Raw genomic sequence first — 127017 nt, 5'->3', positions numbered from 1 at the left:
ATTTCCCAAAAGGATTTATCATGAATGGATATTGAATTTTGTCAAATGCTTTTTATCTACTGAAATAATCATACAGTTTTTCTTTTTGAAATCTAATATAATGAATTTCATTGATTTTCGAATGTTAAACCACAATTTTATATATTTCGATTCAGTTTGCTAATGTTTTAAGGATTTGTTTGTATCTATATTCATGAGAGATATTGATCTGTAGTTTTCTTGCAGCATCTTTGGTTTTGGTATCACAGTGGAGGGCTCATTAAAAGAATTGAGAAATGTTCCTTTGTTATTTTCTGAAAGACTGTGTATAAAAGACTCTGAATTTTCCTCAATGCCCTGCTTTAGCTGTATCCAGCAAATTGTGATATGTTGGTTGAAAAGAATGGTGAAAACAAGATTGGCTTAAATATTGAGGGTAGACTGTACTGGGAGTGTAAATAAAATTTATCACATTAGGGACAACTGCTTGTCCCCTAAGGCAGGTAGATTCCCTAAGTGAAAATCGAGTTCTTCCAAATCAAGCTGGAAAGTCTCTGAGGAGAACATACTGACCATTGCCACAGGATAGCCCCAGGATTTGTACCCACTTCTAATGAATTTATGTCTATACTATAATGATTTCAACAGAAGTACTTTGTTGAGGTGAGATTAGGTTCATGTTTTTAAAAGGCTGGAGGTTGGGATTAATAAGTATGAGAAAAACTAAAATATCAGAAGGGACCTGAGGTATATAAAAAGTAACAACTGTTCAGTTATTTTTGTCAGTGAGTTCAGGACAGGAATGAAAATAATCTGGCAGTCCATTAGATTTAAAGCAGTAGCTATGGACAGAGAAAAAACACATGAGTTTTACCTTACATAAGGTCACAAGGAAGATGGGATAATGGAAGTACAACGGTGAGAATACGTAAAAGCATTCTGTGAAACCACGAGGTGGATGCTAGAGGGCACCAAAGTACAGTAGTAAGTATGATTTGCAGTAAAGCAAAAATAAATAAATAAAAATATCAGAAAATTCATCTTGTTCTGCCATGCTGGGTGGAAGTTGTCTGCTTTGTGCCATCATCGCTTGGATCTGAGAGTCTTGAGTTAGCCAACTTTATTGAAGATCATCTCCTAGAGGATTTTTAGAATTCAAGAGCTCAGGATCTCCTGGAAAGGCCTGTTACATCAAGATTCAAAGGTACTTTGTCTCTAATATTGTATCACTTTTAAAAATTTCTCTTAGGATTTTTTCAGGTTTTGTCCTTTTAGCCTGTGTTTGGAAAACTAAAAAGAGTGTTCATAATAGTTTCAAGTGTGTTAAAATTTGAAGTACTAAACTTCATTCTATATTCCTTTTATAAGATGAAGAAGCAAATCACAGGTTACCTCGTGCAGTTCCAGGATATCCAAAGAAATTTTCTTTTTAAAGATTTTATTAATTTATTTTAGAGAGAGGGGAGGAGCAGAGTTGGATAAGGACAAGCTTACACCATGCTGAGCATGGAGCCTGACATGAAGCTCAGTCCCATTACCTGGAGATCATGACATGAGCCGAAATCAAGAGTTGGCTGCTCAACCTGAGCCACCCTGGTGCCCCAGAACATTTAGTTGTAAAAGACTCATTGGTAGTTTTACTGTTCTCTAGATGGAGAAGACAAAGAAGAGTTGATACGGAGACAATATAAACATAAAAAGCATCTCTTCCAAGTTTTTTTTTTTCTTTTTTTTAAAGATTTTATTTATTTATTCGTGAGAGACACAGGCAGAGGGAGAAGCAGACTCCATGCAGGGAGCCAAACATGGGACTCGATCCCCAGTCTCCAGGATCACGCCCTGGGCTGAAGGCAACGCTAAACCACTGAGCCACTGGGGCTGCCCTCTTCCAAGGTTTTAATTTAAATTCCAGCTAGTTAGGGGCACCTGGGTGGCACAGTTAGTTAAGTGGCTGGCTCTTGATTTTGGCTCAGGTCATGATCTCAGTCAGGGTTCTGGGATCAAGCCCTGCATCAGGCTCCATGCTCTATGGGGAGTCATCTTGAGGAATCTTTCCCTCTCCCTCTGTCTTCTCTGCCCCCCCACCATTTGCCTACATGCTCTCTCACTCTAAAATAAATAAATCTTTTAAAAAATGAAAGCATCTGGGTGGCTCAGTCGTTGAGCATCTGCCTTTGGCTCAGGTCTTGAGGAGCCTGTTTCTCCCTTTGCCTGTGTCTCTGCCTCTTATTCTGTGTCTCTCATGAATAAATAAATAAAATCTTTAAAATAATAAAAAGAAAAAGAAAACTCCAGCTAGTAAACAGTGTAATACTGGTTTCAGGTGTAGAATTCAGTGATTCATGACTTAAAACTCCCAGTGCTCAGCACAAGTTGACTCTTTAATACCCATCACCCATTAGCCTACCCCCCCCCACTCCCTTCTAGCAACCATCAGTTTGTTCTCTGTAGTTAAGAGTGTTTCTTGGTTTGCCTCTTTTTTTCCTCCAGTGTTCATTTTTAAAATTTTTTTAAAGATGTTATTTATTCATGAGAGACACAGAGAGAGAAAGAGAGAAGCAGAGACACAGGCAGAGGGAGGAGCAGGCTCCACACAGGGAGCCTGACATGGGACTTGATCCCGGGACTCCAGGATCATGCCCTGCGCTGAAGGCAGCACTAAACCGCTGAGCCACCCGGGCTGCCCTGTTCATTTGTTTTATTTCTTAAATTTCGCATCTGAGTGAAATCATATGGTATTTGTCTTACTCTGTCTGATGTTTCACATAGCATAATACTGTAGCTCATCATTGCAGATGGCAAGATTTCATTATTTTGTTGACTGATACAATATTCCAGTGTGTGTGTGTGTGTGTGTATGTATACACACATACATATACCATATCTTCTTTATCAGGTGATGGACACTTGGGCTGTTTCCATAATTTGGCTATTGTTGATAACACTGCTGTGAACAATTGGGTGCATGTACCCCTTCGAATCTGTATTTTTGTATCCTCTGGGATCACAGGGTAGTTCTAAACTTTTTTTTTTTTTTTTGAAAAAATTTTTTTAGAGAGGAAGCACAAGCAGGGGGAGGGGCAAAGGAAGAAGGAAAGAGAGAATCCCAAGCAGATTCTGTGCTGAGTGCAGAGCCTAATGCAAGGCTTGCTCTCATGACCTCGAGATCACAACCTGAGCAAAAATCAAGAGTCAGATACTCAACTGACTGAGACACCCTATTTTTAATTTTTTGCGAAACTCCATACTATTTTCCAGAGTGGCTGCACCAGTTTAAATGCAGGACATTTTTACAAGTTGAAAATGTAAAAGCAGCAGCAGTGAGTGATGATAAGAAATCTCATTTCTTTCAAAAATAAGGAACTTCGTGTGAAAATAATTTATGAGTATACATAAGTACAGAGATTTCGCAGTACATTTAAAAAGAAATCCTAGGGGCACCTGGGTGGTGTAGTCCATTAAGAGCCTCCAACTCCTGGTTTCAGCTCAGATCAGGATCTCGGGGTCCTGGGATCCAGCCCTGAGACCAGCCCTGGGCTCAGTACAGGGTATCCTTGAGATTCTTTCTCCCTCTCCCTTCACCCCTCCCACTTGTGCTGTGTGTGTGTGTGTGTGTGTGTGTGTGTGTGTGTGTGTGTCTCAAACAAATAAATAAATCTTTTAAAAAATAGAAAGAAGCTCTATCTGTACAGAATGAGTTGGGTCATTTTACAGAAATAAAACTCTAATTTTAATATGACTTGTTATAGCAAGTAATGATTTGCAGTGAAGAGTTTGTGTGCCTTTCATTAATGTACCTTTCTCAAGCCCTCCCAAATATTTAAGTGCTTGTAAATATATAGTCAATTTACAATTATAATTCTGCTTTAAAATACAGTTACCTTGATGAGCATATTAGATAAACGTATGTAGTATATTGAATTTACCATCTTAATAAAATTAACAGTTCCCTTAACATAGATAAACCACAACTATTATCTCATATGTATTAGATATATTGTTTTATAACTGTACTCTAGGTTAGTCTCAAACATATTATTACTACCTTAACCAAAATAACACATTCTGTTTCCTCTAAACACAGAACTAGAAAACATAAACCTAATTTTTTCTCCATTGCTATACATTTTGCATCTTTTAAAGACTTTCTGATATACAATGAACATCTATATTCATAAACCAAAAATTCATACCATGTCAAAAGTTTTAACTTTCCTACTTTTTGGATCTGATAACCTAGTAACCAAGATCATTATTCAAACAGTTTTCCTCCTGTATTTTAGCAAGAGAAATTTAAGGAGCCATTATGTGTAAAGCTTGAGGCTTTAAAAAAAATTGAATTGTACCTGGACTGCATGAATATCTGAATAACAGAATACTTTTTGATCCATTTTTGATTGTTTATTCCCAAAGTCTTTCCAAGAGAAGGGGAAGGAGAAGGGAGAGAGAGAGGAAATGAGAAGGGGTCAGCTGTAGGCAGATCAGACAGGGGCAAAGTTAACCTACCACCTGATAATTTTTTAATTCTGAAAAATATACTTTTATAATTATAGAAACTGTTGCAGGATTTACAGTGCAACCTGTGTCACTTTGAAAGGGTTGTTTTTTTTTTTTTTCTGTGCTTGCATCAGAAATAATTCACCTGGGAGGCCCCTGGCTGGTTCAGTGAATAGATGCATGACTCTTGATCTTAGAGTTGTGAGTTTGAGCTCCACGTTGTGTGTAGAGATTACTTAAAAATAAAATCTTAAAAAAAAAGAAAAAGAAAAAGAATTCACCTTGTTAGGCTAAAGGAACCATTGGATTCAGTTTCCCTTGGATCTCCTTTATAATCACTCAGAGGCTTCTAGTTCTTCCTCTTTGGGGCTAGAATGGGACATTTTTACAGAGACCTTTTTGTTGATAATATCAAACTTCCACATCCCCTGACCCATCAAAAGAAATACTGCTAGATAGTGGTCAAGAAGGTTTGGAGTATATGGGTCAAGACTGGTTTTGGGAAGTCCTTAACAATGACACAAAGATTTGAATATAACAGGGGTCAGAGGTTGACACATTAGCAAATATGAGGGACCTCTTCATAATTTTAAGGGACTTTGAATATGGGTAGTTCTGAAGATGGAAGAGGAGGGAAGTAAAAGGAAAGATAAACAGGAAAGTGTGAAACAGGGTTTAGGTGGATCCACCAGTGAGGCAGATTTAAAATCTTTCACATCTCATTGATCTAGGTAAACAGTTTTAGGGAAAACTAAAACTATTTAGAATCGGGATTGTACTTTAGAAGCCTCTCCATCAGTTTTTTGGCTGTATTTTAAAATAATTTTTTAAAGGTTTTATTTAGTAGAGAGAGTGAGAGAGCGATGAGTGGGGGTGAGGGGCAGAAGGAGAAAGAGAAGCAGTCTCCCTGACAAGCAAGGAACCCAATGCTGGGCTCGATCCTAGGACCCCGGAATCATGAACTGAGCCAAAGGGAGATACTTAATTGTCTGAGCCACCCAGGCACCCCTAAAATAATTTTATACTCCCAAGGAATTACAAAAAATAGTACCAAGAATTGTGGTGTACCTTCACCCAGCATTCCCCAGGTGCCTCAGTGGCGATTTCTTGTATAAGCATAGTTCATTATCAAAACCAAGAAATTGACATCAATACAATACTTTAATGACAGTCCTTATTTAAATTTTTATATAGTTTCATTCATATATAGATGCCTTTTTTTTTTTTTTTTTTTTAAGTTTTAGGTAATCTCTACACCCAGTGTGGGGCTCGAATTCACAACCCTGAGATCAAGAGTCCCCTGCTCTACTAACTTAGCCAGCCAGGCACCCCCTGCTAACATATGTAGATTCTTGTAACTACTACAATAGCCAAGATACTGAATTGTTCTATTACCACAAAGAAACTCTCTGATACTAACCTTTTTATAATCATGCCTTCTCCATACTTATAACCACTGGCAACCATTGATCTGTTCTTCATCTGTATAATTTTGCCATTTCAAGAATATTATATAAAGTATATAATTATATAAATTATATACTATATAATTATATAGTATATATCCTTTTGAAATTAGCTTGTTTTACTGAGCATAATAGCCTTGAGATCCCTCATCCCTTCATAGTTTGTTGCATGTATCATGCTCCTTTTTATTTCTGAGTAATATTCCATTGTATGGAAATACTACCGTTTATCCATTCACCTTTTATAGGATATTTTGATTGTTTCCAGTTTTCAACTATTAGAAATAAAGCTGCCAAAAGCATTTGTGTACAGATTTTTTTATGTGGATGTGTGTTTTCATTTCTCTAGGATAAATATCCAGGAGTATGATTGCTGAGTCTTGTGGTAAGTCTATGTTTAACTTAATAAGGAACTGACAAATTCTTTTCCAGAGTAACTGTACCATTTGATATTCTTACCAACTATGTATGAGATATCTAGTTACTCTGCATCCTCACCAGCAGTTGGTATTGTGGAATTTTTTAATGCTGTTCTAGTAGCTGTATTAGTGGCGTATCATCATGGTTTTAATTTGCATTTTTCCTAGTGGATAATGATGTTGAAATCCTTACGTGTGCTTATGTACCATTAAATACTGTTTACCATTTGACTATCCTCTTTGGTGAAATATCGAAGTCTTTTGCATATTTTCTCATTGAATTTTTTATTTTCTTACTGTTGCATGTAGAGGGTTCTTTATATCTTCTGAATATAGATCCCATGTCAGAATTGTGAATTGCAAATATTTCTCTGAGTCTCTTTCTCTTAACGGGGTCTTGCTCAGAACAAAAGGATTTGGTGTCCTAAGAACTCCGCTTAACTTGTAAGATTTTCTCCTGTGTTGTTTTCTAAAAAAATTATAGTTTCAGTTGTAAAACTGAAGATTTATGATCCATTTTGGTTAAGGTTTGTATCAGGTGTGAGGTCTAAGCCAGAGTTCCTATTTATGCCCAGGAATGTACATTATTCACACACCATTTGTTGAAAAACACATACTTTATCCTTTGACTTGCTTTTGCCTTTTTGTCAACATCAGTTGGCTAGATTGGGTGAGTTATTTCTGGCACTCTTTTCTGTTGACCTGCGTAATCCACATTACCACATTGCCTTGATTATTTATAGCTATATAGTAACTTAGAAAATTGGGTAGTGTGATTACAGCAACTTTTCTTTCTTCCCCTTTTTATTTTCTGTTTGTTTTTGTATTTGTATTGAGAAACCATTTCTCTAGATCTCCAAAAAAACCCTGAGATTTCATAATATACAGTAAGCCTATAATTAATTCAATTTGGGGAATATTGGTATCTTTAGTGTGTTGAATTTCAAAACATAAACATAGTAAGTTTCTCTATTTAGGTCTTCTAAAAATGTTTTTATCAGAGTTTTGTACTTTGTCCATACAGATCCTATACATATTTTGTTAGATTTAGCCTGAAATAGTTTTCTTTTAGAGGGAGCAATTATAAGTGGTTTTGTGTTTTTAATTTCAGTTTTGATATGTTCATTGCTGGTATATAGAAATACAATTGATGTTTGTATGTGACTCTTCTCTCCTGTGACCCTGCAAAACTCAATCACAAGTTTTTCCTTCTGTTCTGTTTCCTGGAAGAAATGGGTTAAAATTGCTGTTATTTATTTTTTTAATATTTGGTACAGTTCAGTAGTGAAACCATTTGGCTCAGAGACATCATTATCAAAAGATTTTAAGGGGATCCCTGGATAGCTCAGTGGTTTAGCGCCTGCCTTTGGCCCAGGGCGCGATCCTGGAGTCCCGGGATCGAGTCCCGCATTGGGCTCCCGGCATGGAGCCTGCTTCTCCCTTCTCCTGTGTCTCTGCCTCTCTCTCTCTCTCTATCATGAATGAATGAATGAATGAATGAATGAATGAATGAATAAATAAATAATAAATCTTTTTTATAAAAAGGTTTTAAACTATTGATTGAATTTCTTTAGTAGTTGTGAGACTATTCAAGTTACCTATTTCATTTGGGGTAAGTTTTGATAGTTTGTAGCTTTTGAGGAATTGGTCAGTTTCATCTAAGCTGTTGAATTTATATACATAGAGTTGTTTGTAGTATTCCCTTGTTATCCTTTTATTGTCTGCTGGGTCTGTAATATCTGCTGATATCCCCTTTTCCATTCCTGATGTTGGTAATTTGTCTTGTCTCTTTCTTGTGGGCACTAAAATGCTTTTTTAATCCATTGTGCTCATTTCTTTTAATTCATATGCGTAAACTTTATATTTAATTATTGATATGTTAGGATTTAAGTCTATTTTATTTTTGTTTCTTCTTCTGTTCCTCTTTGATCTTTGCTGTCTTCTGTGAGTCACTTGATCATTTTTTAGTATTCCATTTAGATTTCTTTATAGTGTTTATAAGTCTGTTCCTTTGTATAATTTTGTTAGTGGTTACTACACATTTGAATATGTAACATCACAGTCTACCATTATCAACATGATAGCACTTCAGATAGAATGTAGAAGCATACATTGGATAGTTGGGGTTTTGTTTCCTTTTTGTGCTAGGGTGCCTATCAAGTGAACAATTTGTTCATGTCAGATTTCCCCAAAGTGACCACTGCATTACATAATTGTCCTTGATGCGATTGTGCAACTTGGAAGGTTGTATGCATGATTTATCAATATAGCAGGATATCATGAAGGAAAAGGTGTTTGTTTGGTCTGAAGTTGAATGCAGACTTCAACTACAAAGACCTCATGAGCATTATGGCACTGATAATATGCTTGTTCAACTACATGTCTCCAGCATCTGGCCAAGGACCAGCTTTTGCCAACTGAGGACTCGTAAAAAACAAAACAAAAAGAGCCCTAGGAAGATACAACTAAAAAGAGTCATTCTTAAAATATCTTGAAAGGTGATTGTTGTGAGCTGAATTGTTTTTTCAAAATGTTATGTTGAAGTCTAAACCCCAGGTACCTGTGAATATGACATTATTTGGACCCTAAGTCTAATAACGGATATCTTTATTAGGAGGCTAGGTTTGGAGATGCAGAGATACACAAAGAGGGAAGTAGGCCATGTAATGACAGCATCAGAGATTGGAGGGCTGCTGGTATAAACCAAGGAGTACCAAGGATTACAGCAACCACCAGAAGCCAGGATTTTTCGCTGCAGCCTTCAAGTGGACGTGGCCCTTCTGCCACCTTAATTTTAGACTTCAAGTCTTCAGAATTATGAGGGAATTGGTCAGTCTATTGTTTTAAGCCACCTAGTTTGTTACATCTGTTGTGGCAACCCTGGCAAACTAATAATGACGCAAGGTAAAGTCTGTTCCAAAGATGCAGCACTGATGAGATGTCCTGAACTCATCAGCCATCAGGACCAGCCTCACTGAGTTTGTCTGGTCCATGCCCCTCACTATAGGCTTTTCCCTTATAGATGAGTGACAGTTAAGACAGTGGATAACCAGACAGATAATAGTAATGCTGAGTTAAATGCTTAAAAGCAAAATTTCACCAAAAATTTCATAAGAATTCAGAAGTCCTAGGAATGAATTCTAGACCTAAGACAGAAGGGCTCAATAGATTATTTGGAGCTCATCTTCAGCTCCTATTGTTTCAGAAAGGGTGGCCTTGAGAATATGGAGATTCAAGGAGTTTGAGGTATATACACCATTAAGGGTCACAATTTGGGTGGGGGAGGGTTGAAACCAGATCTCCAGAGGCTCCACTTTTGTCAAAGCTCACCAGCCAGAGACCAACCCGCATACAACCGAGGTCAAACAAAGTGAGGTTTCTGGACCTAGCTGAGGAACCCAGGGGCGTCCTTGTGAGAGAATGGTGCAAGCTTGTAGGTTTGAACTTGTCCTGGGGATTCAAGAAGGGCCAAAAGAAGTGGAGACCAGTAGTGATTTGGGTACTGTTGGAGCTATTCGATTATGTACCTTGGTAATCTTACCTAAGAGGCAGTACGCTTAAAGCCGAGCTAGTCCTCATTGTCCGAAAACAAAATATTGGAAGAGTGGAGATGTATAATTATATTTGTAGTTGCAATGTTTTTGTCATTCTCTTGTTTCAGACATGCTCATGGGGTGGCTGTACTCTGTCTTGGTCCACCATGGTCACAGAGTTGCCTTGTCATTGTTGACGTATTATGATCACTGTTTATGTTCCAGTGGGAATGTTACAGCCTTTCTATTAGTTGTCAGGGCCGTTTTTGCCCTTTCTAAGGGCCTGGCCTGGAGATAGCATATATCAATTCTGCCCACATTCCATTGGTTAAAATGCAATTATGTGCCCACACTTAAATGTACAAGAAGCTGGAAAGTAGATTTTAGCTGTGTGCTCAGAAAGAAATGTGAATTACATAGCAACACTCTTTGTTTTGGGTTTTTCTGGCTGTTCCTTTTGAATCATTTTCTTCCTTTGTGCCCATTCCCACTCCCATAGACCTACACCCCAGTATATTTAATATATGTCTTTCTGATTTACCTTTTCTATATTAATTAGATTTTATGCATCTCTGAAAAATATATATGATTCCTTTGAGTATGTTTTTAAAATGTACATAAATGCTTGTCTATCATTCGGATTATTCGTTTTTTCACTATTTTTTGGAGATCTATTTATGTGGTTACCTATACGTCTAATTCATCCCTCCTGATTGCTTCAGAATACTCCATTCATATTCATTCAACAATTTATTCTGCTGTGTACCAAAGACAAAAACTTTCCTGATAATGTCATGTTTATTCTTTCAGTTATTTTTGCTGCATAGTAAATCACATCTAACTTAGTGCCTTAAGATAACAACAATAATTCATTTTATTCCTAAATTTGTAATTTGGGCTGGGCTTGCAAGGACAGCTCATCTCTGCTCCATGAGTTATTAGCTGGAGCTGGCAACAACTCCCTGGGTTGGAGCCAGAACCAGCTGAAGGCTCAATCTCTCACATTTGGTGGCCGGTGTTAGCTGTTGGTTGTTTGCTGGCACATTTACATGTGACATGTCCGTGTAGCTACGTGGCTTCCCCATAGTGCAGTGGCTCAATTCCAAGAACAGTTGTCCCAAAAGGACAAAGAAGAAGTATATGGCTTCCTTGTGACTTTGAGACAAAGTCACACACAGTCACTTCTATGGTACCCTGTTTGTTGGTCAAGGAGGACACAAGTCATTCTCAGGTTCACAGGGAGAAGACATAGACTCTACTACCCAATGGAAGGAATGTCCATGTTACATGGTTTAAAAAAAAAAAAAAAAACATGTGGGATGGAATATGTTGTGTTATCTATCTTTAGAAAGGACAGTCTGTCACATTTGTGACAATAAAAAAATCTGATTTGGATACAAGATTATTTGAATATCAAGACTGATTAGCAAAGGTTTTAATTATAAAAGTAATATTCCAATATGCTCTTTCTTCTTGAACAGAGTACTAGTTTGTAGTCAACAAATGCTTGCTTCCTATATATCCTTAGACTTTTTTTCTAAGATTATCAATATCTTCCCCCTCAGTCCTTATTTTTTATGCGGACAGTATAACAGATGAGTTCAACCAATTTATAGGACATGATTACAAAGAATGTAATACAGAGAAATTGATATTTTTTTCTTCAGAAAATGTATCCTATAGTGAAATGATGGCAGTCATCTTTTGGGATTGACCTGAAATGAAGAGAGTACTCATTGCTGATCGCTTGGCTATTTGGGGAAAAAAATCTTACAGAGTAGTAGCAAAAAATAAAAATAAAAAAAAAAAGTAGTGGCTGTTCTCAACCATTTTTATTTTTTGCTGCTGACAAGAGGATCTCTTATGTACTGGATATTCTGATTAGATACCCTAATATACATGTGACTATCCTGAGTTTCTTGTCTCCATCACTAGAAAATAGATCTGTAATTTTTGTGGTTCTCATGCTTTTTTCTCTGATCTGTTCTCTTCTGAGACTATTAAATATGAAGGTGTTTAAGGAAAATGCTGCCAAGATATCTCTGCCTTTCTTAAGGTGATACAATGTGAGGAGAGCAGGGAAGTGTTTTAGCAATCGGTAAGGTCAAGAAGTAGATGTAGTTGGATTCATCCAACCCTGTCAAGTCCTGATTTCTGTAGATCACTTTAGCCATTTCTCTCAAAATCCAGAAAAACCACAGCCAAACAGATGATAATGCTGATCATGACAGCATTTCCCTTTGTAGTACATAGAGTTTTCACCAAAGAAGAAAATTACTTGTAATTTAATCACACAATTAAAAGTGTGATGTAAACGGGCCAGTCAAGTCCATCCTTCCTTCCTTCTTGAATCGCTAAGTCAAGATGAGACCAGTCTTGGGCTTCTGTTTTGTTTGTTTAGTGGAAATTTTCAAATGTATTCAAAAGTAGAGAAAACAGTGTGGTAAACTCCCATTTACCCATCCCCTAACTTAGCAATTACCAACTCATGGCCAATAGACACTCTTTAAAAATATAACCACAATAACAGTACCATACACTTGAAAATTAGCAATTCTGGAGCCTGTTGAAACATGCAAAGGGTGTCATTGGAGAAAGTGAAGCAAAGATATGTAAATGGCATATTACATGAAAAAGGAAAGGAGTTCCAATCTCTGACATCTTGGAGAAGGTTCCAGTTTGGCAGGTCTTCCTTCGACGTGGAGAGCTACACCCTGTCTTTCTATCCTAATAAATCCTCTTCTTTTTTTGATAACACTTGTTTGAGTTGGACTTCTGTGATTATACTTGGACATGTCATGACTAATGTTGCTACTATCTGGATAGCTTAGTGTAACTCCTCATCTCCATGTTCTTTGATTTCTCACACCATCCAACTTAGTAACAGTAATAATGCTTTTAGCTACCATTTTTTGAAAGCCTATCACTCTAACCAAGTGTTTTACATTTAATCCTTATAAAATGTAGCAAAAAGTTATTTCTCTATGTTGTAGATGAAGATTTACATGGATTAGCTTCCCTGTATTCTTGTTGTGCCTAAAAAGCTAATATAAGTCTGTAGAATCAGACTCTGAGTTCATCAGACTGTTTCCTTGCCTTCCTAGGCACAGAGGCTCCTTCATTGCACTTATGGTTGGTCATGTGATTGGGATCTACCTTTGAAATGTGAATAGAAGAGATGTGCCCTGTTTCTTGACCAGGCCCATGAAACATCCCAGTTGCTGCCCTCTGTGCTCTCCCTGCGTCTGCTATCTGGTTTACCATGCCTGGGTGACCTTGGCAACCACACGTTGAAGGTGGCAAAAACTGATGGCCTGGGTCCCTGGAGTGACTGTATGCAACAAAGCCCCCTACCACCAATCTGAAACCTTCTTGAGCTGCTTTTATGAGTGGTAAACTTCTATTGTATTTAAGCCACTGTGTATTAGCGGTCAATTATTACAGCAGCTAGCCTTCCTTAAATTTTTATATACTGCTTCAGTTATCCCTCACCAAGTAACAGACCATCCCAAAATTTTGTGGCTAAAAAGCACAGCCTTAACTCATGGTTCTGAGAGTCAGAAATGTAGGCTCCTGCCTATACTTGTTCATGCAGCTCCAGCCAGCAGATGCATCAGCTGGGGGGGGTGTTGTCTTAGTCGCACATTTCTGGAGATAAGTGCAGGCTGGCTGCTGGCTGGACCACGTGTCTCCAGCAGCATTGCCTGGGATTATTGACATGGTAGTGGAAGGGTTCCCAGTGGCAAGGGAGGACAAGCTGCGATCTGCAAATACTTTTCAGGCATCTGCTTGCATGTGTTTGCCAATGTATCATTTCATGACCCCTTGCAAGTCACAAAGGTAGAGGGAAATGTAATGTATTGGGGAAGCATTTGCTATAATGATCTACCACACATATTATAGTACTAATGCAAATCAAGTTAGGTAAATCATTCACAGATCTATAACATCTTGGACACATATTTGATAATATAGTCCAGCTACGAGGCTGTTTTCATAACCTGACTCAAGTTCTAATATCAGTGTTGGTTATAGTAAAAATCATGTTGATTTTGTTTCAAAATTACATTTCAGGCCTATTTATAATGATGAAATATTTACAGATACATCATAAATTTAGGTTAGTAGAATTGGCATTTAAAGAAATAAGCCTTGGGGCACCTGGGTGGCTCAGTGGTTGAGTGTCTGCCTTTGGCTCAGGTCGGGATCCTAGGATCCTAGGATTGAGTCCCACATCAGGCTCCTCACAGGGAGCCTGCTTCTCCCTCTGCCTATGTCTCTGCCTCTCTCTGTGTCTCTCGTGAATAAATAAATAAAATCTTTTAAAAAATTAAAAAAGTAAAGAATCAACCACTGCAGTGATGTTTTAGCTTACCATCCAAGTTAAGGTGGCCCTTCGTACCTGATGCTTAACGGATCCACCTGTTCCTGCAGCCTCAAACTGTTCCTCGTCTCTTGCTGAAGGTCTCCTTGTTCCTGCTCATCTTGGGGATTACTCTTTATTGGTGCTCAGGGATAGCGGTCGTATGGCGTAATGGTTGAGCATACAAACTGGAGCCAGATGGCTTGATTATCTGCGTCTCACATACTGTGTGATCTCGGGCAAGTTACTTTAACTCGCTGTAGCTCAGTTTCCTTGATATCATCAGGTTACTGTAAGGAGTGGAAAAAAGTATATATAAATGATTAGAAGAGAGGCCGAAATACTGTGAACCTTCTATGGGCGTTTGGCACAATTACAGTAATGTTTTGGTGTCCTTGACTTCGTTCAGTGAAGTAGGCCCTGGAGGCTTCCTTCTGAGGAAAGACAGTTGGGGGAAGACTGTAAGTGCTGCCTACTTAACACCTTTTTTTGTCTTTTCAGAAACCAAAGGAATCAAAATGGGCAAAAATTCTCCCGAAAAAGGTTTCCACATTTAGAAGAAATATATTCTATTCTACTCTGTTTGTGGTTCCCCTTCTCCATAAAGAGATGATTGTTTCAGAGTCTGGCATTAGCCCTGGTTGTTGACAGTGTGCCAGCATCCTCCTCCTAGCCTCACATACCCCTCTGGTCCGCACCCCACCTTAGCAAAGCCTTGCTGCTTGTGAAAGCCTCAGTCTCTCATTTGTGCTACAGGCTGAGGCCCGGCTCACCTCAGGAGCCTCGAGTTCTCAGTCACCACCTCACTCCCTCCTATACCTGCCACTCCTCCTACACCTGTCCCTCTCTCCCAATTAGCATTTAACTCCTGGTCTGTCTTTAGATGAATGAACCCTCCCTAGATTCCATATCCCCTTTGAGCACTGTCCTATCTTTTCTTTCATATATTTCTTGAAAGACCTCCTAAATTCAGTTACTTCTCAACCCACTCCAGTCTGGCTTCCCTGCTATCAGTTTACCAAAATGGCTATTATCCAGGTGTTGCTTAGCCTCCATGTCACTGAACCCATGGGCACTTTTCAGGACTAATCTCACTTTGACCTTACAAAAACATTCAGTGTTGACTAATTTCCTTATTGAGACCAATTTTATTCACCATCAGCTCTCTGCTGTCCTGTGGATGGTAAGTCTTGTGTCTGACTCAGGAGTCTCTTGTGTCATGCCAGCATCCATGAAACAGTAACAGTCTAACTTATTAACTTGTAAATAGGGTAAAATGAAATTCCAGACATGACATTAATCATTATATTCCTACCAGCCCCCAAAACACTTGGGATAAAGTAGGTCTTCAATATTTATCTCTGAGGGGGAGGAGCTGGGGGAGGAAGGGATGGAAGGATGGATGGGCTGGCCTTCTCAGCTCTGCTTAAGAGTTGCAAGGATCAACCCTTTCAAAAGAGCCCAATGTGTTCTGGAATTTTTCTGGGTTGAGGATGCCGATATAGGAGTTAGGCACTCTGGGCTTGCAGAGAGGCTTGGGTTCTGTGGGTCTCTTGGATGTGTTGTGAGAGTAGGGGAATTAGGAGGTGAGAAAGGGAAGTGGGACAACAGCAAAGGCAAATTTGGTCAGCCTCCAGTTCTGCCCACAGGCCTGGGGCAGTCAGTGAAGTTCAGCTCTGAAGCTGCTGGTGCCGGAAACTTCAGGTAGGAACTGTCCCGGTTAGGACAGCCTGTTCCCCTTTTACGATTAGCATTTTTTTAAAAACAAGACCAGCAGTGTTTTTGCACAATGACTAAAATTGATTTAGAAACAAAATTGCTTTAGGACAGATAAAAGTGAAGGAAGGAATAAGAATGTTGTAACTACGAAAATTTATTAGACTAGAAGTTGAATAATGTGTATAAAGGCAAACAGTCTTTAGGTGGCAGAGGGTTTTTTGAGATGGCAAGGGTAACAAGAATTATCTTGGGTTTGACTGGATCAAGCATTCTCAACCAGGAGGGTATCACCCCTAAGAGGGTGAGAACTGGTTCATGGGGGACCAGAAAGAACTTGGGTATTCAATGATTTGTGCCCAGGGGCCATAAAGAGAAATACAGTATAACTGTGGTGTTAGAATTTCATGATGGGGAGGCAGATGAGGAAAAGATGTCTAAAAAGTCTCCTTAAAGGGACAATAATGGGGAAAAAAAGGGTTGAAAACTAGATGAATTTCACTGAACTAGATGATTCAAATGGAAGAATGCTGTTGATCACCAATGAATCCTCCTGGGAAAATGAATTAGAAATAAGTGCATTATCTTGACGGAAGGAAAAAGACCTTACACATTGCCTAGGAATGTGGGAAATACAAAATAAAACCCACTGGGAAATATAAAAGTAGCAGTGGGCAGCTGGGATATCCCCCACAGCTGCTCAACAGATGATGAGCCGCTGTCTCCGTAGATATCAGGGCCCAGGACACTGGGCTGATGGCCTGAGCCACACTGCGCCAGCCCCCGGACAAGGTGCTAGGAGCTGACACAGCTGGGTGCGAGCCAGGATTCAGTTCACCCACCCACCTCCCACCCTCCCGATCTGTTTTGTTTTCCCTTGTCTACCTCCCTTCCTACCGTCCTCTCACGACTCCCGTCATTCATTCCTTCAACAGGCTGGGGAATCAGGAGCAATGTTAATGAATGAAAGAAAAGAATGCCAGAAACAGAGAACCACAGGCTGACATCAAAGAAATGACCTCCAGCCATATGATTGTACGTAGAAGGCCAGATAGTATATGCTGACATCTGTGAAATCAAATCACGATGCAAACAGGCTTTTGGCCTCCCTCATCCACATTTCTGGGTATGACACGGATATGCAGTTCCTTAGCAAAATAAAAATGAAAGACGATGTCAAGTACGGGGAATGCATCTTATCCCAGAGGTATTCAGCCTTAGAAATGGCTTCTGGCTCAAGGCTGCTTAACAGTCCAGAGCTTGTTATCAGTCTGAAAATGGTGGTGGTGTTTTGGAGGGGCTCTGAAGGACAGGGATGATGGCCCAGCACGGGCCCCTCTTTTCTTTTGCCTTATCCCTGGTGCTCATGAAGGCAGTGCTGGAAGGAAAATGTTGTGATCAGATAATAAGAGTTACTATTCTGGAACCCTTACTACAGGTTAGGTACTGTCTTACGTGCTTTACGTATATTAATATACTCCATTAACCAAACAACCCTCTGAGGGGAATACTGTTATTAGAGTGGGAAACCCAAGCAACAGAAAAGCTCAGCTACTTTTCAAGGTCACATGACTACCCGGTAGTACTGAGATTTGAACCTCAATCCTCAGGGCCCAGGGACTTGCAGTCAGTACTACTCTTTACTGAGCCTTCGCCGACTCTGCTTACCCATGTCTTTGAACACAAGGATGAATGGGCTTGAAACGAAATTGCTTCTTTCACTGTGTATTTGGTATGGAGTCTTCATTAAAGGACAATGTGTCGGTCACGAGGCCCCCAGCACAGCTGGACCCTTTTGGGGGCCACTGACAGAATGGATTAGTTGCTTGCTGGACACATGCTGCCCTCTTGTGATGAGAACCATCCAAATAGGATCTTCTCCAGCTGTCTGGAATGCACCTACTTCCTTCCTTTGGTCCAGATCCATGGTTGGGGGGTTGGAGGATATGTGGCCAATGAGGAAGCTGTGGGCTCTGGAGAGTCAGACTCGCATCACCCAGCCTTCTCCAGAGCGTCCTGAGCCTTGTGACTCTTGGTGACGCTTGTAAACATGACTCCAGAGTCTTGTAACTTTTAGCATGAGGGATATAAGAGACTTTTCTTATTGTAGGCTTCCTGAAGAATCCCAGGGACACTGCAGAGACCTCATCTGTGGTCTTAGGACAAGTTTATTTTGTTTAGGTTGCCCTAGTGGATTGGACTAGATTTACCTGATTTAGCAGGAAGATGGTGAGTTGCAGAATGAACTGAAGGTCATAAACTATTAGAACAGAGGGAGGGACGCCTGGGTGGCACAGTGGTTGAGCATCTGTCTTTGGCTCAGGGCGTGATCCTGGGGTTCAGGGATCGAGTCCCACATCGGGCTCCTTGCATGGAGTCTGCTTCTCCCTCTGCCTGTGTTTCTGCCTCTATGAATCTGTCATGAATAAATAAATAAAATCTAAAAAAAAAAAAAAAAGGGAAAACCAAACCACACAGACCTGTGTTCTAGTTCGTGCTCTACCAGTAATATGCTATGTGACCTTGGGCAAGTTGCTTTTGCTCCAACACGTTTCCTCAGTGGTCGAGTGTGGGAATTGAATAAATGAGCTCAAAAGTTCAGGTGTTGCCAGCTGTGGCTTTCTACATTTGCCAAAATCCCTTTCCTGAAGGGTTTTTCTCCCTTACCTCAGCCCACCACACACACGAACACATTTTTATGCACATCCTGATTAGTAAGAAGACCTGCACCCATAGTCACAGGTTTTTAGTTTCCCTTGTTCATGAAGTCATTCCTACTTTGTAGGGTTGTTGGGGAGAGAGAGCTTCCGTTTGACCCAGTATTAATGGGTCAAAGTCAGACTAGGTCTGTTCGGGCAAAGCAAGGACATAGATACGTATATATAAATTTTTTAAAGAAAACTGATTTTAAAGATACTGATACCTACACTAATGAATTACTATCTTGCATGGTACCAGTTTCAAACAGATACTGCTATATGGATCATTCATTCTTCCCTAAAGTTGTAGTGGTCACCAGTGCCAGTCTGTAGCTATAATCTGTAGGGTGGGGAGGCAGGGGCAGTGCCTAAACACTGTCTAGGATCAGGGCCCAGGACACATTGCTGGCTTCACGTGACCTTGTTCTGTAACCTCCACCTGCTTCCAGACCATTTAGTACACCCCTAGACTCTATGGGCTGACACAGGCTGGAAAATGAAAATTGCATAGCAAGAAACTTTGACTTGATAATCCCACTCCGAAGAAATAATCCTAAAGAATTTTCTACTTCCACAGAAATGTTGTATAAAATAATCACCACCAAACCAATCTGGAAGACAGGATTTCTAACATTTGGAGCATAATTAAGCAGATCAACAATATGAATGATCATTATAAAGCCTATGTAACAATGTGGGAAAATGCACCTGAGGACATTATGCTAGGTGAAATAAGCCAGAAATAAGCCAAAATAAGTTTGTTTTGTTTTACAGAAACAAAAACAAACACTGTGTGATCCTACTTACTATGAGATACTTAAAATCCTTGAGACAGGGTGGTTGCCAAGGGCTGGGCAGAGGGGAGAATGGAGAGTCATTTAATGGGAGCACAGAGTTTCAGATTCTAAGAAAATTCTGGAACTGGATGGTGGTGTTGGTTGCACATTATGAATATATTTAATACCATTGAACTGTACATTTCAACATAGTTAAGATGGTAAATTTTATGTGTATTTTACCACAATAAAAAAATCGGGGGAAATGTCATAGAGTAAACAAAACCTGGGAAGATGACCCGCAAAAAATTAAAGTAACTTAGTACTGTGTTATTTATAAGCATTATTTTAAAAATTTCCTTTAATATTGTGATACTGCTTTTTGTAATAAAAAAGCACTGGCAGTGGAAAAAACCAAGGAAAAAACTTTGAGACCTTTTGATACTTGTTATTTCCTCCCCCCCCCCCCAAAAAAAAACCACCCAAGTAGTCATGGGAAAAACTTGTTTAACATCCTTGCACTTATTTTATGATTTACTGTTGTTTAAAAAAAAATTTTATTACAGATCACTGGGGACCCATAACCTTTTCAGTGCTTAGTGCCTCTAAAAGTTTTAAGCTGGTCTTGGGTGTAGTCAATTCTAGTTCGAGGCTGGGAGACTCATGCTGGGATGGCCCGGGGGGCCCTGCTGCTCTGCTACAGCACGTCTGTGGTACCTCGGCCTCCTCGCCAGCAAATTCCATTTTCACTGAAATTCCTCTCTCTGGACCCGGAAAGATGATCCTGGTTTTGCCTTTCAGCTCCAGGGCAAGGGCTTTTGTCTGTAAGCGAGCACTCAGTTACCGGAAATAGACATGCAGCACACCTGGAAATGGACCAAAATATCCAGGAGGCAAATGCTTCCAGAAGGGGAAGGCTCCTGGGCTCCTGCTCCATTCTTTACTGCTTGAGGACGACATGGCTGTGCCTCCCCTTCAGTTTGGTGAGTAACACTTGAATGGGTACAGGGCTCCTTGGTGATCATGATGGAAACTGAGGGCTATGCCTTTCTCTGTCAAAGCCAGACTATTCCAAGCAACGTGATGGAGAATATTCTTGGACCTGACCTGGAGAACTTCCAGGCCCTTACGTGACCCCATCAGGAAGTTCCCTAAGCCTCTGAGCTGAGAAGGGCACCCCCCAGGGGGTTCCACTGTGAGCTGAAAGGAACAGCAGTGGTTACAGTGACTAGCATGTGCTGACCCGGGCCCTGCCGCTGCACCACCTGCTTTCCAGAATGTCTGAGCCTCACAGCCACCCCGGGGATCAGTGCTGGGATTCCCAGTTTTCAAAATGCAGGTTGAGCTTCCGACAGCCTTACCACCTGGCCCAAAGCCACCTGGTGACTTGACATGGCTTTTCTTTTCTTTCTTTCTTTCTTTCTTTCTTTCTTCTTTCTTTCTTTCTTTCTTTCTTTCTTTCTTTCCTTTCTTTCCTTTCTTTCCTTTCTTTCCTTTCTTTTCCTTTCTTTTCCTTTCTTTTCCTTTCTTTTCCTTTCTTTTCTTTCTTTCTTTCTTTCTTTTCTTTCTTTTCTTTCTTTTCTTTCTTTCTTTCTTTCTTTCTTTCTTTCTTTCTTTCATTTTCTTGGTAAGTTCTGAGTCAGCACAGACATGCCATAACCGCAGGTCTGAAATGTGGGAGCTGTCGTTTCTTTCCCAAACCAACCAAAATGTCCTGTGGGAAGAGAAAGTCCTATCCTAGGTTTGTGGAATTTTTTTTTTTTTTTTCAATTTTCAATGGTCTCTTGGTTAGGAAGTGTCTCCTCTTGTCTGCATAGAAGCTCACCAGTGAGTAATGAAGAACCCTTCTGGAAAGTTAGGAGACTGAGGGATAGAAAATCCGTTGTTCACCATCTAGAAGGCCGGAAGTATTTCCAAGTAAAATTTAAGCCAACACTACACAAATTCTAATTTCTTTAAATTTAAATAATCTGTAAAGGCAGTACTATTTGGTAGTTTCTGAGTAAACTTTAGTCTCTCAAAAGTTTAGTTTTAGGGACGCCTGGGTGGCTCAGCAGTTAAGCATTTGCCTTCAGCTCAGGGAGTAATCCTGGAGTTCTGAGATCGAGTCCCGCATTGGGCTCCCTGTATGGAGCCTGCTTCTCCCTCTGCCTATGTCTCTGCCTCTCTCTGTGTCTCTCATGAATAAATAAATAAAATCTAAAAAAAAAAGCTTAGTTTTAGTGGTTTAATGAAATCTGAATCTATCAGCTGTGAAGTACAGTTCTTTGACTCAGGAGGTCATCAGCTCACCACGCTCATTCCATACCTCTCGCCCAAAATCTCTAATAGGGAGAGAGTTGCTGCCTCAGGGAGTGACTATTGGGTGAATACTCAGGTCTGGGGTGACAGGAGGAATAGGTCAGAGCTAAGTCCCTTACTTAGGGGAACTTCCTCAGTCGCACACTTCCTGACGGGCTGCTATACAAAGCCAGATTGGACCTCAGAATTCAGAGGTACTGTTGGAAGGTCCCCTCATCCCTTCCCCTCTCGTGTTTGGTCCTTATCAGCTTGGTGCCTCTTGCCACGGTGGGTGACAGGTCCACTCAGCAGTGAACAGCTACAGAAGGTAATGGACATTGAGCCTGGCCTGGCCTACCGTGGCATAATGGTGAGGGCTGTGGAATTTGGCCCATGCGGTCGATCCTGGCCCTAGCCACCCCTGACCAAGTCTGCTCCCCCTGGGAAGCCAGCTGTATGGATTCAGAGGTCAGATGGAGGAAAAGGCCACAGTTGCTTCCTTGGCTTTTTTTTTTTTTTTGGTCCCTTGGTAGGTGGAGAGGCCTGCAAAGGACCATGAAATGACACCCCTGGCCTTCCTTCACCAGGCTCTTCACAGCACCACACACCAGGGCCCCACCCAACACAGTGAGTATCTCTGAAGGGAGCCAGGCATGGAGTCCAGGGATGCAGCGTGCTTATCAGGCTGAATTCCCTTTTAAAAGTCCCAGGCATGAGGGGCGCTAGGGTGGCCCATTTGGCTCAGGGGATTGAGCCCCAAAGGGGAGCCTGCTTCTCCTTCTCCCTCTCCCTCTGCCCCTCCCCCCTGCTCGTGCTCGCTTGCTCATTCTCAAGTAAGTAAAATCTTTTAAAAATAATAAGGGACGCCTGGTGGCTCCGTGGTTGAGCGTCTGCCTTTGGCTCAGGTCATGATCCCGGGGTCCTAAGATCAAGTCCCACATCGGGCTCCCCACAGGGAGCCTGCTTCTCCCTCTGCCTGTGTCTCTGCCTCTCTCTCTCTCTGTGTGTGTCTCTCATGAATAAATAAAAATACTTTTAAAAATAATAAAAATAAAAATCTTAGACTAGGGCAATTAGAAATAATATTTTCAGTATTTTATTAAATGAATTGGCAAAAGAAACGAGTTATCTGGTAATATCACTGCCCCTCCTCCATTTAACATCCAGCACATGACTGCCATGATGGTCGCTGTAACATGCTCTGCTGGCTGGGTTCTCGCAACCGCAGCCTAAGTCCACTTGGGTCATCCTCACTACTACTCCGGGGCAGGGAAGAGACTCTTCCTCACGAGGGCAAGAGATAGGGAGAGAAGCTTCTGTTTAGACACCAGGGCCAACAAAGGCAAGCCAGGCCTCTGCCTTTTGGAAGATGGGCACGGTTCTTCCTCAGGCCCGCCCTTATCAGCCTTCCTGAGCAGAAACTCAGCATGATGAGGACATCACCCTATCTCTTAAGCCTGCTTAGGGGGTACCCCGTGATCTCTATCAACAGACCCTGAGACTCCAGGAGTAAAACAAAAGCCTACGAAGAGCCCTTGTTTTGGCAAAACGGTGGACATATCAAATCCCGACTCTGCACATTCCTCAGTATCCGCAGCTGTGATGTGGGCAGATGGTCAACGTATGGGGAAGACCTGAGGAGGAAGAGAATTTCCAGGTAAAACACTTGTTCGTTGAGCACCTTTTCTCCAAGAAGCTTGGCACTAACTCTAAACCATGTCCTCTTCCATGAAGGCAGCATGACCAACTCACTGCCCTGGACCTGAGGGCCGTGTTTGAGCTCAGTCGTCCTCTAATGTCCGATAAAAATAACCCTGGATGTGCCTTATGTCTCTTCATAGTGTATTTACAGTAACTAAAACGGCTCTCCAGGCACACTCCTGCCCTGTAAAATTGTAACAGCTACACAGGGAGGCTCATCTGGGTCATCGAGGCAGTGGGCTCTCCCGGACCCCCCACATAGAAGTGGCCTCTCAGAAGCAGACAATCCTCTTCTCATCTTCAAAGACTTTGGCCTCTTCTGGCTTTATCAAGTTTCCATTTAGGCTGTCGGAGAAAAAAGAACACAGGTAAAATGTTAAGAACTCGTAGGGAGCCTTGCCAGTGTGTGTTCCTAACAGACTCCGATTCTTCACGTGGCCCCGAAGTGAAGGAACGTGCTCTGCTCAGACACTTGTTTGATAACATTACTCCTTCCCAGCTATCGTCACTCTCTGAACTGGCTCTCACTAAGGTCACCAATTAGCCTCTGTGACCCTGAACTTAATGACATCTCTCAGAACCGATGTGTCCTTCACAGGCATTTGGCTGTCCTGCCCTCTGCCTCCTTGAAACCCCACACTCGCTTGGTTTGGTATTACGCTCTCTGGTTTTCTCCTCTGTCTGCCACTCCATCTCCGTCTCCTCTCCCATGTTCTCCTGCATGTAGCTTCTACATACTGGATTTCCTCCAGGCTCCCCAGCGATTGGTCCCCCAGGCGACCTCATCCCTACATCATTGGACTTGCAGCCCAGACCTCTCCTGTGTGGCTCCACCTACCTCAGCATCTTCATCTGGATGCCTTGCAGGCACCTCAAGGTGGCCATACCTGCCTAGGGCCCCTCACTCAGTGAGTCGGACCCCTCTTCATCCAGCTGTGCAAGTTAGTGACCTGAGGATCAGCCTTGACTCCTTCCTCCCCATCTTCACATTCTGTCACGGAGTTCTCTCTTTAAACATCCCCAGAATGCCTCCCTGGAACTGTCCCTATCCTCACCACCATCATGGTGGTCTGAGTGCCATCACCTCTTCTCTAGATGTCTGCAGTGTCCTCCTGACTGGTCCCTTTACTTGCACTCTTCTGGCCCATTCCAATCCATTTTCCTGGAGGACCTAGAGTGCTATATATATATATTTTTTTTTTTAAGATTTTTTATTTATTTATTCATGAGACACACAGAGAGAGAGAGAGAGAGGGAGGCAGACACACAGGCAGAGGGAGAAGCAGGCTCCATATAGGGAGCCCAATGTGGGACTCGATCCTGGGTCTCCAGGGTCAGGCCCTGGGCTGAAGGTGGCGCTAAACCACTGAACCACCCAGGCTGCCTGAGTGCTCTTTTTATAATGCAAATCTGGTCATACTCTGCTTCAAACCCCTCCATGACTTTCCATTGGTTTTGGGATAAAGACCAGTATATGTGGCATGACCCACAAATGTCTTATGTTCTGTTGTGCCTCATCTCCTCTGCCCCCTGTTGCCTCTTCTTCCATACTGTCTGAGCCCCAGGGCACATCAACATCTCGCTATTCTTCAAGGATACCGTGCTCCTCTGTCCTGCCTCGGAGCCTCTGCATATGCTGTTCCCTCTACCTGGAACAGTTTCCCCTCACCTCAGCAGACTAACCCCTATTCAGTCTTCAAGGCTTAGCTTCAATACCACTTCCTTAGGGAGAAGTTCCCTGAACCGTCATCTGTATTAGGTTCCCTTCTTAGCTTTCTCCTTAGGGCATCATGAATGATTTTTTCTTTCCTGTGCCTGTCACTAGGTAGTGAACCTCTGAGGGCAGGTCCATTTCGGTCACCACTAGATGGTGCTAGCACAGTATCTGGCACTCAGACACTTGGTCATTCAGCCAATAAAGTTGCTCAGCTCTGGGGACAAGTGACCACTGTATTTTTTTTTTTTTTTTTTAAAGAAACCACCCACAGGCCCCAGGTTAAGGCCCCATCTCAGGAAGCTGGGACTTAATACCTCATCTAACTGCAGTTCCACGTCCCCAGGAATACCACCTTTAGCCAGGCCACAGGACCAGGAAATTTCCTGAGAGACCCATTCTGCGCCCCTCAGGAGGGCAACCTTGCCTACACAATGCATTCCTGGCCAGTCAATTCCCTTTTTTTTAATGTTCTGAGTCCTCCGGGTTTGTGCCCTCCTTGCTGCCCCCTCGCTGCTCACCTAATGGGTCAACAGGGTGGTGTAGATGAGGGGCTCTCACGGAGCGCCAAGCCTGAGCCCTGGGCCAGTCCACGCTGGGATCCCTCCCTTCCCAGCTCCCATGCACAGTCCCCACTTACTGGGCTTTGCTGTTCTCGTCCCTTCCCCATTTGCAGTGGGCAGTCCCACCGTGGGGAGCACTGGGCCAGCCCAGGCTGTGCACTGCCCTCTCTGGGCCAGTCGCAGGTTAAGGCCCCGTGGTGACAGCCCCGCTGGGTCAAGGTGCGCAGGTGCGCACGTTTAAGGGTCTTGTGTTGTGTAAACAAAGGCTTGTTAGCTAATGGGATCCTTAAATTCTGAAGTGTCAAACGTGCCACCTCCCGGCACACCTGCTCATTTTATGTGTAAACTCTATGGTGCCAGAAGCTGTATCTACAGAAATGGCAAAAGTTTGCTAAAAACAACCTAGAAGTACAATGGCCACAATGGGGGACGTTCCCATTAGATAAATGGTCGTTGAAGAAGTGCATTTGAAAGCCTGGGTTCCCAAAATCGACCGAGCGGGATACCAGTTTACATTGGCCAGCAGAAGCTCCAGAAGTTTTCAAAATTCCAAAATCTTTTCATTAAAAGATTAATTAAAAGTATTTAGCAAAAGGCTAAAGAAAATGAAAGGTGTAAGAGGTCCCTAAAACGAGGCTCCAGGGATCCCTGGGTGGCGCAGCGGTTTGGTGCCTGCCTTTGGCCCAGGGCGCGATCCTGGAGACCCAGGATCGAATCCCACGTCAGGCTCCCGGTGCCTGCAGCTTGCTTCTCCCTCTGCCTGTGTCTCTGCCTCTCTCTCTCTCTCTCACTGTGTGCCTATCATAAATAAATAAAAGTTAAAAAATAAATAAATAAAACCATTAAAAAAAAAAAAAAGAGGCTCCAGTAACTCCCCTCTGTCCTCTCATTCTGCTAATCCTCTGTCTGCTTTGTCTTCCCTCCCACCCCCCAAAAAATGCCACCAGAAACCAGATTCACCTTACAGGCGACCCCCCATATGGACCCTTCTCAGAGTTAACGAAACCAGAGGATTTTTTTGGTGAACTGCTACATTATTCCCTTAGACAGCCAAGAGGAAACTCCGGTAGAGAGCAGAGCTCCCACAGGGGACCCTGGAAGGACTGGCAGCGGAGGGTGAAAATGCTGTGCAGAATCACTTCTCCTGGATGTGCCACAGGGCCCAGTGCAGAGGGAAAAGCAAACCATCCATCACCCTTACCTTCCCGAACCCAAACCCCTTGTTCCCTGATCCCCTCCCTCCCAGGGGCAGCCGTCACCCTCTTTCTTCCTCATCTGGTTTTGTGCAACCAGGCCTGGCTCTCTGCCTGCCTGGCACCGGCAGGTGATTGGTTCTTTCTTTTGACTGTCTTCTGGGAGTGACTCTGGATTTCGGGAAGGTAATATCCTTTGCACCCTCTTTGGGAACCCAGCTTAACACCAAGGGGAGTTGTTATTCAGGACTGCCAGAAATATCTGAAATTAAAATATGTACCCAGAGGGAAAGAAATGGATGAAGGATAATGTATTTGGGGTAGGCCGGTCGACCTATGATGTCATTCAAGTTAGAGCCCAATTCCTTGAGAAATTGAGGGCAACTGTCCTTATCTGCCTTTTTTTTTTTTTTTTTTTCAAAGTAAAAGTTCGCTCCAGGCACAATTCAAAATTCACCTATTCCTTTACCTATTCCAAAACTTCCCTATGTATCTCAAAAGACTCGTAAATGATTGGTCTTGGGAAAACCCAAGTCCTTCTTCCAAGAACTTACATTCTTTCCCTGTCTCTTGAAGTTCTACATCTATCATGTCTTTGAAATGTAAAAACACAGCCCACAGTTACCTGAGAGAAAAAAGGAAAAAAAGAGGCCTTTTGAAAGTACAGACTGCTTTAAAAGGGCTGTTGTGACCAAATTCTAGCACAGCCTCCATAAGCTTGATTCCACGGACAAATACAAATCTTAAAACCTCTTCTCCACAGATACTAGTAACTACAGGGTCTTTGCCTCTGTGTGTCTGTATGTATGTCATAAACGTGAGATCGTGTTTCTGGATGATATTACTAAAATCAATTTGTAGAAGAGCTCTAGTCAGTTGCTTTTGTAGGGGCCAAGGGCAGGCTGCTCCAAAATGGGCCACTGTGGCATATTGATTATTTTAAATAAAACGTATCTAAGAGGCAACCTGTATAAGGATACTCAGAAAGCAGGGAATAATTCGCCAGGTGAAAGTCACCCTCCCTCTACGAGAGAGGTAGAGACCTTCTTATCACCAAAGCTAGGAAGTTTAGAGACAAGAAAGCCATATAAAAACCACCTTTGTTAATTTTTTACAGATTTAATATCACACCCCAAATTCTGCCTAGAACTTCTTACTAATTGGAGCTCCCAAAGTTCCATTTTCTTGGTCCTATCAATTCCTCATGAATTTATTTCTGGTCTCTATCTAAAAAGTATAAAAACTACCCACCTTGGTCATTTCTTTAGCTCTCAATTTCATTATTGGCCCGCTTGTGCACACGTAATAAAACTTGGGTTTATTCCTCTGGTTAATCTGTTTTATGTAAATTTAATTCTCAGTCCAGCTGGAAGACCTTGAAGGGTAGGGGAAGAATTTTTCCTTCCCTTTGGTTGGCACAGTGGGCAGGATACTAATCTCCGTTCTGCTGCAACATAGAGACCCTGGGACATCTGCCATCCAGCCAGCAGAAGGGACGATTTCTGATGACATCAGCCTCCTGGCTTCTCTGCAGGGTCTGGTGGAATGAGAGGGGTAAGAATCTTTCTTTCTCTAACTTAGGTTAGCAGGAGAAAATACTATAGAACTGGTTCCTTGGGCTTAGCGACTGTTGGTGAAAATTTGGTAGCGTACTCTTTGGTTACTGATCATTCCCTCCCAGAGATGGTCACTGTTGTCTATTGTGTTGAGTGTCACAGAAAGGACTTCCCACAGGACCGAAAGTAGGCTTCGGCCCTATAAGCCTGCTGTGTAGCCGGCCTCACAGACTGGTGAGGTCACGGTTCTCCTCAGACCAGTGTCCGTTTAGACAAACTTTGCTGTGGGTTAACATGAACACGAGCTAAAGGATGTTACTGAAGAAACATCTTGGAAGCCCAAGCTACAAAATTGGTGGTCACGGGTCAGCACTTAGAAGCTGTTAGAGTGCTTATCATTAAACTCAAAGACCTCCCGTTAGGATAATTTGGCCATGGAATGGCTTAGATTGATACTCGGTCCCCTGCTGGCCTCAAGAAAATGTCCATGCAGCAAGGTAGACAGTAAAATACCACACAGTCCCCAACCTCAAGGCATATCCCTTCTAGGTATTGATCTGGTACCCAGAGACCCAAGGCTTAGGCAGGGTTGTTAATGTGAATATAAGAGATTTTTCCTTTTGTTCTGTGTCCTAAGAGCTTGGCCTTGTGAACAGTGAGAATATTTTCTCTGGTCTCTGTCAGTCGGGAGGGCATACTTACTAGGGTGCGTCTTGGTGGTCAGTCCAATAGACCGGGGATGCAAGATGCACAGTTACAAGCAGCACTCTGTCCAGCCATGCCAGCTCTAAGGAAAGTTTCTTACAAAAAGATCCCAGCCCATAAGGGGCCTTTGTTGCTTCAACCTTCGTTGCTCCTTAGTGCTGGAAAAATCTCATCCCATTAGCACCTGCCTGATGTCACAGATTAATTAGCAGGTCTGTGACTAGAGGCATCTCACACTCATGGGAGACCAGAGGCACCGTAACACCACCTCGTTCTTATGGCCTGTAAAACAAAGGTGTTTGCTTTCTCAGACTCTTCTTGGGAGTAAGCTGTTGGATCATGGGAGCTGCATCATCTGTGCTCTCTCTAGGGATGCCTCTTGGGTCTTTGTTTAAGCTGTTGGGTTTGAATCACTATTGAAATCGGTAAGATCCTATTTGTCAATGGCCAGACACTAGGTCCTTTAACTGGCCGTTTGAAAGCAGAAAATCATCTATAAAGAGCTCTCAATTGTCTTTTTAGTATATAATGGCTAGTCTTAGGGATTCCCTGGACAAGATAAAAGGACAAAAATTCAACTTAAGACAGATAAATGTCTATATCCCCTTCTTAAAATCCAGCCCAACCTCTAGATTCAAAGTACACAGGCTACTCTTATAAATCCTAAAAGCCAGAAGGTGAATTTCACAGAAGCACCTGGGACAAACAGAAGGGCATGGTTTACTGGAATTGACCCATCAGCCTCAGACATTTTTATATGCTAATGTTTGCAGGTGGACCCCGTCCCCCCACCAAAAAAATTCACGTCCACAGATCTTTTACAAAGCCCTTTTTCCTCTAGTTTCAGAAGATTCTATCAAGCTTAGAGAAACATTTAAAAGATTTGACTATTCACAACCCCCCTTCACAGAGGAAAGAGATGACCAATACAATTTCTCCTAGGCCCTCCTACAAATGATCAGAAGGCTATGTTGAGAGGCTAAGAGAAGCCAAGGCTGAACTGTGTAACCGTGAAGAAGGCTTTTGTTAAAATGCTTTATACAGACTGTACAAAAGCATAAATCTTTTGATTCCCATTTTAGTGATACAGAGAAGCAAATTTAGTTAAAAGGTTGGCCAGTCAGGCACCTGGGTAGCTCAGTGGCTGAGTGTCTGCCTTCAGCTCAGGTGGTGAACCTGGGATCCTGCGATGGAGACCCACATCGGGCTCCCTGTGGGAAGTCTGCTTCTCCCTCTGCCTATGTCTCTGCCTCTTTCTCTGTGTCTCTCATGAATAAATAAAATCTTAAAAAAAACAAAACAAAAAAAAAAAGGTATGCCAGTCCCTTACATTCAGCCTGGAATCTAGTTTTATGGGGGAAATTAAAAACAACTGTCTTTGTCTTACAAATCTCTATAAAACTAGAAATGAAACTCTAAAAATAAGTAAAAACCCACCTATCTTTACCAATCTCCAAACCTCACCTGTTCCGCTCAAAATACTTATGCATATTACCAAGGTCAGGATATTGGAACAAAATTGCCCTGTACTTAAAGAGAAAAAAAGGTAAAAAAAATTTTCCCCCCAGAGGAATCAAGCATTTTATTTTTTTTTTATATTTTTAAGATTTTATTTATTTATTCACGAGAGAGAGAGACAGAGGCAGAGACACAGGCAGAGGGAGAAGCAGGCTCCATGCAGGGAGCTCGATGTGGGACTCTATCCCAGGACTCCAGGATCACACCCCTGGGCTGAAGATGGCACTAAACTGCTGAGCCACTGGGGCTGCTGGCATTTTATTTTAAATAGAACAAGGAAGCACTCACTTATTCTCTCCTTAAATCTATATTCAGGCAGAGCTAATATTCAGGCCTATATAGAAAATACTGCCCTGATGGGATCCCTGGGTGGCGCTGCGGTTTAGCGCCTGCCTTTGGCCCAGGGCGCGATCCTGGAGACCCGGGATCGAATCCCACGTCGGGCTCCCGGTGCATGGAGCCTGCTTCTCCCTCTGCCTGTGTCTCTGCCTCTCTCTCTCTCTCTCTCTCTGTGTGACTATCATAAATAAATAAAAATTTAAAAAAAAAAAAAAAAAAAAAAAAAAGAAAATACTGCCCTGATAGTTTCCAGAACATTAAATAGACGTAAAGATTAAGAGGTTTCTAGGTAAACTTTCTAAGTAGCTTCCAAAATCTTTTGAGTAGTAACCCAAAAACTTTGAAGTTTTGCTAAATTAAATGGGTAGTTCAATTCATTGAGTATCTAGATCATTGCCAAATAAGAAAAATTAATACAAGATTAAGTATTAATAAAGGTTAACTACTTTCACCTTTAGTTTCTCTGTATAAGACAAATTTGAGTCTGTTAGCAAAACCTGTTTTGTGCTATTGTACTATGAAGAAACATGTTTCTAAATTACAAAATGTATTCATAAATTTGTTATTCTAGGGGTGCCTGCCTAGCTCAGTCAGTGGACCATGCGATTCTTGATCTCTCAGGGTCATGAGTTCAAGTCCCACATTAGGCATAGAGCTTACTTCAAAAAAGTAAGAGAAATTAAAAGTAATTTTTTTAATTTGCCAATCTAAAGAATTCTGATATAACAGTAAGCAGTTGTAAACTACGTACTTTTCACTAGAAATTAAGGTTTCTAAGAGTTAAGAATTCTAATAAATGTAATTAAGGCTACTGAAAATAAGAGAGACAAATCTATATATACAGGACAAGTAAGATATGTGTTTTTGATAAGAAAAAATAGGAATAAAAGCACATTCTTTGTAGTGGAAAAAGAAATAAATTGGTCCTGAAGTGAGGCTGAAAACTTAAGGCAAAATCTGAATGTAATAAAAAAAGTTGCAGAAGGTTTATGGAAAAGAAATCTTTGGAAAGAAGTTTTCTGTGTGGCCAGTACTGGGTAACGGTAAATTTAAGTAAATGAGTTTTATTATCAAAAGTACACTGGCACAAAATTAGAATTATTTTCTCTGTGTTAAAAGGACAAAATTTTCTTGGTCTGCTCTTAGTAAGAAATTATAAGCAAAAGTTTTTCTTTACCTTTAAAGTTACGTGCCTAGAAAACAAGGATTCTGCGTTTTGCCAAAATAATTTCCTATGTTTGCCAGGCCTTTGATTACTTAAATAAAACTGAGTCTTAATATTAAAAGGGCTAAATTTTGCTTACAACTATGTAACCTTCTATTGGCCTTTATAATCTTTTATTGTCACTTTGGTTAAATGGATAATTAACTATTGTTTTGTAATGATTCGTGTTCCTACTTAACCAAATGTCCAAACCTTTTATATTTTTTGACATAACTTCCCAAAATCAAATTCTAAAATGAAGTCGTTCCGACCACAATCTTAATTGAAATTTTCCAGAGGGCTCCTTGCACATTTCAGAGATTTTGTGAGTAATTAATTAGGCTTGTTTGTTATTGTGTTTAATCATATGGACAGCACTGTCAAATAAGTGCTACCAAAATTTATACAGATGTTGGTTATCAAAATAAGTGTTCTAAAGATTATATGAAACTCCAAACAATCTGATAAGTCCTGGTATGTTATTATCTTAAAGCATTATATGTCACAGAAATAACCAAACATCCTTGCCACTTGCATCATAATAAACTCTGATCATATCTTTAACCAAATGGCCATTTTTAAGACTTCTGTCATTTACAGTTATACTTTTCACACTCAGATGCTTTTACAGAAGCTTCCTGCAAATGTATTTTGTCTTAAATGAGACTCAGAAAGACCTCTCAATACAGGTTTCTGATAACCTTCAGCTCATAAAACTAAACTGGGTAAGAATTTCCAGAACTCATAGAAGAACTCAATTCAAGCAGAACAAGAAAAAACATGTGATTAAATGAACTAAAGAGGATAATTTTTATAACTTTTCATTTAAAATATCACTGACTTAAAAAAATAAATAAAATAAAATAAAATAAAATAAAATAAAATAAAATATCACTGACTTTTGGGGGATCCCTGGGTGGCTAAGCGGTTTAGCGCCTGCCTTCAGCCCAGGGCCTGACCCTGGAGAGCCGGGATGGAGTCCCACGTCGGGCTCCCTGCATGGAGCCTGCTTCTCCCTCTGCCTGTGTCTCTGCCTCTCTCTCCCTCTCTCTGTGTATCTCATGAATAAATAAATAAAAATATTTTAAAAAAATAAAATATCACTGACTTTTTAAAAATGTTTGTTTTCTCCAGATTTAAGGAAACTTCTTCTCTTAAAATACATAAAACAATTATCAAGCATAGGTTTATCTGCATTTGACTACTTATTACAAGGAAACTAAAAATTTAGATATCTTAGTGCTACTTTGGGAAACTGAAAAAAGGCATCTACTTCTAGAAATTGTGAAACATACTTATAAGTCTAAAAATCTAAAGAATGCTGGCATAACAGTTCACAGTTGCTTACTTACTAGCTTTCACTGAAAATTAGGGTTTTAAGAGTTAAGAATTCTAATAAAGGGGCACCGGGCTGGCTCAGTCACAAGAGCATGTGACTCTTAATCTCAGAGTCATGAGCTGGAGACCCATGTTGGGTGTAGAGATTACTTAAATAAATAAAACTTTTATTTTAAGATTTTATTTATTTATTCATGAGAAACACAGGCAGAGGGAGAAGCAGGCTCCATGCAGGGAGCCCGACGCGGGACTCGATCATGGGACTCCAGGGTCACACCCTGGGCCGAAGGCAGCGCTAAACCACTGAGCCACCTGGGCTGCCTCCAATAAATAAAACTTAAAAAAAAATTCTAATAAATATAATTAAGGTTACTGGAAATAATAAGAGAAACAACTCTGTATGAAAGGAAAGAAGGTTGTGTGTTTTTTTGGTAAGAAAAAATAGGAAAAAGAGAAATACACCTTAGATGGAAAAGAAAGGACAAAATCTAAATGTAAAAAAGAGAAAGTTCTAGTAAGTTTTCAGAAAAGAAATCGCTGGAAAGAAATTTGAATGTGTGGTCAAGGTGACTTTGGTGCAAGACAACAGAATCTATAAAGACGTGTACTAACTCCATTCTCCTTCTCCTTCCGCAGAAAATGGCCTCTCATTGCCAGACTTTTGCCATCCTGGCGTCCTTAAAATATGGCAAAGATCTGCTCCAGAACCAGAGAAATTAAAGTTGGATGGACACTTCGTTCTTCCTTGCTCCTTGACAAACTCTGTTTTTGGTTTTGGCCTTCCTGTACCCATCACAGTGCATTCAAGATGACTCAAATTATATAGACACTGCTGAAAGACTCTTTTTGCAACTTTATAGAAGTTTCCCCACTAATGTCTGACTGATCAAGTCCCTAATCCTGAAAAGGCTGTTTTGTTTTCCCCGGAGGCCTCTGACCTCCCTGCTCTGGACCCTTTGAACACCTGCTCTTGGTACCAGTCACCAATAGTCTGGTTATTGCATGAGCCTCACCCTCCCACAACACTTTGCCCTCCCTGTGGGAAATTAAAAAAAAAAAAAAATTTGTGTCTCTGCCTCTCTCATGAATAAATAAATTTAAAAACAAAAACAAAGAGTCCTGTTGGTCACAGTCTAGAGCCTGGAAGCGATCAGCTATTCGGGCAACATCACCAGAGAAAGCTCTCAGGACCTGACCAGTGACACTGATGCACAAGTAGAAGGTACTGAGCCTTGAGTACCCGTCACATGGCTGAAGAAGGCTCTGCCGGAGCCCTGGTCCCTGTACTGATGCTGGAGACCTAGCAGTACTGACCAGGGAGAGAAACAGCCGCCACCAAGGTAGACTGCTTCTGCTCATGCACCGGATAAGACTTTACCCTGGCATGAACGTGACACCTGTTCTCCTCTCTTCCTTCTCTTCACTCAGGCACTAGGTTGGAGAGATAACAGCCTTATCTTTACTACCTCCCAGGCCATGCTGAGGGGGCAACTCTGGACTTGAGAGCAACCTTTTATTTCAGGCGAGGAGGAAATCTTTTATCGTTGGTCGGCTCTTGTGATTTTACATTGTGAGTTAGAAGGGAACTACCAGGAGGCTTTCTTGATTCAGGACTCCCCTTTTGGCAGATCCCTACTCCCAGGGATAAATATAAATGAAGCTACGATCAGGAGCTTCTTAATTCTTCAAATTTCTGCTGAATCGCCACTAAAGCAAGAACTGCCCAACAAAGATCCTTAGACTCTCTGGCCAAGGTTGTTCACGATCACAGAATAGCCCTTGACCATCTTTCAGCTGAGCAAGGAGGTGCCTGCTGTAGCCAATACCGCCTGCTACACCTGGATTAGCCCTTCTGGGAAAGTTGAAACTCAGTTACATCAAATCACAAAACAAGCCATTTGCCTTAAAAAAAATGACTCCATCCATGGGGTCTTTGATATATTTGATTTTGACTGGACTGGAGACCATAGCTTCAACGTATCCTGCAAACATTGGGAATTATCTTGCTTATCGTAATCATAATAATCTCCCTGGTGTATTATATTCTCTCAAAGATTTTAAATGCGTGTTTGCAGCCCCTGACCACCAAGCAAATGGTCTCCCTCAGACTGGACCAACAAAAAAGGTACAAAGAGAACAACCGACTTAAAAGAATATAAATCTGGGGTGCCTGAGTGGCTCAGTCGTTTAAGTGTCTGCCTTTGACTCTGGTCACAATCTCTGGAGTCCTGGGATTGAGCCCCATGTCAGGGTCCCTGTACTCTGCAGGGGGTCTGCTTCTCCCTCTCCCTCTTTCTCCACTTCCCCACCTCCCCACTTGTGCTCTCTCTCTCTCTCTCTCTCAAATTAATAAAAATAAAATATTAAAAATGCAAAAGAATATAAATCTGAAGTTGTAACCTGTGGATATCAGAGAGAGAAAGCTAAAGCATCATGACCTGAGAAGGCCAAAGATCAACCAAAGCTGTGAGAACTACAGAGCAGTAGCAGAGAGTGGCACTAATGCCTTAAATTTTGATCACACCAAAAAAAAAAAAAAAAAAAAAAAATTTGTTTTGATCACACCTCTCAAGCGGACAGTCTGGTCAGAAGGGAGCTACATGCACAGGCCCAAAATGGCATCACTTAGTTAAGGCCCCAAATCAGTAAACCAAAACTTAGTACCTATCCTAAATTTTAACACGCCAGGAATCACTGTAACCTCTAATCAGTCAACCTAGAATTTCTTAGTCAATGCTAGGAAATTTCCTAAGAGGCCCCTTTAGCTCCCCTTAGGAGAGTAACCTTGCATAAAACAATGGATTCTCTGCTAATAAATTCGTCTTTCTTTATACCCTCTGACTTGAAAAACCTTTCTTTTATTCGGCTCAGCAGAGCTCACCTGTACTTGCTAGATGGAATGCTGCCCAACTCATGAATTGTTTAATGAATCCAATTAGACCTTCAAATGTACTCAGTTGAATTTTTTTTTTTTAACAATGTGACCGAGGCCCCAACCTCAAAGACCTCATAGTCTGGAGCAGCAGCCTCACAGGATAAGTATGTGTGATAAATGCTGTGCACCGTCAAGTCCTGAAACACCTGACCTCCTGTCTTTAAAGGAGAATTCACAGCCGGACTTCAGGCTGCAAGTTCTTTGGGACAAGGGCAAGGAGATGTCAGCACAAACAACGAGTGGCTGTGCCGCTGGTGCCTGTGGACGGAGCGGCTCCCTCGCCCCCACGGCCCTGGACAGGACTTTACGGAGCCCAGTTCCATGACGTCTACACACGTGGGGCCAGCCAGGGACTGAGGTGAAGCAGCCCCCAGGCCAGCACCTGAGCCCTCCCTCTTGCCTGCTCTCTGAATCCACACCTCCCAACCCTCCCAACCCCCCTGCCTCCAAACACACACAAAGTGCCTCCTTCGGGCCCTGAGTGTAGCACAGTTTGCAGCTAAGGACACCTGGCCCTGCACACACAGTTCCTTGTGTAGGAACTGTGGTCCGTCAGAGGCAGCAAAGGCACATTTTCAAGCTCAGCAGAGTTCAGTAAAGCAGCTGTGTATCCTTGCAGCTGTCCTAAGCACCTTCGAGAAAGGTGGAGGCCAACCACTGTCTGCAAACTTCTGCAGCCTGGCCTGCCTCCTCCCCCTCAGCCCGCTGTCCTGCAACAACAGAAGCAGCAGGACACACGTAGGGCTTCTAGGGAGGGGACCACAGGCAGGAGGGGGGCTGGAGATGAATGCAAATTCAAGTTCCATTTGCTCTCTGGACTGAGGAGTGGGTATGGCCTCCCAGGCACACAGGCCACAGCACCTCCCTGACTCCTCAGAGCTGGGCCTTCTCTAAGAGTTTTCCAGATGTCTTTTTCAACCACCACCCAAATAAGAATTACATTTTGCATCGTGAACCAGCATCTGTGCATACAGGCATACCTATATTATAATTCCGAAATGGGATTAAAAATACCACTTCATGCTGTACACAGCGCTTTCTGGTATTCTGTACAAGCTTGTTTTTTTTTTTAAATGATGCTGGTTGCAACCCACCAAACTCCTTTCCAGATCCGCTAACAAGTCCCTAAGCAAAGTTCATCAAACACTGTTGTGGGAGCCAAGGTCAAGGAGCTGTATCTCGACTTACTTTTTTTCTTTCTTTTGGCTTGGAAGTTCCCCCCAGTGATGAAGAAATAAAGTAGTTAATGAGTCACTACCCCCTGAGCTGAGGATTTGAGTTCATAGGCTGCCCCCTGGGTCTCAGATCTGTGTCCTCAAGGGAGGTCTGGCTCTGCCCCCTGCCAGGTCCTCCACACATCACTCTGCGGGGCTGTCTCAGCCTGAGGTGCAGCACAAACCCCAGGGCACTCGGGAACCTGCTGGGCACAGGTCAGCTCAAATCCAGCATGGAAGTATCTCCTCAAGCCCGGGGAGCCCAGAAAATGAGAAGAACGGGCCCCAAACTCCAGCTAGCACATCCATCTCTCAGCCTCATGAGTCCCCAAGTGATTCGCTTCCAGTGGGAATCCCTTTCCTGGGCTGCCTGCCCCATGCAACCCCAGGAAGGTGGATGAGGATAGGTGGCCTGGGATGAGAGCACTGACCAGAGTCAGCCAGTCTGGACCAGATTCCAGTTCTCCTCTTAGGTGGTACCTTGGGCAAGTTTTACTTCACTGCACTGGGCCTCAGTTTTTATATCTGTGAAATGGAAATAATACCAGCTACTGGACAAGATGATGGGAAAGATGAGGGGTAAGTGCAAAGGGCTCTACATTGTGCCTGGCACACAGTGGTGCTGAGTACGTACGCAATGTTACCATTATGACGAGCGGTGGATGTGTCTTACCAAATCTCCGTTATGCCAGTGTTCTTCTGTAAGGCATCCGCCAGCTGGGCAATCCCCTTGGCTGTGATCTGGTTCTGGATAAGCCTGAAAGAAGAACATATCTTGGAGCAGATACATAATCCTGGACTAATTGCCTCTTCCATGAGGGAGCTGTGAGGGATGATGGGAATGAGACACGGTCAGGGGAAGAACTGTGTCCGCGTGGCTTTAATCTGGCTAAGACGGTCTAGATCAGATCTACGAGAATAAAGAGCATCCTTAAAAATGTTTAATTTTTTTTAAGAGTAAACAATGTATCTGTGCATTTATATGAAGATAACTTAATACATGAACACATTTCAGGGTGCACACTGGCATTTTTCGCTGCAGAGGTGCCTAGTCAAAAACGTTTGGAGGCCTCCAGCCTGAACAACAAATTCTAGGAAATACCCAGGAGACAGGTGGCTCCTTCCAGCTGGCTGGGGAAGGCAAGGCAGTTTTCAAAGAGGCGGCCAACTGGCCATTCACTTCTTTGGGGGAAATGAAGGCTTCTAAGAACGCACCATGTCCTCTCCAACATCTGGCGGGGGAGGGAAGGGAGGATCATCCTGCTGCCACTCACGGGTCCCAGCAGGAAAGCACCAATAATGGGGCCTCCAAGAGTGCACCCTATTATGTCAGGTAGCAGTGATCCAAATGAAACAAAGGTTTCTGATATCGTTAAGGAGCCCCGGCAGTTTCTCAAGTGCCCCCCGGGGCAGCTGTGCTTCCAACCCAACCAAGAACACACTGTCAAGGCAGCGTGGGTCTCTATTTCATCACAGACCCACTCCTCATTCCTGGCCATCTGTAGAATAAAGCTACTGCTGGACTTGGCCCTAAGAAACCCTCAGTGGCCCTGGAAAGTACAACCACAATGTAACTTGCACATTTTTGCAAAAGGACCAAAGGTAGAACCTGCAAGTGGACACAGACCCGTGCATTTGGCTAAACTGCTGTGTTCTAATCACCTCCATGGCTGCTAGCACTGGCACCACCTAGTTTGCTGGGAGAGCTGCTTCCAGCCAAGACCCGGCAAGAGACTGGGTAGCAAGAGGGCCCCAAAGTGTGGCAGTGCTCAGGCACACATGTCCCTTGAGGCCTTCTTCACAAGAGCCAGTGTGGTCTGTGCACGCACGGAGCAGCCAAGACTTGCTCTCCAACCCCGTTCTAGCTCTGGGCTGCCCACAGAGGCTGGCATAGCACCAAGGAAAGGAGATAAAAGACAATCTACAGGCCAGAAAAACTACAACAAAACATACGTAAAGGGGCAGCTTGGGTGGCTCAGTAGTTTAGTGCCGCCTTCGGCCCAGGGCGTGATCCTGGAGTCCCGGGATCGAGTCCCATGTCGGGCTCCCTGCATGGAGCCTGCTTCTCCCTCTGCCTGCGTCTCAGCCTCCCTGTCTCTCGTGAATAAATAAATAATCTTAAAAAAATAAAAACATGTAAAAGCAGAGTCTGGCTGTTTTACAGAAACTGACAAGGCAAGCTAAAATTCATATGGAAATACAAGGGACCTGGAATAGCCCAAACGATCTGGAGAAAGGACAAAAGTTGGGCGACTTCCCACTTCCTGATTTCAAAACTCGCTACATAGAATTAATGAAGACAGTGTGATCCTGGCACAAGGATAAACAAATGGATCGATGAACTAGAATAGAAAGTCCAGAAATACACCCATACATTTACGGTCTATTGATTTTTGGCAAATGTGTCAGGGCCATTTAAAAGGGAAAGATAGGCTTTTCAACAAGAGGTACTAGGACAGCTGGAGAGCCACACGCCAAAGAATCAGTTTGGACCCTAGGCCTCATGCCACACACAACAACTGACTCCAGAAATTAACATTTAGGATCAAAGACCTCAATGCAAGAGCAAAACTGTAACACTTAAAGGAAAACTTAGGTGTAAATCTTTGTGACCTTGGATTAGGCAACAGTTTCTTAGTAAGACACTTAAAGCACAAACACCAGAGAAAAAACCAAATTGGACTTCCATCAAAATTAAAAACTTTTGTGCTTCAAAGATCACTACCAAGAAAAGTGAAAATCCCCACAGTGGAAATATTTGCAAATAGTCTATCTAGTAAGCGTCTAGTACCCAGAATATAGAAAGAGCTCTAACAGCTCAGCAATAAAAACGCAAATAAATTTATTCAAATTTAAATTAAATTTGGGGGAAGGATGTGGAGACATTTCTTTAAAGATACACAAAGGCCAATAGGCACAGGAGGGGCACCTGGGTGGCTCAGTAGGTTAAGTGTCTGCCTTCGGTTCAGGTCATGATCCCAGGGTCCTGGGATGGAGCTTCAAATTGGGCTCCCTGCTCAGCGAGGAGTCCACTTGTTCCTTTCTCTCTGCCCCTCCCTCCTCTCATGCTATCTCTCAAACAAAATCCTAAGAAAATAGGCACACGAAGAGATGCCCAATGTTAGTGGGAACCAGGGAAATGCAGATCAAAACCACAATGAGATACCACTTCACACCCACTAGAGTGACAAGATTCAAAAAATGGACAATGACGACTGTTGTTGGTGAGCATGTGGAGAAGTGGGAGTCTTCCCACATTACCGGCGGGAATGTAAAGTAGAGCAGCCACTTTGGAAAATACTTCAGTGGTTCCTCAAAAAGTTGCATCCAGAGTGGCCATATGACCCAGCAGTTCTAGTCCTAAGTTTATACCCAAGAGAAATGAAAACATGTGCACACACAGACATGCACGGGAACGTTCATGGTAGCATTATTCACAACAGTCAAAAAAGTAGATGCAACCCCAATGTCTACCAACCGACGAATGGACAAAATGTGGCCTATCTGTACAGCGGAACATCAGCCACACAGCAATGAGGTTCTGACATGGGCTATAGTGTAGATGAACCTTGAAAACTCATGCTAGTGAAAGAACATGGACAAAAAATCACATGTTGTAGGATTCCATTTCCATGAAATGCCCAGAAAAGGCAAATCCATAGAGATAAAAAGTAGATCTGGGGTGGGGGCAGAAAGACAGGGAGGCACTGCTTAATGCATACTGGTCTCTTCTGGTTGGGAGTGGCGGGGAGGTAAAACCATCTACAATTAGATGGAGGGAATGGTTGTGCAACCTTGTGAAATACTAAGAACAACTGACTTGTGCATTTTATTTTTTAAGATTTTTTTTTAAGTGATCTCTACACCCAACGTGAGGCCTGAACTCACAGCCCCAAGATCAAGAGTCACATGTTCCACCGAATGAGCCAGCCAGGTGCCTCATCTCAAAAAAAATTTTTTTAAAAGTAGCACAACCTGAAATTCTGAGGTTCTCTGACTTACCACAAATGTTTCAACGTCTGGTTGACTTTCAACATCTCTGCCAAGCTCTCTGCCACTTCATCATCAAGTTCATTTTTGGTGAGCCTAGAAAAGAAGTGTTTACTCAGGAGAGACCTACCTGGCACACATTTTTAAATGAGTTCTCAGAAGTGGGATCCCAGCCCAGATCTTTCCAGCTTAGGCTGCTAATCACTTGCTGAACTAAGCAAACAGCCAGGTCCCTGGCTCAGCCTCTGAGCCCCATAGACAATAAAGGGTGATTCATTTCCAGTGCAATCCTGTACCCAAGCTCATATTTCTTAGTCCTGCTATAGAGGAGCACTTGCTTCTCCTCCCCATCTTTCCTGGGGCCTCAGATCCCAACACCTGCTTCCCAGGCTTCCTCCAGCCCCCAAGGTCCCTTGAACACTCCTGACAGCCTGTTACCAAAGTCAGTCATATGAAAACCTAGAAAAGCTTGTCAACTACATGTTAAAATGTGCTCAATGCTTTGCTCTGAAGCCCATTGTGAAGGACCCAAGTTCAGTGACTCAAAGTTCAGGAAGTCTCTCGATTGTTCTTAAAACCAAAAGTGGTCTGGATAAAGCACAGAGAACTAGAAGTTCCCAGATATAAATAGGATTGGACTTTGTCGTGCCAATGGATGGAAAAATAAATTAGGAAGGAGAATGAAATAGAACGTTAAAAAAATCATTCCTCAAAGGGCAATTTGGTAGCATCTATCTGAAGATAATTTTAAATGTGTTCTACTTTGAGCCAACAATGGCGCTTCTGGAAACTGACCCTACACTGTGCAAAGATGTGCACACCAGGATCTGTACATGCAGTATCGATGGCAGTGTTATCCGCTGTAATGTATGTGAGCCCGAGTAAATAGCAGTAGAGGCTTCTAGGGAAATAAACTGCAAACATCCATTCAGTGGGACGTTGTGCACCCTTTAGAGGGAATGAGGGGTAGAGAGAATCAGGCAAAAGAACACGATAGATGAGAGGACCCTGGAGCCAGACATGCCGTGTGCGTGTCACTTGCTAGCAGGACAACTTCGGGCAGGTGTTTTAACTTCTCCGGGCCTGAGTTTTCTCACAAGAAAAATAAGGATGAACAGTCACAGTACAGACATTATGGGGTGGCTGTGAGGGTGAGTTAAGACATACAAGAGGCTGAGAATAGGGGCGCCTGGGTGGCTCAGTCGGTTAAGCATCTGACTCTTGATTTCTCTCAGGTCATGAGCTCAGAGTTGTGAGATTGAGCCCTGTGTCAGGCTATGCACTGGGCATGAGGCCTGCTTAAGATTCTCTCTCTTCCTCTCCCTCTGCCTGGCCCCCACTACCACTTCATCTCTCTTAAAAAAAAAAAAAAAAAGTAAAAGGCCAAGAATAATGCCTGGTGTACAGTCAGCACTCGAGAAATGCTGGGTGCTAACATTATTACCATCCATGTAGAGTGTAGCTCTCAACTGGGTGCTTTTCCCTCTAGGGGATATTTGTCAACATCTGGAGACATTTTGATCATCAGAGGTGGAGGCTACTGCTGGTATCTAGAGGCTGATGCCCAGGATTCTGCTAAACATCCTATAAGGAACAAGACAGCCCCTCACAAGAATGATTTGGACCAAACTGTCAACAGTGGTAGGTAGGACCGAGAAACCCTGATATAAAAGGATATGTAAAATGTGGACAATATATGGTTAAGATTTTCTTTTTAAGATTTATTAAGAAAAAAGATTTATTTATTTTAGAGAGTGCACATAGAGGTGAGGGACAGAGGGAGGGAGAAAGAGAGAATCTTGAGCAGATTGTACACCTAAGTGTGGAGCCCCCCATGTGTGGCTCAATCTCTCAACCCTGAGATCAGGACCTGAGCCAAAATCAAGAGTCAGATGCTTAACCAATCGAGCTACCCAGACACCCCTTAAGATATTTTTTAAAAGCCACCTGCTAAATGCTACTCTATTTTGTAAGAAAAGGGACATATATGAATATACATTCAAATATTAGAGGGCTAGAATATACATTCAAAGGCTAGAAGAAAAAGGTTATATCTGGAAAACATGAAGGAGGAAGTACTGTACTTCCTACTTTTTGAACTTCCTTAGTTTTTTTTTTTTAAAGATTTTACTTATTTATTCATGAGAGACACGGAGAGAGAGGCAGAGACACAGGCAGAGGGAGAAGCAGGCTCCATGCAGGAAGCCCGATGTGGGACTTGATCCTGGAATCCAGGGATCATGCCCTGAGCCAAAGGCAGATGCTCAACTGATGAGCCACCCAGGCGTCCCTTTTTTTTTAATATTTCAAAATATTTTTAAAAATATTTTTTAGAGGAAAAGAATTAAAAATCCATTTACTGGCCAGCCCATCTAATAAGAGAATTCTCAAAATGATGGTGTTATATATTAACTAAGTCAGCTGATACCTCACGTGCCCTGAGCCCTAATATAATTTCCTTACCCATAAGGAATTTATGATACAAGCAAGTAAATAAAAGTTCAAATAAATAAAATAGAGTAGATGACAAAAACAACAACAACAACAAAAGCACTGTCAGAGGGCAACATATACTAAATTAGTACCCCTAGAGGACAGGGAGGGGTGAGGAACGTGGGCTTCGGGTGGCCGGTGAGCTGGACCAGATGGTGCCTGGGGAGAAAGGCAGCTCAGGAGGAGAAGGGAGAAAAGCGTGAGCCGAGGGCAGTGAAGTTGGGCTCTACAAGGCATCTCGGAAGGTGTTCTGAGGATAATCCAGATAGAGCCACCAACCTTCAGGTTTCCCTGAGGCCTGGGTTGGCAAAGGCGGCTAAGGTCAAACATCATACCCCTGGGACACACTTCCCCCTTCGGTACCTGTTTGTGCTTCTAGAAATGGCTGTTTTCTTATCTAGGAGGAAATTAAATTACCAACTTGACACTGAAGAAAAAGGCTTTTCAGTTAAAAGTCAGCTTTTCAGTTAAGATTCCAGGCTTTTCAGGGAAGATTGCACATCCAGTGAAGATGTGGTCTTTGGAATAATCCCCAAGACCCAGCTTTTCAAAAGGACTCTGGTTATTACCAGAATATTCTCAGAGAGGTGTTCCGCTGCAGGGCCTGCGCGAGGCTCTTTCCTCCTTCTGTGGAGATGCCGTTGAATGCAAGACTAGGAAGGAAAACACCTGGGGTCAGTATTTTAGAGACACGTCTACATTTGGCTTTGGCTTCAGCCACCGAAGCACCCAGAAGGTGCCACCTGGAGGCGGGGCCTGCCCAGGCTGACATGAGGCAGGAAGCAGAAGTACTCAGCCTTGCCAACAGCCACTCCAGCTTGGTTGCTCCAGAGCCCACGCTCCGAGCATGAGGACAGGCACAAGACCACTCAAGGAGAGGCCAGACAGGAAGCGAACATCAGGCCAATGTCACAGGCCAATCAGGGGCTACGAGGGCTCCACTTCAGGTGGCTGACATTTTCAAGGTGTCCGGCAATGAGACCTGGAGAGGTGCCCTCTGTTCTCATGAAGAAGAAACTCTGCTCTGCTATTGCCTCCACTGTCTTGGATTCTTTTTCAGTGTTAGGAAGAACCCAGGCAACAGGAGACACCCGAGGCTCTGAGATTTGGCCAGAGGCCTAAGAGGCAGCCAGGGAGGAGTAGGTCTCTACAGAGATGAAGGTTCCCCTTCCTTCTCAGCATCATCCTGTGAGTGAGGAAGGGCCAGCATCCCTTTCGGTTTTATCTGGACTCCCCACTTCCCTACTCCCAAGGGGCCTGGGGAGACCACTGAGATGCTGGCAAAGTCCTACATCTGGGTCCGGGTGGTGGTTATGTTGGTGTGTACATATGGCAAGTGGCCGAGCCGAACAGTAATGTACTTTGACGTAGGCCTCTTATATATCAATAAAACTGCTTACAAAAGAAAAATCACACACACACACCCCTTCTCCACTGTGAAAGCCAACCGCTCTCTTCCCCCGGCAAACCAAGAGGCCCACGGAGTGACCAGGTTGGGCCCCGGTGACAGCAGGTCTCAGAAGGCAGCAGTTACCTGAGGTTGGTCAGACTGGGGTGGTTCCTCAGAGCCTCTGCAAAGGCCTTTGCTCCTTCATCGCCGATTCTGTTACCCCACATCCTGAGGATAGAGGGAGATGGTGAACGTTAGCTCGTGCCCACCCCTTCCTTTCTGCTGGTAGCCACGCTTGGCGCTGCACTCATGGGCAGGGGTCTCTGCTCTGTCCCTGGAGCTCTGGCCTGGACTACTATTCCCAGACCAGGCCCTTCATGAAGCTGCTCTAGGTTCCAAATTCAAAGGGAAAGGTGGGGTAAGGGCAGCAAAAAGGCTTGTGAACAGAAGCCCAGCAGGTGGCTGCACAGAGGCTGAGATACCCTGGGCTTTCGGAGCGCTGTCAGAGGGCCTGAGCTCACGATGGTCCAAGAAATGCCCCCACCGAGGATGCAGGTTGGCAGCAGCCTAAACAGGAGGCCTGCGGAGGTGCAGACTGCCAGTGTCCATCTGACCCTCTGCAAGGGTCTGAGACATTCATGAGGACACAGTGGGTCTTCCAAGAAGCAAATATCAGGAAGCACCCTCAGGAATCTCCCCAGCAATGCTGCTTTTAGGTGAAGAGGACCCTACTCTCATGGGCTGGTGCATTGTTGCAGTCTGGGGGTCTCGGCGGGGAGCTGCAGTGATGCAGCCCCACACCCTCCCTCCCCACAGCAGATGACTTGTGAAGCTCTGGCAGGAGGAGGCTGGCCTCCTGTTTTAACTGGAATTTTTTTTTAAGATTTTATTTATTCATGAGAGACAGAGGGAGAGGCAGAGACATAGGCAGAGGGAGGAGAAACAGGCTCCATGCAGGGAGCCCGATGTGGGACTCGATCCTGGGACTCTAGGATCACACCCTGAGCCAAAGGCAGGTGCTCAACCGCTGAGCCACCCAAGTGTCCCTTTAACTGGATTTTTATCTGGATTTAAGATTCACTCTGGTGAATCACATAACGTCTTAGACCTTAGTCTACTTTCTGTAAAAGAGGGGCTACTAATAACATTCCCCCTAGAGTTGTGGGGATTAGGTTAGTTAATAGATGCACAGCACTTAGAACAGCTCCTGGCCTACAGCAAGCAACAGCTGTTTTCAACAGGCTGAGAGCACCGTCTGCCCAGCCCACACACAGCAGAGCCAGGGCCGCCTGGGCAACGTGCTCTCACCGCACCAGCGACCCACTGCCATCCCTCCCGGGGATGCTGGAGCCCAGCCATGAGTTCTCCGTGTTTTGCATAAATGTGTACTCCCATGCAGAGAAAGGGGAACCTCTTACACTGCTGGGGGAATGCAAGCTGGTGCAGCCACTCTGGAAAACAGTGTGGAGGGTCCCCAAAAAGTTAAAAAATAGAGCTACCCTGTCACCCGGCAATTGCACTAGGTATTTACCCAAAGGACATAAAAATACAATTCAGGGGCACCTGGGTGACTCAGTGGTTAAGCGTCTGCCTTTGGCCCAGGGCATGATCCCGGAGACCGGGGATCAAGTCCCACGTCGGGCTCCCTGCATGGAGCCTGCTTCTCCCTCTGCCTGTGTCTCTGCCTCTCTCTCTGTATCTCTCATGAATAAGTAAATAAAATATTTTTTAAAAATACAGATTCAAAGGGGTACATGCACCCCGATGTTTACAGCAGCATTATCAACAATAGCCAAACTATGGAGAGAGCCCAAATGATGTCCATCGACTGATGAATGGAGAAACAAGATGTGGTGTGTGTATATATATATAAATATTACTCCGCCATCAAAAAGAATGAAATCTTGCTGTTTGCAATGAGGAGTATCATGCAAGAGAGTATCATGGAGCCAGAGAGTATCATGCTAAATGAAATGTCAGTCAGAGAGAGACAAATACCATATGATTTCACTCTTAAGTGGAATTTAACCAAAAACAACAACAACAACAACAACAACAAAACAGATGAACATGGGGGGATAAAAGAGAGGCAAACCATAAAACATACTCTTAACTACAGACAGCAAACTTTGCTGGAGGGAGGTGGGTGGAGGATGGGCGAGATGGGTGATGGGCATTAAGGAGGGCACTGGTGATGAGCACTGGGTGCTGAATGTAAGTGATGAATCATTAAATTCTACTCCTGATATGAGATTAAACAAAAAAAGAATAAAATTCTGTACATATAGCTTGGCCTTTACTGTATTCAAAATATATTGGATATTTTGCACACACCCGTGTGTGAGAGCAAGAAAGCTTAACTGACCTCAAATGTTGACAATATTTCTGAGATGATTTTCAGATTTTTTGTATTTTTCCTAGTTTACAGATAAAATTATCATGTTTGTTTTATAATCAGATAAAAATGATAACAATATAAAAAGGTTTAGGGCAGCCCAGGTGGCTTAGCGGTTTAGTGCTGCCTTTGGCCCAGGGCGCGATCCTGGAGTCCCGGGATCGAGTCCCACGTCAGGTTCCCTGCGTGGAGCCTGCTTCTCCCTCTGCCTGTGTCTCTGCCTCTCTCTCTCTCTCTCTCATGAATAAATAAATCTTTAAAAAAAAAAAAAAAGGTTTAAAAAGCCTCCTGAATCAAAACCACAATGAGATACTACCTCGTACCCGTTAGGATGGTTACTATTAAAGAACAGAGAGTAGGGCCACCTGGGTGGCTCAGCAGTTGAGCATTTGCCTTTGGCTCAGGTCATGATCCCAGGGTCCTGGGATTGAGTCCTGCATTGGGGTCCCGGCTGGGAGCCTCCTTTTCCCTCTACCTGTGTCTCTGCCTGTGTGTGTGTGTGTCTCTCATGAATAAATAAATAAATCTTAAAAAAAAAAAAAAAAAAAGAACAGAGAATAACAAGTGTTGGCAAGGATGCTGAAAATCCGGAACCCTTGTGCACTGTGGGTGGGCATATAACGTGGTGCAGCTGCTGTGACACTTCCTCAAAAACCTAAAAATAGAATTACCAGCCGATCCTACAGTTCCACTTCTGGGTATATAGAAAAAAAAAATCAAAGAGGTATTTGTACACCCACGTTCCTGGCAGCCCTACTCACGACAGCTAAAATGTGGAAGCCACCCAAGTGTCCGTGGACAGATAAATGGCACATACACACCGTGGACTGTTCCTCAGCCTTAAAAAGGAAGGAAATTCCAATACAAGCTACGGCATGGGTGGACCTCGAGGAGAACACTGTGCTGAGTGAAGGAAGCCAGGCACAATGACCCAAATACCTCGCGTGGCTCCACTTCAAGAGCCGCCTGTGGTAGTCAAACCCCTGGGGACAGGAAGTCCAAGGGTGGCAGCGGGGGCTGGAGGAAGGGAGGATGGGGAGCTGTTGTGTGATGGGTAGAGAGCTGCTTTTTTGCAAGATGAAGAGAGTTCTGGAGATGGTGGTGATGGTCGCACACCTACGAGGACGCCTAATGTCCCTGAACTGTACCGCTACAAATGGTTCAGATGGTAACTTCTGTGTTAACGGATTTTACCACAATAAAAAAAAAAAAATTGAGGGCAGCCCACGTGGCTCAGCAGTTTAGTGCCACCTTCGGCCCAGGGCGTGATCCTGGGGACCTGGGATCGAGTCCAGCATTGGGCTCCCTGCATGGAGCCTGCTTCTCCCCCTGCCTGGGTCCACTCTGCCTCTGTGTGTGTGTGTGTGTGTGTGTGTGTGTGTGTGTGTGTGTGTCTCATGAATAAATAAATCTTTTTTAAAAATTGAATTTAAAAAAAAAGCCACAGGGCACTTGGGTGGCTCAGTGGTTGAGCGTCTGCCCTCGGCTCAGGCTGTGATCCTGAGGCCCCGGGATCGAGTCCCACGTCGGGCTCCCTGCGTGGAGCCTGCTTCTCCCTCTGCCTGGGTCTCTGCCTGTGTGTCCCTCGTGAATAAATACATAAAATCTTTAAAAAAAAAAAAAGAAAAGAAAAGAAAAAAAAGCCCCCGAGGAATATACCGAACGTCGCCAAGAGGAAAGTTAGTTGCCACACGGGCTGGAACGGCTCCCTCTGTTGGCTGCGGCCAGAAAACCGGACTCTTGCACAAGGTGTTCCCGGGCCTCCGGGGCACACGGGGCGGCGGGCGTGTCACACGCGCCTTCGCCTCTACTCACCCGATTTCTAAGATGGAGCTGCTGTTCCTCACGGCCAGGGCGAGGCACTTTCCCCCTTCGCTCGTTATCTTGTTCTCCCCCAGCCTGCAGAGAGAGCGGGCGGGCAGCCCCGGCGTGAGGGGACCCCCCCCCCCCGCCCCCGGCAGGACACGAAGCCCTGGAGGGAGCCAGCAGGCCCCTCCCCGGGCGGCGACCCCGGCCCTCCCGGGGGTTCTGGAACCGGCCCCAGACGCTCACTCGCACCCCCCAGGGCCCGGGGGCCCCGCTTCAGCTGCGAGCGGCCCTGCCGCCGTGCTCTGTCGCCTTCGGAGAGCATCCCTGTGACAGGGCGAGGCCGGGCTCGAACTGGCGACGAGGCGGGTGCTGGGCCCGAATGCCCGAGTCCCCCCAAGCCCGCAGGCTGAGATCCGACCCCTGAGGTGACGGGATTAGGAGGCCCTGGCGGCGACTAGGCCACGAGGCTGGAGCTGTCCCCTACGGTCCGCGATTCCTAAGAGGCCCCACAGCCGCTCCCTGGCCTCCTTTTCCACCGCGTCAGGACGCAGCAGGAAGGCCCCGGCCGCGAACCAGAAGCCCGAGCCCGAGCAGACACCGGACCGGCCGGCACCTCGGTCCTGGGACTCCTCAGCCTCCAGAATGAAGGAAGACCACGAGGGGCTTCCTTGGGGGGGAGGAGGGGGAAGCCTTCTAGACAGGGGGAGAGCTGTGGCCTTTCTGCCCGTCAGTAATCCGTCAAATGGGAATGCCCAGCTTCCCCCAGGTGGCTGGCCTCCCCCTCAGGCCGTGATTCCCCAGGCTGAAGGCCTACCTTCCACACACGGGCCTCTTAATTTGACCAATGTGGCCCCGGGGCAAGCAGAAGGCTTTAGGGTGACTGCTCTTTATGGTGACGTTTATTCTGTCTGAATAATGAAGGGGTGACCACAGAGGCTGCAGGGTACCCTGCCATGCCCACCCCACTTACTTCAGGTGTGTGAGGCCTTTGCACTCATCCAGGATTCTGGCGACGTACGTGGCTCCCACATCCGTGATCTGGTTGCTGTACAGGCTTCAAGAAAAAGCACAGCATGAGACTTTAGGACTCCCAGCCTTTTTTTTTTGCGACATAGTGACTCCACAAGCTTCTAAGCTATGCCATGTTCATTCGGAGTGTAGCCCCCACCTGTCACCACAGGATGCTCTTACAGTGTCACCGCCCACATTCCTTACATTGTGCCTTTTATCCCCATGTCCCAGTGTCATCTTAATGACCCCCATTTTTATTTTTTTTAATTTTTTAAAATTTTATTTATTCATTCATGAGAGACACAGAGAGAGGCAGAGACACAGGCAGAGGGAGAAGCAGGCTCCATGCAGGGAGCCCGATGTGGGACTCGATCCCAGGACCCCGGGATCACGCCCTGAGCCAAAGGCAGACGCTCAACCCCTGAGCCACTCAAGGCATGCCAATGACCCCCATTTTTTTGACCCTCATTTTTAAAGTGGGTATGTGCTGGCTGCTGATTTCTGAAGTCTGGGCTGAAAGGACAGAGGGACGACACAAGGAGAGCTGTGTGGGGCTCCGGGGTCTCGCAGGCCACATTCAGGGCCAGCTCTGCCGTTTCCCCGGCTTCTGCTTCTGCGTCTGTAGTAAGGAGCAAGAATCCCAGCGCCCCACAGGGTCATTCGGACAATTCCGCACGGTCATTCCAAGCCCTCGTGTGCAAGGGCCCAGCCGGCGGCAGGGGATGGGTATTTTTCTATTAAGGTCACAAGCAGCAGGCTGAGGGGAAAATGTTTGTGAGCTGGAACCTCCTCCCTGCGGCTCCTTGTTAGTCACCTTACCACCTGATTCCAGTTCAGCAAGGCAGAAAGAAGCTGAAAGTGGTAACCAGGCAGGTCACACCAAACTCCTGAGCCGAAAGGCCCCCCGGGGTCATGTGCTCCCTGGGCCTCAATCCAGGGATTAGGTCTTTATCCTAACTGCTTTGAATATTCACACATTTTGCTGCAGAAATATTAAAGTATTAAATATTAAGTATTAAAGTATTTGAAACCAGGGTACAGCCCCTGACCTCCCTGGTCCTATCACCACGGAACAGCATGTCCACTCAATTTGGATTGGTGTCTTGCCCTCCGGGTTCTGGGTAAGGGATCATGGGCCCAGAGTGGTGAATCGAACACATAAACAGTATCTGGCATTTATAAAACATATCCCCAGGGGCGCCTGGATGGCTCAGGGGGTTAAGTGTCAGACTCCCGATTTCAGCTCAGGTCATGATCTCAGGATCCTGGGATTGAGCCCTGTGTTGAGCTCCACTCTCAGCAGGGAGCCTGCTTAGGAGTCTCTTCCTCTTGCCCCTCTTTCTGCTCAGTGTGTTCTCTCTCTCTCATTCTCTCTCTCAAACAGTTAAAAAAAAAAAAATACCATATTCCCAGCTACTTCCTCAGCAACCCCAGATCACCACTCGTAAAATACTTGCCTATATTAAGATCCCAACACGCGACTGAAAAGGCAGCTCAGCAACATTTCCTGACTTGCTCAAAGAGTGGGCTGCTGGCGGAGCCCAGCACATGAACCCAGGACTCCCTGCTCCCAGGCCAGAGCTCTTCCTGGTGCCTTGGCCATCATTCCAACCGTCCAGTGACCCCCACGAATGGCAGCTCCCTGCTCCTCTGTGTTATTACTACATCACTGGCTCGCCACTGTTGAGGAATACGTACCCTAAGAACGTCAGAATTTTGTATTTGGTCAGCTCTTCATATAGCACCTTTACCCCACTGTCAGTGATCTGGTTTACGCTGAGTCTGAAACCAAACAGCAAAGAAAGTCATAAATCACCGCAGCTGTTCACATGCAGAAGCATTAATGCCACAAGGATCCAGAAGCCTGTAGGTCCAGGAGATTTCCCAGCTGTAAACAGCTGCTGACAGGACAGCCAGAGCAGTCAGCCGAATAGCTCCTAAAAAGCCCCGTCATCGTGGGGCCAACAGGCCTACCCAGAACCAAGGCTACAGCGCAGCCCTGACTCAACACAAGGGCTCCAAAGGACACATAAAGGACACACGAGGCCAGCCAGCCCTGACCTCCTGCATTTGTGGGTGATCTCCGGGTCAGCCAGGCCCCTCAATGCGGTTCTCACTGCACAGGAGGGGCCGGGGGATTCAGAAACGTGTGGAGCCGCTTCTAGTGATGACAAAGCTGGAGGAAGGAACGCTCCACCATCTGGCAAGTGGAGCCAGAGATACTAGGTGTCCTGCAAAAGGCAAAACAGTCCCCACAAGGGTGAATGGGTGACAGGCACTGAGGAGGGCACTTGACGGGATGAGCACTGGGTGTTATTCTGTATGTTGGCAAATTGAACACCAATAAAAAATAAATTTATTATTTAAAAAAAAAAAAAAAAACAGTCCCCACAAGAACCGCCTCACCCACAGTGCCAGCAGCCTCCCCATCTGGAAGTCACATTCACAGAAGGGAGCAGGAAAAAGCCTTCAGGATGACGGCCGTCTCCTGCCCAAGGGCCAGCCACTCGCTGGAACTGTTCTGCACAATCCATAAACTAACAGGATATTCTGATATGGCTAAAATGTGAATTTTTTTTAAGTTTTTTTCAATCCTCCTCTCCATCATTTAGGTGAGGCTGCAGGACAGAGTAAAGCTCAGGGATAGATGAGAGTGAGGTGTCAGGGGTGGGTGAGATAACAATGCAAGGGTCAGCAAACTATTTCTGTAAAGGGCCAGAGAGCAAATCTTTTAGGATCTGCGGGCCATGTAGTCTCTACCGCAACTACTCGACTCTGTAGTGTGAAGCGGCTGATATGTATGCACGTGGGTATGGCTGTGTCCCAATAACACTTTATTTACAAACACGAGCCCTGGGCCAGACTGAGCCCACAAGCTGGCCTTTGTAATATGTGAAAGGCTGAACAAGCGGAAGTTTGATTTTTAGGCCACATCAGGTCAGATACTCAGGAACTCTCCTCCCATGGTGCCCACTTTGGTGCTGGGGCACAAAGTGTACACACACTGCACGCCATCTCAGGGTGGCCATCTCAGGAAGGCTACTAGTCACTTTCAATATCTGTGCTTTCTTAGGAATAGAACCCCCCATTTTTTAAACTGGACACATGGGATTAAGTTGTGTCCCATGAAATCTAAGCAGACATCTCATTAGCAATAGCTGAAAAATTCTTCTTAGAAGAATGAGGTGTGTCCTTTGCCTTTCCTTCTTCTTGGTGGCTAGAATGTCAACTGAATGGCTGGAAGTGAGCAGCCATCTTGGGCCAAGAGGTAGAAATCAGGTAGTGAGGGCAGTAGGGTCACCACAGGGCAAAAGAGAACCTGGGTTCCCAATGGTCATGGAGGCACCACGGCAGCCCTGAACCGCCCTCCTCTGCACTTAGACTTTTCTATGAGACAAGCTTGTAACCTATCTAAGCCACCTCTATTTTGAGTTTCCACTAACTTTCAGTCAAAATTAACCCTACCTGGTGGTCTCCGGGAGCTCAAAATGCTTCTCTGGAGTTGCCCATGGCCTCCTGCTCTCCCCTTCACTGGCATGGAGGAGAACTTCACCCGAAGACAGCTGCCTGAGGCAGGAGCATCACCCTGGTGCACTCCATCACCTGAGATGAGCACAGGGGTGCCCAGGGTGTGAGGGTGCCCTGGGCTGAGAGCAAAGAGAACAGGCCAAGGCAGCCTTGGGCTCCCTACATCCCACTGTCCCCACCTAACGTACACTCTGGCATTGGTGTAACCGGTCCCAAATCCCCCCTGTTCTTCAGAAATACTTGAGCCAAGTTATGGAGAACTGAAGCCCTCGTGAGATTTACAAGGTGTATTTTATCCAGGAAATGCTAACAGAAGAAAGCAGACTAGCCTCTCCTTCCTCTAAACCATCAAGCAGGAAACCGTTTAGTTTGGACTAAGATCTACGGCAGCTCAGGGCTGCTGGCTTTGATCATGGAAAGTAACTGGGGCCAGTAAGGACGGAGTCTGCTTTTTCTGCAAACACAAAAGCTCCCAGAAACCTTTCACAGGCTATCTCCGAGCCTCCCACGAATCTCAAAAGGTTGGTGCTTTTTGATTCTGGCTCCACCGTGGCCCTGGCGTGTGACCTTGAGAACATCTCTGTGCCTCCAGTTCCTCCGTCGCCAAAATGAAACTAGCAGTACCCACTACCTTATAGGGCTGCTAGTATTTGTAGTGCCCTTCACCCATTCTCGACGGATGGTGTTGTTATTACTGTAACTGCTAGGATACCAGCATCTCCCTTTTTCAGATGAGGAATCAGAGAGGTGAAGCAATTCATTCAAGGACACCCAGCCAGGGCTGACCTGGAGCCGCCTGCCATGGAGGCACTGCTCCTTGCTCTGTGCCACCTGGTCACAGGTGCCAGGGTAATTCAGGAGGTCCTACCCCATGATGCTCGTCCTGGTGTCTCTGGAGCCTGGCCCTCCCCGCCCCACTGGCTGCTCCCTGTGCCTAGCCTCACCTGAGGACGGTGAGGCGGCTGAAGCAGGGCTGCAGCTCCCTCACGCCGTAGTCGTTGAGATTGTTGTTGTCCAGGTCGAGGGCAAGCCGCTTGCGGAAGTGGTGCAGGACGAAGGAGAGGGCGCTGCAGTCGGCCGAGCACGCGTTGCAGTAGGTCAGCTTGAGGTAGTTGGCGCAGATGCCCTTGGCCGCCAGCCGGCCCACCTTCTCGCTCTGGGTCTCGTAGATGCAGCGCAGCATCCAGATGAAGGTGGGCATGGCCTGTACTTGGCTGAAGCCCCCGGACTGAGTTCGGGGCAGGTTCTTCAGGTGGGCCCGCAGGCTGGCAAGCAGGTGTGCCCACAGGGCCTTGCGCTTTCTGCGCAGGGCAGCGGGGGGCACCAGGTGCCGCAGGAGTTTCTCTTTGGCCTTGGACAACAGGCCGCACAGGAAGAGGTTAGTGAACCGAAAGTGATCCTTGTTCTTGAAGGGGTCTTCCCCCGCCAGGCCACCGCCCTTCAGGCACTGGAAGGGGAGGAGGGGGGGATAGCAGGACTCTGCTCCCGCCTCCCCGGGAGGCGCCCACTCCTGAAAGAACCTGAGCAGCTGCTGAGTGCCCACCTGGTCGTCCACCACGAGAAAGAAGGCGGTAAAGAAGGCCTGGAGGGTGATGTGAAAAAACTCGTAAGACTGCTGGTCGCCGCCCACGCCCGGCTCTGGCACGGCCCGCAGGAAGCCCAGCTGCAGCTCCCCCTCCTGAAACTCGGCCGCCTGCACCTCCTCCTGGCCAAAGACAAAGAGGCTCTTCTCCATGCCCCCGTGGGCCACCTGCCCCAACGAGCGCAAGGTGCCCCGGCTGGCACGGAAGGTCTCCACCTGGCTCCGCGTGTTCCGCTGCACCAGGCTGGTGGGCTGCGTCCTGTTCAGGTGGACCTCGGTGACCAGCAGGAAGACATCGGTCAGGGTCACCGTGCGGCTGGGCAGCTGCGCCGCGCTGTCCCACACGCTGTGGAAGTGCTGGAAACAGCGGAAGATGATCCAGCAGAAGAGGGGCACGGCGCACAGGCTGCAGAGGTTGGGGTTGGCCTCCAGCTGGGCCAGCAGGTGCTGCTGCACCGTCCGGTCGGGGAACATCCTCCGGGCGTAGGCCCGCAGGTGGCTGGGGGCGAAGCCGCGCAGAAGCACCTTCTTGCGGAGGAGCTGGCGCGGGATCTCGACGCCCGTGCGGGCCGTGAGCAGCTTGGCGGCGCCCTTGAGCAGCTTCCCGCTGAGCAGGTTGGCCAGCAGGACCAGCGGGTGGGCGGGCTCCCAGGGGGAGGAGGTGTCAGGGGCGCCGCTCAGGTCGAAGTCCGAGTGCAGCTCGTCCAGGCCGTCGAAGGTGAAGAGGGCCGCGTGCGGGCAGCGCAGCAGGAAGGCGAACACCTCGTCGGGGTCCTGCTCCGGGTAGCAGTAATGCTTGAAGAGCAGGTCCTGCAGGCACAGCGCGTCGCCCTCCTTGAAGCAGCTGAACACGCGGCAGCGGAAGTGGAAGAAGAACTTGAACTGGGCGTCCAGCCGCCGCGCGGCCCACAGGCTCTGCAGCCGCTGCAGCAGCATGGACTTGCCCATGCCCGCGTCGCCGCAGATGAAGATGGTCTCGCCCTGCTCGCTGAGGACGCCGCTGGAGCGGTCCAGGAGGCAGGCCAGGCTGCCCAGAGGGCCCAGGCTCTCGTCCTTGAGGCCCACCAGCTCCGCGATGGTGTCGGTGTACGTCTCCTCCAGCAGCAGCTCCTCCTTCTGGGCGTAGCACAAGACGAACTTGGAATCCCGGCCCAGTTGCTGTCGCAGCTTCTCCGTGTACCTGCTTACTGGAGGGGTGGGGAGGACAGCCAGTTCCCAGTGAAATGCTTTTTGTTGTTGTTTTGAAGTGCATCTATTTATTTAAGTAATCTCTACACTCAACAGTGGAGCTTGAACTCACCACCCCCGAGATCAAGAGCCTCTTGGGGGCTCCCCGGACTGAGCCAGCCAGGCACCTGGAAACGTGTACGGTTGACAAAGAAATAACCCTAACCTTTCTTCCGCTTATCACGTTGCTCTGAAAACGAGGCGTAGTCTCAAAACTAAATGCCAGAACTGTTAGTGAGAAAATACATTACACAGTAGCCTGGATTACAAATGAGCTGTGCCAAAGCACAAAAAGAGAGTAAATTAGGGGGATCCCTGGGTGGCTCAGTGGTTTGGCGCCTGCCTTTAGCCCAGGGCCTGATCCTGGAGTCCCGGGATCGAGTCCCACGTTGGGCTCCCTGCATGGAGCCTGCTTCTCCCTCTGCCTGTGTCTCTGCCTCTCTCTCTCTCTCTTTCTGTGTCTCTCATGAATAAATAAATAAAATCTTTAAAAAAAAAAAGGACAGTAAATTAGGATAAAAACTACCTTATTGAACTCCACAGAGCACACTAGCCCCAGGACCCCAGCATCTGACACCTTAGCATCTGTCCACAGGGGAAGAGACACAGTAACATGCTCACATGCGCATGGAGCTCAGCAAACCTGAGCTAGAAACGGACCTTACCCCGCAGAGGGAGGTGGTCCTTCCCCAGCCAGACAAAAGGCTGTTCCATAAATGCCTTTAAAATACTTCCTGGATTTTAATTATAAGTCAGTTAACAAAAATGAGATGCACGTGCCCATTTCCAAATTCATCTGTAACCTTTTCCCATGAACTTAGTCTAACTTGGTTGTCTGCTTAAAATTTGTGAATTACATTTTTTTTAAAGATTTTATTTATTTATTCATGATAGTCACAGAGAGAGAGAGAGAGAGGCAGAGACACAGGCAGAGGGAGAAGCAGGCTCCATGCACCGGGAGCCCGACGTGGGATTTGATCCCGGGTCTCCAGGATCGCGCCCTGGGCCAAAGGCAGGCGCCAAACCGCTGCGCCACCCAGGGATCCCGTGAATTACATTTTTTATATCTTTAGTAAGGCATAATTGATGTACCATAAATTCACGTATTTTACAATAGGTGCTGTGTACTATTCACTGATTTTTAGTAAATTTACCAAGTTATGCAAACATCACTACAATCCAGTTCTAAAATATCTCGGACGTAAGCCCACTCCTAGCCAGTCTCTGCCCCGGACCCTAGGCCACTGCCAATTTGCTTTCTATCTCTATTAATTTGCTTTTTCTGGACATTTCATATAAATAGGATCACACAGTATGTAGTCTTTCACATCCGGCTTTGTAGAGTGACTTATACTTTAAAAGCTACTGAAGTGGGCAGCCTGGGTGACTCAATGGTTTAGTGCCACCTTTGGCCCAGGGCCTGATCCTGGAGACCCGGGATCGAGTCCCACGTCGGGCTCCCTGCATGGAGCCTGCTTCTCCCTCTTTCTGTGTCTCTGCCTCTCTCTTTCTGTGTGTCTCTCATGAATAAATAAATAAAATAAAATATGTAAAAAAAAAAAAAAGGCTACTGAAGTAAAGGAACCAGTGGAGATGTCTTTTGAAAGAATTATCACAGGCAGGACCATTTTCCTTTTCTCCTGGGGAAGGAAACAGGATAAAGTGCAAAGGAGCAGTAGAAGTAAGAAGCTAACAGTGGCCACAGGTATCGGCAGGGGCGGCTGCAGAAGAGCTGGGCCCTGACACTGCTGGTTGGCCTGGTTTCTGCCAAACACACACCTGTCAGGAACATTGTCCTTTGTCTCTGTGTTCAAGGTCAAACTGGATGCTTTAAACATCCCAGTTTGGGAGCTCAGTGCTGGTATATTGCCAACACGTGTCTCAAACTAGAGAGAACACGGGCACGGAAAGACCTCCTGGCTCCCAGGCCAGATCGTGGCCCCGGTGTGCACTGCAGCTTCAACTGGTCTTGTCCTTGTCATAACGTGCAATCACACGTTCCCCTGATCATGTACCAGTGGGCCTCCTGCACTGGCCTCCGAGCTCCCTGAGAGCGAGAACCGTAACCAGTCCGCTCCACATTGTAACCCTGGCATCCAGCACCACGGCTCGGCACATGGTGGGCATGTCGTCAATACTTGACCTAATGGGTCAGCTAATGCGGTACCACTGTGCTTCAGAAATAAGGACTGGCAACTCGGGGTGACGGAAGAATACTTTGCCCAGGATGAAATTTGGAAAGATGTTCAAAGGGGAAAGAATGCAACCTGGAATTTGTGCAACCACTGAAATGTCTCTATATGTCAGAATGGCAAGTAAGCAAGAGGCCAGGAGAGAGGCCATGCCCACACTTCCACAGGCCTCTCCATAAATCACACCAGCCCCCTGTGGTCAGTTCAGTCACGGGGCGGGCAGCACCCAGAGGACAGGGATCTACTGGCTGAGGGTGTGCGCAGGGCTGCTGGTGCCGACCCCCCGCCCTGTGGAGCCCTGATGCCGCAGCATTTCCAAGCTGCAGGGCTTTGCTTGCTGGCAGTCTGCAGTCCCCCTGGGGGAGAGGGGGACTCATACCTGGGTCGGTGTTGACGACAACTTTGCTCTGAATAAGCTCTGACGGGGAGAAGCCAATCTCCGACAGCCAAGGCCTGAGATCCACATAAGCGTCTTCGAGTTGTTGGAGCACGTAGAGGAGGAACTCAGATGCTTCTTCACCCTTGCTCTGTACCAGGTCCAGAATTTTGCGAACCTGGTGGCAGCGTAAGCAAGAGGGGGTGAGCTAGTGCTTGGGGAGTCCTGCCACCGCACAGGCCCACACTAGGGCTCCAAGCTCTTACTACGTCCTCGAACTTGGCTGTCCACCCAGAGGTGTGAGATACTACCTATGAAGGCCTGGAATCTGGGAAAGGGACCCACCTTAAGAAGAAATTAAACAATACAGCTCTAAAAAGCTGGAAGGTGGGGGATCCCTGGGTGGCTCAATGGTTAAGCGCCTGCCTTTGGCCCAGGGTGTGATTCTGGAAACCCAGGATCGAGTCCCACATCAGGCCCCACGCATGGAGCCTGCCTCTCCCTCTGCCTGTGTCTCTGCCTCTCTCTCTCTCTCTGTGTGTCTCTCATGAATAAATAAAATCTTTAAAAAAAAAATAAAAAGCTGGGAGGCTTCCATGAACTTAAAAGTACAAAGTCAGACTCACAAACCAGAGCTATGTCCACCCCTGTTAAGCTAACACTGCTGCTGGCCAGGAATGAGCGGTGCTGGGACAAAGTAGCTGCATAGGGGAAAGACTATCCACTGGAAAAAGGACAGTCTCTTCAATAAATGGCGCTGGGAAAATTGGACAGCCATGTGCAGAATGAAACTAGACCATTCTCTTACACCACACACAAAGATAAACTCAAAATGGATGAAAGATCTAAGTGTGAGACAAAAATCCATCAAAATCGTACAGAACACAGGCAACACCCTTTTTGACATTGGCCAAGCAACTTCTTTCAAGATACATCCATGAAGGCAAGGGAAACAAAAAGCAAAAATGAATTATTGGGACTTGATCAAGATAAAAAGCTTCTGCACAGCAAAAGAAAAGTCAGCAAAACTAAAGACAACCTACAGAATGGGAGAAGATATTTGCAAATGACATATCAGGTGAAGGGCTAGTTTCCAAGATCTATAAACAACTTATTAAACTCAACAGCAAAGAAACAGACAATCCAATCATGAAATGGGCAAAAGACATGAACAGAAATTTCACCAAAGAAGACACAGACATGGCCAACATGCACATGAGAAAATGCTCCGCATCACTTGCCATCAGGGAAATACAAATCAAAACCACAATGAGATACCACCTCACACCAGTGGGAATGGGGAAAATTAACAAAGCAGGAAACCACAAATGTTGGAGAGGATGCGGAGAAAGGGGAACCCTCTTGCCCTGTTGGTGGGAATGTGAACTGGTGCAGCCACTCTGGAGAACTGTGCAGAGATTCCTCAAAGAGTTAAAAATAGAGCTACCCTATGACCCAGCAATTGCACTGCTGGGGATTTACCCCAAAGATACAGATGCAGTGAAATGGCAGGACACCTGCACCCTGATGTTTATTTATAGGAGAAATGTCCACAATAGCCAAACTGTGGAAGGAGCCTCGGTGTCCATCAACAGATGAATGGATAAAGAAGATGTGGTCTATATACACAATGGAATATTCCTCAGCCATTAGAAACGACAAATACCCACCATTTGCTTCGATGTGGATGGAACTGGAGGGTATTACGCTGAGGGAAGTAGGTCAATCGGAGAAGGACCAACATTGTATGGTCTCCTTCATTCAGGGAATATAAAAAATAGTGAAAGGGAATAAAGGGGAAAGGAGAGAAAATGAGTGGGAAGTATCAGTGAGGGTGATAGAACATGAGAGACTCCTAACTCTGGGAAACGAACAAGGGGTAGTGGAAGGGGGGGTGGGGAGGGGGTTGGGGTGACTGGGTGATGGGCATTGAGGGGGACACTTGATGAGATGAGCCCTGGGTGTTATGCTATATGTTGGCAAATCGAACTCCAACAAAAAATATACAATAAAAAAAGTAGCTGCATAAGCAGAATGGGGTAGGTGCTGGGCCACAGAGCCAAGGGCTGACATATACCCGTATGTAAGCTATACCCTAAAAAAGCTTTCTTGTATTATTAAAAATGCAGGAGGGGGGAATTACACAAGTCAGCTACTGTGCTTTTCCCCCAAAACCCTCTGGTCTCCCCGGAGCCTGGCAGGAGCACCTTGCAAACAAGTTCTATCACTCCTCCAACCAAGAATTTTGGGTCTTGCCAATTCTATTTTTCAGGACATGACACAAAGCTAAAAGGGAACTAAGGGCTGTTTAGACTTCCCACAGTGAGGGGCGCCGCCTGGGTGGCTCAGTCAGTTAAGCAACTGCCTTCAGCTCAGGTCATGATCTCAGGGTTCTGGAATGGAGCAGGGATCTGCTTCTCCCTCTGCCTCTGCTTCCCCTTCTCCCTCTGCCCGTGCTCACTCACTGTCCCTCTCTCTCTCTCACATAAATGAGGGGAGTGTGGAAAAGTCTTCGCTGTAGACCAGGCTGGGATGTGTTTGTTCCCAAACCAGAGGCAAGGCCATTCTCAAGAGTCTTACCCAGCAGTGAGCGGCTCTCTGGAGTTCAGAGGCGCTGAATGAACATCACTCGCTAGTGTTTGATGGTCGTTACCTTTTTCCCTCCTCCTAATAGAAAGTGGATTGAAAACAACAGGCTTTGGAAGCCATACGTGCCCCAAGCAGACAGGAGAGGTGAGAGGAGTCTGCTCCCCACACCAACTCAGAAATATGGAACTGTATAATAAGCTGGTAGCTCAAGTGTTTCTGCTCTGTAAGTGACCCCAACGGGAAATCCCGCCAACGTGCTAAATGCCCAGAGGTCTTCCCTCAGGTCCCCCGAGAAGCCCCTTCTGGCTACCGAGACATGCAGGCCGCCAATGGCAGCCCCTGTCACCAGTACCTTGTCGGGCTGCGTGGGGCAGGCACCCACGATCTCCGCATCTTCGGAAGAGAAGTAGTCATTCTCCAGCAAGTTGTCCACCAGACACTGGGTGTTGCGGATGTGAGTGACCAGAAGTTCCCGGTTGATTTTCAGCAATTTAATGTGGGAGTGAGACTCTGATGGGATTATCCCCATCTCACCGTGACTCTGCTTTTCCATGGCTAAAGGAACGAGGGACTGCTTTGCCCACATTCATCTTTGGCTACATGTATCTTCCTGGCAGGAGGCGATCAGGATCCAGGGCACCCACCTCTCTCTCAGTGCCGCCCCTAAAGAGACCAACGAAATCACAGTGAAGCAAAAGTCATGGAAAAGATGCTTCCCCTCCTCTTTGGTCCTGGAAACTTACTTCAAGCAGGAGGAGTCCTGCTTAAGATGCTGATCTGAGGGGCACCTGGGTGGCTCAGCACGTGACTCTTGACTTGGGCTCAGGTCATGATCTCGCAATCTTGAGATTGAGCCCCCCTTCACGTTCTGTGATTACAGTGGAATCTGCTTAAGATTTTCTCTCTCTCTCTCTGCCTCTGCCCCTCCCCTGGCTCTCACACAGTCTCTTCTCTCTAAAAAAAAATGATAATAATTAAAAATAAATTTTAAAAAAAAGATGGTGATCTGAGATACATTAAAGAAAAAAATCATAATTGAATTGCTTCCGCTTGTGGGTTACATGCCTAGGGAGGGTGACCAGAGGTAGACACCCTTTTGTTTTGTTTTGTTTTGTTTTGTTTTTAAAGATTTTATTTATTTATTCATGACAGACACAGAGAGGGAGGGGGGCAGAGACACACGCAGAGGGAGAGGCAGGCTCCATGCAGGGAGCCTGACGTGGGACTCAACCGTGGGGCTCCAGGATCAGGCCCTGGGCCGAAGGCAGGTGCTTAACTGCTGAGCCACCCAGGGATCCCCTAGACACCCTTTTGTATAGCAAAACGTCTTTATTATCTCTTAAATAATAATAATTTTTAAAAGTGTGCCTCAATCCCAGCCTGGGATAGAGATGGGAAGGTATATTATTTTTCATAAAAAGGAATTGGGAGCACCATGGTTGGCTGAGGGTTGGGGAGTTGCTGAGAGAGAGGGTCTGAGCGCAAAATGGCCTGAGGAGGAAGATAGCCAGCATGAAGTCACCTGTGTTAGCCAGAGCCCAGGAACCTGGGAACAGGGACGTTTCCATCACTTTTGCCCATTCTGGGCTGTGCCGTAGTCCTCCTGCAGCCCTGCTCCAGCTATCCTCACACTTCTAGCAAAGTCTGCCATATACCAAGCACTCTGGGGCATGAAGGAGGAATAACAACCACGTCTGGAGTGAAGCAGGACAGACGGAGGGCAGCAGACAAGGTGACATGGACTTCCAAGTGGCAGATGACCAGGAAAAGCCATCTTCCTGGAAACCTTGAAAACCTTGTGCATCTGCTGAGCTTCCATCTGGGTACAAACAGGGACCCGAGCCATTTTATTTGGGTATTAAAAACTAATCTGGGTTCATCTGAGTGACCCCCACATTGCACTGATTTCCTTTTTTATACCATAAGATCCTTCGGCCACTTCTCCACTCATCCTTGTGTATATAAAGTGGGTCATTATCTTGGAAGTAGAAAGGCCTTAAACTGGCCACTTAGTCCCTCCTTGAGGTAGGAAAACTCACATATCCCAGAGAGATCATTTTTATACTTTTTTGTTGAGCCCTGCCACCCCCAAAATGACTTGTAAACACTGTCACTGTCATTACTGGATCTCTTACAAGCCCACATCTGTAAACGTTCAAGTCCAGCAGTTCTTGATTTTACCCCCCAAGTCACACAAGTCTCCTGGTCCTTTACACATATCCATTTTTCCTTCTTTTATGTCAATTTGCTAAACACTGCAAGCCTTACAGAGATTTCTCAGTGGGACCCACACAATAACTTTCCTTTTATAACCTGAGTGACTGAGCAAGAGAATAGTACAATTTAACATTCTAAGTAGCGGGAGGGCAAGACATCCTTAGCAAAAAGAACTTTCATGGGTGGAAATGACTGGTTAGTTAACTACCATACTAGACGTATGCTTGCCTCTTAGATGTTAATTCAGCCTTTTCCACTGTGGTCAATCATATGACCTATTTTAGGATCCACAGCATTTGAAAAAATGGTTCCCTGAAGGGATACCGGTAGATAATATTAAATTTAAATTAGGGGAAGGGGCAGTCCAGGTGGCGCAGTGGTTTAAAGCCACCTGCAGCTCAGGGCGTGATCCTGGAGACCCGGGATCTGGTCCCACGTCGGGTTCCTTGCATGGAGCCTGCTTCTCCCTCTGCCTCTCTCTCTCTCTCTCTGTGTGTGTGTGTGTGTGTGTGTGTGTGTGTGTGTGTCTCAATAAATAAATAAAATCTTAAAAAAAAATAAATACATTAGGGGAAAATGATACCGTTTTAAGTTTCCAGCATTATTCTCTGAAGTAAATCAGAATATTTTAAAACAACTTTCTCTTCTGAAATCTTTAATTTCCAATATTTTTCTGGAATCTGCAAAATTAAAAAAAAAGACAAGTTTCTTTGAAAATACCATTGTAATGAATGGTGAATAAATTAATGAAATTGATGATGGGGTAGTTTTAAATCCAGAACTCTAGGATGCTGGAGTACTCTCTGTATCTTCTTCCTTCATGACAATGTTTTCTAAATGTCATTTGGGCAACATATTCATTTATATTATTTTTTGGCCACAATTGAGTCCCACCTGTACTTTATTTGCTTAGCTTTGTAGCTTTAGATTGATTTTGTTTTGTTTTGTTTTGTTTTTCATTTGTTTTAGTTCTAGTATAGTTAACACAGTGTTATGTTAGTTTCAGGTAGACACTATAGTGATTCAATACTTCCATATGTTACATCACAGCAAGTGTACTCCCTATTCCCCATAAGTTGACTATTTTAAAACTCAGATTAATTTTTATAAAGATTTTATTTATTTAACAGAGAGAGCAAAAGCAGGGGGAGCAGCAGACAGAGGGAGAAGGAGAAGCAGGCTCCCTGCTGAGCAGAGACCCTGATGTGGGATCATAACCTGAGCCAAAGGCAGGCACTTAACTGACAGAGCCACCCAGGTGCCCCAAATTTTAAAGGAAATTTTATATCACCATTATAAATGAAAACCAGCACTTTCAATAAATAGGAAATAACACAAAAATAAATTCTCCGGAAATAAAACCATGCTATTGTATTCCACCTCAACAGGGCTGCCTGGAAACATCTGAGGTCTGGGGCCTGCTTGCTTGTAGAAGCATTTGAGGGTGTTAAAGACATAGCACAAAACTGAGACTTTCTTTGCACTAATCCTTAATCTAAGAGAACTGGAAAGGGAACTGCTTGCTTATTTCATGAGTGTTTTGCAGGCATGGCTGCTGGGCTGGAACAAGGCTAGGAAGGGTGTTCGTTTCACCTGTTCAAACCTCATCCATGTCCATCTACACTGAGGGCCCCGTGTTACTCACAGCTCTTGTCTCTTCTGAGCCTGAAATTCCCACAATACCAGTGATTTCTCCCCTCAGCCTGCCCACAGCGACCCTGCTTATCTTAAAGATATCTCCACCTTTTGCTATCAAAGGCAGAAACTTCAGCCTCTTGATTTATGGCCACCTAAGGAAAGCAACAAATGCCATGTCAGCCAGCTGGCAAGGAGGCTGTTGTTCTATAATTTCCAAAGCCCCGGTTTGAGATTTAATCATATTTGTGGAATTAGCTCAATCCAGCGGGAACTTGAGGTATGGCTGGTGGAAGAGGAAACAAAAAAAGTTGAACCTGCCTGGTAAACATGATCCAAGGGAAGACCAAATCTATACCCTGGGGCACCATAGATAAATCCACATCATGGGCATCTGGTTACCAAAATACCGAACAGAGCCAGAGATCTCCTAGGCCTGACAGGGGATCCATCATGGTCTTTACCCAGTAAAAGATGGGTCTGCCTAGTGAAGATGGTCAAGGTGTCACGTTCAGGCAAACAGAAGACCAAGGCTGGATCAGGGTCAGGTTTGGTGAGCTGGACCTGTTCCAGTGGCTGGGGTTCACCTGGAGCCATAGTATTGGAAAAGACTGAAGGCAGATATCCTGGTGAGGCAAGTCCAGCAAACAACCAAAAGAACCATTAAGCCAATGGAGATGGCCAGAAAATAAGACTCATCACAGAACAAAAGAGGAAGATGAAGTAGACAAATGAAGCAGAAAAGGTCAGAGGTGGGCTGGTCTGCCACCAAAAGCCATCTCTTGAGACAAAGGCAAGTTGAGGTAGAGCCTATTGATGGGGAGGGAGCCCCTTGGGAGCTGAGGGGGTTAGATGGCACCTCCATCCCCTCCTCTTCTTCCTGGGTTTGTAATCTGCCCTCACAGACGTTTAGTCCCCAGGTAACAGAATCCCAGCATCAATCCACCACCTTAGGCTACTTACAGAGATCTGTGCCCAGGTCCCATCTTGCAATTTGAACTTCTGAACTAAATATAAAGTCTGTAGAGTCTCCATAAAAGGCGCAGGGAAGCTTCTCTGAAGAAAACAAAGCAAGTACTGGGGGAGGGCAGGCAATCAAAGGAAAACAGAAATAGAGACAGAAGAGAGAAACTCTCTATGTTGAATAGAAATAAAATATAATGTGTAATCTAAGATTTTCTAGTAGCCACAAAGTAAAAAGAAATTAATTTTCATAATGTTCTGTTTAACCCAATATATTAAATTTCTTATTTCAATATAGAATTAATGAAACATCTTACATTCATTTTTTTTCATACTAAGGCTCTGAATTCCAGTGTGCACTTTACACTTACAGCACTTCTCAATTTGGGCCAGCCACACATCAAGTGCTCAACAGCGACGGTGGCCAGTGGCTACTGTGCTGAATGGTGTAGCTCTAGAGCAGCCACCACTGTGGCTACCACTACCCATGGTAGAAGGGCATTGGAGCTCCTGCCCTGTCCCCCCTCCATCTAAAATACTGAGGCCAGGAATGACTCTGAATTGGCTCTTCAGGTTAGTTTCTCAGAAAGTCAGTGAGGCAGGTAGTTAAAAAGGTGAGATCACTGACAGTTTTGTGAACTCAGAAAGGAAATAAGTAGGGGACCCACTGGTTTTATAGTTGGTGTACAATTCCTTTCAACTGTCGATAACAGATTTACAGCTTTTCACGCTCGAAAAGATTAAAAATAAGAACTATTTTTTGTCAAGGCATTTTTGTCAAAAATGCTATTGATAGTATCATGAGACAGAGACTTCCGTCCGCCATGGGTAGGGATGCATCCTGGTGGAGACCATCTGGGAACCCATTTAACAGTATGTATCTATCAAGAGCCTGTGAAAAGTTCAATTTAGTAACTTCCCATTCTAGAAATTTGCTTTCTGGAAAGATTCAGAGGTTCTGACAATTTTGTTTTTTTAAACAGATTTCATCTGCTTCTAGCTGTGATATAGTAGTTTCTGACTCTCACAGAGGCCAACAACAAGTCACCAGTGTTGTTTAAGAGTCTATTATATACCATACCTATACACACACACATATACGTATACACACATGCATTTTCAAAAGTCATCAATCTGTACACTTATAATCTGTGAATGTTATTGTATGAAATTATATCAACAATGAAGGTGATTTTTTAAAGGCAAGATACATTTCCAGGTAATAAAAACTGAGAGATTTTATTGTCAGCCTAGCTGCAATATTTTAAAATAAATACTAAAGAGTTTCTCAGGTAGAAGAAAAATGATCCCAAGACAAAAACAAAATGAGAGGAATGTAAAGTTTTACGTGAGTAAATAGAAATGTGTATTGACTGAACAAAACAATATTAACATCTTGTGGAGTCTAAAATATACATAGAGTTAACATGTATAATAGCAATAACACAAAAGGTGGAGGGGAATAAATGGAATTAAAGTGTTCTAAAGTCAAAGCACTTTCAGGTACTAGGCAAGACTGTGACTTTGTTTTATTCTGTTTGTTTTTTTAAGTATGCCCAACATGGGACTTGAACCCATGACCCCGAAATTAAGAGCCATACGCTCCAGTGACTGAGCCAGCTGGTTGCCCTAGTATTACTTTTAGACAGTAATAATTTAAAGATTCAGATTATTATCTTTAAGACTCTCACTAAAATGTAGACAATAGAAGGAAGAAATGGAATAATAAATACACTTAATTCTAAAAGAAGACAGGGAGATTCAAAGGTGAAAGAACAGCCAAGACAAATAGAAACCAGACAGCAGATATAAATCCAAATGTATTAGTAATTCCATTACATGTAAATTGCTAAATACACTAATTATAAAACAGTTTGTCGGACTTGATAGAAAAAAACTACATGCTGCTTAAAGAAACACATCTTAAATAAAATGGAGTTCCATTCATTCATTTCCTCAAACAGGAAAAGAAAGGAGATACACCCTTATCAAAAAAAAAAGCTGGGGCGACTATAGTCAGATTATAGAATTTAAGGGAAGAAATGTTACTGGAGATAGAAAAGCATTTCGTAATGATAAAATGATCAATTCTAAAAGATGATACAAATGTGTTAATTTTTATGCGCCTAGCAACATTTTCAAAATAATAAAGCAAAAATTGACAGTCATAAAAGAACTAGACAAATCTACAGTCACAATGGAGGACTTTAGGGGATCCCCGGGTGGTGCAGCGGTTTGGCGCCTGCCTTTGGCCCAGGGCTTGATCCTGGAGACCCGAGATCGAATCCCACGTCGGGCTCCCGGTGCATGGAGCCTGCTTCTCCCTCTGCCTGTGTCTCTGCCTCTCTCTCTCTCTCTCTCTCTCTCTGTAACTATCATAAATAAATAAAAATTAAAAAAAAACAATGGAGGACTTTAATACATGCCTCAGAGTAACTGAAAGAACAAAAAGAGGACAAATTAGCAAACGGTCAGAATATGGAGAATCTGAACAGAGTAACAAGGCTCCTCACTGACATCTATAGAGCACACACCCAACAGCAACAGAATGCTTAGCATTTTAAGTGCACGTGTAATATTAGTCAAAACAGACTTAAAGCAAGTTCTTTACACATTTTCAAAAAGATTTTACTTATTTGAGAGAGAGAAAATGAGCAGGAACAGACGGAGGGGCAGAAGAAGCAGGAGAGGGAGCCTGATGCGGCTGGCTCAATGCTGGGACGTTGGACTCATGATCCGCGTGGAAGGCAGACGCTTAACTGATTGAGCCACCCAGGTGCCCTGCAAATTCTTAACACATTTTAAAGAACTGAAATCATCCAGAGTATATTCTCTGACCATAGTGGAATCAAGCTAGAAATCAAAGATAAAAAGATGCCTAGAAAATCCCCAAACCAACTGGTCAAAGAAGAAACAGAAATTAGAAAATAGTTTGAACCATATAATAATGAAAATACAACATAGCAGCATTTGTGAAATACAATTATAGAAGCCATAGAAATTTATTTACATGCATACATTAGAAAAGAAAAACAGGGGTGCCTGGGGGGCTCAATCAGTGAGTGAAATGTCCAACTCTTGATTTCAGCTCAGGTCATGATCTCAGGGTTGTGAGATTGAGCCCTGCATCTGCTTAGGATCCTCTCTCTCCTTCTACCTCTACCTCCCCCCACACACACTCTGTTCTCTCTCTCTTTCAAAACAAAAACAAAAATTCTCTCAGTGAAGTGGGTTTAGAGGGACCGTACATCAACATAATAAAGGCCATATATCAAAAACCCACAAAGAACATCATACTCCACAATACAAAACTGAGAGCTTCTCTAAGATCAGGAATTTATTTAAAACAAGCAGTAGATGAGAGCAAGCACATGGTCGGTGCAGGTCCCCACGCTCTCTGGCTGCCACCACCCTCTCCTTTACTGGGCAGCAGCCAGGAAAAGCCGGAGGGGAAGTAGGTCTCTAGTAGCATGAAGCCACACCTTCCAGAGAGTGCTACTACAAGGCAGCCTTATTGCAAAACCGTCAGCAGTGGTGCCCTCCCAGCTGAAGAGCACCGGGGAGGTGAGCAGGCCTGCTGGAGAGCTGAGACCTCAGGCCCATTCATTTTTTCGTTTGCCTTCCTCATGCATAAAGGCCATGTACCCCCGCCCTCAGGGGGCTCACAGACAAGAGAGGCAAAGCATCAACAGAAACCTAGCAGGCCACCAAACGCAAGGAAAACACGGTAAGAGAAGAATGCAGGGAGCAAAGCAAAGACTTCTCCCCAAGGTGACCTTGGAGCCCCAGGATGAAGGGAGGTCCGTGTGAGCCAGGAGTCTGGGGATGGCAGTTGAGGCCTGGGCGGGAGAGGGGGGGGTGTTGGTGGGTGGGCAGGGTGCTTAGCGGGGCCCTGCAGCTGGCCCACTGTCAGGATGCATGAGATGAGGTCACAGGGACACATAGGGGAAAGGATCCGCTTAGAAAGGAGCCCCACTGGGGATCCCTGGGTGGCTCAGTGGTTTAGCGCCTGCCTTTGGCCCAGGGCATGATTCTGGGGTCCTGGGATCGAGTCTCAGGATGGAGTCCCAGGATCCAGTCCCACATCGGGCTCCCCACATGGAGCCTACATCTCCCTCTGCCTATGTCTCTGCCTCTGTGTGTGTCTTTCATGAATAAATAAATAAAGGAGCCCCACCTGGGGACAGGGTGACTGGGACTCCAGCCCCTCCCCCCCCAAGTCCTGGGATCTTGGGAAGGCCCTTCCCCCACACTCAGTTTCACTTTCTAAAGAGGGATTTTGCCTAGTGCTGTTGCTTTCTTCCTTCTCTACTATCCCAAGGGACCCTGAAAGTTAATGCGCATTCTTTGCAACTGAGATGCTAAGATAAAAAACACTTTATAAAGACATTCATCTCCACAGATGTTCCTTTTTATGTTTTAATAACTTTCCCCAAGTATAAAAGCAATTTAGCTGCTCACTGTGGAAACTTTGGGGAATGCAAAAAGTAAAAAGAGAAAAAGAAAGGAAAAGAAAATTAAAGAAAAAGCCAAATCACCTACACCACTGTTAACATTCTGGAGTATTCCCTTTCTGCTTTTCTCTATGTGCAGTTATGCCTACACCGCTCTTTTGCTTGCTTGCATCACACTATATACATCTGCTGTAACTTGCCCAGTATCTTGTGTGTCTGTGTAACCACCAAAGCCCTCACTTGAGCGGCAGAAGCTGGTTCCTGAAAGATGCTCTACTTACCGGGTTTTTATTTCATAAAGAAAAAATAGGAGCTACCTGCCTCTCTTTGCTCTTTTAAAGCCTCGTAACTGAGAAATTCCACATGCCAAATTGGAGGACCAAAGATGACGTCCAGGGGTAACACCTTCCCAGCCTGGGCCTGCCTGCCCGAACCACCGCAGCAAACCCAGACGCCCCTATCTGCGGGGGCCAGTCGCAGGACAACATGCTACCAGCAATAGGACCCATGGAAAGGCCACAGGGGACCCAGTAGGGGAGGGACACTGGAAAGACTCCAGGATGCCAGCCTCCTGCGTCCTTCTCCAGAGGCCAGGTGTCAAACCCTGTGCTGCATGGTGGCCCCACTGAGCAAGCCCTTTACTAGGGGCCCAGCATCCAGCTAATGCTTTCCACTCCCTCTGAGAGCTACAGTGACGTAGGGGCCAGGTGTGGTCCCTGGAGCCAGCCAGGCTGAGGGGCCCACCACTCATTAGCAAGTGAGCCAGCCTCTCTGGACCTCAGTTTCTTTTTTTCTTTCTTTCTTTTTTTTAATATTTTATTTATTTATTCATGAGAGACACACACACACAGAGGCAGAGACACAGGCAGAGGGAGAAGCAGGCTCCCTGCGGGGAGCCCCATGCGGGACTCGATCCCAGGACCCTGGGATCACACCTTGAGCTGAAGGCAGGTGCTCAACCACTGAGCCGCCCAGGCTCCCCAAGGGCCTCAGTTTCATCACAGGGGCAGTCCCTGCCTCAAAGTGCTGCTGCAAGGACTGAGTTAATATTCAAAGTGCCTAGACCAGGCACTGAGTAAATACTAGTAATTATCACCTGATTTAATCTTCTCTATTATCTCACTCGATTCTTAGGACAACCCTAAGCGGCAGAGGAATTGATAACGCCAACTTAGAAATCAGAAAACGGAGGTCCACGAGGTTAGCCATCAGACAGATGCACAGAACAAAAGATTCCAAGCGTGGGGGAGCACATCAAATGGGAAATGAGGCAGCTCCCCCCAGGCCTCCATCAGTCCTGCTGGGGACAAGTGACCCGGAGAGGGCTTAGAGCTCCTGTCCCTTCGGAGTTTGAACGTGAGCCACACTGAGTCCCAATAACCCCCACCCAGCACACGAGGGCTCAGCCAAGGCTGAGGACACAGTCTCCTCAGCCACCCAGGGGTGCCATCCCTTATCCCGTGGATCTTTTTAATAAGATTATAAAGAGGGACATCTGGGTGGCTCAGCGGTTAAGCACCTGCCTTCAGCTCAGAGTGTGATCCCGGGGTCCTGGGATCCAGTCCCACATTGGGCTCCACGCAGGGAGCCTGCTTCTCTCTCTGCCTGTATCTCTGTCTCTCAGTGTGTGTCTCTCTCATGAATAAATAAATAAAATCTTTTTAAAAAATTCTTTTAAAAAAATAAGATTATACAGATATAATAAGTTTTAGAATAAACCTCTATGAACAGAGAAGGCCTCAGTGTTTTCTGTGAGTGAGACAGTGAGTTAGATGCTAGCAAACTCGTTCATTCAGCAGCAGCTTTGCTCTGTGCAGAATCATCCAGCAAAGCCGGGGTGCAGGGGCCACCCTGCCCAGAGTATAACTATGAATGTCGACACCTAGGATGAGTAGACAGGATCTGGTTTCCACCCCAACTGACACAGCCTAGATCAAGAACAGAAACCTCAAGAAAAATCATTTCCCATCAGCTACGCTGGCCTCAGGATTTCACTCTTTTCCCGGGAATCATCACTCATCCTGGGCCTGAATGATATGGATTTCAGAAAAAATGACACAGCTTTCCACAAATTGGTGTTGCAATGCCAGATAAGATTCCTAACAGATCTGAGGCCTAGTCCTTCAAACGTTCTTTAACAGTGGGACAGATGCTGACTTAGCATTACAACCCAGAGTGTTTTCAACAGGGAGCTCTGTGGAGCCAGGCCACTCGACAAGCATTTCTACTGTGGCAAGTGTCCACTTGGAATCTGGAAACCAAACAAACACGCAAAACCAAAGCCAGCTTTGCCAGCATCCAGGTGCTATGGAATCTGGCCAGGGCTGTGCGCCTCTGCACCTACCCTGACCCCTTCGCCACCTGCCACCGCCCTCCCCTGTCCCCCTGCTGCCAAGTTCTGTTCATTTCTCGAAATGTGAGTTCTCCAACAAGTTGCTGCTCTCTGGAAACTTGGAGGCTGGAGGGAAAAAAAAGGTCAATGGTTTTATACCTAGAGAGGATCGGCATATGGGATATGACTTAATTGACCATAGGACAGTTTCACAGACTTTCCTCCTGCTTCCTTGAAAAACAACACAGTGAGAGAAGTAGGAGGCCCGTTAAATAGTTTTGGACTCGTGGGGCACCTGGCTGCTCAGTGGGCAGAGCATTTGGCTCTTGATCTAAGGGTTGTGAGTTTAAGCCCCATGTTGGGTGTAGAGGTTACTTAAAAATAAAATCTTTAAGAAACAAACTAATGGTTTGGACTCTCTTCCTAGATACCAGGAAGGGTTACACTTCCATACCCACCTGGGTCACTTGCTTTCACTCATGAAATGTGAACAGAAGTGGAGGGAATTACTCCGAGTAGGAAGCTTTCTGCCTCAGTGCAACGGAAATCAGCGTGCAACTTCCTCTGGCACTTGGACCAGCTCCTGCAAGAAGGTGGCTGTTCCATCTGCCCAGGCCCACAAATCACGGCAGCGAGGACTGCCTCCTGCCAGACTGTGATGGGCAGGGTATGAGCAAGACACACACCTCTGTTGTTTGAGCTGTTGAGATTTTGGGATTATCTGTAACCTAGGCCAGAAGGACAGATACCATGCTTTTGGACAAGAAAAGCATTCATGTGTTGGGAAACTGAGGCCCAGAGGGGTGAAGTGAGATGTCGCAGGCCAGACAGCTGGCTGGAGGGGGAGCAGGATGCACACCACAGCCCTCACCCTTCCTTCACAAGACAGCAGTTCCTTTCGGACACAACCCCATGGCATTAAAGGACCACCCTTAGTTAAAGATAAGCCACTACAATTTTTTTTCCAATACCATAAAATTGACCCTACTGATCAAGAGTTAAAATAAAACACCATTCTCTGCCTACCTCTGACTTACAGTCCTCTATTAAAAAATAAGACTAAGGTATCAAAAAGGAAGAAAGGCACACAAGAAGGTCAAGCATACTCTTGATTTGGACTGAGGTGACTACTTGCTGTGGTCCCACATCCTGTCCTTCACCCAGCTACCTGCCCCACGCCAGAACTGCACCTTAGTCCAGGCCACTGTCACCACTACTGCCAGTCAGGATGGTCTGGTATGAACCATCTCAGTGATGAAAAAGAATGTGACAGGGCAGCCCAGGTGGCTCAGCAGTTTAGCACCGCCTTCGGCCCAGGGCCTGACCCTGGAGACCGGGGATCGAGTCCCAGGTCGGGCTCCCTGCATGGGGCCTGCTTCTCCCTCTGCCTGTGTCTCTGCCTCTCTCTCTCTCTCTCTCCCCCTCTCTGTGTTTTTCATGAATAAATAAGAAATCTAAAGAAAAAAAACATGACAGAGCTATCTGTACTGACACAGAAAGATCTTCTAGACATAGCGTCACTTGAAAAATGCAAGTTGCAGGAAGAAATACGGGCAGGTTACATAAATGTTATACCCTATATCGCCTGGACTAGGAGTACACAAAATACTATATATTTTCTCCAAGCGTACATCTATAAACATAAATGCAAAGAAAATATCTGGAAGAAGACACATTCTGTGAGAATAGAGATCACTTCTGGGCAGGGAAGGGGGGCACCAGGATCGTGTAGTACTTTCATTTGTAATGTTTTAACATTTCAGAAAAAGATTATAAACTTGTATAATTTAAAGTTACTTTAGAGCCTTTTACATTGTTTTTAAGATTTATTTATTTGAGAGAGAGAGAGAGAGAAAGAGAGAAAGAGAGAGAATGTGAGGGTCATATCTGCATTCTCCTCAAGGAAATTTCTCTTCTCTTGAATAAGATTCATTTTGGTGAATAGGATCCACAGCCTCCTCAGACCAGTTCTAAAATGATGAAGGTAATTATACTGTGTTTGTTGACTTGAACCAAATGGGTATTCACGGCGCCCAACAGCAAGTGGGTGGACTAACCCATCCCAACAGCAATCTCACAGAAAGCGAATGCCCAGCAATTTGCTACACAGTATGGGCAGAGCTGTGCAGAGAATACACCCAGTGGGTCAACTCAAGTTGGCTCCCACTTTCCCTGCTGTACAATCCACAAAAAAACACTAGCTCAATTATGCTCCCAGGCTTCTGACATTACATAAACACAAGCCGCCGTTCTTTAATGGGTCTACACAGATTGATCTCTCTCTCTCTTTCATGGGTTTCCTGTTGTTCTTTTTTTTTTTTTTTTTTTAAGATTTTATTTATTTATTCATGAGAGACACAGAAAGAGGCCGAGACACAGGCAGAGGGAGAAGCAGGCTCCCTGCAGGGAGCCCGATGTGGGACTTGATCCCAGGACCCCAGGATCACGCCCTGAGCCCACGGCAGATGCTCAACCACTGAACCACCCAGGTGCCCCTCAAAGAGAAACCTCAATGTTTCTTCTTATATGCCCAGGCATCCCTGTTATCATTTTTATTCACTTGCCTTATTTTGTTTTCAAATTCATATCCTGGAAAACAAGCTCACTCCAGTATGCCTCTGTCACACCAGGAAACTACCAGTTCCCCCTAGAGAAAATTTAGCAGATGGATGAGGCTACAATTATTATTGGAAGCTTTTGAGCTCCATTAACACTCATTTAAAGTATCTGAAAGCCCTTAATCCCTCAGCATTTCAAAGCAGATACAGAAGTCTCCCATAATCTCCCTCGCCTTCCTCCCTCCCGCCTCTCCCCTCCCCCTTCCATCTATCTCTTTGCTATCTTCCCTTCTTGTGAAAGCGCCACAGGACTCCAGACACAGACACTGCCACCCTCCCTACAAAGGAAGGAATGCAGCCCCAGCTGATGTCATCACTCAGGATGGGTGGACACTGATGGAATGCAGACGTCCCGTCACACTGCCGGGGCCTTCTGGGAAGTCAAATGTCTGCCTCCACATCCTTCAGAGTCAGGCCTTCTGGTCCAGAAACCCTGGGTAGAGGGCACCTGGGTGGCTCAGTGGTCAAGCGTCTGCCTTTGGCTCAGGTCATGGTCTTGGGGTCCTGGGATCAAGTCCCACACTGGGCTCCCTGCATGGAGCCTGCTTCTCCCTCTGCCTGTGTCTCTGCCTCTGTGTGTTCTGTGAATAATAAATAAAAACTTTTAAAAAAGAAAAGAAACTCTGCATAGAATGCATGCAGAGCCAGCCCTTCCCTTCTCTGCTGGAACCATGGACTTCCAGAGTGGAACAGAATGTTGTTCAATGCCCTCATTTTAGAGGTGAGGAAACTGAGGCCCTGGGCCAAGTGGATCAAACAGAACCAGAACCCAGGTCTCCCAGCACCCAGGCAAATGCTTCTTTCGTATTTAAAATACCTGCTTGTGTGGCAGGACCACATCTCCCCACCCAGCAGGGGCTGAGCCTGTTGGAATGGGGGAGGTGGGACCCCCTCACCCTGTTCCTGGGCTCCACCCCTCTCTCCCCACCGGGAACTCCCTCAGTACTTTATTCCCATTTCTCACAGAGGATGGGGAACTTCAGCTTTTTCTTTCCTGACTTCTCCCTTCACATTGACAGTGGCAATGAACGGCCGACACTCTGAAACCAGCTTACCTGATTCCAATCACTAACTGTGCGATTAGGACAAATGACATCATGCCTCCCCCTGCGCTTTGGTGTTAAAATGTAGATAAGAACAGAACCTAGCTCCTAAGGCTGCTGAGGGTTCACTGAGTGAATATACACACAGTGTTTAGAACAGCACTGGTCTTGACTTATCCTGGTCAAGAAGGGAGACTGGGCTAGGACTTCAGTCTGGCCCATCCTGGAGGCCCAGCATTTGACTGCGGGGCATGGGGTCTCTCGGGTTAGTCACCGTATCTCTAGATAGAGGACGCAGCTAAAAAACTGCTGAATGAATGAATCTGGCACATGCACTTTTATAGCAGGTGCTTCATTAACGTGCATTGAACGTTAATCCCAGAGTTCACACACTCACTTGCTAATAAGTTTATTAGTGGGTACAGTCAGATTTGCAGGCACCAGTACTTTCTACTGCTCAAAGGCATTTGTATTAGCTGCTGTCTTAAAAAGTTCAACCAGAACTCATGCCTTCCAGGGCACTGTCTATATACGCTCTCGGCACAAAATCACTTATGCTTTGTGACAATGCCTGCCAGGAGGCCTTATGAGACTGATGTGCAATTAATTGTTGCCAGACATTTTTCTGGTGTTATCCAGGCTTTGAAAAACAAAGTTCCAAAAACACCCTGCTTGCTATTCATCTCTGAGGGGCCAGCGAATAGAAATATCTCAAAACAGAAGACAACAGAGGCCTGAATAGGAGACCCAGATCTGGAACTTGGTAAGTGGATTTATGTACTCAGGGAAGAAAGTGCTCCAGAAGCGTCAGATCCAGAAGCCCCACGACATCTGGAGATGACATTTAGAACCAGCAGAGAAAGTGTCTGGGGCTTCTCAAAGGAAAGGCACTCCATAGGAACAGAATATATTAGTCACCTCAAGAGGCTGAAGTTGAAACTTGGCCTTGAGTAAATAAACACTGCTGATTGCTTGCCAAAACACTTAGCTGGAGACTTTTATTCACCCCACTTGATGCAGCCACAAGTCAGAACCGCCTGAGACACAAATCTACCCCGGAGCTTGGCCACGGGGTATCTGGGATGTACTAGGGTGGCCCTGAAGGGTGCTGAGGGGTTAAGAGGATGCAAAGTACCCCAAGAGGCAGCAACACTCTGGGCCTGAGCCCTCCAGAGTTCTCACCCAGTGCGTCCTACCTGAGGGAACAGGCCCACCCACCGGCCCAAATACACATGACCTGCATGGCCTCTCATTCTGTGACCTCATCACAGGAGTACGGAGAAAGGGGGCAGTACGGATCCGGTCCTCCAGCCCCTGCCCCCAAAGCAAGCCGGCATGCCGTGGTGAGGTCTCAGCCTCTTATATGATTAGGAGGCTTTTTCTGTGACCTGAAAGCTCTAAAAAAGACTTTTTTTTCCCAAAACCCTGTGTCTTTTAAGTGTATGCACTCCCCAGGTGATGAACAGTGTGGAGAAAGCACATCTTTCAGGGCTTTTGGGGAAGAGCCACAGGGAGAGCAGACTAGCATGAAGAACTGTCCGATGCCCCTTCCCTTGGCCGGGGTGGCAGGGGCGGGGGGACGGGATTCCCAGCAGCTATATCTGCAGACCCTGATGCTCTGACACCCACACTTCCAACCTGCCTCTGCGCTTCGGGGCCTTTTGTTCCTGTTTCCAAGGAGCCAGGAAGGTACTGGAATCCACCCACATCCATCCACTGAGGCTCCTGCTGAAGGATGCTCGTGCCTAGGAGGCCCACACGCATTTACACATCTGCCCCACAGAACCACAGAGCCGGTGCTCGGATTCCTGGTCCTGCCAGCTTTTACTTTATTCTGAGCTTCAGTTGGTTCATCTAGAAATTGACGATAATTTCTGCCTTCAGAATTGTCTCACACAATAAGGTTTATAAAGCTTAACAAAGGGATCCCTGGGTGGCGCAGCGGTTTGGCGCCTGCCTTCGACCCAGGGCGCGATCCTGGAGACCCGGGATCGAATCCCATGTCGGGCTCTCGGTGCATGGAGCTTGCTTCTCCCTCTGCCTGTGTCTCTGCCTCTCTCTCTCTCTCTCTCTGTGTGACTATCATAAATAAATAAAAATTAAAAAAAAATAAAGCTTAACAAATAGGAACTGTTAATTACTTTTTTTTTTTTGTAGATTACTAACAGGTGGGGGAGGGAGGATCTCCTCAAGGCCTCCCAATACCTTTTTGTTGTTGTTTTATTTACTTATTTGAGAGAGAATGATCAGAATGAGGGGCAGAGGAGAAGCAGACTCCCCACTGATCATGGAGCCTGACACAGGGCTCGATCTCAGGACCCAGGGATCATGACCCAAGCCGAAGGCAGACACTTAACCGAATGAGCCACCCAAGCACCGCCCCCCCCCCACCCCGCCATTGCCTTTTAGAATAAAATTGCAAATCTTTTCCAGCCCAGGAGGCTCTGCTTGGCCTGAGTTTGGTTCATTCTTCAGCTCTCTCTGCACGTTCCCCCACACAGCCGGCTCATTCCCGCCTCTGAGCCTTCAACCTGCTGTTCCCTGTGTCTGGCAGGCTCTGGGTCTTTTTCGTCCCAAGTCCTAGCTGAAAAGGCTCATTCTTGGAAAGGCATACCCCAGTCTTCCCTAATCCTAGTACAGCTCTGGTACTCGATTGATCTCATGACATCCTACCGTTTTCCCTTGCAACACTTAGCACAGAACTATGTATTTGTGCGGTACATCCCTTCCTCCTCCGGTAGCCTGCAAACTCCATCTGGCCAGGTGCTGAGACTGTTTCATTTATTCCCAGATCCCAAATATTTTAATAGGCTGGCACTAGCCAGGTCTTCTGATAATACTTGTTGAATAAATACGCTGAAGAACCGAAGCCCCAGTGAGCCAGGAGGAACGGGGAGCTACAAATAGCTTCCTAACAGCCCTCAACACCAGGCTGGGGAGCCAGCAGAGCGCTTCACACCCAGGGGAAAGCCAGAAAAACAATTGCCACCTCATTATCTGAAAGGCGAGAGCATCCACAGTTCACTCAGTGGAGAATTTGCTTATCTGGGCCCAAGTTTCACTGGCTCAGGCCTCTCGGGAGATTGCCAGATCCTCCAAAGAGGCAAAAGCTGCTGAGGTGTCCAGAAGAGAGAAGATGAGTAGGAAATTAAAAAAAAAAAAAAAAAAGGCAAGCTACTTGGAACAGGCCTGGAACTTTGGGGTGGGAGGGGAATGTTCTTGTGTCCTCTTGCCTGAACCACATCTGGAACTTCCAGGCCTGGTTTCTGTCTCCCCAGGTATCATACACACCTGTCCGGGGGAAGGTAGGTTTTATTACACCCAGGCTCGCAATCTCAGTGCACCGAGATGACGTTTTTCTCAAAATAAACATCATAACCCATTCTGGTAACAGTCATCAATGTGAGTATCAGGGCTCCCCCAACCCCACCACACCCATCACCACCCACTAGTTCAGCCAGTGGAAGCCACAGTCGAGATCTAAAAGCTGCAAATCTGGGGTGGGGGAGGAGTCTTACTTTCACTTCATAACCAGACAGTTGTTTGGAAGCTGGGGCCCTGCGTCCAGAAACAGAGCCCTTCCAAGAGCATAATCACATCTGCCGGCCAATTACAGAAGGCGGGTGTGGAAACAAGGAGGAGGTGAGCAGAGGGAGGGGTGCTCCTGGAGCTCTGGTTCAGTGGGGTCTGCTGCAAATCCTGGGTGCAGCATTGACTCTCTGTTGCCTTCGAGCTAGTTATTTCATCTCACTAAGCCTTAGTCATCTCATCTGTAAAATGGGGGAAATGATAACTAGCGCAGAGGGCTATTGGCTCAGGGCTGTGCAAAGTAAATCGATGTACCTGTTTGCTTTTATTTAGGGTCCACCGATCAGATGCATCATCATCTCATCAGGCCTCAAATCAATCCTTCCACATAGGTAGGTAGAGTTATCCCCATTTTACAGATACAAACACTGAGGCTCATGAGTGTCAGACACCTTATCCAAAGCCACACAGCTGGGAGAGGGCGAGACCAGCACTCCAACCCAAGCAATCTTCAGCAGCAGCATCGGAGCAATTACCATTTCCTGAAAGCCAGGGGGTGTGCTAAGCACTTTCCATCAATTACCTCACCAAATACTCAAAACCGCTCTGTAAAGAAGAATGCTTTTAAGTATTTGACAAAGGAGGACGCAGGGTCCGAGAGGTTAAGTATCTTGGCTGAGGTCACACAGTTAAGGAACCAAGCAGGGGCCTGAGCTCAGTTCTGACCCCAAAACTATAGTCTCCTCCATTTTCGTCCTGCCTGTCTGTATTTGTTACTGATCTCCTACCTCAACTCAAAACCGTTCACATGCCTGAATTCATATTAAAAGTAAAACACTCCCTTGATAAATGGGGTGGGTCCCTGAGTGCCTCCATCCCAAAGAAAGAGCCCACTGTCATGAACTATATGAAGTAAGGGTATCCCCAAAGAAAAGCCTACCTTTCCACCAAGTTCCTTCTAGAAGGTTTAGTTTGGGGTCATAGGTAGCAACTGGGGGATGCACACAGAAAGTTCTTAGTCATGAGACTTTGATTTTTTCAAAATTAGAACAGCACAAATATTTTTTCAAGTAAATCATCATCTGCTCACAGCTCTTGCCATGGAAGGATTTTCCCTAGCAATGCACGACTGTCCTACCTGGTTGCATGTGGCTCTGAAAATACCTACAAATCCTCACAACTATTTACTGCCTCTTCCCTGCCTGGTGATGAAGACACGGAAAGAGGGCAACTACCAACATCCTGAAACAAACAGAATGTGGTGAGTTTTCATGTTTTATTAAAATATCAACCTACTAGGGATGTCTGGGTGGCTTAGTCGGTTAAGGGCCTGACTCTTGATATCAGCTGAGGCTTTGATCTTGGAGTTGTGAGTTCAAGCCCCATGCTGGGCTCCACAATGGGCATGGAGCCTACAAAAAAATAAATAAAAAACAAAACAAAATAAAATAAAATACCTACTAAAACCTGGTGCTTAATCTGGTGCTCACTTTGCAATTCCCTGGGCCCTTATGATAATTTAGGACCTATTTATCAGTCCTTTAAACTATAGTTTTCTTTTTTTTTTATTTTTATTTATTTATGATAGTCACACAGAGAGAGAGAGAGAGAGAGAGAGAGAGAGGCAGAGACACAGGCAGAGGGAGAAGCAGGCTCCATGCACCGGGAGCCCGACGTGGGATTCGATTCCGGGTCTCCAGGATCGCGCCCTGGGCCAAAGGCAGGCGTCAAACCGCTGCGCCACCCAGGGATCCCTATAGTTTTCTATAATTTAGAGGAAAAGGACTACTCAGCCAAAGTCCTAAGTGGCACCACTGAGCCACCCAGGTGCCCCGAGCATCTGCCTTTGGCTCAGGGTGTGATCCTGGAGTCCCGGGATCAAGTCCCATATCAGGCTCCCTGCGGGGAGCCTGCTTCCCCCTTTGCCTATGTCTCTGCCTCTCTCTGAGTCTCTCATGAGTAAATAAATCTTTAAAAAAAAACCATAAATCAATTGAATGGCAGTGACTACTCACTTCTTATACAAAAGGCAAGTTTGGAAAAAATGCTTGCCCTCAATGAGCATTTGATGCACCAAAGGCTTTTCCTCCGAACAAGTTCAGACTTGTGGATGGATGAAAGGAGGCCCTTTGTGTGGCACACAACTGACTTTGCCCGGACAATAAAAGAAAACAGGACTTCCAGAAACATGCAAAATATCTACAGCTTCTGCATGACAAAAATTCAGCACAAGTACAAATTTTAGCTTCTCTAATTTCATCTTGCCTAAAATCCTCCCCAAAAAGAGAATGGTAAAATAAACCAGTAACTTAAACCTCAAACCCTAGGTTTAGGTCTCAGGTTTTGAAGAAATATTGAACTCTTCTCTTCAGATAAAAAGAAGAATTTGAAAAAAAAAAAAAAGAAGAAGAATTTGATATCCTCGTGTAAGTAAAAATCAGTGATTGCACATATACCATAAAACACTGATCTTCTTTTTTACATGACATCACTGTTTATGTTACTAATATCTAAACAGTGTTGCTGTTACTGTAAGTGATCCAGATCGTCACTGACAAACACAACAGGTTTCTGGGTGACAGGTTCATCTGGGATGTTGGCATGACAATTGTAGGATCTGAATCCCCCTTCCTCAAATTCCTGACTGTTCTTGGTCATTGAAGAACGGTTCATTGTCCCTAGGCCAAGAGTCAGAGGCAAAACAGGAGCAGCCCAGGTGTTGTGTGGGGACGCTGCCAACAGGAGAGCCACATGTGTGTGCCCACATCAATCCTGAGACCCTATAAACAGCCCAGTTTTCTTGGAAGCCCATTTTTTATATATGTGGCAGTGGGGTGGAGATGTCTCAAGATTAAGGACTGCTTTCTTTTATCAAGAAATTCATTCCCCAGGGCACTTGCGTGGCTCAGATAGTTACACATCTGCCTTCAGCTCAGGTCATGATCTAGGGGTCCTGGGATAGAGCCCTGTGTCTGGCTCCCGGCTCAGCTGGGAGTCTGCTTCTCCTTTTTCCCTCTGCCTCTCTCCCCTGCTTGTGCGTTCTCTCTTTCTCTGTCTCAAATGAATAAATTAAAAATCCTTTTAAAAAAATTTAAAAAATGCATTCCCATCATTCAGAGTGAGCCATATTCCAGAGCCATCAACTAGCCCTGGGGGCAGGAGGTGGGAGGAACTGGAGGCCGGAATGTCTAGACCTCAAAGCACCCAGAGGCTCAAGGGGCAGGAGAAGAGCTGGGTTACGGAGTATTGAAGGAGACAATTTTGGACAACCCCCATCCACCCCCACATCATGTCTGTACTAAGAAAATTGTCAGACACAAATAACCACCACTCACAGTGCACCTGCCATGTGCCACCTGCCCTGCCAGGCACACGTTATCTCATTTAACTATATTAAGCCCAGGACAGTTAGCATTTCTAGTCCCAGTTTTCAGGTGACTTATCTATGGTCACATATCACAGAAGTGAGAGAATCTGAATTTGGGTCCAGGTTTGATGGGACTCCAAACCTCTGAACTTCTTTCCCCACAAAAATTAAATGTACTCTTCTTAAAACCTTTGAGAGTCCTTTCTTCTACCTCTTGGCTGTTGTTTGTTTCAAATCCAGCTTTTTTTTTTTTTTTTTTCTTTATCTGCCCTGCACATGTGGTAGAAGTCTGTGTCTTGTGCAATGTCCCTGCTTCTAGGTTCGTAGCTACTTGCCCCCAGCGTCTCCCCCAGGGTGAAGAGGGGTCCCTCCTGTGAAATCTGCCCCTCTCAGATATTCGCAGTCGAGGTACCCTTGGCTGGATAGGGCCTAAGCCTGATGGGGGCTTTTAGCAAGGGGGACAAACCCAACCCTGTGGCAAGCACAGCCGGCCTCACCCTTAAAGCCAATCACCCACAAGTGTCAAGGCCTCGAGTTTACTGATTTCCCCCAACTTACTTCAAATGCAACAATGGAGCCATTTTCCAGAAGGCAGAACCAAGCGGGGGTCATAAGGCAGCCCGAGTTTTCACAGCGGTGCCAAAGGCCGTACGAATAGGTGAGGTTCTGAACCCGCAAGTCCCATTCCCCTCGGGGCCTGCCGCCCCGGGGCCGCGCAGCGCGGGGTGCACCGGACCCGTCGGCGGCGGGTCCCCATCGGGGGTCGGCCCGCCCGCCCGCCCGCCTTCCCTTCCCAACCCTGGGCATCACCTGGGGAATTTAAACGCAATTGAGGCCTGGGTCCCCCCCACCCTCCCCCGGACTCTGATGTAAGACCGGGGCCTTCTAAGCTGCCGGGAGGATTTAGAAAATTCCCCGATTCCCCAAGGATCGATGATCCCGCAGACACTGAAGTTCATCCGTCTGAACTTTTTCTGCATTTCTCCTCCCGGTTCCACCCGGAGCTCTGCCCGGGGAGCTTCGCGCTGCGCCCACAAACCCGCCCCCTCCTCTCTGCGCTCCTCGCTCGCGGCGCCCAGGCCCCTGGGAAACCTCTTCCCGGTGCGAACCACCGCGCGTCGCTGAAACTTACTTGGGTTCGTCCCGTGCAGACCTCGATGCAGCTGGGACCCAGAGCGAGACCCGGAGCGCGGAGACCCTCGGGGCGCGGAGACCCCCCCCGGAGCGCGGAGACCCCCCCCGGGAGCGCGGAGACCCCCCCCCCCCAAGCGCGGAGACCCGGGAGCGCGGAGACCCTGGGAGCGCGGAGACCGCCCCCCAAGCGCCGAGACCTCGGAGCGCGGAGACAACACCCCCCCCCCGCCAAGCGCAGAGACCCGGGAGCGCGGAGACCCGCCCCCAAGCGCGGAGACCCCCAGAGCGTGGAGACCCCCCCGGGAGCGCGGAGACCTCGGAGCGCAGAGACACCCCCCAAGCGCGGAGACCTCGGAGCGCAGAGACACCCCCCAAGCGCGGAGACCCCCGGAGCGCTGAGACCCTCGGGGCGCGGAGACCCCCCCCCGGAGCGCGGAGACCCCCCCCGGGAGCGCGGAGACCCCCCCCCCCAAGCGCGGAGACCCGGGAGCGCGGAGACCCTGGGAGCGCGGAGACCGCCCCCCAAGCGCGGAGACCTCGGAGCGCGGAGACAACACCCCCCCCCGCCAAGCGCAGAGACCCGGGAGCGCGGAGACCCGCCCCCAAGCGCGGAGACCCCCAGAGCGTGGAGACCCCCCCGGGAGCGCGGAGACCTCGGAGCGCAGAGACACCCCCCAAGCGCGGAGACCTCGGAGCGCGGAGACACCCCCCCCCCAAGCGCAAAGACCGGGAGCGCGGAGAACCCCCCCCAAGCGCGGAGACCCCCGGAGCGTGGAGACCCCCCCGGGAGCGCGGAGACCCCCCCAAGCGCGGAGACCTCGGAGCGCGGAGACCCCCCCCCAAGCGCGTTGACCCGGGGAGCTCGCGGCGCGGGCGGCGGCGGCGGGAGGCTTGGGGCGGGAGCGGCTGGGCCCCGGCCCGGAACGGGAACTGGCCGGGAGGGCACCGGCGGCCGCGCCCACGCGCCTTAGCTGGCGCTGCGGAGGGGGAGGCGGTGCCAGGCGGCCGAGGCGGGGTCTGCGCTTGGGCCGGGCTGGCGGGAGGTGGGGAGACGCGGGGCGCGGAGAGGGGCGGGGGCGCGAGGGCCGCTGCGCGCGGGGCCGGCTGAGCCCGCGGGAGACCACGCTCGGAGCGACGCGCTCGGGAACGGTCCTCGCCAGGCGGGCCGCGGCGGCCGAGAGCCCGGGCCAGGCCTCTGCAAAGCACCCCCAGGGGGCACCCGGGTGGCTCAGCGGTCGAGTGGCCGTCGGCTCGGGTCCGGACGCCGGGGTCCCGGGATCGAGTCCCGCGTCGGGCTCCCTGCGAGGGGCCTGCTTGTCCCTCCGCCTGGGTCTCTGCCCCCTCTGTCTGTCTCTCCTGAATAGATAAATAAAATCTTTAAAAATTTTAAAAATAAATTTAAAAAATAAAAGTACCATCCCAGATCCTGCAACCAGAGTCGAAGTCGGTGAAACTCTTGTTAAAATGGAACCCGTGTGCCAGGAGGAAAAGCTTGTCAAAGTAATCAGACTTGTTGCAACAGAGCATTTACTTCGATTTATACTTTTAAAAATCTAAGCTTTTCTTCCTGTTCTTAAATCTGTTCTTGGCTGCACATCTTACACCGTTTACGTGAATCCGTGATTTCCCCCAACCAAATACATTTTCAATAAATTTCCCCAATAAAATATGTATAAACCTTTTAAACGGGGAAAGTCTACATGAGGCATACTGATTCTATCATGTGTCGTTCACACTAAAATGCATTCAGTCTGTGACCGCAAATGCTCAAGAATAAGTTCCTATCAAAGGTTGCCTTCTGAGAAAAGTATGTTCAAACTCAAAAGTAAAACTTTATCAATGTAAAATTGATAAGATACACCAAAATGAAGACAATAAAGATACTAATTCTTTCCATTTACCCTTATATTAACCTCTGGTAGAAAAATTAGAAAGATTCTCTTTTCTTCTAGGATTCTGAATTTTATGTTCCATAACTTTTAAACTCTCATATTTTATATATCCTGTTTCTTTGGCTCCATTCTGAGTAACCTCTTCATTTCTGTCTTTCCATTCATTAATTATTTTGCAAATATTTGAATCTGCTCTTTAACCCATCTATGGTAGGCAGAGTAATACCTTCCCCCCCCCCCCCCCATGATGTCCATGGCCTATACCTGGAAAATGTGAATATCACAGAGCAGAATTAAAGGAGCAGATGGAATTTAGGGTGGTAATCAGCTCACCTTGAGATGGGAAAATTGTGGTGGATTATCCAGGTGAGCCCAGTGTAGTCATAAGGGCCCTTATGAGTGGAAGACGGAGGCAGAAAAAGAAGAATCAGAGATGGTAAGCAGGAAAGGATTTGGCCTGATGCTGCTGGCTCTGAAGATGGAGGAATGGGGTTCTAAGCCAAGGACTGTGGTGGTTCCTAGAAGAAAAAAGGCAACAAATTGGGTTCTTCCGTAGAGCCTCGAAAGAACAGTCTTGCTGACACTTTGATTTTGGCACGGTGAGACCAATTCAGACTTCTGACCTCCAGAAATATAAGAAAATAAATATGTGTTGTTTTAAGCCACTAAATTTGCAGTAACTTATTACAGCAGCCATAGGAGACCAATACTCCATTAATTTTAACAATGTATTTACAATCTTTTAAAAAAGATTTTATTTATTTATTCATGAGAGACACAGCGAGAGAGGCAGAGACATAGGCAGAAGGAGAAGCAGGCTCCCCACGGGGAGCCTGATGCAGGACTGGATCCTCGGACCCCAGGACTGCGACCCGAGCCAAAGGCAGACACCCAATCACTGAGTCTCCCAGGTGCCCCACAATATATTTATTTTCTAAGCATTTTGGTTCTATTTCTAGTTTTCTTGGTCATTTTTAATAGTCTCCCGTTATTTGCTAATTCCATCACTTTAAAAAATACATATTGTTTTCCATTAAATTATTTATTTTGAGATCATTACAAATTCACATGCAGCTGTTAAAAACAATGCAGAGAGATCCATTTACCCTTAACCCAATTTCTCCCAGGGTTAACATATTCCAGAACTACAGTGTAAAATTACAACCAGGGTGTTGGCACTGACACAGTCAAGATACAGAACATTTCCAACATTATAAAGATCCCTCATGTTGCCTATTATACCATACTGCTTCCTCTTTAGTCACTGGCAAACACTAATCTGTTCTCCATTTCTATAATTTATCATTTCAAGAATGTTATATAAAAAGAGGCAGACAAGGCAGCCCGGGTGGCTCAGCGGTTTAGCACCGACTGTGGCCCAGGGCGTGATCTTAGAGACCCGGGATCCAGTCCCACATCAGGGTCAGGCTCGTCAGCCTCCCTGCGTGGGGCCTACTTCTCCCTCTGCCTCTGTCTTTCCCTCTCTCTCTCTCTCTCTCTCTCTGTGTGTGTTTCATGAATGAATAAATAAAATCTTAAAAAAAAAAAAAGAGGCAGACAAGGTGGCTCAGTTTGTTAAGTGTCTGCCTTTGGCTCAGGTCATGATCTTGGGATCCTAGGATCAAGTCCTGCATCAGGCTCCCTGCTTAGGAGAGTGCAGAGCTTGAGCTCCTTTTGCCGCCTGGCTTGTGCTCTCTTTCTCACTCTCTATCTCAAATAATAAATAAAATCTTTATAAACAAATAAATAGGAGCCTACCATATGTAACATTCGGGGATTGGTTTTGTTTAGTCAGCATAATTCTCTGGATATTTAAGGTCATTGCATGTATCAATAGTCCTTTCCCTTTTATTGTTGAGTTGTATTTCATTGCATCACCACATAGATTACCACAGTTTGTTTAACCATTCACATGTTGAAGGACATCTCGGTTTTTCCAATTTGGGACTATTACGAATAAAGCTGCTGTGGACATACACATACAGGTTTATAATGTGAACATCATACATGTCCAGGAGTGCAACTGCAAGGTCATGTTTAGCTTTTTTTTTTTTTAAGAGAGGGAGAGAGGGAGAGAGGTGGGGAAAAGGGCAGAGAGAGTGCAACAGAGCTCCATCTCACAACCTGAGGTCATGACCTGAGCCAAAATCAAAAGTCAGACACTTGATTGACTAAGCCACCCAGGTGCCCCACATATTTTAGTTTAGTTTCCTTTCTTTCTTTCTTTTTTTTTTTTAAGATTTATTTATTTGAAAGAGTGAGAGAGTAGGGGGAGGGGCAGAGGGAGAGAATCTTCAAGCAGACTCCCCGCTGAGCAGAGTCTGATCCATGGGTCCATCTCAGGACCCACAAGATCATGACCTGAGCCAGAACCAAGAGTCCTACAGTCAACTGACTGAGCCATATGTTTAATTTTTTAAGAAACTGCCAAATTGTTTTCCAGAGTGGATGTATCATTTTACATTCCCAGCATCAATGTATGAGTAATCCAGCTTCACAGCATCCGCATCAGCATTTGATGCTGTCACAATGTTTTATTTTAGCCATTCTGATAGGTATGTAGTGATAGTGATATATCATGGTGGCTTTAATTTGCTAATGATGTCAGATAACTTTTCATGTTTATTTGCCATCTGTTATCTCCTTTTGGGTGAACTGTCTCCTTACATCTCTTGTTCATTTTCTAAGTGGATTGTTTGCTTTTTTACTATTGAGTTTTGAGAGTTCTTTATATATTCTAGATACCAGCCCTTTGTCAGATATGTGGTTTGCAAATATTTTCTTCCACTCCCAGCTTGTCTTTTCATTCTCTTAATAGGATCCTTCACAAAGCAAAGGGTTTTAGTTTTGATGAAGTTTAGTTTATCAATTTTTCCTAATGTGAATCATGCTTTTGGTATTAAATCTAAGAACTCTTTGACAAGCCCTAGATTTCAAAATTTTTTCTCCTTTTTTCCCTTAAAGTTTTATAGTTTTATGTTATAGTCATATAGTTTTATAGTTTCAGTTATAGTTTCAGTTATAGTTTTATAGTTTCATTTAAGCCCATGATCCAAGTTAAATTTTGTAAGGGAGTTAAGGTTAATTTTTTTCTTTTTCTTTTCTTCCTTTTGTTGTTCTTGGCCTATAGATGTCCAGTTGCTGCTCCAGCACTATTTGTTAAAGTTTATTTTCCCTCTATTCCTCCATTAAATTACCTTTGACCCTTTCTGTGGGTCTATTTCTGAGTTCTCTGTTCTGTTCCATTGATCTATGTATTTATCCCTTTGCCAATACCATACAGTCTTAAAAACGGGTAGATTCTTCTCACGTTCTTCTTCTTCTTCTTTTTTAATTGCTTTACATAGGGGTGCCTGGGTGGCTCAATTGTTTGAGTGTCTGACTTGATTTCAGCTCAGGTCATGATCTGAGTCATGATCTCAGAATCATGATCTCAGAATCATGAGATTGAGCCCTGTATTGGGCTCCATGCTCAGCATGGAGTCCGCTTGTCCCTCTCCCTCTACTCCTCTCCCTGCTCTCTCTCGCTCTCTCTCTCAAATAAATAAATTTTTAAAATCCTTTGAAAAATAAAAAATAAATAAAATTGCTTTACCTACTCTAGTTCCTTTGACTTTTAACATGAATTTTGGAAAAATAATCTTACTGGGATTTTTATAGGAATTGTTTTAAACCTGTACAAGGAAGAATTGACATCTATCCTGTATTGACCCTTCCAATACACAAACATGTTATGTCTCTCCATTTGTTTTGATCTTTGATTTCCTTCATTGGTGTTTTATAGTTTGTATGCTTTATAAGATTTACATTTTAAGTATCCAATTTTTTAAAAAAGCAATTGTATACATCACAGATAGGAATGTAAAATGGTTCAGCCAATGTGGGAAATAGTTTAGTGGTTCCTCAAAAGTTTATACATAGAATTACGATGTGATCCAGTAATTCCACTCCCAGGAATAAACCAAAAATAATTGAAAAATAATTGAAAAAAGATACTCAAGGGGTGCCTGGGTGGCTCATTTAGTTAAGCATCTGCCTTCAGCTCAGGTCATGATCCCAGGGGCCTGGGAGGTCCATATCAAGACACATAATAAAGAAAATGGCAAAAAGTAGTGATTAAGAGAAAATTTTAAAATCAGCAAGAAGAAAGAAAACAGTTACATATAAGGGAAACCCCTTAAGGCCATTAGCTGATTTTTCAGCAGGAACTTTGCAGGCCATAAGGGAGTATAATGATATATTCAAAGTGTGGAAAGAAAAAACCTGCAACTAAGAATATTGTACCCAGCTCAGCTATCATTCAAAATAGAAAAAGAGATAAAGAATTTCCCAGACAAACAACAGCTAAAGGAATTTATCACCACTAAACCAGACTTATAAGAAACATTAAATTTATTTATTTATTTATTTATTTACTTACTTACTTACTTATTTTAGTTTTTAAAAGGTAATCTCTGGGATACCTGGGTGGTTCAGTTGGTTAAGCATCTACCTTTGGCTCAGGTGCTGGGATGCAGCCCTGCATCTGGGTTCCTGCTCAGTGAGGAGTCTACTTCTCTCTCTTGCTCTGCCTGCCACTCTCCCTGCCTGTGCTCTTTCTTTCTCTGTCAAATAAATAAATAAAATCTTTTTAAAAAATAAGAATTTTGAATGGCAATGGACTAAATACTTCAGTCAAAAGACATGAGGTGATGGAATTGATTTTAAAAAAGCAAGGCTCATCTATATGCAGCCTACAAGTGACCCACTTCAGATCTAAAGACATATGCAGATTAAAAGTGAAGGGATGGATAAACATTTATCTTACAAATGTATGTAAAAACAACAGAATATTTACATTCTTTTTTAAAAAAAAAGAATATACATTCTTTTCAAGTGCACAAGGAACATTCCCCCAAATAGAACACGCTTTTTAGGTCACAAAACAAATCTCAACAAATTTAAAAAGACTCAAATCATATCGTGCATCTTTTCTGACCTCAACAATATTTAATTAGAAATCACATTTAACTAAAATTTAACTAGAAATCAATCACAATAAAAAAAACTGTAAAGAAGGAAAATACATGGAGACTAAGTAACATGCTATTAAACAATGAATGGGTCAACCAAGAAATCAAAGAGGAAATCAAAAAATCATGGAGACAAATGAAAATGAAAACACAGTCAACCAAAATCTTTGGGATGCAGCAAAAGCTAAGAGGGAAAATTATAGCCATGTAGGTCTACCTCAAGAAGCAAGAAAAATCTCAAATAAACAACCTAACTTTACACTTAAAGAAACTAGAAAAATGAGAATAAACAAAGCTCAAAACCATTAGAATGAAGGAAAAAATAAAGATTAGAGCAGAAATAAAGAAATAGAGACTAAAAAATAGAACAGATCAATGAAACCAAGAGCTGACTCTTTGTTTTGTCATTTTTTGTTTTTTGTTTTAAGTAGGCTCCAGGTCCAATGTGGGGCTTAAACACATGACCCTGAGATCAAGAGTCCTATGCTCCCCTGACTGAGCTAGATAGGCATCCCAGGAACTGTTTCTTTAATTTTTTTTAGTGATTTTTAATGTATTTCTTTATTAGAGAGAGAGAGTATGTGTGCGAGTTGGGGATGAGCAGAGGGGGAGTGAAAAAACCTCAAGCAGACTCTGCACTGAGCATGGAGTCTAACACAGGGCTTGATCTCACAACCCTGAGATCATGATCTAAGCCAAAATCAAGAGTCAGACACCTAACTGACTGAGCTACTCAGGTGCCCTCGAACTGGTTCTTTAAAAGATCAATGAAATTGATAAACCTTTAACTCACCAAAAAGAAGAGCAAGGACTCAAATATAATCAGAGATAAAGGAGAAGAAATAACCAACATCATAGAAATATGAAGGATTATAAGAGAATATGATAAAAAAAAACTACATGCCAATAAATTGGACAACCTAGAAGAAATGGATAAATTCCTAGAAATATATAACCTTCCAAAACTGAATCAGGAGGAAATAGAAAATTTTAATAGACTAATTAGTAATGAAATTGAATTAGTAATCAAAAAACTCCCCAAAAACAAAAATCCAGGACCAGATGACTTCACAGGTGAATTCTACCAAACATTGAAAGAAGAGTTAATACCAATTCTTCTCAAACTTTTCCAAAAACCAGAGGAGAGAGAAAGCTTCCAAATTCATTCTATAAGGCCAGCATTACCCTGCTACCAAAACCACATACAGATACTACAAAAAAAGAAGACTACAGGCCAATATCTCTAACGAGCATAGTTGCAAAAATCCTCAACATGATATTAGCAAACTGAAACCAACAATACATTAAAAAAATCATTTAGCATGATCCAGTGGGATTTATTCCAGGGATGTAAGGCTAGTTCAATATTCACAAATCAATAAACATGACACATCACATTAACAAGAGAAAGGATAAAAACCATATGATCATCTCAATAGATGCAGAAAAAGCATTTGACACAGTACAACATCCATTCGTGATAAAAACTCTCAATAAAGTAGGATTAGAGGGAATGTATCTCAACATAATAAAGGTCATATATTAAAATCCCATAGACAACATCCTCCTCAATGGTAAAAAAAAACTGAGAGCTTTTCTTCTAAGATCAGAAACAAGACAAGATGCCCACTCTCACCACTTTTATTCAACTTAGTAATGGAAATCCACAGTAGTCAGACAAGAAAAATAAATAAAGGGCATCCAAATTGGTAAGGAAGAAGCAAAACTTTCATTATTTTTTTTTAAGATTTCGTGTATTTATTTGACAGAGAATGAAATACAGAAAGAGAGAGAGAGCACAATCAGGTGGAGCAGCAGGCAAGGGAGAAGGAGAAGCAGGCTCCCCGATAAGCAGAGAACTCATGAGGCTTGATCCCAGGACCCCAGGATCATGACCTGAGCTGAATGGCAAACACTTAACCGACTGAGCCTCCCAGGTGCCCCAAAACTTTTATTATTTACAGATGACAATGATATGACACTATATATCAAATCTCAAAGACTCCACCAAAAAAATTACTTGAACTGATAAATCAATTCAGTAAAGCCACAGGGTACAAAATAAACATACAGAAATCTGTTGCATTCCTATACACTGATAATGAAGCAGAAATGAAATTAAGAAAATAATCCCATTTATAGTTGTATCAAAAAAGATAGGATACCTAAGAATAAACCTAACCAAAGAGGTAAAAGACCTGTACTCTGAAAACTATAAAACATTGATGAAAGAAATTGAAGATGACACAATTTTTTTTATTTCTTTTATTGGAGTTCGATTTGCCTACATATAGCATAACACCCAGTGCTCATCCCGCCAAGTGCCCCCCTCAGTGCCCATCACCCAGTCACCCCAACCCCCCACCCACCTCCCCTTCCACTACCCCTTATTCATTTCCCAGAGATAGGTGGATGACACAAAAATTGAAAGACATTCCATGCTCATGGATTGGAAGAACACATATTGTTAAAATGTCCATACTACCGAAAACAATATTCACATTTAATGCAATCCCTATCAAAATATCAACAGCATTTTGGGGACACCTGGGTGGCTCAGTCGGTTAAGCAGCCAACTCTTGACTTCGGTTCAGGTCATGATCTCAGGGTTCTGGGATTGAGCTGTGTGTCAGGCTCTACACTTAGCAAGGAGTCTACCTAAGGATTCTCTCTCCCTCTCCCTCTGCCCCTCCCCTTCTCATGCTCTCTTTCTCTCTCTCTAACATAAATAAATCTTTTTTTTAAGATTTTATTTATTTATGAGAGAGAGAGAGAGAGAGATAGAGAGAGAGAGGCAGAGACACAGGCAGAGGGAAAAGCAGGCTCCATGCAGGGAGCCTGACATGGGACTCGATCCCAGGACTCTGGGACCACTCCCTGGGCTGAAGGCAGGCGCTAAACTGCTGAGCCATCCAGGGATCCCCCAAATAAATCTTTAAAAATAATATCAACAGCGTTTTTCACAGAACTAGAATAAACAATTCTGAAATTTGTGTGGAACCCCAAAAGACCCTGAATAGCCAAAGTAATCTTGAAAAAGAAAAGCATCACAATTCCAGACTTCAAGTTATATTACAAAGTGGTAGTACTCAAAACAGTATGGTATCAGTACAAAAATAGACACATAGATCCATGGGGCAGAATAGAAAAACCAGAAATAAACCCACAATTATATGGACAATTAATTTTTGACAAAGGAGAAAAGAATATCCAATGGAAAAAAGATAGTCTCTTCAACAAATGGTATTGGAAAAACTGGACACTACATGAAAGAATGAAACTGGATGACTCCTACACAATGCACAAATTCAAAATGGATTAAAAACCTAAATGTGAGAAGTGATACCATAAAAATTCCAGAAGAGAGCACTACAGGTCAGTAATCCCTCTGACAACAGCCATAACATTTTTTAAGATATGTCTCCTAAGACAAGGGAAATAAAAGCAAACATAAACTATTGGGACTACATCAAAATAAAAAGTTTCTGCACAGTGAAGAAAGCCATCATCAAAACGAAAGGGCAACCTACTGAATGGGAGAAGATATTTACAAACGATATATCCATCATGGGGTTACTTTTCAAAACATAAAGAACTGATAAAACTCAATGCCAAAGAAATAAATAATCTGGTTAAAAAATAGGAAGGGACATTTTTCCAAAGAAGACGGATGGCCAAGAGACACATCAAAAGATGCTCGACATCACTAATCATTAGGGAAATGTAAATGAAAACCACAATGAGATATCACTTTAACAATGTCAGAATGGCTAGAATCAAAAAGAAATAATAAGATCTCTTGCTGCAGCAACACAAGTGGGAGCACCAGGCACTGGGCTCAGAGCAGAACTCCAAGGATCACTTTACAAAAATGACAGACAAACCAGACATGGATGGGGGAAATTGCCAGCTTCCATAAGGCCAAGGTGAAGAAGACAGAGATGCAGAGAAGAACACTCAGCCAACCAGAGACCATTGAGCAGAAGAGGAGTGAAATTTCCTAAGAACCTAGAGGATTCCCCCATCATCTCTAAGACATCCCAGTCAAGATGTGAGGAAGAAGAGCCACCTGCAAGATGGACATGAGTGACAAGCTGCACTGTGGACCCCGGGCACCCTGTGCCTACACCACTGACTTGTGGGTCTCTGAGGGGATCCCACAATCAGACTGCCAAATTCTCTGGTTTGCCTGGGATATTTTAGCAAGTTTTTTGTATGATTAATGAAAAATAAAACACACCTTGTGGCAAAAAAAGAAAGAAAGAAAGAAAGAAAGAAAGAGAGAGAGAGAGAGAGAGAGAGAAAGAAAGAAAGAAAGAAAGAAAGAAAGAAAGAAAGAAAGAAAGAAAGAAAGAAAAAAGAAAGAAAGAAAGAAAGAAAGAAAGAAAGAAAGAAAGAAAGAAAGAAAGAAAGAAAGAAAGAAAGGAAGAAAGAAAGAAAAAGTGTTGGTGAGGATGTGGAAAAAGAATCCTTGTTACACTGTTGGTGGGATGTAAATTGGTGCAGCCACTGTAGAAAACAATATAGGGGTTCCTCAAAAAATTAAACATAGGATTGCCATATGATCCACTAATTTCACTGGGTATTTACTCAAAGGAAACAAAAAACTAATTCAAAAAGATATATGCACCCCTATGTTTATTTCAGCATTGCTTACAATAGCCAAGATATGGAAACAGCAAGAGTTGGATAGATAGATAGATAGATAGATAGATAGATAGATAGATAGATAGATAGATGATAGATAGATACATAGATATCCATAGATATTTTTTTTAAGATTTTATTTATTTATTCATAGAGATACAGAGAGAGAGAGAGAGAGAGAGAGGCAGAGACACAGGCAGAGGGACAAGCAGGCTCCATGCAGAGAGCCTGACGTGGGACTCGACCCAGGGTCTCCAGGATCACGCCCTGGGCTGCAGGCGGTGCTAAACCGCTGCGCCACCGGGGCTGCCCCCAGATATCCATAGATAAATGGATAAAGAATATATATAAATAATACAATAAAATATTAGTCATAAAAAGAATGAAATCTTGCCATTTGCAACATGGGTAGACTTAGAGGTTATAATGCTAAGTGAAATAAATCAGACAGAAAGACAAATTCCAAATGGTTTCACTCATATGTGAAATTTAAGAAATGAAACAAATGAACAAAGAGGAGAAGAAACAACCCCAAACCCTTTGCTTTTCGGTGGTGGGGGAATGCTGAAATAGATAAAGGGAATTAAAAGCACACTTTACTTTCTTTAAGATTTTATTTATTTATTCATGAGAGACAGAGAGAGAGAGCCAGAGGCAGAGGGAGAAGCAGACTTCATTCAGGGAGCCCGACGTGGGACTCGATCCCGGGTCTCCAGGATCACACTCTGGGCTGAAGGCGGCACTAAACCGCTCGCTAAGCCACCTGGGCTGCCCAAAAGCACACTTTTCTTGATGAGCACTGAGAAATGTATAAAATTGTTGAATCATCCTTTTGTACATCTGAAACTAACATACTATGTTAATTATATTTAAATAAAAAAGAAGATACTCAAATGTATGTGTTCATGTGTTCACAATAGCACTACTTACAATAGTCAAAAGATGAAAACATTCCAAATGTCCAATAATGGATGAACAAATTGTAGTCTACACATATAATAGAGTATTATGCAGCCAGAAAAAAGAATGAGATACTGATACATGTTAAATGTTGGTTAACCTCAAAGACATGCTAAGTGAAAGAAGCCAGACACAAAAGGTCACATTTCTTTTATTCGAAATATCCAGAATAGGTAAATCCAGAGGCAGAATGCAGATTGGTGGTTTCCAAGGAATGGGGGGTGGTGAGAGGAATGGAGAATAACTGCTTAATGGATATGTGGCTCCCGTTTAGGGTGATGAAAACATTTTGGGAGTAGATAAAGGTAGTAGTTGAACAATATTGTGAATGTATTAAGCGCCATTAAAATTTTCACTTTAAAATAGTTAATTTTGTTGTATGGATTTTATCTTAATAAAAAATATTATAGTTTTACAAAAAGCAATTGCAAATGGTTATTACATTTTTAATTTCACTGTCCATGTATCTCAGTTTATAGAAATACAATTGATGTTTGTACTTTTATCTTGTATTCTGAGACTTTGCTGGATTCACTTATTGGTTCTAGGCAATACTTTTTTTTGTAGATTCCTAGGAATTTTCTGCATGGACAATCATATCACCTGTAAATAGGGACTGTTTCATTTGTTCCTTTCCAATTTGTAAGACTTTCTTTCTTTCTTTTCTTTCTCTCTCTCTCTTTTTTTTTTTTTTCCTTATTGCACTGGCTCGAACTTCTAGCACCATGTTGAATAACAGTGGTAAGAGCAGGTATCCTCGCCTTATTCCTGGTTTTAGGGGAAAAGCATTCAGTCTTTTACTATTAAGTATAATGTTAGCTGTAGGTATTTTATAGATGCTCTTTATATTTCTGAGAATTTTTAAAAATATTTATTTATTTATTAGAGAGAGAGAATGTGCAGGAGCAGAGGGGAGGGGCAGAGGGAGAGGGAGAAGCAGACTCCCCGCTGAGCAGGGAGCCCTATCTGGGGCTTGATCCGAGGACACCAGGATCATGACCTAAGCCAAAGGCAGATGCTTAACCACCTGAGCTGAGGCACCTAGGTGCCCTGGAAAAGATTCTTAAGCAGGTTCCATGCCCCCAGTAAAGAGCCCTGTGTGGGGCTTAATCTCACTACCCTAAGATCATGACCTGAGCTGAAATCAAGAGTTGGATGCTTAACAAACTGAGCTACCCAGGTGCCCCTCTATAATGTTTACGGTGTCTGGTTTTTTTGTTTTTTTTTTAAGATTTTATTTATTTATTCACGATAGACATAGAGAGAGAGGCAGACATACAGGCAGAGGGAGAAGCAGGTTCCATGCCAGGAGCCTGACATGGGACTCGATCCCGGGACTCCAGGATCGCGCCCTGGGCCAAAGGCAGGCACCAAACCGCTGAGCCACCCAGGGATCCCAAGGGTATCTGTTTTTATACCTTTTTTAGCTGTTTCTCTAGCTATTACTATATATACACAATTTTTCAGTCTACTAGTGTCATCATTTTACCAGTTCAAATGTAGAAACCTAATGTCCCTTTACTTTCCTCCTTTTATAATTTTTTTAAAAGATTTTATTTATTTATTCGTGAAAGACAGAGAGAGAGAGAGAGAGAGAGAGAGAGGCAGAGACACAAGCAGAGGGAGAAGCAGGCTCCATGCTGGAGGCCTGATGTAGGACTCGATCTCCGGTCTCCAGGATCACGGCCTGAGCCAAAGGCAGGCGCCAAACCACTGAGCCACCCAGGGATCCCCTCCTCCTTTTATAATTATTTTAAATGCTACTTCTACATATATTTAGAACCACAATGTCATAATTTTTGCTTCAATCATTATTTCAGAAATTCAAGAGGAGGAACATGTCGTATTTACCCATATTTTTGCCTACCAGTTTACTTTTTTCCTTCCTGATGTCCTACTTCTTTTGATTTCTTCCTTCCTGTCTAGAAAACTTTCTTCAGCCATTCTTTTAGGGTAGGTCTGCTAACAACAAATTTTTCTAGTCCTCCTTTATCTAAGAATGTCTTGATTTTCCCCTTTATTCTCATAGGCTATTTTAAATGGATTCTGATTTGACAGTTTTCTTCAGCACTAGAAAAATATGCTACTTCCTTTGGGTTTTCATGATTTCTGATGAGAAATCTGGTGTCATTTGAATTGTTTCTCCTGCAGGTGAGGTGTCATCTGTCATTTGCTGCTCCCAAGAACTTTTGTCATTAGTTTTTTTTTTTTTTTTTTTTAACGATTTTACTAATTTATTCATGATAGACACGCAGAGAGGCAGAGATACAGGCAGAGGGAGAAGCAGGCTCCCTGCAGGGAACCTGATGTGGGGACTTGATCCCCAGACCCAGGATCATGCCCTGAGCCAAAGGCAGATACTCAACTGCTGAGCCACCCAGGCGTCCCTTGTCATTGGTTCTTACAAGTGTGATTATAAAGTGTCTGGTGCAGATTTCTGTTTGTTTGGGGTTCACTCACGTCCTCCTCCCTCTAATGTTAACTACTACTTACTAGGCAACAGCTGTATATCAACGTACTGTGCTAGGCATTTTATATACACTATTGTTAATTCCACCCACAAACCTGGGAGTTAGATGTTTGGGTTAAACAACATGAAACTGTCATGGCTTCATTCAATTTCTTGAATCTATAGGCTTATGTCTTTTAACATATTTAGGACATTTAAACTATACTTTTTTTTTTTATTTAAGATTTTATTTATTTATTCATGAGAGAGAGAGAGGCAGAGACACAGGCAGAGGGAGAAGCAGGCTCCATGCAGGGAGCCTGACGTGGGACTCGATCCCGGGTCTCCAGGATCATGCCCTGGTCCGAAGGCAGCACTGAACCGCTGAGCCACTTGGGCTGCCCTAAACCATTACTTCTTTGGGTATTTTTTCAATCTGCCCTCTTTTTTCCCCCTCTTTTTTTTTTTTCTTTCTTTCTGAGACTCCCATGACACAAATGTTAGATCTTCTATTATAGTCCCATAGGTCCTTGAGGCTGTTAATTTTTTTTCCAGTCTGTTTTTTCTGTGCTAGATAGAACAATTTCTTTTGTTCTTTCTTCCAATTCACTGCTTTTTTCCTCTAAGATAACCTGTTTTGGCATCTACTTATGATCTTTTCTCATTTAGTTTGAGATCTTCCTGGCTCTTGGAATTAGTGATTTTCAATTAAAACCTGGACATTCTGGAAATTATTAGCCTCTGGATCTTATTGAAATCTACTTTAGCTAGCTTAACCTGAAACCACTCCAGCAGAAGGCAGCAAGGGTCATTGTCTTGATATTGCTAAATGGAGGTAGAAGTTCAGGTTACCACTCAGCTACTGTTGTCACTCAAGGGAGTGTTAACAGTGTTACTGTTGAGTGGAGGTGGGAGTTCCAACCTCCCAATAAGCCTCCACTGGTACTTCCCCAGCTCCTAGGAGTAGGAATGCCTGATCACTGCCCCCCTAAATGGCATTCAGTGATGTAATAGGAAAGGATGGCTTTTTTGTCATTGGGTGGTGATGAAAGTCCTCAACTACCACTTGGCCTCTGACACCACCCCAGCAGAGAGGGAGGCACTTGTTAATGCCCGATGGGCAGTCTAAGTCCAGGCTCCCTGCATGGTATCCACTAACATGATGGGGGGTAGGCAGAGACAGGGTCTGTTATTGCTGGGGGCGGGGGGGTCCCTTCTCAGCTTTTTCTGACACTACCCTGGTAGTTGTGATAGGGGACAGTGTTAGAGTGCCTGGTGAGGGTGGAAGTCTAGGCTCCCCTCTTGATCTTTCTTGGAATGGGTTAGAGGTAGGAGTGGGGTCCATAATTTTTCCTTGTGGTAATTGGCTGGAGAACATTTATTTTCTGAAAGTTTTGTCTGATTAGATAATACATTTCCTAGTCCTTTGACTAGAGTAGGTTTTCCTTATTTTGCTTGTCTGTGCTCATAGGTACTTTAGATTGCTGACTTCTTCAGCTACACATTTGAGCTGTATGAGGCAATAGAAAACTCAGGGAATTCAGTACCATCTTGTGTCTTGGTCCTGAGGTCCCTGACTAGCCTGCTTTCTCTCCTCCTTTCGGAATCTTGTTTTATATATAATGTTTTAGTTGTACTTAACAGAAGGAATAAGGAAGATTATATCTATCTTTCCAGAAGTCAGTCTCCAGATATAATTATTTCATACTGTTTTTGATCATTTCAGTATCTCAAAACCCTGGGGATCTAGATATTTTTTCTGTTCTCACTTATGATACATCATTTTCCTTATTATTATCTTTTTTTTTTAAATTTTTATTTATTTATGATAGTCACACAGAGAGAGGAGAGAGGCTGAGACACAGGCAGAGGGAGAAGCAGGCTCAATGCACTGGGAGCCCGACGTGGGACTCGATCCCGGGTCTCCAGGATCGCGCCCTGGGCCAAAGGCAGGCGCCAAACCGCTGCGCCACCCAGGGATCCCTTATTATTATCTTTTAAATTTTCAGGTGGACATTCTGAGGACCTAAATTAAAATTGCTTTCTCCAGAGAGGATTTGCATATACCTCTGCTGGAAGCCACGAGGCTTACTAGAGATCATTTTAATTCTCTTCAAGGGTCCTAGTTTCTTTCTTTTTTTTTTTTTTAATTTATGATAGTCACAGAGAGAGAGAGAGAGAGAGAGGCAGAGACACAGGCAGAGGGAGAAGCAGGCTCCATGCACCGGGAGCCCGACGTGGGATTCAATCCCGGGTCTCCAGGATTGTGCCCCGGGCCAAAGGCAGGCGCTAAACCGCTGCGCCACCCAGGGATCCCAAGGGTCCTAGTTTCATATAGAATTCTCAGGTTGTTTTCCTGTCCTGCAGCAGGATTGCTCAAGGGTTAGTAGTCAAATTCCAGGGCTATTATTGGCATTTGTACCCAAAGATGTTAGCTTCACTTCTTTACCAGTGCTAGAAAATATTTATCTTCTTTTTGTGAGAAAAGGATTGGTACAACTTGAAGGTATTCCTCATTTTTCTGCAAGCCCAGAAATGCTTTTCAAAAACTGTTTGTTAGAGTTTTATGCAGGAGCTGGTGGTATTGTGGTTAGAGGGCCAAAATCACTGGAGGAAATGCAAACCCCTGCATAGGACATTTGGTAGTACTACCTTGAAAACTGGAAAAACAATATACTCCTAATTACCAGATTTACGTTCAAAGGCCAGACATGAAGTCTTTATTGTTAGTGTTTTAAATTCCTTAATGAAAGTTGTCATTTTAGGTGGATGAGATAGATTATGAGAATATTGTTTTTACACCAAAACTAAGCCTTGTTCACTATATTACTGTAACTGAGTTCTGGGTACTGACAAACAGTCTTCTTGGGAGGAGTTAGGAACTGATGAAAACTAGAATATTAGAGAGTATACTCGAAAACAGTGAGGTATACCAGCTATAAAACATGATCTAACCTGAAGTCTATGGTTCAGTCCCACTATAAAGGCTGTAGCTGAAAAATTCTTTGGTTATTTTTCCCAAGAGAATATACCAAATCTTTATGTTTCTGCAGCTAGCTCACTTCATTCCAATAACCTATTTCAAAAGTCTAACTCCAGAGACCTGAGTTTTTGATAATCAGTGCTGTTTTATTCATGACTCTTCTTTCTTCATTTGTTCAGTAAATTCAAGAAGCCAAGAGTCAAACTGGAGCTTCCATAAAATGTTTTTCTCCTCATAATCCCTCATAATCTGTACAGCCGACACCATACCCAGTATGTGTGATGATAGGAGTCTCTAACAAAGTTAAATATAGTACTTTAGTAAGGAATATAGGTTAAACCACAAATACATTTATTTCTCTAAGAACAGTATACCATTTTTAAATTAAAAAAAATTATCAACTGTCTCTGCAGTTTCCTTGCTCTTATTAAACTGATTTTAAAAATCCAAGAGCAGAGCAATTCACCCGCACAATCGTTAAGTTGCAAATCTCTCCTTTGTCACAAAGCAAGAACACGTTCAACTGCAGAAAATAACTTCTAAGTATTCACAGATGGAGTACCCATATCCACTTGTCATGCATTCCAGTGCCTCATGGCAACCTTTTCAATTATCTAATTTCTAACCTAGTTTCTTTTTATAATCTGAAAACAAAGAATCACCTAAGTAAGACACCCCTTCAGAGCACTGCTGAAAATGTATTAAACATAGAGATATCTCAAATCTCTGTTCTAAATGTTAAAAATATATTAGCACATACAGAAAATATCTGTAGATATATTCTATTAGGTCCTAACGAGTTTTTATTTCTCCCTTTTTGATAATGTCTTCAATTTCTTCTGAGACTTCTCCTTTGTAGTCATTTGGTTCTATTGCATTTAACTTCTTTTGATACTCCAGTGGCAAACCGTTTTCTTTTGCACCTAGGCAAATGACCTAGAAATGGTTAAAATAAATGAGAAATATCTTTTAGTTGGGAACATAATTAAATAGACCACAGCTTCATGTGCAGTATCAAAGTACAAAATATTAGCTTTCAGATAACTCTAGAATAAACAATTATAGAACAAAATAAAGACAGTCATTCCTCTCACAATGAGCATGAATGTGCAGGGAGTTTTCAAAGCCACAAGATACATCCTTATGGAGTATCAATTCTACTCAATAACATATTCAGATATTTTTAAAAACTGAAGTATAACATATAGTGTTATATTAGTTTCAGGTATACAATATAAGGACTCAAGAATTCTTTACATTACTCAGTGTTCATCATAGTAAGTATGCTCTTAACCTCTTTCGCCTATTTCATTCCCCTACCCACCTCCCCTAAGGTAACCACCAGTTTGTTCTCTGTATTTAAGAGTCTATTTTTTTGTCTGTTCATTTGTTTGCTCATAAATTCCAAGTATGAATGAAATCATATAGTATTTGTCTTTCTGTCTGACTTATTTCATTTACCATAATACCTTCTAGGTCCAGCTGTGTTGCTGTAAATAGCAAGATCTCATTCTTTTTTTTATGGCTGAGTGATATTCCATTGTATGTATGTGTGTGTGTGTGTGTGTGTGTGTATACTCACACACACCATGTCTTATTTATCCAAACTATGGATGGACACTTGGGTTGCTTCCATATCTTGGTTATTGTAAATAATGCTGCGGTAAACACAGGGGTGCATATATCTTTTCAAATTAATGTTTTCATTTTCTTTGGGTAAATACCCAGTATCAGAATTACTGGATCAAATGATAATGCTATTTTTAATTTTTTGAGGAACCCCTATACTGTTTTCCACAGTGGCTGTACCCGTTTGCATTCCCACAAGCAGCACATCAGGGTTTCTTTTTCTCCACATTCTTGCTAACATGTTATTCCTTTTGTTTTTTATTCTACTCATTCTACTTTAAAACATTTTTATTTTATGACAAAAACTTTTTGTATAGAATTCGCATGATCTATTAAGAAAAAACACCATTCTTTAAAAAAAAATTAAAGTTTTCAGGGAGCAGTTTTAGTTTAATCTGAGTCTACTCTGCCTCTGAATTAGAACTGAGGTAATAAATGACAACTATGCTTAGTGGGTACTTCTCAGATTCATAGCAGTTTAATTCTTCTAGGCTCCATACTAGAAAATTCCAGATTAGCCCAGGAACTGGTCATCCACTCCAGGTGCTATGTCCTGATTAGGCCTTCCACAAGTACCTAAGTTTAGGTTTCTAAAAAGGGATGTTGGGGTTTCTATCCCACATTCTTCTCCTATGCTTGTGGGAGTGATTTCTCTGGTTCTGAAAGACAAGATGACTTTTTTCCCTCCATTTTAGGATGGAAAACATTTCAGCAATAGGAAATATATTTTTTCTCCATAAAAATGAATCTTACTATTATGAAATATTCTTTAGTGGAGGAAAAAAAATGCCTATGTACAGAATAAATCCACTAAAAATACACGCATATATGTTATTTTCTACTTGAAGAAAGAAAACACACACCTGGAATTATGGCTTTATATATTTCCAAAGTTTTTAAAAATAAATGTGGTTTAGGAACATGGTTCTTTCATTACAAATAAATCTGAACATTTTTCAATTTGCAAGTTAGGTAAATAACTATCACCTTTGCATTAAAAACATTTTGATTAAAATGAAGTGTCCACAGGGGTAGGACAGGCAAAAAAAGAATGAAGTATTCAGGTAGAATTTAATGCATACAAAGTCTTTTTAAAACAAGATCTTTTTTAGTTTATCTCATTGGAAAATAAAAAGGAATCACCAAAAGTCTTTGCAAGTAGTTTACCTTTTTATACTGGGGAGATGGGGGAGCACTCTCATAATTTTTCATCTGATAACTTCGACAGGTTATTTCTTTTCCTTCTTGAGTATAAACATCAACTTCTATTGGAACATATGTTCCGCTTTTAACCCCTTCTTGCCTGAAACCAGAACAGCCAAATTTTAACCATATTTGACTTAACCAAGTTAGTTTACTGGATTAAAAATTTACCTATATATGGAGGTACTTGCTCCCTACGTATTTTGGGATATGCAGAACATATTATAAATACTACTACAACAAAAGTAAACTTAGTATTTCAATTGGAAAGCCTCTTAGTATTACTTGGTATACTTCTAACAGACCTCTATATTTATCCTATCTAAGCACATGCTTGAATATAGTTATTTCAATCTTTATACCCTTCAACATTGCCCTCTAGGCTATAAAAAATGACTGTTCCGACAACAATATTCATCCAAAGAAAAGTAGAAGGAAGGGCTCATTCTCATTCACCAGTGACATTAAGGTATCAAGCATATCAGATAATGTGTTCTTCTAAAGTCCTACTCCTTTCTGCCAACTTTCTTTGTATACATGTTCTGTCACACAACTCTTCAGAGTTCTAGTTGTAAAAAGTATCAAAAACATTTCTAGTATGTTGTCAAAGTTTTCACAAGTTATTCCTTTTTTGCTGACTCAACTGCAGCCTTAAAGAATTACTTTTTTAAAAAGTGACTCTAATAAAAATTGAACTGCTTTTGAAACCAATAAAAAGATGCAACAATTACAAATATCTTCAGGCATTTTCACAATATGAAACTACAAAGATCTTTTATAAAAGATAAATAGAACAAAAATAAGGACTTCCATTTTTTGCATTAGAGATTATAAACGTCCCCTCAAATCTCAATCAAAATATGTGAGCCTTCTAGGCATTTTCTTTTTCTTTTTTAATGTAGGCTCTACACCCAACATAGGGCTTGAACTGACAACCCTGAGATCAAGAGTTGCATGCTCTATGGACTGAGCCAGTCAGAGGCCACTAGGCTTTTCTTTTTAGGATGTGCACATTATACCTTTTATGTTAACTCTAAAGTGTAAAGAACATAGTATATGGTTTTGAAAAACCAACACATATATACACATCTTTGCATATGATCCACTTTCTGAATTAGTTATTATTTAACTTATAATTAGAAGCCACCTACTTATCCAGAGAACTTAAATTGCTTTTGTTCATTTTCCATACTACTCCCCATACTTCATCTCCAGGACTTTGAAAAATGGTGGCTATACCTCCATGCCAAGTTTCACTTGTTTTGCCTTGGGAATTGCCAAAGTCAAGCTTAAAATCCTACAAAGGAAACCAAAATGATATAATCAATATCCACTTAAACCCAAATTTCCTTCCTTAAAATAAAAAAAAATTACCCTGAACTCCATGCAATTAAAACATAAACTTTGAGTTCCTTCTCTGCATAAGGAACCATAAAAAATACAAAGATAAAACAAGGACCCAGATCTCAAGGACTGTATTTTTTCATATTCTTCTTTAAAAGTGAAATGTACACTACATATATAATATGTATACATCTTACCATAAACAGTTTAAAGGTTTAAAAAACCCTTGTAATTCCAATGCCTTAACATAACTATTTTCATGACCAGTCTACCTACATACACATAGATTTTAACTTAGAGGCAACCGTAGTATACATAATTGTTGAGTCTCGGTAGCTACATAGGGCTTATAACCTACTTTTATGTATGTAGAGAGTATCCTACTAGCATCTATCACCATGTTTGCCCTCAAGGAGCTGGCATTTGAGGGTGATTTGTATACTTACTAACAGTAATTTAACATTCATGAATTATACTATTATATCTATAATAAACTTAAGAGCAGCTAACACTAGTACATTACTAGTGCTATAACTACACTATGAGCTTTATATGGACTCTCCTTTTTATCCTGCCAACAACCTTATTATACCCATTTATCAGTAAGAAAAACTGTGGCTTCTAAAGATTAAGCAACTTGCCCAAGGTCTCACAACTAATAGGTAGTGGAGCCAGGTTTCCAGTTGGGCCGCTTCCCTATAGAGATGGGTAAATCAGAGCAGAGAGTACTGGGAAAGATTAAAAACCCTTATTTGGTTGTTTGGTATAGAAAATTTCTTTTCATCTCTCCAGCGCTTAGTTTCCTTAATAATAAAAGGCTGGACTAGATACTGAATCTAAGGTTTATATTTTATCCCTGTCACCTTTATTTTCTTAGAAATGTCAGACGTTTCAGAAGAAAGGTTGGTATGAGTGACCAGTCTCTTCTTCAATTGGTTTACTGGACCAAGTAGCCCCGTCAGGACATCAGGAGAGCGGATAAAAAGTCACAACCACATTAGGTACTGGCTGTCCACTGCTAAATCCAATAGACAATTTTCATTCCTCTGCTTGCTCCACATTTCGGCTGCTTCTAACATAGTTAACCACCCTGTCTTGTTCTGTCTCCTTCCTGACTTTCCGACTGTTCCCTGATCTTAATTCCTTTTGCTAATTCTTCCTCCATACCTGGCCTTTAAATGATAGAGTGGCTAAGGGCTCAGTTTAGGTCCTTTTCCCTGTTCATCAGCAATTTGTTCAAGACAGTCTATCCGCTCCAATGACTTTAAATACCATCCAATATTCCAATCATGTTTTAATTCAACCCAGATCTCTCTTCTAAACTTCAGAAGTGCTTAGAACAGGGCCTACCACACAGTGAATAGTTAATAAATGCTCACTAATATTTCACTCCTCACTTGGATGTACGACAAGCATCTCAAACTCAGTATGTTCAAAAACTAATTCTCCTCTTCTCTTTACAAATACACCATCATCTACCCTATTGCATCCAAAACCTTAGTCACCTCTGTTATCTCTTCCTCTCTTCATAATCAATCACCAAGGCCTAACATTGGTATCTCCTAAATCTCTCTCTAGCCCATTTACCCTCCGCTGCTATCAGTTCAAGGTACCATTATCCTTAGCATGCATTGCTACAAAAGCTTTCTAACTGGGCTCCCTACAACCACTGCTGTCTCCCTTTCCAATCCATTTTCCATAGCAACCAGAATGAGCTTTGAAGTTGTAAATTTCATCTTTCATTTGCTTAAATTCTGCAATGGATCTTTTCATTGCTCACAAGATAAAGACCAAAGTCTTCTTTGGCCTCTATGGCCCTGTAACATGTGGTACTTCCCTACCTCTCTAGTTGCCATGCTATATCCTCCTCACACATTAAACTCCAGCCATAGCAGCTGGATGATCCAGCTTCTTCTTTCCTGAGGTCATTCGTACATGCTGTTCCTTCTCTTTTCTTGGTCTCCCCCTGCCCAATCATTCAAGTCTCTGTGTAAAAGTCATATTTCAGGAAGAGCTTTACTAAACTCTTAGGTCAGGACCCCAAGTCATAGATTCCCACAGTATCTTGCAGGTTTCCTTTAAAACAAAAAAAAAAAAAGATTTTATTTATTTATTAATGAGAGACATACACAGAGTGAGAGAGGCAGAGACACAGGCAGAGGGAGAAGGAGAGAAGAGGCTCCATGCAGGGAGCCCGACATGGGACTCCAGGATCACACCCCAGGCCGAAGGCGGCGCCAAACCGCTGGGCCACTGGGGCTGCACCCCCCTCATTTTTTTTTAAAGACTTCACTTTTTTATAGCAGTTTTAGGTTCACAGAAAAATTAAGAGGAAGGTACAACATGTCTCCTCTTTAAACTCACCATATCCGTAACCGAATAATCATTTGCTTGATAGCTCTTCCACTTGTCCCAACTATAAGCATCTGAACTTCTTTCCCACAGTTGGGCAACCTCCGCCCTCAGGAGTCTGGGGGGTAGAAAGTGCTAGAGCACAACTCCCATTTTTGAGGCTTCAAATGCCAGCAGTTGCTTCTCCCAGGTTTGCTTGCAGTCAGGGCGTGGGCACATGGCCAAGTTAGCCAATCAGGACACCCACCTGGGACTCTGAATTAGAAGCCAGAGCTAGCGCGCCCAAGAACCGGGGAAATGACCCCCTAGAGGTGGAGGACGCATCTAGTTTTCAGGAACTGCCCTGAGCTGTGACAGTAGCAGGTAAGGTCCCGAGCAGGCAGGATCAGTGACGCACAACACAGTGTCCACACTCATCAAGTTCAGCAGCAGTGCACCAGCGGCCCCCTGGGCTAGTTCTATCTGTGACACTGGCTGTTACAGTTGCTGTGCTCCCCTTTATGCCTGCCTGTTCTTCATTTTCGTTTTTAAAGTAGGCTCCATATCCAAAGTGGGGCTTGACCTCACAACCCTGAGATCAAGGGTCCCAGGCTCCATCCACTGACTCAACAACGAACCCCTCCTCTGCCTGCCTGGCCTGTTTGGTCAGCTCTGTGGTCCTGCCTTCCTGGTCATTCTGTGAGTCCTCCAACAGCCTTTCAAACAGACTCTTTTTTTCTGCTTCCATCAGCCGCTTTCTGTTGCTTGCAACTAAGAAACCCGGACAACGACAGCAGAGACCGTGTTTGTCTAATTCAACAATGTCAAAAGATTTCGTACATAATCTTTTTTGGGTATCCCTCTCATAGACCTGGAGGTCCTCAAAGGAGCCAACTTTATCAACTTTTGTTATCTGCAGGGAAGAAACTCCGAAGAAATGAACTGGTTGTACCGCAGAGCAATTTTTTTGACTTTAAAAAAAAAATGTTACTTATTTATTCGAGAGAGAGAGAGAGAGAGAGAGAGAGAGAGAGGTAGAGACACAGGCAGAGGGAGAAGCAGGCTCCACGCAGGGCGCCCGACCTGGGACTCGATCCCGGGGCCCCAGGATCACGCCCTGGGCTGAAGGTGGTGCTTAACTGCTGAGGCACCGGGGCTGCCCAACTTTTTTGTTTTGTTTTGTTTTTTACATCTGGTAAGTTTAAATTCAATTTGCCGACTTTTTTTTTTTTTTTTTTTTAGGTTTTATTCATTTCAGCGATGCCTACGCCCAACAGCGGCGGGAACGCCGACGCCGAGACGGAGAGTCCCAGGCTCCCGCGAAGAGCAGCGCCTTTCACCCGGGTGGGCTGCGGTGCGGCAGCCCCCGACGTGGCCGGGCACAGCCCCTCCTACCGACCGGCCCCCGCGCAGCCGAGCTCCCGGCAGCAGCCGACCAGCCCCGCAGCAAGGGGCGGCGGGGAGGCGGGGTCCCCGACGGGGGCGCCGACGTGTGGAGGAACCGAGGCAGGGAGGCTGCGCGCGCGCCCCACGTCGGCCGGCAGGCCCAGCCTCCCGGGGAGAGCCGGCCGACCCCGCGGGCCGCCCCGACGTGGCCGCGCAGCGGGAGCCGCGCAGCAGGAGCCGCGCCCCGGCCCCGGAAGGCGGCTCCTCCGAACGCGGCCCGGTCGTCGGCGGGGCGGCGGCAGCACTGACCTGCAGGCGGGCCACGCAGCAGAACGCGGCCGACGGGTTTCGGAGGTGGATCCGCTCGGTCAGCAGGTTGCTGCCGTAGGCGAAGTACAGAAAACTCTCCCGGTCCTGGCCCTGCGGGGCCTCGCAGCCCGAGTCCGCCATGGCGCGCCACACACCGCGGCCCGGGGCGCCGGCACCACGGCGAGGAGACCACCTGCGAGCGCCGCCGCTCCCGCCGCCGCTCCCGCCGCCAACCAGCCGGCGCCTCGGGAGGGAGCCGAAAGGCGGGAAGCGTGGGCCGGGCGAGCCGGATGCGACCGCTCTTCTGATTGGCTGCCGGTCCCAGCTATACAGTTACCCCCGCGATGATTGGCCAAGCCCGCCACCTCCTATCCACTCTCCCGTTAGGACTCTGAGAGGCTCAGTCCTGAGGCGACCGGGAGCCGATTCCTCATTGGACGTGCTCCTCTATGGTCCCGCCCAGATACCCGAGGCTCCCTGTGATTGGCGGGTGGGCGGGCGCTACGGAGAGGCCGGTCGGGTCCGGTGGGTTCGGTTTTGGGGGTTGCGCCGCGCGGGTGCGGACCGGGGTTTCTGCCCTTCAGGTGGGGCAGGTGTGGCCCCCTGGCTTTTCGAGCTCTTTAGGGAGCTCCCTGTTCGGCCACGGCAGGCTGTTCCCCCACATGCTGGTCCCTGCATCCCCGGCCCTGATCACTTCCCTGGAGAAGCCCCTGGGAATGTCCGGGACTCCCTTCCTGGATGGAACTAGCGGGCGGGGTTCAAATCCCGACGCTGCCCTTTACTGCCCCGCGTAAACCTGGGCACCTCTTGTCTGTTTCCTCCTTGTAAAATAGCGACTTGCACGTAAATCACGATCGCATGCTATACAGCTTGGGATCCCCTATCTCACAGGCTTGCTTTAAGTATTTAAAGAATGATTTTGTTCATGTTATTAGGTGCAAAAACTCCAGGGTAAAATAAGATATAAAAGGGTAAAAACGAGAAGTAAAACCTTATATTTGTTAACTTTGAAATGAAAATATTAATTTGAACTCAGGGCAATGGTTTTCCTTTGCACCCAATTTTTTTTTTGGGGGGGGGGTATTTTACTTTTTCATGAGAGACACACAGAGAGAAGCAGAGACACAGGCAGAGGGAGAAGCAGGCTCCGTGCAGGGGGCCTGATGCGGGACTCGATCCCGGGACTCCGGGATCAGGACCCCAGCCAAAGGCAGCCTCTAAATACCACTGTCCACTAAAAGGTCCCAGGGCTCTTTGGAGAAATGGTTTCTGCGGGGTCAAAAACTGAGAACGAATAGGAGTGCCTGGGACATCTTGTGACAGTAAAGTCTGGAAGTATCCAAGGCAAATAAGGTCCTTTCAAAATGACATGGGAGCCAACTTGAAGGAATGCCCACTGGCCAAAATTAGAACTACTTGAGCACCAAAAATAATGACTGTAATTGATTGAGAATGTCAAACATAAAAGCCCCACCAGAAGAGTAAACCAAATATATAAAAAAAAATTTTTTTAAAGCCTCATTCGCCATGGTGACTATTACAGAAACTCTTTACTCTGAAAAGTGGTAATCTAAGAAAATAAACATTTATCTTGCCCTTCTACTTGCAGCTGTATTTCAGGGTAACCAAATAGTCCCAGCTAATGAGGAAACAGTTCTCTTTACAAACGTATGCCAGCTAAATAATGTAAGATGAATGATAGAATTGGAAAAAATCACCAATTTGTAGCCCCTAATGAAATCACTGATTCACGCCAGGATCATCAATGAAACCATTTGGTGCCAGGGTGATGGGGAAAAGAATATTCACCTAGGGCCAAATTATCCCCCAGGGATTGCTAGCTGTAGTGTGAAGAAAAACATATTAACCAGAAGGAATCTGGTTCCTCCCACTTTAACCTAGATTGATCCTATAATCACTAAAAGTGGACCAACCCGACATTATGTGTGTCCTGATGTGATACAATATGAAGCACTAGTATTGTCTGTGAAGCATTGTTTCCCAAACTCTTTCACTTCTATATAATCAAGCTCAAGCAGGAACAACAAGGGTAAAGAATAAAATGATACTGAGAGGAAACCATCAGAAAAATTCTGAACAAATGGTGGGACATCCTGTAGAACAAATGGCTGTCTCTTAAATTGAGTCCCTGTAATTACAAAAAAAAAAAAAAAAAAAAAAAAAGACTGAGGGCAGAGTGTTCTAGATTAAAACAAATCTAAGACATAGTAACTATGTGCAATGGCTTGTCCTTGGTTCTGGTTCAATAAACCAGATATAAAAGATATTTTGGGGACAATTAAATCTGCATACAAACCAGGGCATGAGATGATATTAAACAATGGCTTTTTTATTAGGTATGATAATAGCATTGTGCTTATGTAGAAAAATGTCTCTCTTTTAGATATACATATTAATGTATTTAGGGATAAAATGTTTTATATCTGTATCTTAAAATAATTTAGAAAAATTAAAATATGGAAAGTGTTAAATGTTCAATTGATGGATGTGTATATGGATGTTCATTTTATTATTCTATCTATTCTATATATTTGACCATTTTCATGTTAAAAAGTCAGAAAAAAGGGACGCCTGGGTGGCTCAGTGGTTGACCGTCTGCTTTCAGCCCAGGGGGTGATCCTGGAGACCTGGGATCAAGTCCCACATCGGGCTCCCCATGTGGAGCCTGCTTCTCCCTCTGCCTGTCTCTGTCTCTCTCTCTGTGTCTCTCATGAATAAATAAATAAAATCTTAAAAAAAAAAAAAGTCAGAAGAGAAATATGGTGATGTGTGTACAGCACTTGGCATACAGTGAGCACTCAATAGGCAATAACACTGTTAGGTAATTGGAAAAATAGGAAGGCTCATGCCTTTTCCCATCCCTCAGACATCAGAGTAGTCTTCAAGTAGAACTTGAAATACATACTTGGTTACTTCATTGAGCAAGCTGTTCTTCTTGGCAACACAGCACTCTACGGCACCATGAATTTTTAAGGCCTCTGCTTTGGGGCATTCCCACTTAAAATATCCTTCTGCATTTTCAATCACTTTTAGACATTTTAAATGTATTTATTATTGAATTATTTTCTAAGGTCTTTGACTTTTTTTTCTCTTCCTATGTTTCTCACTAATTGCTTACTTTTATGGTTACTGATTTCTTTTAACACCATTTTACAAAAATTTTCTGAAGCACTAAGTTTTCCTCAAACACTGAAAATCGTTTCTTACACTCATTAAGCATTTTATTTAGCTTCCCCATGTAAATTGCTGTGTACTGACCTCTGTTGGCCAAGGCAGTAGATAGCAAGGGTTTTTGTTCCAAATTTAATCAAAGCTTAATATTTAGTAAATATTCACTGAGCATTTACCAAACACCAGGCACCAATTTAAACTCATAAATATTAGCTCATTTAATCCCAAAAATAACCTTATGCAGAAAGTACTAATTTTATTCTCATTTTACAGTTGAAGAAACTGAGATGCAGTAGGTTAACTCATTTGCCCCAGGTTATAGCTAGCAATGGCAAGCTAGTTTAACAGCCAAACCCTCTGATTCTACAGTTATTCCTGGGTACTGACTCCCAAATTTCTCAAGCTGTAAAGCCCTGGTGGCCTAGGTAGCCCACTTTCTAGTACAATCTCTACCTTATCTGTAAGGATATTATTTCATAATAATTCTAGCTTTTGGGGCACCTGGGTGGTATCTCCCTTTGGCTCAGGTTGATCCTGGGTCCTGGGATTGAGTTCCGCGTCAGGCTCCCTGAATGGAACTTGCTTCTCTCTCTGCATATGTCTCTGCCTCTCTCTTCTGTGTCTCTCATGAATAAATAAATACAATCTTTAAAAAAAATAATAATTCTAGCTTTCAGTCACTTGATAATAAATTAGAGGTCAGATTTCTTCCAAGTGCCATTATTCAATCTAGTGGTCTTTAAATTTTGCATTGAATCATTAAAATTTGTGAACACACATTCATACACTATGTATATAGTATTCTACCTTCAAAATGGCAAATTAAAAATAAGTGTTTTAACTGACATGATAATGCAAACATACATGTAGGGTCAAATTAATTATAAATAATAGTGGATAGAAATCCATATTTCAAATAGTCTTCTTGCAAATTTCCATTTTTTGACTGACCTTGTTGGATTATAGTAGCTTACCATTATTTTTATACCAGAATGTAAGTGATAAAGAGCCTATATCAGAAGTCAGAAATGTGACCTTGGTCTCTTTTTTTCTTTTCTTGTGCTTGTCATTTTATTTTTTAAAGATTTTATTTATTTACTTATTTGAGAGGAAGCGTGTGCATATGCATGTGCAAGTAGAGAGGGGCAGAGGGAGAGGCAGAGAATCTCAAGTAGACTCCCTGCTGAGTGCAGAGCCCGACATGGGGCTTGATTTCATGATTCTGAGATCACGATCTTAGTCGAAATCAAAAGTCAAGCACTTAACCAACTGAGCCACCCAGCTGCCCTGTGCTTGCAAGTTTAGTAAGAGCTTTCGTCCAGTTTTTTCACAGAAATCTTTTTTTGTGAGAATTAGTTAGCTCTCTGTAAATCCACTAGTAAGTTGCAGTAAATCACAAGACATGGAAAGTAAATGAATGAAGGTGTCCCCAGCACCCTCTCCTCAGAGGGGCACTCCCACTCCTCCCCAGGATACCTCACCTCTCATAAGACAGGTAACATCTCCCTGACTATGAGTTCTAGTGTCATAATAAAGCAAAATTCTTCTTTTAAGATTTAAGTATATTTACTAAATGTAGTGAAGGATTTCAAAGCAAAATTCTAATTTTTTAGTTTAAAAATAAAAATAGAATTTTGTTTCTATCCACTTTGAATACTATTGCTGTAATTGATTTTAGCATTATCATTTTAAAAAGTATACTCCAAGCCAAAACATCTGCACATTATGGAAAGTTTCACAAGTTGTGTAATAAGAAGGCTATGTGTCTCCTGAGCAAGGCCAAGCTGGCTGCTTAGGCAAGGCCATTTAGGGCCATTTAGTACTTTAGTGGGACAGATAGGGACTGGTTCTCATTCTTAGCTCTGTGGGCTAGGAAATTTAATCTTGACTCTGGGAGTAGATACACAGTAGCCAGATTCATAAGAGATAGGTGTACACATCAGAATGCCAATTAGTTGATATACAATGAGAGCTGTAATAAATAAATAAACAAGGTATGTGTGTTCAATGATCAATGCATTTTCTTCCACTAGGAAAATAAATCCACATGAGAAGGCTCCAGACAAGAGTTGAGCATGTTTGAGGAACTAGATCAGGTGGTTAGAGAGGAAGGAATAAGAGGGAGAGCGGTGGGAGATGAGGCTGAGGCTGCAAAGCCCAGCTCATGCAACACCTTGCTAAGAGTTTTATTTTTTATTTTATTTTTTAAATATTTTATTTATTTATGAGAGAGAGAGAGAGAGGCAGAGACAGAGGGAGAGGGAGAGGGAGAAAGCAGGCTCCATGCAGGAAGCCTGATGTGGGACTCGATCCCAGAACTCCAGGATCACGCCCCAGGCCGAAGGCAAGCACTAAACCACTGAGCCACCCAGGGATCCCAGAGTTTTATTATAAGAGATAAAAATTGATTAGGGTGTTTTAGGCAGAGATGTGATATCATGTGCTCGTCGATAGGATAATTGTGGATGCTGAGCAGAGAATCGATCCCAAGGGGGAATTAAATTAAGAGTTAAGAGACACATCAAGAAGCTATTACATAAGTCTTGACAAAAGTGGATGGTGGCCTTGGACTGGGGTTGCGGGAGTGAAGTGAGAGAGAAGAGGACTGATTGAGGATGCTGTTTATGGTAGAGAAGACTGCACCTGCTGAGAGACTGAAGTGTGAGTCTATGTTTACCAAACAACTTCCCAGTTGTAGTCTGTTGTCTTCTTTTTTTTTTTTTAATTTAAATTCAATTAGTCAATATATAGTACATTATTAGTTCCAGATGCAGTGTTCAATAATTTGTCATTTTTGTATAATACCCAGTGCTTATCACATCATGTGCCCTCCTGTGGTCTGTCTTCTTAGTAGATTTTCCTTCTAGAAGGAAGCACTGATCAGGGATTACAGGGTTGTGCTTTTCCTGCTAATTTTCTTCCCTGAGAATTTGAACTTGGGTCTGGGAAGGTGAGGCTCTTCACTGGGCGCCTAGACTACAGCTTGTGGCTCTTGGAGTTGGTGTCAGATGGAATGGGAAGAGGAGGCAGGTGATCTGAGTGACTGAGAAGAAAGAAGACCACACCTAAGGAGAGAATGGAGCTAGAGAAATCCAAGCCCTGAGCTCACTGAAGTGCTTGGCTCCAGCTGTTAACAGATCCAGCTGAATTTCTCACTTTTGTTTTCACGAGATAGTCTCATAAGCCTTATACTCCAAACCACACTGGTAATGAAATGAAAGATTCTATTAAGTGCACAAAGGTTATGTGAAATGCGGCATATTTAATCCCACAAAAATATTTTAGAGAGTGTCTTGAAGACTTCTAGCTCCCAAAGTATTTTGCTATGCCTGTATTATTTTTTTAAAATAAATATTAGTGACCTAAAATACAGAGAAATAATTATTTGTGGTCCCAGGTTACACAGGCAGTATGAAATAAACAAACTTCCAACAACTGCAAGGATGTGGAATAAGCAGTTATGGAGAAGGAATTGTGTTTGCTGCCTAAAGCCTAAAATGAGTTACCTTTGACTCATCTCTTTCTTTCAAACCCTGTGTCCAATCAGTCAGGAAGATCTGCTGCCATCAGCCGTCCTCTGCATTCTCACACTCACTACCTTCTCCCTGGTGACATCAGCTCACACCTGGATTTCCTAGCTGTTTTCCCTGACTCTGCTTTTCTCTGGAGATAGGGTAAGGGTGGAGGATCACATGAGGACAGCACGGAAGGGGTTTGGGGGAATGGTAAGTAGTTCAATTTCAGTGGAGTAATAGGTTTGTATTAGAGAATGGGAGACAAGTCTGGAAGGAGACTAACATAATTTACAGGAGGGTCTTGAATTTTGCACTAAAAAGCTCAGACTATTTGGTGGTCAAAGGGGAGACATGTTTGACTTTTGAGCAGATAGGGGCTCTCATGCACATTTAGAAACTCTTTCTTGTGGCTGAGTGTAAGATGGCCTGGGAGGGAGTAGGATGCTGAGATGGTCGAATGCTGGACACAAGTTCATTGCAATAGGCAAGGTCATAAAAGTCAGAGCTAGGGCAGTAGTGACAGAATGGAAATGAAGGGATGGAAAGGAGTGGCGACACCTTTTTCTTTCTTTCTCTTTCTTTCTTTCTTCCTTCCTTCCTTCCTTCCTTCCTTCCTTCCTTCCTTCCTTCCTTCCTTCCTTCCTTCTTTCTGAAGGAGAGAAAGAGAGGGGTGGGGGAAGGGGCAGAGGGGGAGAGAGAGGGAATCTTAAGCTGGCTCCATGTCCAAAGTGTGGAACCCAAAGTGGGGCTCGATTTCACAACCCTGAGATCATGACCTGACCCAAAACTAAGAGTTGGATGCTTAACTTACTGAGCCACCCAGGCACCCCAAAGACATATTCTTTTAATTAGCTTTTTTCGTATCACTCCGTCATGCAGAAACCTTGCGAGGTTGTCTGTTATCTATTACTTTATCAAGTTCAAGCTCTTGTGCAAGCTTTTTGCTTCCATTCTATTTGTCCAGTCTGATTTCCCAGCTGATGATAAACCCTTTGGAAGCAGGAACTAAATCTTATCTTTCTATACACCTACAGTGCTTACCACAGCATAGGTGAATAATAAATACTTGCTGATTAATCAAACCAGAGTCAAAATGTCTCCTACTCTTCACAGAGGCTCCCAAACCCTTTTTTTCTCTATAATTTTTTCCAGCTTTCCTTGACTTACTGAGAGGCTTTTGTCCTTTAGCTCTAACTTAAGATTTCAAAATTTATATTAATCCTTAAACATACAGGATTCTGCATATATTTTATTAGCCATAGAGTATTTATATTTATCTCTCCTCCCTGCTCATGGCCACATGACTGAATATATATTAAATCAGAAGTGTTCTGGGGGGAAAAAAAGAGTAAATTCTGGTGGGCAGTAATTTCTCAGGAGGTTAGACAGATAATCCATATTCTTGTTTTGAGATTAACCCTGAAAAGTAGTTCCAATATAGTTTTTTAGTGCTTAGTAAATGGTCTCCTTTGTATCTCTATATCTATATGTATTTATATCTATAACCATATACTTTAGAAAGGCATACACCAAACTGCTAACAGTGCTGATCTGTGGGAAGGGACACAGAATTGGAGGGATGGGGATTAGGGGAGCAGGTTGGACAAAAAGCTTTCATTTTTCTCATTCTGTATTCTTCAGTATTTTTTCCATGTTTGAGCATTCCTGCATTACTTTTATTATATAACAATACATATATTATTATATTCATATCTTGTGGACTTTTAAGTCAATATCTAGAGATCTAATGTCAGGAGGGTAAAAAGAGGATGTTGACTAAATAAGCTGTCCAAAATAAAAACAGACGCAGCAAACACATTCCCAAATGGGTCTGCCTCTCATCATGTCAGATAATGAGGCCAGAGTGGTTAACCTTCTCTGTGGAAGGATACAACCCCATTCTAAGAGGCCTACAGCAGTAGAATCTCAGGGGGGTCTATCTGGATATTCCATCTTTGCCCTGTGAGATGCCAGTGGATACAAGACCCAGAATATTTTTTTCCAGTCTGGTTTAGAAGGCCACACATATATTCTGGGACAATGACCTGCGAGATCTTATTGCCAACCTTAAGTCCCTTTCAGAAGATTCTGGAAATCTAGCAATTCAGGCATCCCCGTGTCATTTACCATAGCTACATTTGATTGAGATGTACCAGTCCCAAGATGAACTACCATTAATGTTAAAGTCTGACAAACTGAATCATAAATAATATAATGTTAAAGTCTGACAAACTGAATCATAAATAATATAATGTTAAAGTCTGACAAACTGAATCATAAATAATATATTCATCTCCTCTGTGTATATGTCCATGTTTTTTGTAATCCCTTAAGTTTAACTGAAATTAAATCATAAAGGAAGAATATTGTTGCATGTTTCTACTGCCAATAATAGCAGTAATATAAGCAATAACACTGTAGAATGTAGATTTACTTAAGTGAGAATCCCAATGTTTCCCTTGATAATAGACCTCATTCTTTTCTTCCTGGAAATTTAAACTCAGTAAATTCTTAATATCGTGTATAATAATTAGATGAGAGCCAAGGTTTTCTCCATGTCCCCATAGGAAGAATGGCTTTGGAAGGTGGCCTAGTTTAAGCATTTGGAAACATTTATGGAAAGTGCGAACTATGCGTGAATTCTCTGCTTAATTAATGTGCTTGGATTTCATGTTTTCAGTCTATTCAACAATATTTAATCAACAATTAACACTTCTCAGAGACATACACTGAAATGAAGCATTTTACTTGACTATAAAACAACTCTGGATGTTTGGAAATCTTTCCAGAATAGCTGATCTAGTGCTGGTGTCAACCTTTTTTCTTCTTCATTATTTTCTGCTTTCACATGAATACAACACACCCCAATAATAGAGCTCCCAAAAGGCATCTCTACTTATTGTCTTTGTTAAATGCTTATTGGCTGAGAAGACAACAAAAACTCTAGATAGCTGAGTAACAGAAACTCAAATGGCTCAATGAAAATGACAGTTGTTCATGGGAGAAATAGGTATGTTTTGTGTGGAGGAGAAACTTGCTTCAGTAAGTCATCCTCTAAGCCTCCTGAGGGTAGTGCATTTTATAAGCATATTTTTTAGATGCATTAAAAACTGTCTCAAGGTAGCTAAATCATACAAATTTTATTAGAATTCATATGCTTTAGAATTTTACTTCTGTGATCCAACAACTCCACTCTTGAGCATATAACCAAACAAAGTGAAAATAGGTATTAAATAAATACTTGTGCACAGATCTTCACAGCAGCACTACTCACAACAGCCCAAAGGTGGAAATAACCCAAAGTCCATCAGCTGATGAATGGGTAAATAAAAGGTGGTATAGCCATACAATGGAATATTATTCAGCCATAGAAAGTAATGAAATAGGGGTGCTTGGGTGGCTCAGTGGTTGAGTACCTATCTTTCGCTCCTGGGGTCCTGCGATGGAGTGCCGCATTAGGCTCCTGCAGGGAGACTGCTTCTCAATCTGTCTATGTCTCTGCCACTCTCTCTGTCTCTCATGAATAAATAAATAAATAAATCAAAGCTTAAAAAAAAAGAATGAAGTACTGATACAAGCTACACCATGGATGAACCTAAAAAATCATTATGGTAACTGAAAGAAGCCAGACATAAAAGGTCACAGATTGTATGACTCCATTTATATGAAATATCCAGAATTGGTAAACCCCATAGAAACAGAAAGTTGACTGGTGCTAGGCAGAGGAGGAGTAACTACTTAGTGGGTACAGGGTTTTATGTTGGGGTGATGAAAATGTCTTGGAACTAGAAAGAGGTGGTTGCACAAATTGTAAATGTACTACATGACACCAGGTTGTTCACTCTGAGAGGGTTAATATTAGATTATGTGGATTTTACCTTAGTAAAAAAGAAAAACAAACAAACAAACCATTTATTTTCCAAGATTTCTCATCAGTGGTGTGAGAAATAACAGTAGAATGTTGGTGGATCAAGGAGTGGGTGTGGGAGGCAAAAAAAGAAAAAAGTATGTTGGTGGATAACTCGGACATCAAGTTCCTCTGATCTGAGATGAGAGTGAAGAGTTTAACAGATTTGATGTGTGTCCCTGACAGGTCACTCCAGTTCCCACATATACTCACTGAAGGAATGTGATGTCCTTACTATTTTCAAGGGATGATGGTAGAAGCTTTCCCTCCAGTAAGTGCTTGGTGGATGTTGTGGGAAGTGAAAATCAATTATTACTAATATGCTGCTCCTTCCCTGGGGTCTCCTTACAGTGTCTGATGCTCCATTAACAATAGGGGGGGGGTGTTTAAGAATACCAATTATATTTGAACAGCAATATTTCCCAAAATATGATGCTCGGGACATGCTTGGGACATTGGCCCCACTAGATGGTCCTCCATCCAAAAACAGTTCTGTAGTCGAATGAGCTGGAAAATAGTATATTCTGTATTCCCTCTTAGAGATTCATGATGTCTGTTACCACACAAAAGAGTTTGAGAATGCCTGTAGTGAAGAAACCTGGTGAGGTGTTTGTCCTGATTTTCCTACACCTCTTTGGTCACAGAACCCCTTGGGTGTGGAAAGCATATTACTCAGAGTATGGAAAATGATGCTCTGTGTTGATAGGCTGACCTGATTTGTTTAGGATGACTATTCAGTTCTTGAAGAATCATATTAAATAAATCTCTAAATTATTCAGAAAATTGAAGACAAGTAACGGTGTGTTAGCTAGAAAGGGAAGATTCTAAATCCTTGTACTGTTCTGGTCTGCTGCTGCCTGGTTTGGTGGGTGATAGATAACCTTTTATCACAGATTGACTCATGGAAATGTTGCATGCCTTTGCTGGCTAAATACCTGATAACCAGAAACTGAAGATACCTGATAATCTGAACTGTAGAGTCATGTATAAAACTAAATACCCATCAACCATCAACTTCTGTTAAATGCAATAATGGTTGCAAGCTGGTGAAAATAAGAATTTGATTACAAGGCTGAAAGCAAAAGTGATAGAGTCCCCAATTCTCAAATTGGAAAAAGATTTGGCTCCTTGGTTCTTTTTTTTATTTAAAGCCTTCTACTTTTTTAAAAATTTACTCATGAGAGACACAGAGAGGGAGAGGCAGAGACACAGAGGGAGAAGCAGGCTCCCTGTGGGGAGCCCAATGTGGGACTCCATCCCAGGACCCCGGGATCATGACCTGAGCCAAAGGCAGAGACGCTCAACCACTGAGCCATCCAGGCATCCCTGGCTCCTTGGTTTTTTCTTCTATTTGCCAACTTATTTTGTTCCTTCTTAATTCCTTTAAGATTGTCAAAGAAATTTATAGGCTTAATAAAACAGGTTAGACAACTTCATGGAAATGTACCTAATTACCATTGATAACAATGGCAGGTCTTGTTAGGCCAGTAGCTTCTTGAAACAAAATGCTTGAGCTTACTCATTAAAACATTTTAGTAAGTGTCAGTACTGATTCATGTTTCCTGCTGCAAATAAGAGTTCTTTCTAAATTCCCATTTGGAGAAAATCGTTGGCTTAGCAAATTCTACTCCCTGATGTAATATGATTTTCCAAGCTGTCATGCAATTAAGAATTTTTTCAATATATAAAATCACTAATGAATTGATAATGACAAATTAGATTTACTGCATTTGGCTGCTGCAGGTCCTTCTGCCAATCTGGTTTAGTGTGTACAATATCTGATGTTCTCCAAAGTCAGCAAATGACATAAAAACACCAGTGAGGCACAGAACAGAGGTGCTTTCTGGGTTCTCAGCCAGGTATCAGAGAGGAAGGTTTGGAAGTGACAGGGAGACTATTTTTAATAAGAATATCTTCCATCTGGCTTAGCAATGTGAATATTTCTCAGGAAGAAACTTAGAATACATCCTTTTTTTCTTGAATCAATTTCATTCACTCTGTCAAATTTAATCTTTTTTGTAGAATTGTTTTGAATCTTACTTTGCCAAGCTATCACTGCCTAGGGAACAAAAGTAAAAATAAATTCAAAAGGCTGAAACCCAGCAAAATGTTGGTTAATATTTACATTAGCAAAGTAGGATTGGACTGGAGTGAAAGAATCCTGCATGCAGTTTCAGTCTGCCTGCAAAGACTTTTCCTACTTTTCTGGAAAACTCTTATTGTTCTTTAAGATCAAACTAATGTTGCCTCCTGCATCAAGCCATCCCTAACTTCTATCTAAGATTCAGTCTTCAATGTTTATAACACTTCTTTCCTTCACTCTTGCACTAAAACCATTTTATTTTAATTGACACGCTTCCTTACTCTACTAGACTAGATGCCCACAGAGGGCAAGAATCATTACTCATTCAGCACATATTTATAGAGTACTTAGTATGGACCAGCAGGCCATTTTGCTACTCCTTAAAACCACAACATTCATCTTTTCATTCCCAACACTTAGTACATGCCTGTCCCATTATTGAGTAGACACCCAGCAATGAGTTGCCAAATAATTGAATAACTGAGTGAAAGGATGAACGAATGAATGAATGAATGAATGAACGAACTCAATTGTATAAGGCAGAAAAGACGCCAGTTTTACAGGGAAGTTTTAGCTTCGCAATTTGCAAACAGAGTCAGTGCAGAGAAGTTAAGCTCCCAAGGAGAGAGGACTTATTATCCTACAAGGAGAGCAGTGACTCAATTCCTGGTGGACCTTAGAGGTTCAAAAATACCAGGGCTATAAAGTGGTATAACTTTTAGAAGGCAGAAGGCCTAGCCTGATGCCTTCTATGAGCTGGATCTATTTTGAGATAAGATTGAAGGCTGGCTACATCAGGAGAATTCCCAGAGTTCCCCTGCTAATAACCAGAGTTGAGAGAGAGAGGTGTGGGCTCTTGACTAAGGAGGAAAGAATAATGCAAATTAGACATTTAAAAGACTGTGGGTGTTCTCCCTTATTGCAATATGCTTGTTGCAGAATATATAATGCTTGTTGACCTTTCTCGTATAATACTTTCCTCTGATATTCTCTCTCTTCATAAAGAATGTGGTAGGCCCTTTTTTAGTTGCTGCAAATCATTTTTGACAGCAGGGAGCATTTTTCCATCATGAGCCTGAGCCGTTCTGACCCTTGAACTTGCTCATCAGCAGTTTGCCAACATGGCCATCTCTGTGGCTGGCCCAGACAGGCTACAATGCCTCTGAATTTCACACTTGAGATGACAGTTCATTATGTGGAGTCTGATCTAGCTCTAGTAGCAAGTGTGATCTCTGTGGTTGGGTTTGGCATAAAGGAAGACAAGCACAAAAGAAAACAATCAATCTTATGAATGTTCCTAGTTGATTTCTTTTCCTGTTTTCTGCATGGCATTTCAACCTCCTGCCAGTCTTGTCAAGCCACCATATGCTCAGCAAATAGCATCCCTCATATTTTAATTTACAGAGAAAAGATAGACAGTCAGGCATCTGCTTTCTATCCTTTTCCATATCATGCATGTCTTCACCTGTCATTCTTCAATTTCCTTCTGACTCAGAGAAAGAGGTAGCAACAAATTGCTGTGTAACAACCCTAAAATTTAGAGCTTAAAAGAACAAACATTCATTATCTTACAGTTTCCATGGGTCAGGAATTTAGAAGCAGCTTAGCTGGGATGGTCTGGCTTAGATCTTTCATGAAGTTGCAGTCAAAATAACAGCTGGGGCTGCATTCATCTGAAAGCTTGACTGGGGCTGGGGCTGAAGGACCAACCTCCTAGATGTATCATTCACATGGCTGTTAGCAAGAGACCTCAGTCTTTGGTCCATGGGCCTTTCCACAGGGTTGCTTGCTTGCATGTTTTCATGAAATATCAGCTGGCTTCCCCTAGATTGAATGATCTAAAAGAATGAGCACAGGAAACATGGCAATGCCTTTTATAACTTCCTTTTAAAAGTTCCACATTGTCACTTCCACCTCATTCTATTAGAGTCACTAAGTACCACCTACACTCAAGAGGATGGGGATTAGCCCCCATATTTTGAAGGAAGGGGTATCAAATAATTTGTGGTCATCTTTTAGAACCATCACAGAGGGATCCTCTTCCTTTTCATGGCTAATTCATCCACCTATAAGCTTGATTCTATCATTTCCCACCTGGACTTGACTAATCAGTTATGCTCTCTCTTAATCTCTTAATAGTAATCCAATTTATGGAACATTTGATATAACCTGGCTACTGTGCCAAGCACTTTATGTGGATAATCTCACTTAATACATACAACCACATGAGGTAGGGGAATGATAACTCCATTTCTATAAATGAAAAGATCCAAGCTCAGGAGGATCCAAGCTAAGTGAGACACCCAATGCCAGATAGCTAGTAATAAGTAGAGAAGTTACTATTTACATCCAGCCCAGATTGACTCCATAGCTGTGCTTCCCTCCACTAATCTATTTTACATTGCCTTGCATGGACCTTTAATCTCTGCCTCTCCATCAGCTTCTTCTCCTTAGCTTTCAAAGAGGCTCCATTCTTCCTCATACAAACATTACCTTCCCGTAAACCTTCCCTCAATTCCAGTTTCATCATATCTTTCCATCACTACAAATTTCTCAAAATGGTGGTCAGCATGTGGTTCCTACTTCCACACCTC

General features: G+C 43.9%; 2 protein-coding genes, 2 long non-coding RNA genes, 1 other non-coding gene and 1 pseudogene across 18 annotated transcripts; 4 read left to right on the top strand and 2 right to left on the bottom strand.

The window, feature by feature from the left end:
* Window positions 1-8351: 8351 nt before the first annotated feature.
* Window positions 8352-34684, top strand: LOC140608749 (uncharacterized). Of its 7 annotated transcripts, XR_012010727.1 has the most exons (8): window positions 14807-15440; window positions 15907-15961; window positions 16909-17099; window positions 20250-20431; window positions 22262-22355; window positions 23221-23385; window positions 28358-28453; window positions 34196-34684. It is a non-coding gene; the product is annotated as an uncharacterized lncRNA (long non-coding RNA). The 7 variants fall into 7 exon arrangements; XR_012010726.1 differs by lacking the exons at window positions 14807-15440; window positions 15907-15961 and adding an exon at window positions 8352-14800; XR_012010729.1 differs by lacking the exon at window positions 15907-15961 and having other exon boundaries at window positions 16909-17008.
* On the top strand, window positions 11575-11643 carry LOC140609614 (small nucleolar RNA SNORD2). Its single transcript, XR_012011382.1, has one exon. It is a non-coding gene; the product is annotated as a small nucleolar RNA SNORD2 (small nucleolar RNA).
* NOD1 (nucleotide binding oligomerization domain containing 1) lies at window positions 22802-85683 on the bottom strand. Of its 8 annotated transcripts, XR_012010719.1 has the most exons (15): window positions 85580-85683; window positions 63034-63244; window positions 62643-62953; window positions 59705-59879; window positions 55269-57093; window positions 52495-52578; window positions 50756-50839; window positions 49792-49875; window positions 45726-45809; window positions 44761-44844; window positions 41711-41794; window positions 38382-38465; window positions 29158-29442; window positions 28151-28436; window positions 22802-23774 (listed from the first exon to the last, which is right to left on the bottom strand). XR_012010719.1 is itself a non-coding variant. In XM_072783607.1 (14 exons), the coding sequence occupies exons 4-14, from the start codon at window positions 62874-62876 to the stop codon at window positions 23702-23704; spliced, it is 2895 nt and encodes a 964-aa protein (XP_072639708.1). In that variant the 5' UTR covers window positions 62877-62953; window positions 63034-63244; window positions 65091-65187; window positions 85580-85663; the 3' UTR covers window positions 22802-23701. The 8 variants fall into 8 exon arrangements, 6 of the variants coding, with proteins under 6 accessions (XP_072639708.1, XP_072639707.1, XP_072639711.1 ...); XR_012010720.1 differs by lacking the exon at window positions 29158-29442; XM_072783607.1 differs by lacking the exons at window positions 28151-28436; window positions 29158-29442 and adding an exon at window positions 65091-65187 and having other exon boundaries at window positions 85580-85663.
* Window positions 70564-73288, top strand: LOC140608751 (uncharacterized). Its single transcript, XR_012010730.1, has 2 exons — window positions 70564-70832; window positions 72694-73288. It is a non-coding gene; the product is annotated as an uncharacterized lncRNA (long non-coding RNA).
* A 10673-nt stretch (window positions 85684-96356) lies between the features above and the next one.
* LOC140608743 (thymosin beta-10-like) lies at window positions 96357-96489 on the top strand (annotated as a pseudogene).
* A 7365-nt stretch (window positions 96490-103854) lies between these two features.
* Window positions 103855-111996, bottom strand: GGCT (gamma-glutamylcyclotransferase). Its single transcript, XM_072783605.1, has 4 exons — window positions 111727-111996; window positions 107508-107653; window positions 106321-106456; window positions 103855-104460 (listed from the first exon to the last, which is right to left on the bottom strand). The coding sequence occupies exons 1-4, from the start codon at window positions 111865-111867 to the stop codon at window positions 104317-104319; spliced, it is 567 nt and encodes a 188-aa protein (XP_072639706.1). The 5' UTR covers window positions 111868-111996; the 3' UTR covers window positions 103855-104316.
* Window positions 111997-127017: the final 15021 nt, after the last annotated feature.

The sequence above is a fragment of the Canis lupus genome, chromosome 18 (assembly GCF_048164855.1).
Source record: "Canis lupus baileyi chromosome 18, mCanLup2.hap1, whole genome shotgun sequence".
NCBI lineage: Eukaryota > Metazoa > Chordata > Mammalia > Carnivora > Canidae > Canis > Canis lupus.
This window is presented reverse-complemented; position numbering and strand designations above follow the sequence as displayed.

What these genes read in the sequence shown, in the direction of transcription:
- NOD1 (XM_072783606.1), bottom strand. Translation starts at nt 62,876, where the DNA reads ATGTGGGCAAAGCAGTCCCTCGTTCCTTTAGCCATGGAAAAGCAGAGT. An exon ending in AAAATTCTGACGTTCTTAGG is followed by an intron (nt 50,840 to 52,494) that starts GTACGTATTCCT and finishes TTTTTCTTGAAG; the next exon opens with CCTGTACAGCAACCAGATCA. An exon ending in ACTGGCATAACGGAGATTTG is followed by an intron (nt 23,775 to 38,381) that starts GTAAGACACATC and finishes TTTCTCCGACAG; the next exon opens with CCTAAATGGAAACTTGATAA.
- GGCT (XM_072783605.1), bottom strand. Translation starts at nt 111,867, where the DNA reads ATGGCGGACTCGGGCTGCGAGGCCCCGCAGGGCCAGGACCGGGAGAGT. An exon ending in GCTGCGTGGCCCGCCTGCAG is followed by an intron (nt 107,654 to 111,726) that starts GTCAGTGCTGCC and finishes TTTCCTTTGTAG; the next exon opens with GATTTTAAGCTTGACTTTGG. An exon ending in AATTTAAGTTCTCTGGATAA is followed by an intron (nt 106,457 to 107,507) that starts GTAGGTGGCTTC and finishes TTCTGGTTTCAG; the next exon opens with GCAAGAAGGGGTTAAAAGCG.